General features: G+C 47.6%; 13 protein-coding genes across 17 annotated transcripts; 10 read left to right on the top strand and 3 right to left on the bottom strand.

The window, feature by feature from the left end:
* Positions 1 to 37,124: 37,124 nt before the first annotated feature.
* On the top strand, positions 37,125 to 40,342 carry LOC101777924 (protein indeterminate-domain 16). 2 transcript variants are annotated; one of them, XM_022823959.1, is made up of 3 exons: positions 37,125 to 37,603; positions 37,711 to 38,149; positions 38,933 to 40,342. In XM_022823959.1, the coding sequence occupies exons 1-3, from the start codon at positions 37,462 to 37,464 to the stop codon at positions 39,870 to 39,872; spliced, it is 1,521 nt and encodes a 506-aa protein (XP_022679694.1). In that variant the 5' UTR covers positions 37,125 to 37,461; the 3' UTR covers positions 39,873 to 40,342. The 2 variants fall into 2 exon arrangements, with proteins under 2 accessions (XP_022679694.1, XP_004956971.1); XM_004956914.2 differs by having other exon boundaries at positions 37,747 to 38,149.
* Positions 40,343 to 44,793: 4,451 nt separating this feature from the next.
* LOC101778320 (putative clathrin assembly protein At1g25240) lies at positions 44,794 to 46,532 on the top strand. The gene has a single exon (XM_004956915.3). It carries the CDS (start codon positions 45,065 to 45,067, stop codon positions 46,235 to 46,237), a length of 1,173 nt encoding a protein of 390 aa, XP_004956972.1. The 5' UTR covers positions 44,794 to 45,064; the 3' UTR covers positions 46,238 to 46,532.
* A 1,396-nt stretch (positions 46,533 to 47,928) lies between these two features.
* On the top strand, positions 47,929 to 50,708 carry LOC101778721. 2 transcript variants are annotated; one of them, XM_004956917.2, is made up of 6 exons: positions 47,929 to 48,233; positions 48,343 to 48,410; positions 48,511 to 48,662; positions 48,743 to 48,824; positions 49,667 to 49,787; positions 50,160 to 50,708. In XM_004956917.2, exons 1-5 carry the CDS (start codon positions 48,194 to 48,196, stop codon positions 49,778 to 49,780), a joined length of 456 nt encoding a protein of 151 aa, XP_004956974.1. In that variant the 5' UTR covers positions 47,929 to 48,193; the 3' UTR covers positions 49,781 to 49,787; positions 50,160 to 50,708. The 2 variants fall into 2 exon arrangements, with proteins under 2 accessions (XP_004956974.1, XP_004956973.1); XM_004956916.2 differs by having other exon boundaries at positions 50,163 to 50,708.
* Positions 50,709 to 51,649: 941 nt separating this feature from the next.
* On the bottom strand, positions 51,650 to 56,566 carry LOC101779415 (65-kDa microtubule-associated protein 6). 2 transcript variants are annotated; one of them, XM_012844060.2, is made up of 12 exons: positions 55,934 to 56,563; positions 54,992 to 55,195; positions 54,422 to 54,679; positions 53,854 to 54,069; positions 53,614 to 53,769; positions 53,364 to 53,523; positions 53,122 to 53,273; positions 52,850 to 52,937; positions 52,700 to 52,773; positions 52,548 to 52,622; positions 52,113 to 52,459; positions 51,650 to 52,006 (listed from the first exon to the last, which is right to left on the bottom strand). In XM_012844060.2, exons 1-11 carry the CDS (start codon positions 56,006 to 56,008, stop codon positions 52,127 to 52,129), a joined length of 1,791 nt encoding a protein of 596 aa, XP_012699514.1. In that variant the 5' UTR covers positions 56,009 to 56,563; the 3' UTR covers positions 51,650 to 52,006; positions 52,113 to 52,126. The 2 variants fall into 2 exon arrangements, with proteins under 2 accessions (XP_012699514.1, XP_022679862.1); XM_022824127.1 differs by lacking the exons at positions 51,650 to 52,006; positions 52,113 to 52,459; positions 52,548 to 52,622 and having other exon boundaries at positions 52,722 to 52,773; positions 53,117 to 53,273; positions 55,934 to 56,566.
* An 18,177-nt stretch (positions 56,567 to 74,743) lies between these two features.
* Positions 74,744 to 76,037, top strand: LOC101780343 (protein HVA22). Its single transcript, XM_004956921.2, has 5 exons — positions 74,744 to 74,899; positions 75,030 to 75,056; positions 75,157 to 75,279; positions 75,471 to 75,657; positions 75,746 to 76,037. The coding sequence occupies exons 1-5, from the start codon at positions 74,853 to 74,855 to the stop codon at positions 75,770 to 75,772; spliced, it is 411 nt and encodes a 136-aa protein (XP_004956978.1). The 5' UTR covers positions 74,744 to 74,852; the 3' UTR covers positions 75,773 to 76,037.
* A 1,178-nt stretch (positions 76,038 to 77,215) lies between these two features.
* On the bottom strand, positions 77,216 to 78,736 carry LOC101780742 (1-aminocyclopropane-1-carboxylate oxidase 1). Its single transcript, XM_004956922.3, has 2 exons — positions 78,486 to 78,736; positions 77,216 to 78,355 (listed from the first exon to the last, which is right to left on the bottom strand). The coding sequence occupies exons 1-2, from the start codon at positions 78,597 to 78,599 to the stop codon at positions 77,486 to 77,488; spliced, it is 984 nt and encodes a 327-aa protein (XP_004956979.1). The 5' UTR covers positions 78,600 to 78,736; the 3' UTR covers positions 77,216 to 77,485.
* Positions 78,737 to 84,863: 6,127 nt separating this feature from the next.
* On the top strand, positions 84,864 to 86,494 carry LOC101781542 (1-aminocyclopropane-1-carboxylate oxidase 1). Its single transcript, XM_004956924.1, has 2 exons — positions 84,864 to 85,094; positions 85,268 to 86,494. Exons 1-2 carry the CDS (start codon positions 84,981 to 84,983, stop codon positions 86,135 to 86,137), a joined length of 984 nt encoding a protein of 327 aa, XP_004956981.1. The 5' UTR covers positions 84,864 to 84,980; the 3' UTR covers positions 86,138 to 86,494.
* A 2,816-nt stretch (positions 86,495 to 89,310) lies between these two features.
* Positions 89,311 to 94,560, top strand: LOC101781145 (protein disulfide isomerase-like 2-3). Its single transcript, XM_004956923.4, has 9 exons — positions 89,311 to 89,508; positions 89,605 to 89,763; positions 91,490 to 91,603; positions 92,025 to 92,206; positions 92,477 to 92,576; positions 93,089 to 93,265; positions 93,359 to 93,504; positions 93,904 to 94,050; positions 94,128 to 94,560. Exons 1-9 carry the CDS (start codon positions 89,386 to 89,388, stop codon positions 94,300 to 94,302), a joined length of 1,323 nt encoding a protein of 440 aa, XP_004956980.1. The 5' UTR covers positions 89,311 to 89,385; the 3' UTR covers positions 94,303 to 94,560.
* A 3,408-nt stretch (positions 94,561 to 97,968) lies between these two features.
* Positions 97,969 to 99,716, top strand: LOC101781950 (STOREKEEPER protein). The gene has a single exon (XM_004956925.3). It carries the CDS (start codon positions 98,113 to 98,115, stop codon positions 99,442 to 99,444), a length of 1,332 nt encoding a protein of 443 aa, XP_004956982.1. The 5' UTR covers positions 97,969 to 98,112; the 3' UTR covers positions 99,445 to 99,716.
* Positions 99,717 to 101,040: 1,324 nt separating this feature from the next.
* Positions 101,041 to 103,935, bottom strand: LOC101782355. Of its 2 annotated transcripts, none has more exons than XM_012843851.2 (2): positions 103,766 to 103,935; positions 101,041 to 102,120 (listed from the first exon to the last, which is right to left on the bottom strand). In XM_012843851.2, the coding sequence occupies exon 2, from the start codon at positions 102,107 to 102,109 to the stop codon at positions 101,384 to 101,386; it is 726 nt and encodes a 241-aa protein (XP_012699305.1). In that variant the 5' UTR covers positions 102,110 to 102,120; positions 103,766 to 103,935; the 3' UTR covers positions 101,041 to 101,383. The 2 variants fall into 2 exon arrangements, with proteins under 2 accessions (XP_012699305.1, XP_004956983.1); XM_004956926.2 differs by having other exon boundaries at positions 101,041 to 102,110; positions 103,766 to 103,929.
* Positions 103,936 to 127,093: 23,158 nt separating this feature from the next.
* Positions 127,094 to 130,077, top strand: LOC101782761 (lysM domain-containing GPI-anchored protein LYP4). The gene is made up of 5 exons (XM_004956927.3): positions 127,094 to 127,988; positions 128,944 to 129,061; positions 129,146 to 129,310; positions 129,384 to 129,415; positions 129,521 to 130,077. Exons 1-5 carry the CDS (start codon positions 127,328 to 127,330, stop codon positions 129,754 to 129,756), a joined length of 1,212 nt encoding a protein of 403 aa, XP_004956984.1. The 5' UTR covers positions 127,094 to 127,327; the 3' UTR covers positions 129,757 to 130,077.
* A 2,339-nt stretch (positions 130,078 to 132,416) lies between these two features.
* On the top strand, positions 132,417 to 134,005 carry LOC101783169 (aspartic proteinase nepenthesin-1). Its single transcript, XM_004956928.2, has one exon. It carries the CDS (start codon positions 132,461 to 132,463, stop codon positions 133,802 to 133,804), a length of 1,344 nt encoding a protein of 447 aa, XP_004956985.1. The 5' UTR covers positions 132,417 to 132,460; the 3' UTR covers positions 133,805 to 134,005.
* A 2,265-nt stretch (positions 134,006 to 136,270) lies between these two features.
* LOC101783576 (aspartic proteinase nepenthesin-2) lies at positions 136,271 to 138,032 on the top strand. Its single transcript, XM_004956929.4, has one exon. The coding sequence runs from the start codon at positions 136,408 to 136,410 to the stop codon at positions 137,767 to 137,769; it is 1,362 nt and encodes a 453-aa protein (XP_004956986.1). The 5' UTR covers positions 136,271 to 136,407; the 3' UTR covers positions 137,770 to 138,032.
* The last annotated feature ends 1,035 nt before the right edge of the window (positions 138,033 to 139,067 follow it).

The following is a 139,067-nucleotide window of genomic DNA, read 5'->3' on the forward strand; positions in this document are numbered from 1 at the left end:
AAGAAATAGTAGCAAACAAGTGACTTATCATTGAAGCAAATGGAAAAGGCTGAGGGAAAGTTGCCTCGCTTTATCTCTTTCTCTCCCTCTCTCCTGCCAGTAGAGGGGCTCCCTTTGTCCTGTGTCCCTAGTGAGACAACCCAGCTAGCCTTTCCTCTTTCCTGCTTTATGTTCTTTTGCGTTGCAAGGGAGACGAGAACTCGAGGAGGACCCTAGCTATAGCATATAGGGTTCTTTCACACCGAGAAGGCTGAGAGAGGGATTGAAATGCCACTTCTCTTTCCTGGCCTCCGTGCATGCCCCCATGCATGGCCACCTCCATCTTTTCCCTGTCGATCTCTTTTTGTTTCATTAATCTCTGGCTCGGCCTGACATGCCAAGGCTCAAGGCTGAGCCACCACTATGGCGTGAGGGCGATGGGGGGCACATGCGCCAGTGGCGCCCGGCTGAAAAGGGACTCTCGACAACCAAAAGGAGAGGAGGGCTGCCACTGCCAGCAGCAACTGCCCGGCCGCCCGGCTGTGGTCACTGATGAACTGATGATAGGGGGGAGGGCAAATGTGAATGTGAATGTGAAAGTGACTGGAGAACGAATGGCATCTTGGAAGGGACGGAGTAGGATTTCAGTGACACTTTGCATGTTCATTTGCTCCGTTTCGGAGCAAAGATTCTTTTCTGAACGTTTCGGGCCTGTAGCGAAAACCTGGTAGAGATGGATCAATATATGATGAAGCTCTTCCCGTTCGTCTGTCCAGCTTACGGAGCCACACATTGGTCCTCCTCCACTTCATCTGGCGAAAACGGCATGGGAGCTCGGTCATGAATGAGAAAAAACCATGGAGGCTTCTGTGCTATATTATTGAAAGACAATGCATGACGACAGTTAACTTGCATTGCAAGAGTACCTTGCCTTTGTCATGATCGATCATGAATCGATCATCTTCTCTATCTGCATGAATGATCGTGTCGTGCTGCCATCTACCCCCCTTCATCAGAGAGCACTTTCTGGCGACGACGAGTTGCATCGGAGACAATGTAGCAGAGCACCAGCAGAAAGTACTGCGCCAACAAAATGTTCTCTCGCCATCGACAATCCATACGTGGATCTCCTCGTCGTGTTATGGCCGGAGGAATATCAATCGTCCGGTTCGGTGGTGGGGCCCGCGTGGAGGTGAGTGGCCGGTCAGGTTACGTATAGATCGAGCTGTCGCCGTCCGTCCACTACTCCAGCAGCACCCGCTACCACTGGAGAAACGCCTCCGGGAGATGACAGGTGGGCCCAGGTGATCGATGACATATGGAGCAGCAGGGAGCCTGCCGCGTGTACCGCATATCGTTTTGTCTCGTATTGCACCCTAGAGATGGGACAAAGCCGGTCCGGCGTCCGACGACGCTGCAAGCTGCAAAGGCGATGAGGTAATGAAGGAATGATGGTGTAGTAGGGATAGGACCGGCCAGGCGTAGTGTCGGTTGCAGTTGGATGTTCTTGCTACCTTTGATACCTAGGGCGCGTTTGGCAGCCCACACGGAGGGTGCAACCAGTTGTGTTTGCTAGCCTGATCGATCTCCCACACTAAGCTCGTGTGGTGAAAAACAGCCCACCAGCCTGCACCGCGTGGAACGCAAAAGCCAGCCGTTTCATGCGGTGTAGGCCCGCACGAGCACGTTTTCACGCACGCGGAGGGAAGCGCAAGAGATGGACGCCGCATGGCACCATTATTTGGGCCAGCTAGGATTACCACCGCCGGTATATAGCGGTGGCCTTCTGGGTGCATCGCCCTTCTCCCCCGCATGCAAACGCGCCGCCTCCACCGACTTCTCCACTCCTCTCTTCTGTCTCCCTTTCGCACTCGACTCCTACACTCCTCTCCTTTCATCCATGCAACTTTAGAGTGGAGGTGACGACGCGACTGGTGGTAGGGCGCCTGATCCGGAGGTGTCCGTGGTCGCCTACACCGGCGGCCGCGGGTACTTCTTCACCGGCGAGCGCGAGTACTTCTTCACCGGCGAGCATCGGGTCTCCGTCAGCAACAAAAACTGGATCTGTGCTTCATCTTCGTCACCGAGCAGATCTGCTACCTCTTCGTCCCTGGCAACTTGAGCAACATCTTCATCCCCGGCGTGACCTGCTTCTTCCTCTACACCGAGCAGATCTACGTCGTCTACTTGCTGTTCCAAGCGTCTCTTGGCACGTCCACCGGCACGCGCTACTTCCTTATCTTCCCCACGACGATCGTCTTCATCTTCGCGGAGGCATGGCCCGAATCCACTATCCTCTTGCAGTTAGGATGGAGGTTCGTCTTGTTCGCGATGGGGTAGGGTCTCCTAAGATGGAGTCTTTTTATTGTTGTTCGATCTTTTACGATTTGTTGGGTGGAATCCCTCGGGTTATGCCCGGATCTACTATCCTCTTGCAGTTAGGGTGGCTTTTCGTCTTGTTTCTAATGGGGTAGGATCTTCTACGATGGAGTCCTTGTATTGTTATTCGATCTTTTATGATTTGTTGGGTGGAATCACTCGGGTTAGGCCTGGATCTACTATCCTCTTGCAGTTAGGGTGGCTTTTCATCCTGTTTGTGATGGGGTAGGGTCTCCTACGATGGAGTCTTCGTATTATTGTTCGATCTTTTATGATTTGTTGGGTGGAATCCCTCGGGTTAGGGTTCCCGCGGAGTGGATCTAATCTTATGGTTTCTTTGTGCGGTTAGTGGGGTATCCTCGCCAGATCTGCATGTCTATTTGATGCACTGTCCTAGCTTCTATGCGTTGGCTTGTTGTTTAAAGTTGATTCATGAGGTTATTTACCATTCATGTGCAGTTACCGCGTGGATGTGGACTTGTTGCCATGAACCTGTCTCTAATATCGATCTGTGTTGACAACGAGAAGCCTACCTAGGGCTAATGTGGTTGTTCTATGAAATAATGAGCCTCTGGAAGTCTATCTTAGGTAGCAGCTGTGGTAATGATGCTGTTGTGGGGGTTTTCTTTGTTCGATGACATTGAGGAGGAGCCTTTGGGAGGCTACTCTTCATAGCTACCGGGGCAATGATACATGTTGGACCTGTTTCCTTGTATGTTGGCTAGTTTTGGAGGATGATGTGTTCAGGAGGAGCCTCTGAGAGGCTACTTTGGTAGCAGCCAAGACAGTGATACCTGTTCGACCTATTGACTTATTTGTTGGGTGTTTTTGGTCGATGATGTGTTGAAGAGGAGCCTCTGGGACGCTACTTTGGTAGCCAAGGCAATGACCCCTCTGTTGCTATGTTGTTGTATACTGCCACACCTTAGGATGTCTTCAGTTCTATTTTAGTACTCAAGTTTTAAAATTTCTTTATTACCATGCCCATGCTAGGATGGCTTCTCAAGTTGCTGCTCTTGTTGTTGTACGCATTGCATTTCTATACACTAGGCTTAGGAGGGACAGGTCTGATTCAGATGAGAAAGAGAACTCTGTTTGGGTTCCTAGGGTAGTGATTGATGCTGCGAGGTAGGCAAATCTAGATAAGATATATAACTGCACAGAGGTTGAGCCTATAAGCATGCTAAGGATGCATAAAGCTCCTTTCTTTCGGTTGGTTAACCAACTTAGAAAGAGGCACCTCCTAGAGGACAGCATACACACTAGTGTTGAGGAATAGGTTGCCATGTTCATCCACATTGTGGGACACAACCAGAGATTTAGGGTGATCCATTACACCTTTAGGAAATCCAAAGAGATTGTTAGTAGGTACTTTGCACTGGTACTTTACGCAGTTGGGGAGTTGAGGGGTGAGATGATCAGATCCCCCTGATGGTGCCACCCATCCTAAAATCCTTGGGAGCCATAGATGGAACCCATACTTCAAGGTACTTGGGTAGTTTGTATTGTACGTTGTTACTGCACTTTTATTTACATAATACGTGGTACACTGATGCATGCATGTTAATTCTCCTAGGACTGCATTGGAGCTATTGATGGCACCCACATTCTTGCTAGAGTGTCATTTAAGATGCAGGCTACTTTTAGAGGCCGTAAGAGTAGCACAACACAAAATGTGCTAGCTCCTGTTGATTTTGACATGAGATTCACCTATGTCCTTGCTGGGTGGGAAGGATCAGCTCATGATACGCTGATCCTAGCTGATGCGTTAGAGCAGAATGATGGGTTGAGGATGCCACAAGGTACATTGTCCACCCAGCTTGTTACAGCACAAGTTATTTTGTTTTCTTCCATTGGGTAGCTCATGTACCGTAAATCCATTCATGTGTAGGGAAATTCTACCTAGTTGATGCTGGCTATGCTTTGTGGCCTGAATTCCTTCCTCCGTATCGGGCTGTTAGGTACTAGATGTCCAAGTTCGAGGGTAGGAGAACCCCTAGTAATGCTAAGGAATTGTTCAACCTAAGGCACTCATCCCTCCGCACAATAGTTGAGAGTGCATTTGGGGCTATTAAGGGCAGGTTTCGAATGCTAGACAATAATACATACCATCCATACCCCTCTCAAGTTAAGGTTGTCATTGCTTGTTGTATTCTGCATAACTGGACCTTGGGGTTTGGGGTAGATGAAGTTGTCCTAGGGGAGGATTTCTCCCCACCATCCTCACAAACATAGACTGCACCCACTCATGCAGCCATGTCATGGGAAGCTAGGGCCTAGGGTGCTAAGAGGGATGAGTGGGCTTTAGCTATGTGGCAGAACAAGGGGTCTTTCAGGGTGTAGTGTCTTGTGTGCTTTAGCGGAACTGTAAGGAATCGTGGTGTGGTAGTGATGTGATGCTGGCTGAAACTTGCTGAGACCTCAACTGTACTTAATTTAATTTGCTTTCTCCCTGCAATGCTGTTGTTTAAATTCTATTTGTTTCTGCACATTTGCTGTTGCTATTTGTTTTCATCACCTTCTGGTTACTTTGATGTTTTCCCTGCTACCTGTTAATTTGCTATTGCTCTAGGGACACAAGGGCTGCAATGACCTAACCTATGATATGTCTAGTACTTAATGGTTTATGGTGCAATCTATACTATTGGTTATCTAGGCCAATGGCTGAGGAGGACGTGTTCTTTGGTTCTGCTGCTGCTAGGTTTCCTAGTGCTGGTTAGCTACTTGCTGGTCAGGGTGTTGTTCCTGCTGCCTCGGGCTTGGGTCTGCCAGATGGTGGTGGTGGTGCTGTGGCTGGTGTGGGTGGTGCTGCAGGTGATGTTGCTCAGGCTCTGGGGGTGGCGGTGGTGGTGGTGGTAGTCCTGCGAGACTGGGGGGTGGTGCTGCTGGTGGTGGTGGTTAGGGACAGGGTGGTGGAGCTGGTGGTGGTCTGCCTCACCCTCCTATGAGGTAGACCACTGCCACCTCTGGGTTTGTGCTGTGTCGCATGTGTGAGCTCATTGGCACTATTGTGCGGCCTGAGAAGGGCTTCAAGGAGGTACATGTGAACAAGGTGGCCAAGGCACTACGTGTCGATGTTTTATACCTGACAACCTACCTAGGGTATCTCGAGGTAGTAGATTGGTTGGTGGGAGATCGTCAGACCTGGAACTCGAAGGTAAAAACGAGGACACAAGACACAGATGTATACAGGTTCGGGCCGCTAGAGTAGCGCAATACCCTACATCCTGTTTGGGGTATTGTATATTGCGTCTTGCGCTTGGGTGTTGTTTTGCCTTGGTTAAGGCTTGAAGATTTGGTCATCTGTTGTGGTTCTATGCCCCTGCCCTCTTTATATACTTTAGGGGGCAGGATTACTAGTCGGTTATAAGGTAGGAGTCCTAGTAGGATTACAAGGAAATTCTAGTAGGAGTCCGTCTTATTCCTTCCTTTTAGGTACTGGGGATCTATCTCCGAAAAGCCCCCGAACGCTTCATAGTCGAATGCAACAGTCTTCGAGTACTTTTCAGATCCTCGCCGAGTAGTTTAGTGCTTCTCGAGTACTTTGTCTGGCTGAATCTTCAAAGTCTTTCAAAGCTGCCATGAGACTATGGTGTGCTCAAACCCTTTACCATCTTGACTTTGTAATCTTCATCTTTGGAATGTGATATGGAGGACGGCGAAAGTCGCACTCCATATGGAGTAGCCCCTGAGCCTTAGGTTGAATCGAAGAATCAGGCTGAGGGTCAATAAAATCTTGAATCTTTTGCCTTTGTCTTGAAAAATATAGCTGTTGGGTGTAGCTAATCAGCCCCCGAGCCTTGGAATGATTAAATAATCAATTCGAGGATCTTTAGTCTTCATGCAAGTCATCATCCGAGTTGTATTGCGGCATCCAGCCCCTGAGCTTATGCGCCAGGTGAGCCGTAGAAGCCACATTGAGTAGTTATTTGGCGCTTAGCACCTGAGATTGGAAGCTAGCTAAGACATTGGAGATATTCCGAGTAGTGATTGGCGCTTAGTCCCTAAGCCCGGGAGCTAGCGGAGTCATTGGAGGTACGCTGAGCGTCTTGGAGAGTCGTCGCCAAAGCTTGACCTACAAAAAGAGATGCATACATTATGTAGTATATTTGTAGAATATTGGAACTATTGAAATTTATTCAGTGATGAATGTAAATATTGTGTGTCATGCTCTTGTTCCGACTAGAGTAGCGTAATACCCCACGTCCTGTTTGGGGTGTTGTATATTGCGCCCTGCGCTTGGGTGTTGTTTTGCCTTGGTTTAGGCTTGAGGATTTGATCCTCTATTGTGGCTCTATGAGGTCTTCACCTACCGATCTAGGGATCCCTATCCTCCTTTATATACTCCAGGGGACGGGATTACTAGTCGGTTAAGTCCTAACAGGATTGCAATGTATGAGTCCTAGTAGGATTACAGGGGAATTCTAGTAGGAGTCTGTCTTCTTCCTTCCTTGTGGGTACTAGGAATCTATCCCTGACACTGCGGGAATGGACTGGGGAGCATGTCACCGCCACTCAGGTGTACAACCACCTACGTAAGTGGCGGCGGAGGTGGGGTAGGGTGTGCAAGCTTAGGGACCTCAGTGGTGCTCTCTGGGATGGTGACATGTGCAGCATCACTCTTGAGCAGGAGCACTACCTGGGACACTGCAAGGTGAGTGGTTCATTATGGTTTCTGTTTATTTTTCATTAACCGCTTTCATTTCCCTTTGGTAAGTACTAACACAGCTTGTTGTTGTTGGTATTTTGTTTTGCAGGATCATCCCAAGGACGCTAAGCTGCTGAACAAGCCCATTGAGCACTACACGCAGATGGAGATCATTTTTGGAGGGGGCATGGCAACAGGCCGCTGGACCATGGGTTCTGAAGAGGCGCTAAGTGTGTTTTTTGGGTTTTGGGGAGACAACAGAGAAGAAGGTGGACAAGTAGCAGCTAGTTGACCTGACTTCGACTGAGCAGCAGGTGGACCAAAAGACGGTCACCAAGGCTGCTGTCTCTGGTGAGGGTTCAAAGGCCCCTGGATGCTGTGTTGGGAACAAGAGGAAGAGGGCTGCCATGTCCGAGGAGGAGGTACTTGTCCTTACCAACATAACAGATTTTGTGAACAATATGGCTATTACATTGAGGAAGACTAGGCCTGAGCAGGTGCACCCTAACCTCTACAATGTTGTGATGCTGACTCTGGCTTCTCTGAGGAGGCCCTCATCGTTGCTTTTAGCCACCTCCTTGACAACAAGTCACAGGGCAGCACCTTTGTGAAGATGGGCGAGAACCACCGCACCCTCTGGCTCAGAACATTGCTGGGCAAGCACTGCCTTCTAGCTCAGGGAAAACAGTTGAGCATGTCTCCATCCCTGACCACTCCCTTCTTTTGCATAGATCTCTATATACATAGGACTGACTTGTTAGGGTGTAGCCTCACTTGCACATGGTCTTTTGTGTTGGTTTTTGATTCACATGGGGGTGGCTAATTAGTATAATTAAGTTCTATGGTAGCATGGTAAGGTTAAGAACATTGGCACTAACTATTTTGCTAAAGAACTGCATGGTAAGTAAGTATTGCAATATGATGGATCTAGTACTGCTATATGCATGTGATGATTGTGATGTGATGCCATGTATGCATGTTTACATCAGATGCCTGTTAGCTTTATTTTAGCAATTTGCCATCTTGATATTTTCCTGATGTGCTTTACTTTGCCATGATCTTAGTATGTTCTTTGCCATGTTGACATGTTACTACTGTTGTTTAACTTGATATTTACTTGGTGAGAGTTCCTACTGTTATTTACCTACTTGGTTGCCATGTTCACATCTTGGTTCTGTTCTTTAATTTGCTATTTAAGTTGTGATCATGTTCCTTCTGTTGTTGAATTATGTGTTGAACTTGATACCATTTTCCTGTTGTTCTTCAGCTATTTCACTTGTTACCTTGTTGCTGCTATTGTTTCCCTCTTTCTTTGGCCTGTGATACTACTGGGTTGGGCAATGATGAAGTGGCACTTCTGTTATGGTTCTTGTACCTATTGTTCTTTGTATGGTGTCTTTCAATTTTATTGCATCTATTCTACTCTTTCTTTCTACTCTTCTACTGCCACTTTGGAGTCCACCTATCTGTATGGCAGTTTGTGGATATTTGACTTATGATCTGAGGCCCCTCATACTTATTTCTATGCTTATGATGCACTTATACTGAGACAATCTCATGTTGGCTATTGTTCTGTTATTTTTGCTTATTTTGGAATGATGAGCTTAGTTATTTGTGCTCTGACCCAACATATTCTTGATCTAACCTTGTGGTTTTTGATGATCGAATTGCAGTTTTCAATCCAACTGTTTCAGGAATGATTTCAGACTGGTGAGGCAACTCCTTTCAACATGGTGAGGCTCTTTTTTTTTTGCCGATTTCTTTGTGTGTGGATGATGATATGCTAGCTTGCGAGTGCCGAGCTAGGGTTCTATTCCCCAAGCTCGATGTGGACCTTGGTAATGTTGTCGTATGGTAACTTCACCAACATCCACTCGAGCTTGGCGAGTAGGATCTCTCGGTAGGACACAAACAAACCTCTTTGATGCCTCCGTGTTCCTAGTGGCAATGATGTAAAGGTGGGCAGCATGCATGCCTCAAGATGCTGGCTACATACTCAGGCAAATGAGGTATTCCTTGCCTCGATTGTCTCACTATTAGGCAGCTCCTTGCCGCGTGTATGTACACCTGAGCTGAGCCTAAAGAAGAAGTCTTGTCTCTTATTGTGCTGTCTTCTTTGTTTTTCATCAGTTGTGACGTTTATGTCCATGGCGATGATGATGCACGGCAATAACCGAACGCCTTAGCAACTGCAGGATCCTCGTAGGTGTTAGCTCCTAGTGATGCGGTCAGGGGTTCCTCTGACTGCCTCACTACGAGGCAACTCCTGCTTGTGTCCTATTTCGTAGGCAAGTAACTTCACCTGAGCCATGCTTTACTTTTTTCCCAATGATGACAAAAATTTCTTTTCCCAAATGCATTCTGTCTGAGGCTTTTATTCATACCTACATAGCTTCCCTGACTTGTAAATTGTGTTTCCGTTCCCCATGTTGGTGGTTTTGACTGGTGGCAATGGTGCTTGGAGATGTTGCCCGCTGCTACCAAGTTCATGGTTTTTGATGTTGTTTGTTTCAAGAAGATTGGCTACAATCATACTGTAAGCACAATTTCTTCTTCATCTGATGTTCCTGTTGGAGTTATGGGTGGGAGGCCTTAATAACCTCGGTTGACCTAATTTCGTGTCGAAATCCTAGTTTTGTGGTTCTAATTTCGCTACTTCAAGTTATTTGTGCAAGTGTACATTGTTCCTTATTGGTTCACATGCAACTATCATGCAACATACCTCTTGATGATGTTACCGTACTTGTTAATTACTTTCTCAAACTGATGTAATTAGCTTTCTATGTAAATTTCTGTTATATTTGAACTAATAACCTTCCTAATTAGGTCTTTTCAATAAGAGTTTATGCATTCATCCTTTGTTTTCTGCATTTCTGGGCGCCTGTGGCTGGGTGGTAACCTTCACCATGGCATGCGCATGGTGAGGGCACCTGTCCCTATGCAGGCCACCAAACGCCATCTCTAGATGGCAGTTTGGGGTGGTTATGGGGGGCCACAGGCGGCCCACCATAACAAACACAATCCCAACCTAACCAACACCATGAGATGCAGATTTACCAATCAACATCTCTGCACCCCATGGGCCTAGCCCATCTGGCTCGGGCCTGGTTCACGGGCCCGGCTGAGCCTATACAGGCTGCCAAACGCACCCCTAAATTCCAAGTTAGCTTAGATGTTGTTGCCACACAATCACTCAAGATCTGGAAACTGATCTAGTGTACTTTTGTTTTTTAAGAAAAAAATAATCATGTATAGTATGGATGTCACCTCAAATCTTTTCATCATGATTTTTTTCCGAAAGATTCAGAGCATTGTCCCAACATGCATTAATAAGAAGAAAAGAAAAGAGTTGACCCAGATTATAAGAAAAACTGAACAACTAAGCTAACTATAAATTATGATCTACGGAGTAGTTTAATAGCTAGCAAATCTACACTTATTTTGTTATCCAAGCAGTTCCATTTTTTTGTATGTAGGCACTAATAATGCAGAATGTGTGACTTGCCACCTTCTTGGTTCTAACCCGGATGATAGTCCTCCACCTCGTCGGAGCATTATATCTTGTTTGCATAGAACAAGAAGCTGATAAGGTGGCAAACTGCAAGCTATGGCAATGTAATTTACAACATACCCAACAATCTTGATATATGCTCTAGGTTTGATGGGTATTACGTGTCTATGATTTCTTTTGTTGCTGGTTCGTTTATACATTAGCTTGAGAAAAATTTGAGTCAACCTACAGAAAAGTTGGCATTCGGAGAAAACAAATGAAACTGTAGATAAGAACACTAACCATCTTCGCGAACAATACTCGAGAAACCTAATAGTGATAGCCAACACATACCACCAGCTACCTATAGGCAATATACGTAGCCCAACCGAAAAGAAAAGCTTAATCTCTGTTGTCACTAAGTCGATTAATATTTGGCTTCAGATTGAAGGAAAGCAAACAGTTTCATGGTCCATATATGAACCGAAGGAGGGAAAGTAAGAAAAGCTACAATGCTTTATCCTAGCTGCCACTCCGTTTTCTTATAGGGCCGGGTGTGCACTTCGAACGTAGGCACCAGCATGTTGCATGCTCAATGATCGTTTCTGGCTCTTCGATCAATCCCCATCGCCGGGCGACCACGTACTCCAGAAGCAACCAGAGTGGTTTTTGCTAAAAAGCGACCGCGATGTTGCTGTACACATGTTCTGGCGATGACAATGTCTTGTGCTGTTTACGGGAAACAGGAGACAATTAACATACAGAGATGGGTATAGTCACGAGTCACCAGATTACCAGTGTCGTAGTCCCAGAGCTGCTAGTGTCACATATCTTATCAAGCCCATGTGAGGGAGAATCTTGCAGCATCATGACACGAAGCACGGTAACATTTCCCCCCTTGTACTTATCACTGTCAGCAGAAAACGATTTGACCAAAGCCATGGGACCCAAGTTGGTGTCAACCAGACGAGGTCGATTAGTCGAAATGGCTATTAGACATGGCATTTTGTGCTAGCTAGCTCTACCTGGCCCGCGCGCTTTCGCGATGAGATGAGGAAGGCACTTTGTGGAGTAGGCCAGTGTATCCTCTGGCGACTCGCACGTGCGAAATGCAGAGGATCGGGGACGGCCGCAGCGAAGATTGGCTTGAAAGCCGAGATTCCGAGTCGATCGAGAGCAAATCAGAGAAATCACAGCACTCCTTGTGACGGTACGGTATGAGAGAGAGGATGGAGATGCTAGCAGAATAGCAGTCTGGGTGCATGACCTGACGCCGACTGCGCACTCTCGCGCGCATGTCCAGTTAGTGCGGCACGTGTAGCTGTCGCACTTTCACGTGAGTCCGGCCAAGCGGGGCGGTGAATGATACGGAGGCAGAGGAAGCAGGGATCGGAGGGACAGGGTAGAGGTGACGGGCGGGGCGCGCCCTTTATCGCTTCGCTTCACCATACGACGGTGGAGTGCCGAGTGCAGCGAGATGGCCGGACGGATGATGAATGAGAGGCGCAGGCATTGCAGCAGCCAGGCCTCAGCTCGGCTCAGTGCTGCATGCTGAGCAAAGTTAAAGCGAACAAAAAAACGATGCGCTTTACCCGGCCGCTGTCCCTTTTTATCTCCTGCGCTGCGTGAGTGAGGACAAAAGGATTAGCAGAGGGCAGTCAAGGCTGACCCAGAGTAGTGGTAGCGAGCAAGGGATGATGAATAAAATAAATAAAGTGAGAATGGTCGCGCTCAGACGCGCGCTCACCTCACCACCTGCTACCAAGCATGCATCATGCATGCATGCACGCACGCTGCAAAAAGCTTCATCAATGGCGACGCTAGCTTTTAATTTGTTCTTCTCTTTTGAGGTACGGTGTGATCAGCGAACCATTCAGCCATGCCGTTGTTCAGGGTCAGGGAGGTGTGTTCACCCATCCATCCACAGTGAATTGGTGAATTTTTCTGTATAGCCCACGAGCTCCGCACCGCGCCACTGCGCGCGGCCGCGCGCGCGCGCGCGCGGAGGCCGAGACACGAATTCACTAGCAAGTAGCCAAGCGCGCAGCGCCGGCCCCGTGCAGCCAGCGGCAGCGAATGAATGCGTTGGCGGTGTGCGTGGCGCGGCGGCAGCAACAAGGGGCCGCCGCGCGCGAACCGTCGTCGTGGCGCAGGCCTGTGCGGCCGGCGCGGACAGCGCCCGCGCCCGCGCGGACAGCCCTTGCGTGGCTGCGTGCCTCCTCCCCTCCGTAGGATCGCCCGGCACGCGGGTGGGTGGGGTGGGGAGGGGGGCAAGAACCGCATCGGAAAATGGAGCGGCCAGCGGCGTGCCGAGCGTAGATCCGGCCGGGCCCGGGCCCGATCGAGATCGAGCTCGAGCCCGTGCTGTGCAGTGTGCTGTGCTGCCTGAACTTGTGCGCCGGCGCTGCGCCCGTCGGCCGAATTGATTCCCGCGCGTACGGACTCGCGCTACCTCTGGCCTCGGCGCCACGACTGCGCTCTGACGTCAGTAACATTGACCCGCCGACTGGAATTTGAGCAAAGCCAACAATATTGGAGGGTGCGGTCTGCGGTGGCAGAGGTAATAAACCTGCTCCTGAGCCCTGATCCAGCATACGCCGCTGCGCTAACATTCATGTCCTATTCTGGTTTCGTTTCCCAGGTCATATAATCCAGCTTTATAATAGGTAATTTGCAACAAACAGATTTCAAAATATAGCTACATTACAACAACAGGTAAATTTAGTATAATTCAATAAGGTGTCCTCCCTCAGCATATAGATTATAACTTGATTATATGATTCGGGGTGGGAAACAAATATATATGTTTTTACATTCGAAGCATTAGTGCAGACGCAGATGCTCACACGCACTCATTCATATGAATGCACGCACACAAATCCTAACTTTACTGCACATCCCAGAGACTGGGGCGACAGATTTTAAGATTGACAAAATCACCGCATGCGCCTCTGATCCTGTCGGTGGGCATGTCACCTACCACTAAAAGAATAATGCCATTTAATTAATGGAATAAACTCAGAAAAATATGAGAACTCATGCCGAGTTGAGAACTCAAATCTGGGTGGACAAATTCGACCACAGGGGATGTTATCAGCTGAGGTATGATCAATTCACCTTTACATTAGTAAATACATAGACACATGGGGAAGATCATTTCTTTAGCTTTGGAGTACACCAAAATTTAGACGAAGCATGAATTGACGGAATCTTTTCCCGCAAATATGTGCCAGATGTGTAACATTGCATTAAGAACTGATAAATCTGGACTTGAATCTACTACTCTTGATAGATGCCACAACTGTGCTTAGAGTTGAGATGAGACCCTTAGAAATGAGCTTACTTTTTATCATCCACGGACTGGTCAGTGAGGGGCCAAATGAACCGAGGAGCTATAGTATAGGTTAAGAAGAATACGAGGTGGAAATTGAAGATTTTACGTTCTGTACCTACATATTTGTTCAAACATGGTTGACTTGCAGGTGAAGAGTTAGATTTACCAAATCGTTTCTTTTGCAAATGGAATGTGCATAGAGTTATTTGCAAGATTAGTGTTCAAACTTAACCTTCAAATAATTTAACTACGGTGATCGAGTACCAATGCAACCTATAGAAGTTTGTTTTAGTTGCTCATCAGATCACATGCCATTATTAGCTCACCGGCCTATACGTCTAAACTTGGTGACATATAAAGGGGGTGTTTGGATACGAGGTGCTAAACTTTAGCAAGGTCACATCGGATGTTCGGATGCTAATTGAGAGGACTAAATATGAGCTAATTATAAAACTAATTGCACAGATGGAGTCTAATTCTCGAGATAAATCTATTAAGGCTAATTAATCCATCATTAGCAAATAGTTACTGTAGCACCATATTGTCAAATCATGGACTAATTAGGCTTAATAGATTCGTCTCACGAATTAGACTTCATTTGTGCAATTAATTTTATAATTAGACTGTTTAATACTCCTAATTAGTTTCAAACATCCGATGTGATAGATAGCACGGGTATCCAAACAGCCTCGGAGACGCCGGGTGACATGAACGACATTACAAGCTTATAGGTGACTGTAGAGGGTGTGTGTGGGGGGGGGCACTAGCCTGAAATAAGGGCACTCTCGGAGGGGCTATCCCTGATGCCACGCCTCCTTTCTTTCAGTGCCTGACTGCCTGCAAAGAGAAAAGCTGACGGGACCCCAACCAAATTTATCGCCGTGTTACCCTGTGGTCCTCGTCTCTCTGCCTTTGAGGTGGCTCATAGAGGCTGCAACGCATCATTCTTGTCTGTCTCCGTTGCGTCAACTTGGTTTCATCCCCTACAGCTGCTAGGCCCGCCGTTGCTACGCAAAAAGCCTGTGGTGCTACCACCGACCTAGCCAAAAGCGAAAGACGACCCAGCCCAACGTGCAGCCGGTCGCAGCAAGAACGAATCATTGCACAGGTATCCTAATGCATGAAGGTGACCTAGTCCTAGTGTACTATGTGCAAGTGCAACCACCATAGACGTACCAGTATCTACTTGTCCCTGTAAATGATATATAGGCCATTCAGACTAAAATTCAAATCGGATACAGTTTTAATTTTTTGTATCGCTGAAAGGGAAGGATTATTCAAACTCTTGACAAATGGTACTAGGTATTGCCCAGAACAAGATGAAGAAACGGAAACGTCGCAGAATTTTTGCTGATCAAAATGCTAGAAGAAAGCTTTACAAAATCCTAACTAGTATGGCTTGAAATTCCAAGATATATATGCAGAAGGAAGATAATCCGTTGGTATGCGATGCCATACACATGTGACAAAGCTCCGTGTCCTGTTCCTTTCCGGCATGAATACACTCTGAATCATTCCAAGCGTTACATGCCATGCATGTACTACATGTGTCTACAGAAAAAGTCGCAGCGGAAATAGATGTACCTGTACCGGAACAATGCACCAGCTAGGACGACGCAACTGAATATCGATCATGGGCACACTGAACTGGCAGGACCACACAACAAGCAGATCGAACCGCGCTCCACAAGCTTACATGTTCAGAAAGCATGGCCGCACCATGTTTGTTGCTTCAACACCACTCTGAACACATGCCAGCCATCACCATACCCATGCATCGATCAATCCGGTGATGACAGGTAACACATGCCATCATCATCAGGAAACAGAAGTTCACAAAAGATGATGTTCGAGTTCGATCTACATGCAATTGTTAATCGAGCAGCAGGAGTACTATATATACTATATATATACATATCTGAAAGTGTTGGCTCAAAGCTAGCTCGATCCTTTTGGGAAGTATGGCCTGGCGGACGATCGAGATCGATCTCCTTGGGGGTTTGGCAGGATCTCTCGGGAATAAAGCCAACAAAGAGAGATGATCTCGGTGTGCGCCGCTGCCGTTCTGCTGCCAACCCTGATCATCAGCTCGAACAATGATTAGCGCTTGTGCGCGCGCGTGAAGGAATCATGGCCGGCGAGGCGAAGGCGATGGCCTTTCTCCTGCTCAGCTGAGAGATTGAGGCTCGCATGTGTGTGCATGCTGCAGCCGCAAAGAGAGATGGGTACACTTTCTTAGGGGGTGTTTGGATACACCCCCATAAATTTTAGTACCCATCACATCGGATGTTTGGATACTAATTAGGAGTATTAAATAGTCTAATTACAAAACTAATTACACAGATGGAGTCTAATTCGCGAGACGAATCTATTAAGCCTAATTAGTCCATGATTTGACAATGTGGTGCTACAGTAACCATTTGCTAATGATGGATTAATTAGGCTTAATAGATTCGTCTCGCGAATTAGTATAGGGGTTCTGCAGTTAGTTTTATAATTAGCTCATGTTTAGTCCTCCTAATTAGCATCCGAACATCCGATGTGACCCCTCCTAAAGTTTAGTAACCGCATCCAAACACCCCCTTAGTACCCTTTCTCTTCTTAGTCGCCCATCATCGCACCCCCCCCCACCACCACCAATAAACTACACCGGCGGAGCGCGTACGGACGGCCAGCCGCCATGAGACCATGCACATGTCCGGCCAAAGCTTCTCGCTGAATCTTTATGGACTAGTGCAAGTAGAAAACGACGCTGCTTTTTTTTGTGTGTTTGTGCATATATTCTTCTCCTTCTGTCGATCGATCCACTTGCTGGCCTTTTTCTCTGAGGAAAAGCAATCGGCGGCGACGTGGGCGCCAGGTTCCTCCGCCGGCGATTGCAAATCGATCGAGCTGCCCATGATTCGCACACATGCATGCACATACGGTACTTGCTTTGCTTGTATGTAATGGGACAAAATTAACATGCTCTATTACCTGAAGTGAAACACAATTCTACGACGTCCGAGGGCATGTTTGGATAGAAAAGCCAATTATTAAACAAATCCCCAGCTAAGGGCATATTTGGATACCGAGGCTAATTGTTAGCTGCTAAAGTTAGCTCTACCGGATTCAAATAGGATGGCTAATTGTTAGGCAAAAGCCCAACTACTGAATATTAGCCAATAATTAGCTAGCAAAATTTAGCTGATTTTTGTTAAAAAGATCTAACATTTTTTTTGCTACCACCTATCCCTATCTCCCATCCACCAAGGGTAAAATAGATTTTTTTGAAGATTGTAACTATCATCAGCCCATGTATCCAAAAGCTAATTAATCTAGCAAGCTAATTGTGAGCTGCCTAACCATTAACTCTAACCATTGGGGCTTCCTATTCATCTTTCATAAAATAAATAAGGTACGTATCTCCCAGTCCACAAGGCTCATTTATCTTAACCATTCCAGTTCAACAACCTCCCACCATGGATGCTATTCAGCATTTTCTTACACTCGATTCAACAAAATGTGAACTCTATGTCCACATTTTGGATAGGCTAATCCCCCCGCCCTGTGATGCATATCTCAATTCAGATATGCTAATTCGACATTTTAGGGGATCAGATAGGTATACATATTGAGGGATCGGGTATGCATGTACTCTTTCCCACTACATCCTAGTTATCTATCTAGTATATAGTACGAATCTCAAACACCAGAGGTGTGTAAGATGACTTGTTATAGAAGATGAATAGTAAATGCACTAGCAATTAGCTAACTAATGATTAGCCTAGTTAATCCAAACATGTCCTAACTATTAGTCCATTTTCTGGTTGAAGGGAGCTAATTTGGCTAAAAAGAGGCGATAGTAACTGAAATTTGCTTTTTTAGAGCGGCCAGAGGCTAGAGTAACCCTAAAAATCCATTTTCTAGTTGAAGGGAGCTAATTTGGCTAAAAAGAGGCAATAGTAACTGAAATTTGCTTTTTTAGGAGCGGCCAAAGGTTAGAGTAGCCCCTACATTATGAAAACACTAGGCACCGATGGGATTCGAACCTTGGCTGCTTACTAGGCACCAGAGTTACCACTGGTCGGACCGCCTTCCACTCTAGGAAAGACGCGCCCAACGGGATTCAAACCTGAGCTGCTTACTAGGCACCGAAGTTACCATTGGTCGGACCACCTTCCACTCTAGCAAAGACGCGCCCAACGGGATTCGAACCTGAGCTGCTTACTAGGTACCGAAGTTATCACTGGTCGGACCGCCTTCCACTCTAGCTAGCAAAGACGTGCCCGACGGGATTCGAACCTGAGCTGCTTACTCCACGGATCCCAGGCTTCCTGCCGCTCCCTACTGAAACTCGCTTTTACCCTTCCACGTACCCTAGATAATAGAGAAAGAGCGAAAATAAAAGTGACTTTTAATCTGGAATCCACCCCTATTAGCTGTTGATTGAAACACACAAAGCTAATATTTAGCTGTAGTATGTATTAACTAGCAGTTATTAGTTTTAACCCATCCACACGGTCCGAGAGTCCTATGGATGGAAGTTTTTCATTCACCATGCATTTATGTAAACTAGCTCCACCGTCCACCGTACGACATTTGATGCGCGCAACTGTCCTCGGACCGTACGCCTTTGTAGCACGAATGGGACTTGAGTTGGCCCGAGCATGTACACACATACTGCACGTACGCTGCCATGCCTATGTTGTATATTACTCCCTCCGTTCCAAATTATAGGTCGTTTTAGCTCTTTTAGATTCATAGATATTATTATGCATCTAGACATACACTATATCTAGATGCATAATAATATCTATGAACCTAGAAAAGCCAAAACGACCTACAATTTGGAACGGAGGGAGTAGTATTTTGCAAGAGGGCCGGCCAGCTAGAGTTACGGCCGGCGTAGTGCACTGTAGCCTGTAGGACAGTAGCTAGGAGACTAGGAGTAGTGCGTGGCGCCGTGCTGGTGCAAGCGGCAAGCCGCAGCACTACACTACTGGCCGGCTCAGCCGCATGCATGCAGCGGGCATGTGACGTGAGACCCACCGCGGTTGTCTTTTGCCACCGGACACATTTCATCAAGTACGCAACGGCTGCTCCATACGTTCTGCTCCCCGTCCATCCGCCGATCGGTCGACGGACGCGTGAACAAGCCCTGTACGTGTACGTACGTCTCTGTTGGGCATTGATGCTACTATTCACGACCCTGTTGGGCTCTAGAACGCGTCTCCGAAGTCATGAAATCGAATGGCGATTTGGCACAGTGTGTTTGGTCTCGACTCTCGAATGGCCGCCCATGCGTGCGTTACGTGTCCATCGAGAATACGTACACGTCGATCGTACGTGCGTGCGATCACTCTTGAGTATACACTGTCCGGCCGCCGTGTGATGAGATCATAGAGCTAGATGGGTGCTTGGAGATCGAGAGATCGACAGAGACCTGTGAGAGATGGATCGATCGATGTGCCATGGCCCTGTTCGATCGTATGTTTTGTTGTAGCGGTGCCACGGGCCACTGGCCAGCCCATGTCTCGTGTCGCTGCAGTAGTGCAGTTCAGCAGTTGCATCTATCACTGGTTTCGTCGAGGACTGGCTCGCTCATCAAGTCATCGGTCGGTCATGCCCGCCTGCTGAACTACCAGCAGTGTGCATGCATATGCATGTACACTCAACCTGGCTACACAGCACGTCTCGGTGGAACAGGCGGATGGATCGTCGTTTACTGGTGTTTAGTCCCATTTTTATTTTGTTATAATCGGTTGGTCTGATTGTGAGACACTAAGTAGAAAATTGGTTTTCAATGCGCCCCTTTTGTCCCGGTTTAAAGTTGGTCCGGGACAAAAGGGGGTGTGCCACGGTAGGCAAAAATGGAGGGGGGATTTACTCCCGGTTGGTATTTGCAACCGGGACTAAAGGCCCCCCCTTTAGTCCCGGTTGCAACGGCTAGTTTGGGGCCGTCGGTGGCAGGACCCTTTTGTCCGGGTTGGAGATTCCAACCGGGACTAAACTTTCAACCGGGATAAAAGGTGTTCCTTTTTGTCTTGGTTGGAGTTTTTAACCGGGATAAAAACTCATCCCCATTATATACCAAGACAGAGGTCTTTTTTCCTCCTCCAGCCCGAGCCAGTCCACCACATAGACAGAGAACTGAGCTTCACTTACTCTCCGGTGGTGCCGAAGCAAGGGAGGTGCTGCCCGAAGTTTTTTCCCTCATTTTCGTGGGAATTTCACTCAGCCAACACAAGTGTTGTGAAGGTTTGCTACTTCATCCTCTTGTTACACTTTGATTTATGCTTTGGAGATGGAAATTTTATTTGCTAGAATGTGATGAAGGAAAAAATGGAGAGGTATTTTGAGCTAGAATGTGAGGGACTCATTGATGTGTCATATATAGTATGTATTATTAAAGTGGTTTAAGAATGATGCTACCTTATCTAGACGGTTTATCTTATCAAATTCAATAAGTTTTTCCAAATCCATACTTGTTAAACTTGCATACCGTGTTCGTCTCTGCGAGAATGTTCTCCGCCGAGCAGCAACGTATGTTAAGAAGGAGGTTTGATTCTATGAGAAAGAGTGGATACGGACATCGTGACCGTGTCCCCTTTTCCGTAGCATCGAACCTCTTTCATGACGAAGTGCGGTGCCGCCCAGTTGAGAACATGCTCACGAGATGATCACGGTCTTCAAGTTCAACAACTTCTGCAGTGCTAAGGAAAGAATTTTTGTACATAGATGGCTTCTGCTACTTGTTGAACTTATCAAATTCAATATGGTTTTTCAAATCCATACTTGAACTTGCATACCGTGGTCATCTCTGCGAGGATGTTCTCCGCCGAGCAGCAACGTATGTCAAGAAGTAGGTTCGATTCTACGAGAAAGAGTGGATACGGATATCGTGACCGTATCCCCTTTTCCGTAGAATCGAACCTCTTACATGACGAAGTGCGGTGCCGCCCAGTTGAGGACATGCTCGCGAGATGATCACGGTCTTCAAGTTCAACAACTTATGCAGTGCTAAGGTAATAATTTTTGTACATAGATGGCTTCTGCTACTGGAGGAAGTGGCAATGGTGGGGGCGATCGTGGTTCCTCTTTTGGCAAGGGGAAAATCATAGTTGGCCCTCAGCATAAGCTGAAGAAAATGAGCGCGTTGCAAAAAGCAATGCTTCGTTATTTGCAGCAACGTCATGAAGAAGCTGTTGCCGCGGGTCAGGAACCTCCTTTTGGTGGTCGTTATGCTCCACCCTCAGTCCCGGGTGTTTCACGTCCACTTAGTACTACCATTTCAGGCAGCACAAATAAACCTAAGGATGAGGCTGGGTCAGCGGAACCTTCGTCTTCACCGCCCAAGGATGCTTAAAGTCCTCCTAGATAATAACAAGTGGATGGCTTGTTGTATTGTATCATGTTGTTTGGATCTTTAATTTAAATATGTGTATTTGGATCTTCATGTTGTTGTATTGTATCATGTTGTTTGGATCTTTAATCAATTTTCACGCGTAATCCATTATCAAGTGTAATCCATTTTCATGCGTAATACGATGCAGATGGACCAGCAATGGATGTATAATGCAGGCAGGCGGAGCAAGGTGTTTATTGATGGCTTGCATTATTTTCTCGAAGTGGCCAAAGCGAACGAGCCAGAGAATGGGTTCGTATGTTGTCCATGCTTCCAATGCAATAATAAGAATGAGTATTGAAAGGATTCCTGGGGGACTATTCACAGCCACTTGTTTAAATACGGTTTCATACCTAACTATTTGGTTTGGACCAATCACGGTGAACGAGGGGTTGTAATGGAAGATGGCGAGGAGGAGGAGGAAGATGACAACATTTCGGACTTGGTTGCAGGCCAAGCTTTTGCAGATACTACAATGGTTGAGGCTGATGAAGATGAGTTTGTAGAAAATGGCCCTACTGATGACCTTGGTTAGGTGATACGAGGTGCACACAGAGATTGCGAAACTGAGAAGGAAGCAGCAAAGTTGCAGCGCATGATAGATGATCACCAAAAATTGTTGCACCCAGGTTGCCAGCAGGGCCATAAAAAACTAGGTACGACACTAGAATTTGTGCAATGGAAGGCAAAAAATGGTGTGTCCGATAAGGCATTTCAGGGGATGTTGAACATTGTTAAGAAGATTCTTCCCGAGAATAATGAATTACCGTCCACAACATATGAAGCTAAACAGATTATTTGCCCTCTCGGATTGGATGTTCAGAAGATACACGCATGTCTAATGACTGTATCCTCGGTGATGAATATGAGAAATTGTATGCTTGTCCCATCTGCGAAGCGCTGCGGTATAAGAACAGGCGAGATGATCCTGGTGATGTCGAAGGTGATGTGGTATTTTCCTATAATACCACGCTTGAAACGCTTGTTCAGGAACAAGGCGAATGCTAAGTTGATGCGATGGCACAAAGAAGAACGTACGGAAGATGAGATGCTGAGACACCCTGCAGATGGGGCCCAGTGGAGATTAATTAATAGAGCATTCCCGGACTTTGAAAGTGAAGCAAGGAACATAAGGTTTGGTTTAAGTAATGATGGATTCAATCCATTCGGTGAGTTGAGTAGTGGCCATAGTACTTGGCCTGTGACCCTATGTATGTTTAACCTTCCTCCTTGGCTGTGCATGAAGCGAAAGTTCATTATGATGCCGGCGCTTATCCAAGGCCCAAAACAACCCGGCAACAACATTGACATGTACCTAAGACCGTTGGTTGATGACCTTTTACAACTCTGGAAGGAAGAAGGTATACGTGTGTGGGATGAGGATAGACAAGAGATCTTTAATCTACGAGCATTATTGTTCGTAACCATCAATAATTGGCCTGCACTGAGTAACCTTTCAGGACAGACAAATAAGGGATATCGGGCATGCACCCACTGTTTAGACGACACACACAGCATGTATTTGAAGCACTGTAAGAAGGTCGTCTATATGGGTCATCGTTGATTTCTCCCTGCTCACCACCAGCTGAGAAAGAGCGGGATGTCTTTCAAAGGGGTACCAGACCATCGTAAAAAATCTGCACACCGTAATGGAAAGCATGTCTTCGAGATGATGAAGGATGTAAATGTAGTCTTTGGAAAGGGTCTTGGTACCCAATCTATTCCGAACGACGATAACGAACATGCACCTATGTGGAAGAAAAAGTCAATATTTTGGGAGCTACCTTATTGGGAAATCCTAGAGGTTCGCAATGCAATAGACGTGATGCACCTAACAAAGAATCTTTGCGTGAACGTGCTAGGCTTCTTGGGTATTTATGGGACCTCGAAAGATACATAGGAAGCACGACAGGACCTGAAAGCCATGGGACAACGAGATGACCTACATCCGGAAAAGAGAGATAATGGACAACACTACTTACGTCCTGCCAGTTACACTCTCAGCGAGGAAGAGAAGGATAGCACGTTTGAATGCTTGAATAGTATGAAGGTCCCGTCTGGGTACTCCTCGAATATAAAGGGATTAATAAATATGAAACAAAAGAAGTTTACAAATCTCAAGGCCCATGACTGCCACATGTTGATGACCCAGTTGCTTCCGGTTGCACTGAGGGGTGTTCTACCAGAAAATGTCCGGTTGCCACTCGTAAAGCTATGCGCGTTTCTCAATGCGATTTCGCAGAACGCAATCGATCCATCCAAGCTATCAAAGCTACAGAATGATGTGGTGCAATGTCTTGTCAGTTTTGAGTTGTTATTTCCACCATCCTTCTTCAATATTATGACGCACTTACTGGTTCACCTAGAAAAAGAGATTGGTATTCTCAGACCTGTATACCTGCACAATATGTGGCCTTTCGAGAGGTTCATGGCAGTTCTAAAAAACTATGTTCTTAATCGTGCCCGTCCAGAAGGAAGCATCGCCAAGGGATATGGAACAAAGGAGGTGATCGAGTTTTGTGTTGATTTTATTGATTCAAATTACTCGATTGGGGTTCCAATTTCACGCCATGAGGGGAGGCTCCGAGGAATGGGCACCCTTGGAAGGAAATCAAGTTTCAGCAATGATACTGATTTGTTCGACAAGGCACACTACACTGTTCTACAACAGTCATCCTTGTGTCTCCGTATATCGAGCAGCATAGGCAGATGGTAGTTTCCAAAAACCCGACCAAATCCGATGCTTGGCTTACCCGTCATCACATGGAAACTTTTCCCTCCTGGTTGCACCAACAACTTATGGGTAACTCTGAGATTCACCCACAGCTTGCTTGGTTAGCCAGGGGATCTGCTAGCACAATCGTGAAATTTCAAGGCTATGAGATAAATGGTTATACATTTTACATGAGAGCCCAGGACCAGAAAAGCACGAACCAGAATAGTGGTGTCCGCATAGATGCCATAGATAAAAATAATAGCAAGGAGTCGTATTATGGTTTCATACAGGAGATATGGGAACTCGAATACGGACCGATGTACATCCCTCTATTTCTTTGCAATTGGGTGAAGCTAACTGCCGTAACCAAATATCAGTATGGAATGACAATAGTAGATCTGAGCAAGATTGGATACAGTGATGACCCAGTCGTACTTGCCAATGATGTGCATCAGGTGTTCTATGTGAAGGACATGTGTAGCAAACCCAAGAAAAATCCAGAAGAGACATGGGAGCCAAAGTGCCACATAGTTCTTCCGGGTAAAAGAAAAATCGTGGGAGTTGAGGATAAAACAGACCAATCAGATGATTATGATCAGTTTGATGGCATGCCTCCATTCGCAGTTGAAGTTGATCCAAGCATCCTGCTATCCAAAGAAGAGGCTCAGTACTTATGCCGCGATCATGATCAAGGAACTTTCGTGAAGAAGAAAATTTTACAACGTTGTATTATAATGCGCTAAATTCACATGACCTTTGCGTAGTACTTGATACAATTTTTAATTTACCCTATGTATGATTTCATGTGTTCTTAAATTTGTTACGTGAAGATTTATTAGATAAACATGAACAATGTTAACCACATACATACATGGATTTTTTTGCGCGTTGAAATTATTTAATTCAATAATTTCTTGATCACAGCGATGCAGTAAAATAAATATTTTAGAGGCTAAATGAACTGGTATAGAATTAATGACTAAATCACACTTATTGTCAATATACTTGATAATTAAATATATTTTTGCATGTACAAAATATGTGAAGTTTTTTGTTTTTCATCCTGAAATGCAGTGAAAACATAAATAAAATCCTTTTCCAAAAAATAGGCGGGTGATGAAAGTGTGGGAAAATGCCCTTTTATCCCGGGTGCCAATTGAAACCGTGACAAAAGGTCCCCCTTTTATCCCGGTTGACAACTGCAACCGGGATAAAAGGGTAGTTTTCGATTCCCGCCGGGACGTACCCTTTTATCCCGGTTGCAGTTAGCAACCGGGATAGAAGGGGTCCCTTGTATCCCGGTTGGTGTTGGCACCCAGGATAAAAGGGTAGGTTTCCAGTCCCGTCAGGTGGACGTACCCTTTTGTCCCGGATCCTATCACCAACCGGGATAAAAGGGGGGGGCCTTTTATCCTGGTTGGTCATGGGACCCGGGACAAAAGGTCCTTTAGTCCCGGGTGCCATTACGAACCGGGATAAAAGGGGGGGATAAAAGGCAATGTAGCCTCTTCTACCCCCACGCCAGTTACACTTAGCCAAATTTCGCCGAGATCCTACGCTCCTTGTCCGTCGCCACCCGTCCGCCTCCCTCGCCGGCCGTCGTCGTCGTCGTCCCCCATTGCCCCGGCCATCGTCGTCCCGCCACCAGACCGCCTCGCCCGCGCCCAGACCGCCTCCTTCCTCCATCGCCCCGACCCGCCTCGATCCTCCTCTGTCGCGCCCCCTCGACCTCGTCACCGCCGGCCGCCTCCATCGCGGGGCCTCGTCGCCGCCTCCGTCCTCGTCGCCGCCTCTGTCGCGCGCGCCGCCTCGTCGCCCCTCGTCGCCGGCCGATCGCCTCCACCCGGCGTTTGCTTTGCTCCGTCCTCGCCACCGTCGTTCCGCCGCCTCGGCCGCCGCCGTCCCGCCGCCCCGGCCACCGTCGACCGCGCGAGGTCCGCCGGCACTAGCACCGGGAACGTACTGCTCTTGCTGACACAAGCCCACTGACTTGTGTCAGCAAGGGCCTTTTTTATTTTTTAGTTAGAAAATAAATAGAAATGAGTAGTAATTAGTTAGAAAATCAATAGATATTTGTATATGAGTTAGAAAATAAAATTATTGGAAATTAGTAGTAATTAGTAGTATTTAGTTAGTCCTCGGTTACGAAGGGCTCCGCCTAGGTTAGAAATTAATCGTGTTTCGTCGTGGTTCATTCCTTCGCATAGGAGACGGTGGCTAAATCCAGAGACGTCCATCCTCGCCTCCGCCTAGGTTAGAAATTAATCGTTGCCACGGCCACCTCGCTCCGTCCCCGCCTCCGCCGTCCCGCCACCCCGGCCGCCGCCGTCCCAACCTAGGCACCGTCGACCGCGCGAGGTCCGCCGGCACTGGCACCAGGAACGAATTAGTTATAAAATCAATAGATATTTGTATATTAGTAGGAATTAGTAGTAATTTGCTAGAAATTCCAATAAATATGTATAAATTAGTAGAAATTTGATAGAAATTTGTACAAAGTACTACTAATTTGTTGAAATTTGTATAAACATTCCGAACTTTGAGGGATTCATGTTATTTTATGATTTCATGTATATACCCTTATGTACATATAACTAAGGCGATTTCTATGACTGTCATGTATGATTCCAAGTATGTTTCAATCAATAGTTGAAATGGCAGACGACGAGACCGCAAGGTATCTCATGGAGCAGATAATCGCTGGTGATGGTAGTCGCGACAACCTTCCACTATCGTACACCGATGAAGAGGGCACCCAGGCGGACATGTTCCTCAACATGTCCGCCGATGGGAATGAAGAGCATGAGCCCCAGCAACACCTTGCTGTGGCGGAAGGTTCCAGCGAGGTATATATAACGAATCTTGTATTGTTTCACGCCACCGTTACTACTACGTACTAATTAACGAATCTTGAACTGTTAGCCCTCTGGATCGACGCAAGGGCAGAAGACCCGAGATCATACAAAGGTGATGGAAGGGAGGCTGGTCATCACGGAAGTGACAGAAGAGGGCAGGCCGGTTGCTCCCGAGAAAGTAGCAAAGAAGTACGTGAGTCAGATCGGGGTAATCGTTCGGGACAACATGTCTATCAGCATCAGAGAATGGAAGGGCAGAAGCACTAATTCATACGCCCTGCCGGAGACAAAAAAGAATATGCTGTGGGAAGACGTCAAGAGACATTTCACATTCCCCGAAGGATATATTGAAAAGGATGTGAAAGCGTGGACGCTGAAGAAGATGGCTACACAATTCGAGACATTCAAGAAGATACTGGATGCCAACTACATTAAGAAGGGCCGAACTCTAGACTTCAACGCGTGGCCAAAGTTGAGGGACCACCGGGAGGCATTTGTCGAATATAAGAGGAGTGAAGACGGTGTGAAAAAGATCCTGACCAACACTACAAATGCTGGTCAGAAGGGCTACCATCATCATCTAGGGCGAGATGGTTATGGCACAGCAATTCCCAAATGGAGGAAGATGGAACAAGATCTGATCGAACGGGGAATTGTACCTGCAACTATTGAATGGCCCGAACGATAAAAAAATTGGTATTACGCTCATGGAGGCTCCCTGAGCCAAGAGGATGGGACGTTGATTTTCAATGACACAATACGTGAGAAGGTCGAACGTCTTATGAAGAACATTGAAGATTCTAAGGCTGGGAGGTTGAAGGTGGACCGAGAGAATGATGAGCTCACATTGGCCCTTGGTAATCCCGAGCACCCAGGACGTTGCCGAGGGTTCGGGGTCATTCTGTGGAAGGTTGCTTTCCAAGGCAACAGCGCATCGTACAGAAGCCGCAAGCGAAGAAAGGAACAGATCGAGGAGAGCTGGTGGCAAATGCTAGAATCCAAAGTACAGGCACAAGAAGAAAGAATGTTCGAGGAAATCAATCGTCAAGTGGCCCATGCAGTTGTGGAGTTAGCCCAATCTGGAGCATTGCCGAATCCAAACTACGCCAGCCCTTCTCAACGCCTCTTGAGCAGTTGTGCTTCTACAGGGCTCCTCGATGCGCAGACGCCCAGGTTACCCATGGAGGAGCAACGGTTCCCCGTGGATACCATCACGCAACGCACCACATATGAGCTGCATGCATCGGTCGGCAACCTCACTATTAAGGTATACTTATATATAATATTTATGCAATCTTGTCAATTGATCCACGCCTCATGATCGGAGTTTAATAACTTGTTTACTTCTGCTATATGTACATGTAGCGTACGGGAGTACGTTAGCAACCCTGGCAGGGCAGAGCAGTCATGGCATGGAGATTCCACCTGGCTACGCCAGCGTCCGCGTATAGCAAATTGTTGATAGCCAATATGAAGGCCTAGAGCTCAACCTCCCAGGAGGTGAGGGGGAAAAGACACTGGCAGATGCGCTTCATGGGATAATTCTATGGCGAAAACGCTACATCATTATTCCCGGCACGGAGCCATCTCCTCAGAGCTCAAGACTGCTCCCCGTAGATCCCCAGCAGCGACCTTCTCCTCATAGCTCGAGACCGTCATCTCCTGCACAACCTGCTCCAGGACCGTCGCTTCCTGCTATATCAAGGTCTCCATCTCCACCACATCCTGGTGGTGGGAGCGACGACGACAATAACAACACCCCTCCCCGATCACTGTCGCCGGCACCAAGAGCAGGCCCCATGAAGGAACCTGCAGCACCACTAAAGAAGTCACGAGCACCGCCTCCCAAGCAAAGATAGAGAAAGAAGAAAACAAAGGAGCCTGAAGTGACTCGTAAGGAACGCTGGGAGGCAATGACTCATGCGGAACAGTGGGCAGAAATCCAACGAGAGGCCAGTGAGTGATTCAAGTAACAAGCCGAAAAAAAAAGCAAGGGAGATGGAGCCACCGCCAGTAAATTGATGAGATTTAAACTTTTTTATCAGGATGGAAGACGGAGCCAAGAAAAGGATACCACTCTTATCAAACTATGAACGGGCTTTAGTAAAGGCTGATGAAAAGGACAAAAGGAAAGGAAAGTCATCTTCCAGTGGTGATGTCCCCGACCTCAGGCATTTATCAAAAAAAGACGCTCAAAGGGTAGCAGCAATGCCCTTGGATCAACAAGCAGAAGTATTGAAATTCATGCAAGAAACAGGTCTGGGACTTGATGAATGCTTAGGGCAAGTTGAGACGCTAACTGCACCGCCTCCTGAGCTGAGATGGCCTTATGAGCTAGGCAAACCTCTTGTAAGGCCTTCGTTGGTATGGAAGCTATCAACAAAGATGTACACATTCCATCAATGGTACATGATGGCATCCGCCGACTCGAGGGAGATGTTCGGCCTGAAGGTAAAACCGATAGATTTTTACGACGAAGGCGAGAAAGTGTTGTGGCTAGACTTCAAGGATATATACGAAGTGTACCATCATGATGCCCTGGACGTCTCTTTGATCAGCACTTGGGTTCTGTAAGTGTTCGTTTATCTCTACATGTAAATTTTGGCGTGCGTCACCGTACTAACTTCGTCTTCCATTATATGTAGGATGCTAATTCAGACGTGCCGACGAGAGGCATACCTACATATAGGCTTCATGGATCCATCTGTAGTTAACCAAAAATAGATACAATTAGAGCCGGAAAAAACCTTGGTAGAAGTATACAATTTCCTAAGCAAACAAACATTCAAGGATTTCATACTACTTCCATACAACTTCAAGTAAGTGTGTGTATATCGTCTACTTTTGTTGTCTTTTTCCTTATCTCTACATATTAGTTAGCTCTAATATGCATGAACATTTTACGTACGCAGCTTCCACTGGATCCTTATTATAATTGAGCCTGAAAGAAGCCATGTCACTGTCTTCGATTCGTTGAGAAAAGATCCAGTGGAGTACCAAGACATGCAAGACATGCTAGGCTTGTAATAATTCTGGACCTTTATCTCTATGCTAAAGTTTGTTTCCTAAATTTTATCCCTATTACACTATATCATTCATTATTCTAATCCGCAGCGCATGGAAACAATTGATAAGGACACACAAAGGTCCATTCAAAGAAAAACTTACATGGAACACAGACTTTCCGGTACGTATGAAGTCTGCACATTTATTACATTGTATAACACGAATATTTCATAACTTATTTTTTTCCGCATTGAAGTGCTTAAGACAGGAACCCGGGAATAATCTATGTGGCTACTACATCTGTGAGCACATGCACAGTTTTATGGGACCCAAGGGACTAAAGATGACGCCGCACAACTTTAAAGTACGTTAAATAAAACTATTACTAGTTAATTATTTTCTAGCTCCTTATATTTATTTGTTCGTGTAACATTCACAAATTTACAAATTATAGATGTTTAATATTCAACAAGGACTCTTGAAGGAAGAAAGAGTAGTAGCAATATGTGAAGGTCTCATTGGATTCCTAATGGACGAGGTGGTAAATCCAAAAGGAGAATTTTATTACGATGGACGACAATTAGATGCTCTGAGCAGCAACACCTCGACAGGAAGATTTTAGATATATAGTTTGATTTATTTGTATATATAATACCTCATTATGATCGATTTGTACTAGTTGAATTGTGTATATGAATTGTGTATATATATAGTAATTGTATAATTACAAATTTCATTCATCTAAATACTAGTTGATTTCATTCTAAAAAAAATCTCAACTACTAAAGGTTAACAAAAGAGCCGCGGTACTACGTACGTGATGCATGAAAATTTCAGGCACCACGCAGGGTGCCATGCAGGGTGCCATTTAGTCCCGGTTGGAAAATCCAACCGGGACTAAAGGGTAACCCTTTACTCCCGGTTGGGAAACCCAACCGGGACTAAAGGGGCACCCTTTACTCCCGGTTGCTTTTACCAACCGGGAGTAAAGGGCCTGTCCCGCGCCTAGCGTGGCAGGCCCTTTAGTCCCGGTTGGTGACACCAACAGGGACTAAAGGGTGACCTTTACTCCCGGTTGAAAGACCCGAGACTAAAAACCCCCCTTTTTGTCCCGGTTGGTTTATCTCGGATGGATTTTCGGGAGATATGCACCCTACCAACCGAGACTAAAGGCCAATTCTCTACTAGTGAGAGACCAACCATGTTGGTACCCTGATCGATCCTAGTGTAGCTGCTGTTTACTGGGAGAGTGCCCGACTGCCCGTAGTCGTTGCCCTGAAGATGTAGCCACAAAGGTTGAATCTCATTACAAAATATCAACCCTCGATGTCGTTCTTTGTGTGGTTTCTTGATACTGTAGCATTTTGATATTGTGTGCTTCTGTGCGTTACCAAGTCAGTATTTCGATGGTTTCTCCAACACTTTGCTATCGCCCTGACTGGATGATGCATCTTCTTGATGTGTGCAGTGAAGGGACGTTGCATCCTACAGTTGATCAGCATAACAAAAATATCAGATTTGTTATGCTTTGGCCCTACTAGTTTGATTGGGCTCTTTGTTCCTTGATCTGATATGCTTATTTGGTTGGTGGCCTATAACGTTGCAAGATGATTGTCCTATGTAAAAGTAGTGAATAGCAAGATATGTAACAATGATTACTTGATTAGTGACCTTTAATGTGTTCTTGCAGAGATGGTACTTGCCACGTGTTTGTCCTACATATCAATGTTAGCGAGGACAGATGGCCATCATGGTCAGAATATTTGTACCACTCAGCACGCAGTTGCGTGCATAGTATATATGAAGTCCAGTTCTCATCTTTTTTCGGTTCTTTCTCATCGATCACCGATGCACGCGCTAGCTAGTTCAACTACCGTGGTAAAAGTAACTATATTTCCTCCCTTTTGGATCATGGCAGACGCAGACCTGATCAGGAGGCAGGCTGATCGATGAACACAAGAGACAGATCAAAAAGTAAAAAGTGAGAACACAGGGACCATGCATCCATCCAAGAACTTAAAACCCCAATAATCCACTGCACGGCCTGGGTTAAATACTGCGAGGAGACAATGCCATGATGCGTGTGGAGCATGCATGCATGGATCGGAGGAGGGCCAAGGATTACCAGCAAAGCAATTATGCAATCCCCCGTTTGATCTTTGATCCATCGCTGCATGTTGCAGGGGGGCGGGTTCCTTTGGTTTCAAGCTAAGCTGCTGCTGCTTGTTGCTACCTTGACAAGCAGGCTCCGGTCGATCGACCCGTCGCTTTATGCATGTGTGGAACAGCAGTTGCAACGGGGGGAATAATTGCGTTAGCTGCTGCCTCTCATCTCTCTCGTGTTGGATCGGGATGATGGGCCCTCACATCGCTTTTGGCGTTACCAAACGCGGCACAGTGCGTGACCCCCCATGCATGTCTGACGGGTCGGTCGATCGGCCGGCCTGCCGGCAAGGGTCGGTTCCTCGGACCTCACCGGAGGACCCCGGCCGTCCGGCCGCCGGGCCTCGGCCGATTCCCTTCGTTTCGCTCAACGCTACTACCTGACTCCAGTTCGATCTAGTAGTACAGTGTGGAATTCGCTGTGACCCATGCATATGTCTCGCAGCTGGACGAGACGATGACCTCGTCGTGATCCGGCCGTTGTATCGGTCTACCCCCAAGCTTCTGCCGCGTCCTACAGTACAACCGGCCGTACACGGCCAAATAGGATGCATGAGAACCCTACAGAAAAGATACAAAATGAATGGCCTAGCACTTCATCAACACATTTGTCTGCATTTCCTTCAGCTCCGGGCAGCATCACTATGATACATGTATATACATACTGTGTGTAGCTGGTTGTTCCTGCAGCAAGCTGCATGGATCCCAGTTATTCATGAGCAGTAGCAGACAGGCAGGCATCTGGCTCGTTTGCCATTTTTCCTCTCCCCTGTTACACTCTTGTTCTCGCTCGTCCATAGCGACATGCATGCCGATCGGATCCGTCAATCAGCTGGCCTGGCCTCTACCATTGAAGGTACAGCAGCATACTGTATTTGGTCAAGCGAAAGAGATGCCACAGGAGGAGGCAGTCAAACCTATCTGTTTTTGATGCACCTAAGCTCAGCCAAAACTTTAAAGCTCTCGAGCAGCACCTCTTTTCACCGAGAGATACGCGCGGGCGTGGATGGCAACAACTTTGCGTGCCGTGCTCTGCCTTTTTGTTCTTGGCTCGATCGCTTCTTCTGCCTATGCGTGATGAGGTGACGCAGCCTTGCTGCTTTAGAGTACAACGTGTACTACTACTGGGGTCTGTGGTTGCATGCACTGCCAATCATTTCAATTAGGCTTGCTGTGTTCAATATCAATTTGTTTTTTAAGGATTACTGTTACTATGTGTTTTTGCATGAAATGTTTTTTTCAAGATAATCCAAGGGATTAACACTCCTGAATACTCTGTTTTGTTTTCGTAGAATACATATACTGAAATGCTCATGCTGGATATGTGTATCCCTGCATCTAGGGGGCAACTGTACGTACCGGCCTGCAGCTCGCTGAACAACCTCATAAAATTCTCTGGTCCTCTTAATAACCATTGTCTCTAGTTGTTCTGACGGACATTGATTAATGTGTTGATCCTTGGAGCAGATCAGCGTTGTGTGCTGGTAGGCTCGCTGCTGTACGGGTACAAGACAATCCTGCTCTACAAATACCCCTACTGTTTAATGGCCCAGTGTACATGGGACCTAATAAAGAGACTTAATATTGACCTACTACGTTGTACGTACCAATCAAACTCACCTAAAGCCTATGGTCTAAAAAAAACTCACCTAAAGCCTAAGATGATAGAAGGAAATAGAAAATTCACTTAGAATTTAAAAATATCGGTAACGTGAAGAGTCGCTCAGACCTCAAAAATATGAAATGAGGGTGAGCAATACTTCTTTAGTAAAAATACACCGGTAGACCCTAATTTTGTTTCCACCATGTCATTTGGGTCCAAAAATATAAAATTACAGATCTGTGCATAAACTTACTAAGCGCGCTTGATCTAAATTTTACTATTACTGATTCAATAAGCCCCACTTGACCCGCAATAAAAATATACATTCCAGAAATTCTTAAAAATCAGGAGCACCCGACCATTGATTCACTAAACCCTAATCATCATCAACGATATTACACATCGGATCAACTCTGTTTTCTAAGAAATTACCTACCTTTTTTATTATGGAAATACTATAAAGCAGCCCTTAAATTAATATCTAAATTAGCGACCTTTGTAGTTATGAAAAGTAACTTAAATTAACTCCCTAATGTTCTTTTTATACCAGCCAATGGCATTATAAAAAATCTAATGTAACCCTCAATTTGCATATATATTATCCCCATTATTAAAATTAACCTAAAGTAATCCTCTAAATTTGAATTTAAATTACCTACATACGCCATCTAAAATGTAATCTACACTATGACATCTATCATTACAAAAACAATCTCTAACTATTTCTTTATATGCTTCTAATTATACATTCATGCAACTGTTAATATAGAAAAAAACTAAATAAAGGTATGCATGTACGATGTATGCCATTATATATTCAGACAACATATACATGTATGTAGGAAGTGATTGCCATATTTGCTTCCACGTCAAACACATAGCTCAAGCTAAGGTTTCAACTTAAAATAAATCAAACACTCATGGAGGTGCAATGCTAAGGGAAAAACTGTATAAATAATTGGCAACCAAATTCTATCATAACTAAAAAAATATAAGGAAGTACCTATATGGGTATTATGTTGAAATAAGATGACATGTTTGTTTTGTAGGACAAGCCTTTGACCAACACATCTTCACTCTATTAATAATATAAATAAAATCTATACTATTGCATTTATATTTAAAAATGTTGTTCAATTATTATAGTTTTATATCAATGACATATCCATGCAGTAATTGCCTATCAAAGTCCTGTCGTAACAAAAAAGAAATATGTCTTGTAGTTTAAAAGGAGGGAGTATTAATTTGCCTAGATTTCTTTTCTGCATCGAAGCATCTTTCATTTCGGATGAGTAGATAAAGTCTTTTCTGGTCAAATAAAGGGTAAGGGGGAAAAGTGAAAAGTAGACATTTGAACAGCACCTAGGTGACGCACACATGCACAAGTAGACCTATGCTAAGAAAAAGGCTACTTGATCGATGCTTTTGATGAGATCCTTTTGATTGGTGAAATTTGGACTGTTATGCGTATGAAGACCAAAACGCCCCTGTAGGATGAATACATAAGACAATTAGAAATGTAGCGTTGCTTCATGTTAAAGAAATGGAATCTTACTTCCACAGATATTTTGTTTGAACACAAATCAATACTAAGACAGCTTATCCCTCGGCCTCCGGGTGCAAGAAAACCTTCCAATTGGAGCCTAGCAGCAAGCTACTCAACTGGCATGACACATGATATATGCTATTTTACATGATCAGTCAACAATTTAGCTCTGGATTATCAATTCCACAAGCTTCCAAACCCATCATTCCTCTTCGGCAATGCACTCTCGGCCAAACCGGCCGAATCCTTCTGGGGAGAATGACAAACTCAAAGACAGTAGGATCTTATGTGCTAATCACGACATGAGGAAAAAACCCTTGTTTATTATTGATGAAGGGCATTGGGAACTATAGTAGTTTAATGAAGTGCTACCATGCTGTATCCATTGTCCAGACGTGACTACTAGTACTTTGCATTACGTACTGAATATTTATGCATACTGCCATACTGGACCAACAAAGTTCCTTTATGTGTAAAAGAACAGAGGAACAGCCAACAGTAACTACCAACCGAAAACCATGCGTGCTAGCACAGTGATGCAGTTAACCACCCCACAATCACAGTCACCTTTTCTCTAACAAGCATGCAGTAATAGCAGACAAAAGTATCCAAGAGATGCAGAGAACTGCGACCTACAGTGTCTTTACTCCATTATCACCTTTGGGTTTTTTCAGTAGGGAAATATCGGCAGGCCTAGCTAGCTGCTACAGTGCTGCGGGTATGGATTAGACAGTTCCTTATGGACCACATTGGAATTGAATTACCACTTGAACCCGGCCATTTTACACGTGTGATTTTTATTGCAGCTGGATTTTTACTGCTTAACTGAACTCCAACACCTATATAGAGAGATTTATTTAGAAAATTTAATTATAAATTATGTTAGGGGAAAGAAAGAACACACCTGGATTACTTCATATTTAATTAGTTCAGAGTAGTTGAGCAATTAGCTCACTAGCCAACAAAGGCAAGCTTCCATCCGATCCCCTCTTTCCATCCACCAAAACAAAGATGCAAACAAACAAATGGACATCCATGTGTGTGTATGCATCTAAACTCCCTTTCCATGTCCCAAACCAAAAAGGCCTTTTATCGATTGAGCTGAGAAGATGCATGCCCACCGTCAGCCCCATCGTCTTCCTGTGCACTCCCAGCTGCCGCAGGGCAGTTAAGACACGATGCAAACCCCAGCGGCACTACACTTACCAACTCCAGCCCTCCTTCCCTTTCATCCCACCCATATAACCCCAAAGAAAGCTGCTAAAACCTAAAGCCAGTGTGGAAAGCTACCTTCCTCCTCTCTCCCTTCCTCTCCCTCTCTCTCTTCTTTGGTGTTGTTAGAGATGGCAACGGGCACAAACCCGCTAGGTTTTACCATCCCAAACCCATGCCCGCGAATACAAAACCCGCCCAATTAAAAACCCATGACCCGTCACGGGTTTAATTTTATACCCAAACCCATGCTCATCGGGTTAACGGGTACTCACAGGTTGCCCATGGGTACCAAAGCAAACCAAAAAAAATACCATATACATATCTATGTTCACAATTCAATATATATGCATGCAACATTGATGTAAATTAATGGAAGTATAGCACACCACATGTTAACCAAACACTTCAAATTAGTGACACAAATGTATAGTATAGATCTTAAACTACCTAGTGTTTAACAATTCAAGTCATGACAAGAAGTAGCACATGCATACAAGAGTTGGGCTTTAGCCATCAAAATTGAGGTGTGAGCTAAGAGCATGGGCTTATTTGATGATATATGACCGGGTCAAAAAAAAAACCCATGGGTTCACGGGTTCGGGTTTTATGTTCCCAAATCCACGCTCGCGAACCCGATGGATTTCACTTTTTGCCCATTAATAAACCCACGGGTAGAAAGATCGACACATGCCCGTGCCTAATGGAGTAAAAATCCATCAGGTTTCGGGTTTCGGGCACCCACTGCATCTCTAGGTGTCGTCTCTGTAGCAGCTCCACAAAAGCCAACTCCAAGACCCCTTCTTCCTACCACCACACCTCCCACCCCTCCTTAATTCCTTCTCCCAGCACAGGCCGAGTTCTTAATATTTTACTAGTACTAACTCATCAGCTGTACTCGCCTCTCTTGGCCTCGTCTCTTGTTTGTTTCCCGTCTGGTTGTCGATCCCTTCTTCTCCCCTCCGCCGCCCTGCGGCTATATATACGGCCAATCCAACAACCACCCACATTCGCCTGATCAAATTAGCCAGGGGTTGGGGAACTAAAGGGAGGAAATTTTAGTTATTTCCTGGTTCTTCTTCTTGTTCCGTAGTGTTCTTGTTAGTGTTCTTCGCAAGATCGGTCGCTCGTGTCGTGTCACCCATGCTGGGCTTCTGCGCCCCCGCGGCCGGGTCGCCTCCGGACGAGGCCACACCGGAGCCGTTCCGGTCGCTGCAGATCGCCACCACGGCCGCCGGCGCCGCCGCCACGACGAAGAAGAAGCGCCGGCCCGCAGGCACACCAGGTAGGTGATCCAATTGGTTACATCATGCATGGTAGGCTGGTAGCTGATAGAGCTCGCTGTCGATGGATGCATGCCGAGATCGATGTCGATTCATCCTGCATGTATAGCAAGCAAGCAAGTAACGACGCGCGGCCATGGTGCAGACCCTGACGCGGAGGTGGTGTCGCTGTCGCCGCGGACGCTGCTGGAGTCGGACCGGTACGTGTGCGAGATCTGCGGGCAGGGGTTCCAGCGCGACCAGAACCTGCAGATGCACCGGCGGCGGCACAAGGTGCCGTGGAAGCTGCTGAAGCGGGAGGCCGGGGAGGCGGCGCGGAAGCGTGTGTTCGTGTGCCCGGAGCCGAGCTGCCTGCACCACGACCCCTCCCACGCGCTCGGCGACCTCGTCGGCATCAAGAAGCACTTCCGGCGCAAGCACAGCGGCCACCGCCAGTGGGCCTGCGCCCGCTGCTCCAAGGCCTACGCCGTCCACTCCGACTACAAGGCCCACCTCAAGACCTGCGGCACCCGCGGGCACTCCTGCGACTGCGGCCGCGTCTTCTCCCGGTCGGTAATCCCATCGATTTATTTATTTCGTTTGCTCCAGCATCTACTTAAACATTAGAAAATCGATAGAAACCGTCATCACAGACATTTTTCTTTCTTCTCTTTTCTTTTGTTGGGGGTTCGCCGCCGATTAATTTGAGGCTGCACTGCACGCCGGGCCTAGCTACCGTAGTAGTGACTAGTGAGGTGCCGGCGCCGGCGCCGGCGCCGGCTCCGCTCTCCTTTTTGGATGTCTGCTATTATTGCGGCATTAACGGGGAAAGGGAAGGGACAAGGGAGGCCGGCCGGGCGCTGGCGGGTGGATCAGAGCGCCATTCCCGAGGGCAGCGCTCCCTCCTCTGTGTGCGTGCGTGTGCGTGTGCGCCATCCATGAGACCATGATCCATCTCTCGGTTGCTTGTTGCTTTGCTGTTGCCTTCGGCTTGGGGGTTCTCGGCTTTGTGCCCGCGCTGCAGCGGCAAAGGCAGCCGCTTGGCAGCGCTGCTGGCGCGCCACTCCATGCCCGGGCCCAAAACTCCACGCCTGACACCGCCGTAGCCGGCCGCCTGATCCCCTAGCCGTGCGCGCAGTGGCGTTAATTCGTCGCCGTCGTCGTCTCACACGCGCACACATGCAATAAAGTCTCTCTGGTTCTTGGCTTTTGTTCTTGAGTTCACGCGGCCATGCACGCATCCTTATTCCTTGGTCTTACCGCTGAGTACTAGTCAAAATGTTCCCCCTTTTCTTTGTTTCCAAATGATACGGGAATGTTTCAATTAGCTGATGTGTGCATCAAATACGCAGGGTGGAGAGCTTCATAGAGCACCAGGACACCTGCAACGCCGGGCGGGCGCGGGCGGACGCCTCGCCTGCGTGTGGCGGCGGCGTGGCTGCAGCCAGTGCCGGGTCGCAGCAGCAGCAGGCGCCGCCGCCGGCAATGTCGCTGTCACGGACCGCGTCGAGCACCAGCCCGTCCAGCGACGTCGTCATCAGTCCGTCGGCCTGGCCCGGTCCGCCGATGCCGAGCCCTACAACCGCCGCCGCGTTCCACCGGTTCGATCAGGTCCCGTCGCCGCGGACGCTGCCGTCCGAGCACCACCGCGGCGGCGGGCACAACCTCGAGCTGCAGCTAATGCCGCCGTCATCCAGCGGCGCGGGCGGTGGTGCGCTGGGCATGGCGCCGTTCTACGGCGCTCCGCGCTCGCCTGCCGTTTCCTCGCGGGGCGGCGCCGGCGCCGCCACGCAGCTGCTGCTGTCCATCGGCGTCGGGTCCGGGGACGCGGGCGAGCGCGGCGGCGAGGCGGCGCTGGCCGCGGCGAGGGCGAGGCAGGAGGAGGAGGAGGCGCGGGAGCAGCTGCGTCAGGCAGCGGCGGAGAAGGCGGCGGCGGACGAGGCCCGCGCGCAGGCGAGGCGGCACGCGGAGCTGGCCGAGCAGGAGCTGGCGAGCGCGAAGCGGATGCGGCGGCAGGCGCAGGTGGAGCTGAGCCGCGCGCACGCGCTCCGCGAGCACGCCGTGCGCCAGGTCAACGCCACGCTGCTCCAGATCACGTGCCTCGGCTGCCGCCACAAGTTCCGCGCGCGGCCGCCGACGCTGGCCGACGCGGGCCCCGAGGTCGCCTGCAGCTACGTCTCCTCCGTCGTGACCGAGGGCGGCGACCCCGAGGTCGACGAGCCGCCGCCCCTCGAAGCCGACGGCATGCGGCGGCGGCGCCAGCACGCCATGGCCATGGACATCGTCCTATAGGCGGCTAGGCTCTAGCCAGCTAGCCTGCCTGTCTGATCTACCTTTCAATCACTTCTTGTTTTACCAACGAGACGCCCGGGTTGGTGCATGCATGGTGAGGTTGATGTAATCAGATGCTGCTGGTGTGGAAGATCTCGCTAGCTCGATCGCTCCAGTGCGGCCTAGTGTTGGAGTCCTGTGAGCAGGAGAGAGAGGTAGTAGCCAAGCGGGGACGAAGACGAGGGCTAGTTGCTTGCTAGCTCACTGTGGCGTGCATGGAATCTTTCGGTGTTTGCTTCCCATTGGATCTTGTTGGAAAAACATTGCCCATGGAAAGCTAGTGATGATGCCCTTTGTAAAGGTCAGGCATTCATTCAGTAGCCACCGTACCAAGGATAAGGATCGATCGCATGCATGCATGATCGACCTGTGTCACAACCACTACTAAATTCTACAACTGCAATATATTCCATCATCGATCTGTTTCGTTCTTCGGAGTAATAAGAAAAAAAGATCTTTAGTTTGGTAGACCACCATGTAAAACAGTAGGAGGGTGGTCTCTCGGCCGTTTTCAGTAGGGGCCATGGCCGAGGCCGATTTGAGCAGCGGTTGGACCGAGGATCGGAGGGTGCCAAATGGAAGCGGCCAGGAATGGTGTTGGAAGTGGGGAACCGAGTGGAAGAATCTGAGGGGGACAAGGAGCTGCCGGGCGCCGGGAACACGAGGGGTGGCCGTGGCCCGGCCCGTGGGAAATACAGCGCGCACTAGAGATAAAATTTCAAAACTCCCAGGCAACACTGTTGCGGCTCAGGCGATGGCACTAGTAGTCCAAAACAACACGCACAATCATGCGTGCATGTACGCCAGGGAGAGATCACAGAGCCACGCACAGCACACAGTCTCTCTCTCTCTCTCTCTCTCTCTCTCTCTCTCTCTCTCTCTCTCTCTCTCTCTCTCTCTCTCTCTCTCTCTCTCTCTCTCTCTGCATCGACGTCTCCAACTGAAATGATGAAACGCTTCTGCAGCAGGAGGTAGAGGAGAGACCAGCTAGCTAGGGGATAGTAGGGGCGATGGGCATGGAAACAGATGCGGACGCGCGCATGGTTTTCAGTGCTACGATGGCTTTTCTTTCTTTCTCGGTCTACTCCCTCCCTCCCCTGTCCCCTCCCCTCCCCGGCCGGCCGGCCTCCCTTGTCTGTCTTGGCTAGAGATACCCCTGTCTGATCTGTACCGTCTCGTAGCGCTGAAAGATATGCAGAAAGCTCTCAAAGCGCCCTCTGCCATTGTCTGCACGTTTGCTGCTGGCTGCTGCATGCGTGCATGTGTGTGCAGTGCGTGAGCGTGTGCAATCGGATGGAGGCCACAGGTGACTCGTGGTGAGACTGGTGACTCGGACGACGAAGGCCTAAGGAAACGAGGCAGCTCAGCTCCTCGAGTCATCATCTGGCCTGTGTTGGTGCTGCGCGCGGCTAATTGCAGATGCAGAGATGAAAATGCGGCAGCGATTAAAGCGAGCTGGCTAATCAAGCAAAGCGCTTTAGATGACGAGCTGGACGAACATTCGTGCGTGCGCTCCGACACATGCAGGGCGTATCCGCAAATGCGCTGCATGTGATATGCGCTGGGGATGCACCGAGAAGAATAGGAATATATATGTGCCTCTTGCTTCCTCCTGTGTCATGCGTAGTGTTTGTTAATTTAATTGTCACCAGTGTCTACACGCTAGTAGTAATGTATTGCGTGCTGATGTGCTGGAATGATCATGGAAGAAATGGAGCTTCGCCTGCAAGCCCATGGGAGAACTGAGCTTGTACCTTTAGATGTTTAAGTTCTTTTATGTTCTTAGAGCAAGAGACCATTCTAAATTTATGTAATAAGACCTATTGTAATCCCTGAACTCTGAACTGCTTCTCCTTCTTAAATGATATGGCAGTGCTCCTGCCAGCTTTTCAAAAAAAGTACCTCCATACCTTTTTATTTGACGCATGCTAGTTCAAAAATGAATTGACCGACACCAAATAATATGAATGGGAGGGAGTATTTGATTAAAAATAAATCTTTACTACTATTATGTTGAATACTCTCTCTGTTCAAAATTATGGTTCACTTTAATTTTGTCCTAAGTTAAACTTATCTAAATTTGATCATGTTTGTATAAAAAATATGATAACATCTATAATACCATATAAATACACCATCAAGACATATTTCATGGTGGATTCAATGAAATTAATTTAATGATGATGCTTTTATCTATGAACTTGTCAAAGTTAGGTGTTGATTTAGGACATAGCTAAAATGAACTATAATTTGAAACATAGGCAATAGTTATTCAGGCCAAATTATTGAGGATCTAAAAATCGCTCTACAAATGTACAGCATAAATATACAAGCCCTGGACAGGATATTCAAGCAAGGATTCTGCCGGCATTCTCTCACACATATTGAAGCATAAACATCTTAAATTGTATTTGTTCAAAAATAAAGGTACTATCTTAAAGTAATTATACATAAAACATCGAATAATTCTATGTAAAACAAAGGGCTCATATTTCCTATCCCAGGGTTCTGCAGTCCCTATATATCCTTAGGCAATGAGAACTCTTCAATATATTTTTCTAACTAGATAATCATGCATTGGGCATTGTGCTTCAGCCTCCCTAGTACTCCCTCTATTTCTTTAAGTTTTTAGGGTGTATTCTTAGGGGGGTTTTTCTTGGAAAAGTCAACTTCATACAGTTTGACATATATAAGTCAAATTATATGCATGCATGCTTAATTAGTGTGCAAAATTTTTTATCATCGGATTTGTATTTCACATTCTTGTCTTCTAATACATCATTGATGTTGTATAAATTGATGACATATTGTAAAATAAAATTAATCATCAACATATACTTCTAAAGACCTTTTCGCATCCTAACACACTGCAATATAATGTGTGGGTGGTGGGTGGTGGCAGAGGTAGCATCAGGGGCGAAGCCAAAAACAATTACATAAGGGAACACAAATAGTAAAGTGTGAATTACTAGAGGGGGCAAACTTTGACTTTTCATTTATTTATATGGTAAAATGTTATGTACATTCCTGTCTTCGGACCAGGGTATGTAGCATAGACTACTGTGGCATTATAGTTGTGCGATGGGGTGGCAGTTAATTTGGCGGTCATTCTACACAAATACACAATGGAGTAGGAGCCTAATAAGAATACTTGATGTCATCAAATATGTGCGATGATTAAGAAGCGAAAAGGGAGCGTTGTTGTGTTGTGATGATGCAGCTAATGGCCTAGATTTAGGGATTAGGGTAAAAAGTTTACATATAAGATAGACGCCTGATATTGATGATTACCTTGTGTTTTTTCGGAGAAAATAACACATTATATTTATATAGGAGAAATAAAGCTAAGGTACCATATTTCTATTTCTAGGTTTTCTTAGGTTGCTATTCTTCAATTGATTTTTCTAACTAGAGAAAAAACCTTGTGGTTAATTGTGCTTTAGCAACTCTCCATCTTTCTATCTTGTACTGATTGGGGTGGGGCACTCCATGGGCAGTAGTGGCAGAGTCAGCATAGACGCAGGCACGCAGCATTGCAAGAATAGGGAAATGGGCAGTGGCAAAGCTGGTTCTGCAGCCCTTGTAGTCGGAAGCCGACGCTTGAATAGTGTGGTATGATGATTAAGAGCTGAAGTGAGGGTGTAGTAGGAGGAAGTGTGGCATCTAGATTTTTATGGATCAGGGGTACAGAGTTTATACATAATTAAAGACAGACTATATGATGTAGATTCGAAGTTTGAAATTGACCATTGTTTTCTTTAGAATACGTACTGATATAACCACCTAAAATATACATATTCCCATGGTCTCTAGGTCAAAGCCGAAGTTACCAATATCTCTTCCATCCCCTTGATACCATCACATGGCTCTCAATTGCCACGATCAACTTAGGACAATCATTTTTCATGTGTATGCTCATTTTAATTATATATTTGTGAGACATTCGATCAAGGTGGAGCTCCAAATTAACATGCGGACAATGTATGTACTTCTCAAAGAATTCAAACATGTTCATATTCTGAACATATACTTCCCAAATTCATTATTCATTTCCCATCCTATTTTTGATGGATCGGTGCAATCATGCAGCAACAGTACACAGGGACAAGCTTCTGACGGTCGATGCTTATAGCCGTATCGACGCATGCATGAGTTGTTGAATCGCTGATTAGTGGTACGCACTCATTGATGCCCTCCTTCAGAGTTCAGACGACTTCAGGTGATGAGCTAGCTTTCCCCACCACCACGCCATCGTTTCAGTGCTTCCCATCTCCATTAGCCCACGAGCAAGCGACTTTTTCGATCCTCAGGTGGTGGGAGTACAGCCGCGCGCAGGGCCGGCTGGTTTTGGCGAGAGGGCGTCCAGTCGCCGACCGCGCAAGCGGCCAAGCAGCGCTGTCCGGCTAGCTGCTGCTGCGTCCTCTGGTCTGCATGTCGCAATGAATTCAGGGCTAGCTCTCGATCGCTCGTGGGGCAGGCAGGCATTGCATTGGTTTCTGGGCAGCTGCGTATGCTGTGCGGCCTTTTCTACGGCTCCGTCTCTCCTCTGCGTCGTCTGTCCTTGGCCTTTGGTTCCCTTTGTGTTAAAGATGATGGTAAGCATGGCCGGTATAGTAGTCGTCACTCACTAGTTCTAAATGCGTTTGGTTCGTTCTCCTTCAATGAGACCAGGTGTGGCATCTCCAAGGGCGAGTAATGGTGAACAATGCTTAGCTGCCAACTGAAGAACACCGGCCGGGACTGTCAGCGACGAGCTCCATTTGGTTACCCGGCAAGCATTGATGTGGCTGTGGTGCTGGCAAAAAGATCGCCACCCAAGATTACCAATTAACACCAAGCAGGCGTAGCAGGCTGTTAGCCTGTTTCTGGGGGCAAGCCGAGATCTGGCAAAATTTAGAATGCATGACCTGGTGGCCGTTCACGATGACCACGTTCTTGCCCAGGCAAACGTTACATTCATGCGGCCGTTCTTGGCACGCCCCCTCTTTATTTGTCTCTCGTTTCCGTTCCGGAAAATTTCCAACTTTGTCGGCCAATGACCGCAAGAGCTGGGGACCATCCTCAACCGCGTTGACCCCGCCGCGCTACGGCCGCGAGGCCGGCGGTGACGACGACGCCGGTGAGGATCGGAGGTCAAGGCGCGGCGAGCAGCGATGACGTCGTCCGTGCGGCAGTGGTGGCGCCGCGCCGCCGCGGCGCTCAAGGACAGGAGAAGCCTGCTCCTGGCGCGCCTGCGCCCGCGCCGGGCCGGGTCGTGGTCGTGGCACCACCACCGGGAGCTGGAGGCGGCCGTGATCCGCGCCACGAGCCACGAGGACCGGTGGATGGACTACCGGAGCGCCGCGCGGGTGTTCGCGTGGGCGCGCACGTCGCCCTCGTCCCTGCGCCCCGCCATGTGGGCGCTGGCGCGCCGCGCGCGGCGGACGCGGTGCTGGGTCGTGGCGCTCAAGGCGCTCATGGTCGCGCACGGCCTGCTCCTCTGCTCCGGCCTCGCGCCGCCCGCCGCCCGCGCCGGGCGCGTCCCCTTCGAGCTCGCCGACTTCCGTGACCGCTCCTCGTCCTCGTCGTCGCCCAGGTCCCTGGCCTTCTCCGCCTTCGTGCGCGCGTACTTCCGCTTCCTGGACTACCGCTCCCTCTTCGCGGCGCAGGAAGACACCGACGACGGCGACTACCAAATGGCCCTGCTCGACCGGATAGCCAAGCGGCAGTTCTTGCTGGAGCTGCTCCAGCAGATCCGCCCGTACGGCGACGGCATGGAGGTGCCACTCGTGCTCGAGGCTATGGACTGCGCCCTCGTCGAGATCTTCCAGGTGTACGGGGAGATATGCACCGGCATCACGCGGTTCCTCGTTGGCAGCGTACCCGGGGCGGCGAAGCCGCCGATGAGCAAGGCCGCGGCGGCGGCGGGGATGAAGGTGCTCTGGCGGGCGGCGGAGCAGAGCGCGAGGCTCTCGTCCTACTTCGACCTCTGCCGCGGGCTCGGCGTGGTCAACGCCCGCAAGCTCCCGGCGTCGTTCGAGCGCTTGAAGGACGACGACGTCCGTAACCTCGAGCGGATCCTCTTGGTCGATTCCCAGGACGACGCCAGTGACGAGGCGGTAGTGCAGGGTACGGCGCCAGCTGCCGTGACGGACGCCGCGGGGTCACCGTCGACGATCGCCACGGTGGTGACGACCGAATGGGTGGCGTTCGACGAGGAGAAACCAAGCGCTCGCGTCGTCGCCTGCAGCGGCGGAAGTAAGGGGCACGTCGGTAATCACTGGAACCCCTTCCTCGCCGCGCCGTTGGACGTCCGGGAAGTCGGGAACTTGATCGAGCTTTACTGACCTGACGCAATGGCGAGGATGAAGCTTCTTTGCCGTTCTTGTGTGTGCGCCCGGCAGATTAAAAGGTTAGAAGCGATCGCTAACCTGTAACCGCACGAAATTGTACGCATTGTAAGGCCCGGCGGACGTGGATCCCGAAAAAATAGCTCTGGCTCTACCTCATATGGAAAAGTATTTTTTTCTCGCTCTGACTTATTTTGTAAAAACATTTGGCAAAACGACTTCTCGTAGCTTTTTAGAATGTATAGAAGATGTCAATTGTCCTATATGCCCTTGGTTGTGTTGATTGTTTGAAGAGATGATTTTTGTGGGTTGTTATGTTTCTACTTTTTTTTTCTTTTATTAACTATTTTTTTTCTTTCTATCCGGCTGCTTATCTTCCTTTTTATGTGTTCCTTATCCTTCCAATGTCTTTTTCCTTCCGCCCCAGACACCACACTCTGGCCTTCGCCCTGCCGCTTCTCTCTACTCCGTTTTGCTCGGCCCCTGCCGAGCTACTCCACCACCAAGCGACTTCCCTGCCACCGTACTGCTCAATTCCTCTAGCCCCTCACCACATCCGCCTCACCCCTGCCGATACTCGCTGCATTGGAGTCGGACGAGCGCCGGGAGACGGCGCCGGCGGGTTGAAGCGAGGCAGCGTCGGCCGGATGAGGGGAGGCGGCGCCTCCGGGAAAACGGGCAGGTGGATTAGGATGCCCTCCACCGGATCCATCCATTCCGCTGCCGTTTCGCTTGCCTGCCGTCGGCCACCCCTGCTGGTTCATCGCTGAACGGCGCCAGGAGTTCGCGCGAGGAGGAGCGTGAGAGAGGAGACATGCGGATGGGGGAGAGCGAACCGGTAGGGAATTGATGAGGGTAGTGGCAACACTTGTAATTTGTGACAACTTGATATACGTGGATAGGGAGAAGCCGGGGGGAGCCATTTTTTTTGACTTGTCCGCGCGCTGTTATTTCTGCCTGCGGCTTTTGGCCGGCTCATGGGCTGAAGCTGTTTTCAATTGATGTGTTTGAGATAGCTTGTGCAAAAGCTGCTGCAAGAGCCGCTTGAAGAGCCATGCCAAAGGGGACTAAATAGCAATGTGACTTGGTGTTAAGTCAGTGGTTGTTCCTATACTAAGCCAGTACGTTCAATTTACTGGAGATCATTAAGTGCCTCTCTTGTCCTAGCGTGTTACCGAGGATGCGTGGCTGCATACTCAGGAAAATTATATTCGAAGTTGAATTGCTATTTAGGAGTACTGGTATTTTCTTTTTTGAATAAAACATTTTCTTTTTTTCTCATGCTCGTATTTGAAAATTAAGAAAACAAGTAAATGCTTTACATGTAACCATATTTTCGAACTTCCAGTGACTCAAACTACCTTCTAAGTTTTTATGAAAATTTTGAGATCTATTGCTAGGCCTCCAAACCCATTTTTCAAACTTTGGACTTAAGAAATTATAAAAAAAAGGACTTAAGCAAAAAAAAAATGCGGAAAAAAGGAAGTAGATTGGGCATGGGCCGTATCCTTACATCCTTCAGCCCATTTTTTTAGCACGAGCCCATCAAAATAAATCTTTTTTTTTAGAGGATCAAAATAAATCTTCTAAGCGGGCTGCAATATGTCGTACCCCTTCTCGGCCCAACACCCCGGGAGTGGGAGGACCATCATCAGGCCTGAGGCCACCGTTGTCACTCGTCACTTCGTCAGCCTGCCCGCGCCGTAGTGCCGCACTCGAACGCCGCCCGCGGGACCGGACCCTGCGCCGCGGCTCGCCTCGCCGAAGACCGACGCCGGAAGGGAAAACGGCAGCTAGTGCGATTGAGGAGGTGGCATAACGACGGCGCATCTGATTCTGATCTCGTACCGCTCCGAGGCCCCCGAACTCGGCCGGCCCCAAGCATCCCCATCTCCACCGAAGAAGGTCCGAAGCGTTCCGTCTCTGCGGCTTGGCATCAAAGTTCCCGCGAGGATGGCTGCTCCAGCGGTAGGCGCGCCGGCTCCGCTCGCAGGTTGCAACCGCGCAAGCCTAGTACCTCCACCCCCCCCCCCCCCCCCCGATTTATCGTCTCTTTGGTTGCCTAATTCGTTACTCTTCCCCCAAATTTCCTTCGTTCCCAGGTTGTTCTCAGCTCCCGTGCCGCAGCCCGGCTCCGTTATACCGCCGAATGAGTCCTTCACTTCTCAAGGTGCTCTATCATCAATGGCCCTAGAACCAATTACACCCTGTTCCCTCCTGTTCTTTATCCTGTTTCCTAGTGTCGTTTGTTTACATGGTTTGCATTTTAGGTCACCAAGCCACAGCCTGGTGGTCACCGATTTGCTCCTGCCAAACTCCGGAAATGTGCGGCTGTGTCTGACCATGGACGTCAGCGGGGCAGCGAGTACCAGATTGATGATGATGAGCCGCTTTGGCTGGCAGTGCTCAGAGACCTCGCTGTGTAAGTGTGGGTTTCCCCCCCTTGTGGCCTTGTTGCTCTGTCTGAAGGTGGAATTAAATTTTGTTTCTTTGTATTGTTAGGGGTTTGAAGGTATTGGTAGCTTTCTTAGCTGAGCAGCCGAGGCAACTGAAGCACCTTGAGTGGCCGGGCCTTCAGAACACGGTATGCCCCTTGCATTGGATGTTGTTTAGATAATTTCCATGTACATTGCTAAACATAATTTTGGTGCCAGTATTAGATTAGTATCAGTAGAGACATGGAAAGTGCAATTTGATCTTGTCAGGATATGTTGGATTTGCAGCAGATGTTGTGTAGGAGCATGTGCTAAACAGCCTAAACTAAGTGGCAAACTATGATGGCAGACTGAAGCTGTAGGTCATTATTGAGATTGGAGTGGACATTTTTTTTGTGACAATTGTATGAAATCAAAGGGGCAGCCATCTAAATGATGGATGAAATGTGGATAAATTTGATAGATAACCTGAATTACCTTCAACCAAGAAGTGTCAATATGTGTTTATTTCAGTAAAGGGCTAAAGTCTGTTGTTCTGATGCCTTTCTCGATGAAGTGTTAGGTTCTGTCCTTTATCCTGAATTCCTGATTCTAGTTTTCACTAGATTTACCTCTGCTAGATTTCTCTTTGTGTCTTGAATTTATTGGTATGCCATATCTTTATGCATCCTAGATGCGCAAGGCACATTTAATCAGTACAAATATGTCTTCCAGATGCATTTTTAATAGCTTCACATTCAAATGCTAATTGTAGAACCAGCATTTGGTCCAATCCCAGTGGTTCTTTTGACTCAGTCTACACAGCTGGGACTGGAGTAGGAGTAGCTAGTTCGTTTTAGACTTTTGGTGACTACATTTTTTTCCTTCAAGTGCAGGTCGTTAGCCACCTTATTGTGATGATTTTGTGCCTTATTTTTTTAATTTTCTAGATCTGCTTCATCAAAGAATCTTTGCTTACCTTTTGATTTAATCAAATCATCATCATTGGCAGCTGAAGACGGCTACACTTACCCTTGTACTGGTAGCTGTGTTTATCGTTGCATTGTCAACTGTCGATGCTGCCCTTTGCTATGTGCTGGCCTGGCTACTTCGAAAATCTGCCTAGAATAACGGTATGCTACTTGTTCCTTAGACCCATTTTTTTTAAAAAAAAAAACCTGGTCCATTGTATATTTTGACATCAGAATGCAGGTGCTCTAGTCTCTTAAATCGATAAATTTAGTAGTTAAACCCATGACATTTTTCTTGGTATTTTGCTATTGCTAGTGTGATCTGTGGTCCCTTTCCATTCATATTATTCATCTGAAAAAGTAATTACAAATATTTACATGCCTTATGCTGTATGCCATCAAACTTACCGCATCAGACAAAGTGATCTTTAAGGACCATATCTTGCAGTTATACTGACCTGCTGCTTCTTACACGATTTTAAGTGTTGCTGTATGTCACGCAGTTGATTTACTGACATGTGATTCATTGATCAGCAGGAATATCTGCCTATTGCTTGAATATGATTTAGCCGGGCAGGATAGTAGCAGGCAATGTAAATGCAAGCTCTTGTTGCTGAAGGGGTCAGCAATGTTATGCAGACTGGAGTTAGTGGAAAGGTGGATCTTGTCCCAGTGTACCATGTTATTTTGAGAGGATTGAGAAAATCAAAGCAGATGCTCTGCAATCGGTGCTGATGTGATGCAAATGCTCATTATTGCATTTGAAAGGGAGGTATCTGGTTTCAGAAGTAAAAAAAAATGATATTGTTCTCTGTGAAACAAGTAAATAGGTTTAGTTAAAACTTGAGTTCTGATTTAACACAGAAAGAGCACATCTTGTAGAGAATTGTGCGTGGTGATTTGTAACTTCATTTTGTGTTTGACAGACTTGCTTGTAACTTGCTGGTCCACCAGCTAGGATCTGAAGTTTTTTTTTTTATTCAGATGTGTACTTTGTAGTGTTAACAAGCCTTTCATTCTGATTTCTCATTAGTATTGGGTTCGCAAGTCATAATAAAGATTCAGGTCTATTGTTGAGCTGCAGAATACAACTTACATGCTTTGCTAATTATGGAAGGCTGCAAAATTCAATATTACATCAGGAGAACTATGCAATTTTCGTGATATTGTAAATTGCTGGATGAAATAGCAACGCTGCATGTCTGTACCAATGTAAAAATACTACTGAAGAGAAAGTCTCCTGGTTTATTTCAGCTTATTCCTTTGGAGAGAGCGTTTGATCAGCAGCTTACTACTCGATTTGGAGTATTCAGTTTACAGATCCTAGTGTGATACAGAAGTCGTCCAAAAAAAATGGTACGTAAGTGGGAGTTTTGGAAAGAAAAGATTAACCCAAATCACCCTGCCCTGCAATTGTCAATGTTTCGTGTAATATCATTACTGGTTTAGTGACAGTGTGCACATTTATATTTGATCTCAGTTGGGATTCGGGGACATGGATAGCGCAATTATCTGATGATTTCCTGTGAGCGTCGTTCATTGGACCAAAATGTCATGGAGAGACGTTAAAGATGTATTCATCCTAAAGGTACTCTCTTTTATAATCCTCTCATTTCCACTTGTTGAAAAATAAAAAAGTTAAGTCCATGGCGAGTGTTTCCAATTTTTTACGTTCGGCTACGATTATGTCTAGTGATTAAGGCGGCGTCATGCTGCCATTCGTCAATTAAGCTGATGCAATATGTTCCTCTCGAAGTTCACATCTCCATCCATCCTCTTCTTACTTAGAACCATCTGATCCGAAGAGTTCATTCCCCGATGCCTAGGATCACACGTACCAGGCAAGCATAAAAAATTCAAGACACACAATCTTACTCCCTCTGTGGGAGTAGCTCACAGAAGCCAAGTGCACTGATTGACAGTAGAAACAAGCATGCATATGAAAGCTATGGACTCTGCGTTTGTCTTCATTGTTTTTTGCAGCACATGAGAGCTCATTTTGCACATCAGGGCACGTTAAGGAGTACTGGAGCAGTAGAATCTGTACATAGATTTTTCATAGCACTTGTACAAGGCTGCAGCACACAACTACGCAAACCAATCGCATAAATTATGATATGTTACAGCTGGGGAGCTGACTGCCCAGATCCTGAAATCCAAATCACTCGCTACATCTTTTGCCTAATCGTCAATCTACAAAGCAAACAGCTCGAAACAATTGAACTCCAAACCCAACCCAAACCAAGTCTACCAATCCAGTCAAATACGGAGTACGAGCTAAATGTATTACATCAGAAATGTACATACTAGTGCAACAACTTCATACTATAGTGCTCCATTTACAATACTCAATACTTGGCTAATCAGATCATCCAATCACCCTGTGAGAAAAAAAAAAGTGACACGAACAAGTTATTTAAATCAGCGATGAAATTTGCCCAAGGCTGTTAAATTAAGAAACAACGCATCTTAAATCTGGGATAGTACCAGCAGTATGAAGTTCATCCAAGAGGAGGGGATTCCGGTTCAGAGCCACTGATGGATGTAAATGTTGACAGCGAATCATCACCAAAGTTCAAATGGGAAGTCGATAGCCGCCTCAAATCACCAAAGTATCTATTATGGCCAGAGTATGATCTGGGCGTCAAGAGCTCAGAGGTAGCACTGCCAAGAGATGATCGCCGCGGAGTAGGAGTCTTGAGTCCATTAGTGTTTCCATTTGGCCGATACCCATTTGTCTTCCTATTTAAGCTGTTCGTCCTCTTTGGGCTTAGTTTAGAGCCAAAAATCGCTTCTTTCTCTGCGAGTAGGATGCTCTCCAACTTCTTCTGGTCCTGTAAGAATGCAGAAGTCATATTAAAAGGCCATATCATTTCTGAATTATTTTTAATTAAAACAAGGGTGATTCTTAAGCATTTCTACCCGGTATCGTCGTTTTTCCTCTTCTTTCTGATGTCGGCTAAGTCTGTACTCTTCAAGCACAGATATTAGCCGCCCCTATTAAAAGAGCATGCAAGTCAAAAAAAAACTAAGAATAAGCATGCACACTATTGGTCATCCAATTTTATACTTACTCCATCATAGAGAAAGGGTTTGTTTCTTGCGTTTTCCCAAGCAAAGGTCCGGTTTATCAGGTTGTCCACCATACCTGAGAAAATTCTGGGTCATGCGTTGGAGTAACTGAAATCTATAAATGATTCCGCAACACTCAAATTGAGACCTACTTGGGATTTTTATGACCAAAATCCGTGCCTTTTCTGCCCGTTTAAGGTTTATGTGGGCACCCCTTCCAGCGCTATACCTCTTTGGGTCCTGCAAAAGACCTTTGGTGTCATTTCTCATGATTTGACTTATTACAGGTATCTCATGAAAAATGAAACTGACCAGTGCTTTGCCAAGTAGTTCCATTTTTCCAGATACGCTGAATTAGGTACTTTGTGCGGACATACATAGTATGTGAAGCATTCTAATTCCATTCTAGAGATACTTACAGTACCTGGTTATATTCTTCAAGCCAAGCCTCCTCATCACAAGCAGCAATCCACTTATTTATCCTGTCCATTATATCTTTTCGGCTAAGGGATTCTTCTTTTGCTTTTAATATCTGTGACTCAATATTTGCTAGGAGCTCAGAGGGGTCGATGAGGCCTGGATGGCACCGGCACAAGAATGTCATTATTTGTAAAAAGCATGAGAACATTTGAATATAGTAGCAGAGCAAGATGCATAAACAACAACCAGAATCGATCAGAGCATCAGTTTGTTCAGGGGCCGTGCTGACATCAGGTTCTATGTGTGCATTTTGGCAGATCTCTTCTAATTCTGTCCTCCTTTTCTTGACAATTTCCTTCAGTCTGCTGGTTTTTAGTTTTGTTAACCTCTCAACTTCAGCTTCCATCTGCATGAGAAATTAAAACCTGAATGATTACAGTAGGCTGTGAACAACGTTTAAAGACCAGAATAGTGAACACCAACAAAGAGGTTAAACCTTCTCAATTTTTTCCTGGGAGAGAACGCCAGGTGATGTGATTCCCTCCTCTGGTAATATGAGACTGCTCATTACTTTGCTAAATTGCCGCTTCTCTTCTTCAGGCGAATCCATAAGCTTCCACAGTTGGCACAGTGATTCCATGGTTTCTCTCATCTGTCAGCAATGGATCATTTGAAATTTTTATTATGAACAATTGACATCAACTTAAAACCAGGAAGAAAGGAATCTCGAAGAGACCTTGTGGATTCGAGACTTCCGTTCTGCTTTTAGCTTGGATATAGTACTAGCAAGGCCCTCCAGTGTGCTATTGCTGATGTTTCTGGATTGCTCAACACCATTCTGATGTAAACTAGGATGAACTTCATTTACAGTACTTCCAAAATCGATTCCAAGGACTCCACATAAAGAGTGCACTTCATTTATATACTCCAGAACCTTGCGAAGGCGCTCAGACTGAAAAATTTCAAACAAGGATCAGAAGTAAATATAAAGCACCGGCAAACATTGGAAGTTGCTTGCATTCCAAAAAGAGCTAAAAGCGCTCCTAGCTGCAGAGAGTTGGACAAACTTCAACTCTATAGAATTAAATCACTCCTTTTGAAAGTATACACAGAACATTAGAAATATATATTTGTCTAAGTGAAAATGTGAAAAAAGTTTAAATGACCAAGCATTCTTTAGCATCTGTGTTAGCTCTTTCCTTTTCTAGAACACACAGAAGACGCACCTATGCTAGCACTACCTACCAGTCCCACACTAATTGCAAAATCTTCAGAAAAGCAGGAGGCATATTCAGGATGTATACCTTATCTTTCTGAAGGGCACGAAGCTGTGCTTGGTAACTGTTGAGCGTCCTTGTGGACAAGTCATGTTCATCCGCAGCAAGACTGCTCGCGTTATCACCCTGGTCATTGAATTCGCTTAACTCAAAGCGGATTTTCTCAATCTGCGATCGGACATCAGACAACTGCTTGATCCTTTCCTCTTTCTTGCATTTCAAGTTCTCCAGTACTGGAACGACAGCAGCAAGTTGTTCCTTGAGCGACACAACGCCCTTGTCTTTCTGCACAGTGTTGAAAAACATTTCTCGGTCACACATCCCATTAAAAAGAGCTGTATTTCGTATGTCAATATACTAGACAGTGCATGATATAGTGGAATCCAAACTACTGCGTAACATTCGTAATGCAGAAAGAATTTACTGAAGGCAGCGTGCTTTCCTAGCTTGTAAGAGAACCTTCAGGGTTCCTAAAAATCAAGCCTCCTCAGAGGCTTCACCGTCTATCTACAATTCATATCCACTTCAACAAGAAGCAAACCATGCATGCCTAATTAGTGCGTCAACATCGGTCCATCACCATGTATAGTTGTATACCTTCAAGTACAGCTTGTGCTCCCCTAGAGTTGCCATCAGAGATGCAACTTCAGACTCTTTGGCAGCCACTGACTGGTGCAGCTGGACCCTAGTCCGATTGGCATCGTCCACCTTCCTGCGGTAGACTTCCAAGCACTCTCTTTCGATGTCCAACAACACCTTGTTCTTCTCGCTCTCACTTTCTCCTACCTCTGCCCAGATTTGCTGATTGCAAGAAACAACATTGCATGAGTTATGAGCAAACACAACCTTATGATCAAAATAGCAGTAGACTTAAAGTCTTAAATTGAATGCAGATAAAAGAACGCAACAGTTTCAGAGTAAATTTTGATTAGTACGGACTCATTCTGAGCAATAGCATATTAATTTGTAAAGGTACACAGCAAAAGCCTGATTAGGTTAGAAGAGTAATTATTGTCACATCTTAACTGCCTGCTGCACTAGAGCCAATCAATATTGCTTTTTGGGCTGCTGAAGAACCAGAAAGGTGAAAAGGGTGAGCCATCCACAATAAAGCCAATGCACTGCATCAAGGAATTCACCTGCCGAGCAGTTCACCACCCAGAAAAGGAGCTGATTGCACGAGAAATTGTCGTCCTAACTCAAGAGGTGGAAATTTTTGCACTTTCTGCAACAAGTGTAACCCCAAGAGGCAAAGAAGGCAAGAACATGCAGCTCAGAAACCATGGAAGAAACCTAAGCACAGATATTCTAGCCGACTAACAACTGAACAGTTCCAAAAAAAAATGGCGCTAAAATATGTAGAAATGCAAATTTTCGCCCAGTAAACAAGACAAAACCCAAAGAAGCGCAAAGAGGAAGAATTAACAGAGCACATGAGCCAATCTAGAAATACGAAGATAACAGCGATGTTTAACAAAAGAGAAACATAGCGGAAAAATATTGCAATTGCAAAGCGAATTTCTAAAGCAAGGTGAATACCTGAAGCTCTTTGAGCAGAGCACCGCAGCTGGTACCTTCCATGCCCAAGCCCAGGCCAGCACCTACGCCCACCATTGAAGAACAAGTGCAGGAGACCTTCGCTCTCCACTCTCCAGAGACCAGCAAGACACCACAATTCCGCAAAGAAGAGCGAGGAGAGAGAAGCGAAAGGACCGGACGAGATTCAGACTCCCTGACCCATAGGCGTTCAGCTACGGCCTGAGCTTTCTAGCTTCCTATTCCCTCGTCGCCTTGGGATGAGAGAAAGCAATACCAGCAGGAGATGAAAAAAAAAAGGAGACACCAAATGCCAGCAACCTAGGGGCCAAAGAAGCTCTTTTTCATGGTGGTTTTGCGAGTTTTAAGCCATCTCTGCCTTGTTTTTTGTTGCTTTTCTGGCTGCTACATGAAGGGATCAGAGGTGAGAGAAATGGCGGAATGGAGGAAGAGAAGGGTGAGAAAGAGACTGTGTGTCTGTATGAGAATTTTGCAGGGTTCTCTTTCTCCCAATTCTGGCTGGTGTTAGGTGGTTAGGGAGGCTCTTTACTTCTGTATGTTGGGGGCAGGTTGGGAGTGAGCCAGAGCACTGAGAAGTGAGAAGAGAATAAGAGATGGTGGAGGGTAGAGGCAACAATGGAGGGTGGCCTTTGTTTTCAGTTATTTAATGATGTGGTAAGGTGTGCACCTGTGCTGTGCATGCAAGATTCCCTCAAAACTTTTGTCCAAACCACTCCAACTGATGTGGTTTCGGTAGCGATCTTAAACTAAAAGAATCAGTACATACTACAGTAACATGAATCATTACATGTCATCCTAATTACGATGAACGCTACAGTGTAATCAGTACCTTCAAAGTTCGTATACGAATGCCCTCTTAACATGGGCATAATGTTGTGGCATGCTAGTACTTGCCAGACACTTTTATCAGTTGATTTTTTTTTTTGCCAAACTGTCTGATGTACCAATTAATTTTTCTCGATCCTCTGATCCTAGGTAGCATCTGTACTATCAGAATTTCATGAAAAGCCTATTTTTATGGCAAAGGTCAGTACTAGCACTGCAACTTCTGTGAAAGAGAAAAGAGAAGGAAAAAAAAGGAGGAAGAGGTGAGCTGCAAGTGGCAGAGGTGGTCACTGAATCCACCTGACGGCACCCGGCGCCTTGATGTTGCAACGGACGAGATACGCATGGGATCATGTGACGCTGCTACTGCGTACTGCCTCCTCAGCTACGGCATCTTTTGGGGGCATGCAAAACGGCGCGCCCGAAAAGGCAACCGCAATCTTGCGATGCATTACAACTTCCTCACATGGTAGCTGCCTTGCTCTGTACATGCTCTCTACGAAATTCCTGCAAAAATGCCTGCCGAAATTCCTAGAGTTATCCACCTCTCAAGTCTCATGATGCATGAACTCAGCTCGTACTTGCTTGCTTGTTTTGTCTACAGGCACCGAATCACTATCACAACGTAGTACATTCCGCACGAATCTACAGGTACGGGATCACTATCACGAGCATTATTGAGCCCCGGGAGTCAAAGGCTTCCTTCAGCAAATCTCATAATACGCGTCCGTTCCTTACACCCATCTGCAGCAGCAGCAAGCAGATTCAGGTCAACTCGCTGATGAACCTCCACTATGCACGCAGAGATGCATAATGCAACTCGTTTAATCCTCCTACAGCAGCTCGGTCTCTCCATGCGAGCGAGCGCTTAGCATAATGATCGTGGTATGGTTGGGCGTGGGCGCCGGATTAGGTCTGCTCGCTTAATCATGCGCGTCGACGTCAGCGCAGATGATTGGTCTAGTGGAGGAAGAAGGGAGGAGGATGGGCTGCGCATTCCAACGCGATGAGGATTGAGGGCAGGCGCTTGAGGTTGACGCCGGACCGAACGCCCCGCCCGCCACAGCGACCCGGCTCGAGACGGGTCTGCGTCGTCTCGTTCTCGCGTGTACTGGTGCCGGCTGCCGTCTAATCTACTGCTTGCATTGCGTGGCATGACTCATGAGGATAAGGCCACAACCCTCATGCTCGGCAGTAAGCTAGTACTCGTAGTTTACATCTTGTTTTAAACATGGAACTTTGTAGGAGTATCAATGTATTCGTAGTGAAGCTTTGGGCAATTTTTTCCCCTGATGGAATCGAGTTCTCTGTCCTGTCTGTCTGCTGGTGCCTAGTGCCTACTGTTCGCCTCCGTTTAGTTTAGTTTGGCTACACAAAGTGAAAGATGCCAGCTGAATTTGGAGTCAATTAGGGTTTCATGATTAAAGGTGAAGCTGTCCCAGGCCGGCGACGGCAAGACGGCAGAGCGCGAGCGAATCCAGGGGAGCCGAGCCGAAGCCAAAGCCGACCGTGATCTTAACTGACGAACGGTGTCCCCGGCCTGTCCGTAGCTAAGTCTAGTCCCTTGCCCTGTAGTACTGCACAGTAGGCTGCAGGCATCTCATCTCATTCTCATCTCAACCAGGTGATGGGTGTTCTCCCTTATCCGTTCGTGAACTTATCTGGATGGACATCATCACTGATTGGCGGTGCCCACAAAGCTATGGATCGGAGAGCTTGCACACGGACGGCCCAGGTGCACAAATGATTGACTAATCGCCGCACTGGATGGACCAGCAGAGCAGTCCAACACCTGCACTCATGGACTCAGGGGTATTGGGATTGTCTGTTCTGCAGTTTTTTTCTAAAAAAAAAGAAAATGTTAGCACACGATGGTTTTGTACAGACACCAAAGTTGTGAGGTTAAAACTATGAAATGTTTGCGCTAATTTTGTGTGTTGTCCAACTCCCGTTAGGACTGCAACTAGTGACTAGTCCCCCTCCGAGTGGCGTGACGTGTGACTCCGAACCACACACACGGCCAATGCTCCCTCGCTGATGATGCTCACGCACGACCCGCCGCTTTGCAAAATGATTCCAGCATTCGCCGCCCGGTGCGAGTTAAAGTTGTGCCTTTTAACTGTCGGTGGCCTCGCTGAGTTTTTTTTTAATAAAACAGGAGCACTGCTAATTCAACGAAACGTCTCTTAACTCATACATTAGAAATTAAAAAGATACACTGCTCCAATATGGGGTACCCGCATGCTTTCTGTCTTAGCTGCCTCGCGAGTTTTAACTGTCGGTGGCCTGGCCTCGCGAGCTTCAGAGAAGGAAACTAAGACGTAGACTAAACTTTAGCCCCTATCACATCAGATATTTGAATACTAATTAAGTGTACTAAGTATAAGTTAATTATAAAATTAATTGCATAGATGGAGGCATTCACGAGACGAATCTATTAAATCTAATTAGTCCATGATTGGATAATGTGGTGCTACAGTAACCATTTGCTAATGATGGATTAATTAGACTTAATAGATTCGTCTCGCGAATTAGCTCAGGGCTAGCAAATGATGGATTAATTAGGCTTAATAGATTCGTCTCGCGAATTAGCCAGGACTTCTGCAATTAGTTTTATAATTAGCTCATGTTTAGTCCTTCTAATTAGCATCCAAACATTCGATATGACAAGGATTAAATTTTAGCACGAGGATCAAACACGCCCAAACAAAACCAAAGGTCCAAAAAAGAAAAACAAAAGGAGCCGTGGCCACTGTGAGACCCCAACTGATGACTGATGAGCTCTCGCGTCCGGCGAGGTCACTGGTTTCATCTCAGCGTCGTCTCGTCCCCACCACCCTCACATCCTCCGACAGTGCCCAAACTGGGATCCAGCAGCGAGCCGTGATTATGTCGCTGTCCGCGACAGAGCCGTGTTCGCTCGCCATCCGACGACCCACCACCGGAGCGCCGGCCCGGCTGCCCTGCTGCACGTCGGCGTGCAGGGCCCGCCGGCGAGCCGTTTTTCAGCCTGGTGCCCCCGCGCAGAAAGCGTGCTGGTGAGGACGAGTCGGCACTCGGCATTCCCAATGGATGTGACCGCCGTCAGCGTGGTCCTCGCTCCAGCGCAGGGCCAGGCTGGCTGGGCAGCCGCCGCACGAGCCGCGTCGCCTCGCCGTGCGCACGGATGCCGGAGCCCGATGGATGGCCCGGATCGCAAACCGCGGCCCTCCCCCGAACGGTGGCGGGTTTCGCGGTGCTGGCTCGACGACTTCGGCCCCGGCGACGTACGTGTACGTACGGTGCGTGGGCCGGCGGAGTAGGTAGGCATCCATCGGGCTGGGGCCCGGGGTGTCTTGCTAGCCTAGCGAAAGCCGCGCCGTACTTTCCCGGCGAGGGTTCCTCTCGGCCGGCCGTCGGCATCTCCTCCGATGTGACGGCCCAACCGTACGAAGAAAACAAGTACGCGGTGGCTAGCGAGCTCCGCTAGAGAGTGGAGAGCAGGACAGGTCTGTGTGACAGTGTGAGGATAATTGGGTAAACATGGTGAGATGGCATGATGCCCCTTGCCCCCGGCCGGCCTCCCTTCGCCGTCGCTGCAAAGGCGAGCTACAGCTACTGGTGTTAACAAACTCACTCGGATACAGCGTACGTGGTGTCAGCCTGTCAGGTCCAGCTGCTCGCAGTACCTACCGGCCGTTGTCGTGCTGCTATGAATCGCACGCACGCGCCAACTTAACTTGGTGCTCGATTGGCTGGTTAAGCAGCGATGGCAGTGTCGTTTTCAGCTTCAGCTGTTCGTACGGCACACGATCTTCTTCTGCACGGTTACAGGCTGAGGAACCAAGTGCAGTGTAGGCACAGCTGAGTAGCCTGTACTGCCTGCGCTGGAGGCAGCTCCATTCTCAGAGAACTGAAGTACGCACCGCACCGGCTGGATAGAGGCGTTCAGGCGTACGTGGGGCATGGTATTAATGCTTTGGTGGTTTGTCATTGCCCAGCAAGCTTATACACAATTGCACATCACTGTCGCTGCCTACTCAAGCACGCGCTGGACGACGAAAGACAGCGCACGTATTGGGGTCTGCAAGCGTCTCAGTTCTCGCTTGTCGTCTCGTGGCCACAGCCACGAGAGAGAGCTACTCTGACGAGACACGAGAGACAACGATGACGCCAGGACATCGATAGGCAGGGATAGACACAGTCCCCGTAATCCCTTCTAAAACAAGAGATTATCTAGGAGCTCTGCTGGGTGAGCGCTCCGGCTCCCCATAGAAAACAATGTGTTTTCTCTCTTCTGTGCCGTACGGTGCCCACATCATTTCCGAGCGGGAGCAATGATCCGACGCGCAGCCGAGCCCAACCGCGGACAGATGGACTGGAGGGTAGCGGCTTTAATCATGTCCCCGCCGAGCTTTGCGTCTGCCGACATGCTCACATTAAAAGTAAGCGCACGAGTCCATCTAATCTAAGCGACATTCCAGGCAAGGAAGAAGCTGGCGCGCAAGGCCACTGACAGTTATCTGAAAAGATTTGAGCAGAGGCTCTGAGCTGCAGGGTGGCTAGTTATCCTTTCGTTCTGATTTCTGAACAGAACGTTCCTCCCTCGCGCGTTCACACAGAGCGACGCCGCTGTCAGTGGTCACAAGCCGTCGCTGTGGGACTAGGAAAGTTGGGAGTGGATATAGAAACGAGAGAAGCTGCCGATGCTCGATGTTGTGGCAGGCAATGTCTGTAAATCCAGTTCAGTTCAAGTTCCTGCCCAAGCCGACGTCGTCGGGCAAGAACCAAGGAGACACTCTTGACAAAATTACAAATTAATGTTGTCAAGAAGCTTATGTTTCATTCTTGTGCATACAGATGTGACACAGATGGCCTCACTCAAATAAGCTCCGATGTACATATGGATGCAGCAGGTGCCTCCGTGGAAAACATTAGCAGTGCATCCACCTGATGAAGATATACATAGGAAAGAGGTGACTACTAGAACTGATGCACCTGTGGACACGATCAGTAATAACAAGAATGGTGGAACAAAAAGAGTTGCAGCAGAACAACAAGAAAGGAGGGCTGAACAAGTTGCAGCAGAAAGGTATGGATTCAGCATTCATGCTACTATCTTGGAGGCTGTGAAAGGAAAGAAACGGAAGAGTTTTCAGCAGTCAACCGGAGAATTCTGCAGCCCAAGTTGCAGCTCTCGTCATGGAGGAAGGCCACCTGTGGATTCAAGCCGGAGCAAAGTTTCTGGCAGCCATAGGATGGCCGGCCGGCTACATCGTCAGGAACATAGACTGTTAGGCTAGTCTGTTTCCAGTCTGTTTTTCGGGTTGTCAATTTGTGAAGGACCGAAAGGGCGACCAGAGGGGGGGTGAATGGGAGCCTATAAAAATTATCAACGAGAACAAGGCCTATTTCCCATATGCAACCCCAAAGCACACTGAATGTTATATCGTCAAGATGACACTAGTCAACTCGTGACAAGCTCACCCTAGGAACGATAAGACATGCTCAATCACAGCGGAAACATAATTCATGTAATTGACTCCATCATATTTGCACACAAGAGACAAAATAAGGACACTACTAATTACTTACTTAACTAGCTAATTACTTACTTAACTAGGCATGCATGAAAGGATTAGCAATTAATTAAATAAACTAAGCATGACTAGCGAGTACTAGAATTAGCAAGCCAAGTGTTAAGATTATAACAGTGCTATCACGTAAGAAGTAATGATAGTCCAATCATTGAATACTGTAGCTAGATAGCAACCCTTTCAAAGCACAACAACGCTACCTGATGCTTTCGTCAATTAACTGAACTGCTAGACCAGAGTTGCCTGACCTGCTTGTGTGCTGCGCTGTTGACCTGTGCCAAAACTACCTGGTGACTGTGCCGTGCTACTTGATGGGCCAGGAAGGAAAAATGGCCTGCTGGCCTCCTGTCTCTCACGCCTTGGGCCGCAAGCTGCTTTGGCAGCAAACTGGGCTGCTGACTCCAGCACGCTGGCCTGGGCCGCTGGCTCCTGCTGGGCTGCCGCGATGCACCCAACCTGCTACTGCCTTGCCTGGGCCAAGTTCGTGGCTTGCCTCGCCACCCACCGCTGCACTGTCGCGGGCCTGCTCGCTGCTCTGGCTGCTGTGCGTGCTTCCTCCTCCCGAGTGACCTGCGCAAGAAACAGAGACCGAACAACGAAGAACAGGGAGAACAGGAAGAACAGTTCTAAGGAACGCATGAATTTCAAATCACGAGAACTCCTTCGATACTCCACGGATCAAGATGAAATTTGAGACAAGGATGTAATGCCCCGAGGGCAAATAGATCCATGAGACAAATCCTGAAAAGCTCAAGTATTCATCACTAATCTTGGAGAAAACCGAAACCCTAACTCAACAACACGATTTGGAGGAAATTCAAAATCCAAGCCGGATCCGTGAGAGATTTGGAAGGGGAACGAATCAAAAATGCTCCCTAAGGTCCTAGCATCATTTCCCTTCAACCAAGTTCACAAGATTCGGCTCAAACACGAAGAACGAAAATTCCCCAAAAATAGCTCCGAAAATAGGGAAAAAGAAAAACGCTCGGGAATCAAAGATTTAGCACGATTTGAGACAACAAACAAAGCTAAATCACGAGAACATGTTCTATACAAGATGAGGACTAGCCTCCTCCCTTCATCCACCCACTAAAGATGAAGAAATCAAGAGAAAAGAGTAATCACTCTCTAATCTCCCTCTCTCCTCTCACTTTAAGCACATGACTAGCCTCTAAGCAAATAGATAATGAGTTGCTAAGCAAAGAGGTGCTGAAATAACCAGCCCCCCATCCCTATTTATAGTCCAGGACGAAAGACTATACTACCCCTACAGCTACAACTAAGATAACTACCCACGCAGGGGCATTTTGGTCCAAGTTTTTATCCGCGCATTGGACGGACACGCCGCCTTCACGACTTTGCTTCGCCTCGACGCAAGCTTCGCGATGACGCCACGTGCCCTCCTTCTCGAAGCTCCGGCCGCACCGGGCTCGCCCTCGGTTTTGAGGCCCAAACCGGGAAACCTGCCTGCGCGGTGGTTTTGAGGCCCAAACCACCCAAACCGTCCATTGACGCGTGTCCGGCCTCCGCCAAGCCTCCCGCTTGACTCGACCGACGCCGTCTCCGTCCTGTCATGCCCTCTCGCCATTCCGTGCACCATGTGGACCGCCCGTGACTTCGCCCGGACTCCTCGGGTCTATCGGTCCAAGCCTACTCGCGTTCATCCTTCACCGCCCTTGGTCCATCGGCATGAACCTTTCGCTTGACTTTCACCGCACGCCGTCGACCGCCACGTCGCATCCTACACCTGCACATCACAAGCCAAGAGCAACATCAAACCAACACAACGTTGTCAATCACTCATCATCCAAGGGTGACCACCATTGGTCCTCAATCTCCCCCTTGATGAGTGCATTGACAACACCCCACAAATTCATAGTATTGAAACAGAAAAACAAGAAACTCAAAATAGAAAAATCTCAGTCCCCTAAGATAAGGGCAACGGCTCTACACAACTGAGATAAAATCATGTGATCCCTCAAGAAGAGGCAGAAAACGGGCTCAACACCAATCACATGAACATCTAAACTCAAATAAAAAAACCGGCTCCTCAAGAAGAGGTAAACAGCTCAACGCGACCGGTACAAGGGTATAAGAGCATAACAAGAGTATAACAACTCATAAATACTCCCCCTGAACATATGCACTCCCCCAGAAAACATGCAGACATGCAAAATCTCCCTCTTGACAGATGAAAGAATTTGTGTAGATTTCTCTCCCCCTTGTTGACAATGCAACCATCAAGAAAAGGATGAAAGCACAAAATGCATGTCATGGAAATGCAGAACCTAACAAGCTTCTCAAATATATCACAATGCACTCTCAAAGGCTACTAGGGAGATAAAGCTTGATAGATCATAAGAAACAATAGCATCGCCAACAAGATGATATCAAGTTACAACAGTGGAGGTGAGGCAAGTATCAAGTTTTAGCAATGTATAAAAAGATCACCACATGAGCATTCACCTAGTTAAGAATCACCCAAGCAAGAATAAACTAGTCCATCAAGAGCTCATACTAGGAAAATCCATTCTCAACAAGAGATCATTGCAAACACCCACATATGCATCCCAAGTCATGTTTAAAGCTTGTTGAAACCAAGTGTCTACTTCTTTTGGTAGACATCTTGTAACAACTAAGCAAGCAATAATATTACATTAAGCACAAAGACTTTGTGAATTTATAAAGTTGTCAGCATATTTCTTTTCAGTATTCACACAAAGCAAAATACATGAAGTGCCTTTGCGGCACAAAGAAGCCATGCTTCCCCAAGGGGTGCATCATGGGCTAAACATTTGCAATGATACCTAGATCTTTGACCCAATTGAAAAGAACATGAATTCCAAACATAAGCTAGATATGGAGCCAATATTCAACCAAGGGCAAACCATAACCAAGCATCTACTCATGGGTGATAAGCAAGTTAATAGAGTAGAATTTAGCATTGAATTTCAAAAACAGTTATCTCAATAAGTATACAATATCATCAAGAGCATAACTGCACATTGCATCAAAATCACCAACCACAGCACTACCTCTCAGGTAGCATAAGGGAGTACACAAGATATATAGGAGAAGCTCATCTAGTGCAACATGATACAAAATGCAATATGATACAAAATGCATGGAAACTAAGCTAAAATGATACAGATGAACAACATGTCATACCCAAATGTGAACTAAGGTAAAGCATGACATGATGTTCATATGTATCATCCACCACAATATATCACAAAAGATAGCATGATAAGATATACATGAAGAACTCAAAGCTATCATGAACAAGTGACTATCCTACCATGTTTTGTACAAAAATGATACAAGTATAATACAAGAGAAGCTCCAAAAACCCAACTCAGAAAGGAAAGCAAACACCCAACTCCCCCCGCAAACGAGCAAAATTGGCTTGATCCAGGGGTTTGGTGAAAATGTCCGCGAGTTGGTTTTGGGTAGCAACATAGCCAAGGTCAATATCCCCTTTCTCAACATGATCTCTCAGAAAATGATATCTCACATCAATGTGTTTAGTTTTTGAGTGGAGAACGGGGTTCTTGGCTACACTAATGGCACTCGTGCTGTCACAAAGAAGAGGTACACGAGTAAAATCCAAACCAAAGTCTCTCAAAGTGGAAATCATCCAAAGCAGCTGAGAACAACAGCTAGCAGCAGCAACATACTCAGCTTCGGTGGTAGACTGAGCAACACTAGATTGTTTGCGAGAAGACCAAGAGACCAAAGACGAACCGAGAAACTGGCAAGTACCCGAGGTAGACTTGCGATCCAAGCGACACCCAGCAAAGTCCGCATCGGAGTATCCCCGGAGCGTGAGTGTCGAGGAGGCAGAATACCACAAACCGAACTCAGGGGTAAAGCGGAGATACCTCATGATCCTCTTCACTGCTTGACGGTGAGATGTCCTCGGTGAAGCCTGAAAACGAGCGCACAGACACACGGCGAAGTGTATGTCCGGCCTCGTCGCCGTCAGGTACAAGAGGGAGCCGATCATGCTTCTGTACTCCTTCTGGTCCACCGGTTCGCCATCTTCATCCGCATCTAGTGCCGTCGGCGTACCCATGGGTGTGGAGAGTGGCTTAGCATCAGCCATGTCAAACTTCCTCAACACGTCCTTCGTGTACTTCCCTTGGTGCACGAAGGTTCCTTCCTTGCTTTGCTTGATTTGTAGTCCGAGGAAGAAGGTCAACTCACCCATCATCGACATCTCGAACTCCCTGCTCATGTCATCTGCAAACTTGGCAACCAAAACATGAGAAGAACCACCAAAGATAATATCATCCACGTATATCTGAATAATCAATAAGTCATTGCCTTGCCTGAGGAGAAAGAGTGTTTTATCAACTGATCCCATTTCAAACCCATTCCCAAGCAAAAAGGATTTCAATCTAGCATACCACGCTCGGGGTGCTTGTTTTAGGCCATAGAGAGCTTTCTGGAGTTTGAAAACACGATCAGGATATTTAGGACTCTCAAAACCAGGGGGTTGTTTCACATACACTTCCTCCTCTATGAAACCATTTAGGAAGGCACTTTTCACATCCATTTGGAAGAGCTTAAAACCTTTAGCCACAGAGAAGGCTAGAAGGATTCTAATTGCTTCCAAACGGGCAACAGGGGCAAAGGTTTCCTCATAATCTATCCCCTCTTTTTGGCTAAAACCTTGGGCAACCAACCTCGCTTTGTTTCTCACAATCAACCCATCTTCACCTTGTTTGTTTTTAAAAACCCATTTTGTTCCTATAGGATGGCAATTTGGAGGTGGTTCAACTAAAACCCAAACCCTGTTTCGCTCAAAGTTCTCCAACTCCTCATGCATGGCATTAACCCAATTTGAATCAGATAGAGCATGTCCAATATCTCGGGATTCGAAAGAGGCAACAAATGCAGAATGTGCAAAGTGTGAAATCTGCCTAGAGCTGTGCCTAGTGGTGCGTTCATGTAAGTTACCAATCATCTGTTGTGGAGGATGACGACGCTGAATGTGCCGTGGAGCCTCTCGCTCTGAAGTCGCCTCCCCCTCAACAGCAGCTGGATCACTCTGATCTTCTTCTTCTTCATCCTGTAGTGGTACTAGTTGATGGCTTGAAGTAGTGGAAGTAGAGGTAGGGCCATCAACTCTCGTAGTCGAAGTAGAAGGTATAGGTGCAACAGCTGGAGCTCGGTCAATCTCATCATCCTCTTCCTCACCACCATCTACACGCTCTTCCTCTTCCTCAAATATGCTTTGCCCCATTTCATGTTCACCTGCAACTTCAAAGACAGGAGTTGTGCAAGGCATAGTTTCATCGAATGTAATCTCACAAGTTTCCACGATCCGGTTAGTTTCAAGGTTAAGCACACGATAAGCACGACTATGAGAAGCATAACCAAGAAAAATCCCATCCGTAGAACGAGACTCAAATTTATCCAAATTTCCTTGCTTGAGAATGAAACACTTGCAGCCAAACACCCTCAGATGACTCACTTTGGGGGAACGTCGATGCATCAGCTCATAAGAAGTTTTCTTCAGGAAAGCTCGCAAAAAGATTCGATTGGACACGTAGCAAGCAGTGTTGACGGCTTCGGCCCAATATTTTCTAGGAGTCCTATGCTCATCAAGCATCGTCCTAGCCATTTCACAAAGGGTCCGATTCTTCCGTTCAACAACACCATTCTGAGGAGGGACATAAGGCGATGAAAACTGGTGTTCAAGACCAAGATCATTGCAAAAGGCTTTAAAACGAGCGTTTTTGAATTCTGTGCCATTGTCACTGCGGATAGCTCTCATGGCATCGTTTGGTCACTCGTTTCTCAACCTCAAGATCAAATCTCGAACAAAAGGAAATGCCTCATCCTTAGATTCCATGAAGAAAACCCATGAATACCTCGAAAAATCATCAACGATCACAAACACATACCACTTCCCACCGACTGAACAAACACGAGCTGGACCAACAGTGTCCATATGCAACAGCTCGCCTGGATGTTCAGTCATCACCTGATTCACAGGTGGATGGGAAGCAGCAACCATCTTCCCATGTCGACAGGGAGCACAAACAAGATCTTTCTCAAACTTTAATTTAGGCAAACCACGAATAAGATCCAAAGTACTCAAGCGGGAAAGCAAATCAAAACTCAAATGACCCAATCTCCTATGCCATTTCCAAAGTTCAGAAGATGAGCCAGCCACTAAACACCGAGAGAGACCAAATGACTTGGAAAAATCAACTCGAAACACTTGACCCTCGGGGACGATCATACACACAAGATCACCTCGAGAGTCTAAAATCCTTGAGGTCCCTTGCTTAAAACGGACCTCAAAACCATCATCAAGCAGTTGCGACACAGAGAGCAAATTGAAACCAAGAGAATCAACTAGAGCAACTCGCTTGAGCATGAAATTCTCACTCACCTTGATAACACCTTCAGACAACACCTTACCTTTGCTATTATCCCCGAAAGTGATGTACTCCTTGGTCATCACCGGGGTGAGGCTGGAGAACCATCTGTGATCACCGGTCATGTGTCGAGAGCAACCGGAATCAATAAGCCACGTGTTCTCCAGGCCTCCGACCTGCTCAAACAAAGGGAGACCAAGGATGAGCAAATGACTCAACACTAGGGTTAGAAAAACAAGTAGAATACCAGTGTCGAACCATTTGCTCAAGAGTGGGGTTATCAAAATCAACCATCTCTCGTCTCACAGGAGGACTACGGCCAACGCTAGGGGGAAAACGTGGTCCGTTGTAACTCCGAGACTCAAAGCCACGGCCATATTGTCCTGGGCCATATTGATCATGGCGAGGAGCATGCCTAGCAAAAACACGCGAAGGAGCAAAACGCACACTATCCACACGACGAGGTGGAGGAGCTGCTCTAGGCGCATGTACACCATGAGAAGGATGGTACATGTCCCTGTTGCCCCACTCACGCTCACGCCTCAAAGCCTTCTTCTTGCGAAAGCAAAACTCCTCAAGGTGACCCCATCTCTTGCAATACTCACAGTGGAATCTAGCAGGCTGTTTTGGCTGAGGATTCACTCTAGGTTGTGGCTTGTCTTGGGGTTTTGGTGGAGGCTTCTTAGGAGCAATTTCTGGAAGTGTGTCAAGTTTGTTTTTGAGGTGGTTTGGCTTTTCCACCCAAATGGCTTTCTTGGGTGCTTTAGGTGGTGTCTCAATGAAAATTCCATCTTTCACACACTCAGATAAGTTTTGCTCACAAGCTGGATTGGGTTGCTCTCTATTTTTAGTGGGTGACTCTCGAGGGGTGTAGTCAATTGGTGGTTCACACTGATTGTAGCTTGGTTTCTTTCTCTCACCACTGTTTTGACCCACCTTCTCACACAACCCATCAAAGAACTTGTGCAACCCATTAAAAAGACATCCCTTCATAACCGACCCAAGCCCAAAACCATCAGCCCTTTTGAACTCCTGAATCATCATGCCTAGCTGAGGTTCCCTACTTGACACCCAACTAAGAACAGTGCGCAAGTACGAGTTTTCATCCTCAACATGTTGCAAATTAAGCTTGAGTTCAGGACAAACAGTGCATTCAGGAAGTTTAGATCTAGCAATAAACTCAGACTTCTCTAAAGCACTAAGCTTAGCACATGCATCATCCAACTGAACTTGCAAAGCAGGGCAAGACTTACATGCACTAAGCAAAACAGGCCTATTCTTGATCTCATCTAAAGCAGCCCTAGTCAAATCCAATTCATCTACCAACAAAGCATGCTTAGATTGTAAAGATGCAAGACTAGCCATATGAACACCACATTCATCACACTCAACAACATCAGAAACAGTAGAAGCAGATTTAAGCATGTCTATCTCAATCAAGGCACTTTCTAACTTAGCCTTAAGCTCAACTCGCTCTTTAGCAGCCTTCTTAAGCAGTTTATCTTGATTGATTAGGCAATCATTAAGTTCTTCTACTTCTAGAGCAAGTTGTTCAGGAGTAGGCTTTACCTCAGTTTCTGTGTCGGAGTCACTTTCCTTGTCATCCTTCTTGGAGTTAAGAGCCATGACACAGTACCCGTCGCGGTTCTTGTCGGAGTAGAAGCAGAGGCCATTGAAGTTCTTGCCGTCCTTCTTCTTTGCCTTGCGGTCGTCGTCCTCCTCGCTTGAGCTTGAGTCAGTGTGGTCGTCGGTGTCGGAGTCGACGTCGCTGAGAGAGGCGATGAAGGCACGTGCTTTGGCCTTCTTGCGATACTCTTTCTTCTCGCGGTCGGTGTACTTCTTCTTCTTCTTAGTGACGTCCTTGTTCTTGTACTTGTTGTAGTCGTACTTGCTCTTGGTTTTGTTCTTGTCGGGGCAGTCGGCAGCGAAGTGGCCTGGCTTGCCACAATCGAAGCAATTGTTGTTGTTCCTTCGCCTGTTCTTGCGGTTGTCGTTGAAGCGCATGAATCGCCTCGTGATCAAGGCGAGCTCATCATCATCAAGAACCTCCAGCTGCTCCTCTGAAACAGAAACCAAAGAAGACAAGGCAAACGACATAGAAGAAGAGTTACTCAAAGACTTAGGCTGTCCAGAGCCTGACATGAGAGCCATACTATTTGGATCAGTAGGGCCTCCTTGTTTTGCTCGGAGCCTCTTGTCAACCTCCGTGGATTTCAACTTAGCAAAGAGTTCATCAGTGGAAAGTGTTTCATAATTCGGTGACTCGATGATAGCATCAACCTTCGTACCCCACACTTCGTGATCCAAGGCATGCAGGAGCTTTAAAGCTCTATCATGATCAGTGTAGGGTAAGACGGTGATATTTGCTTTCATCTTGTTCACAATAGCCAAGAAACGCTGAAACAAAGCATCGGCAGACTCACCAGGCAAATGAACAAAGTTCTCATACTCACGCCTATAAGTCTCAAAGAGTCTAGCCTTCACCTGACTGTTTCCCTCGTGGAAACTCTGAAGTCGAGACCAAATCTCATGAGCAAGAGAGAGATCTTCGACTCGATCGAACTCAGCACGACTCAGACTCGCAAACAGAATGTCAACCGCCTTGCTGTTGGCGTGATACTTATCCCTTTCATCCTGAGTCACACGAGTAGCAGGAATCACATAAGTCACATCCTGAGTGATTTCCCAAACCCCTGCTCCCCTACTATTCAGATGGGCTCTCATGCGAGTTTTCCAATACCGATAATCAGAACCATCAAAGTAGGGTGCAGCGGTCGAGGAAGAACGCTCAGAGGTCGCCATAATAGGTTTCGAAACCGATTAGGGTATGGAGAAACCTTAACCTGCTCTGATACCAATTGAAGGACCGAAAGGGCGACCAGAGGGGGGGTGAATGGGAGCCTATAAAAATTCTCAACGAAAACAAGACCTATGTCCCAAACGCAACCCCAAAGCACACGGTACGTTCAATCGTCAAGATGACGCAAGTCAACTCGTGACTGGCTCACCCTAGGAACGATAAGAGACGTACAAATTACAGCGGAAATATAGCATGAATCGATTCTATCAAATTTGCACACAAGAGACAAAATAAGGACACTACTAATTACTTACTTAACTAGCTAATTACTTACTTAACTAGGCATGCATGAAAGGATTAGCAATTAATTAAATAAACTAAGCATGACTAGCGAGTACTAGAATTAGCAAGCCAAGTGTTAAGATTATAACAGTGCTATCACGTAAGAAGTAATGATAGTCCAATCATTGAATACTGTAGCTAGATAGCAACCCTTTCAAAGCACAACAACGCTACCTGATGCTTTCGTCAATTAACTGAACTGCTAGACCAGAGTTGCCTGACCTGCTTGTGTGCTGCGCTGTTGACCTGTGCCAAAACTACCTGGTGACTGTGCCGTGCTACTTGATGGGCCAGGAAGGAAAAATGGCCTGCTGGCCTCCTGTCTCTCACGCCTTGGGCCGCAAGCTGCTTTGGCAGCAAACTGGGCTGCTGACTCCAGCACGCTGGCCTGGGCCGCTGGCTCCTGCTGGGCTGCCGCGATGCACCCAACCTGCTACTGCCTTGCCTGGGCCAAGTTCGTGGCTTGCCTCGCCACCCACCGCTGCACTGTCGCGGGCCTGCTCGCTGCTCTGGCTGCTGTGCGTGCTTCCTCCTCCCGAGTGACCTGCGCAAGAAACAGAGACCGAACAACGAAGAACAGGGAGAACAGGAAGAACAGTTCTAAGGAACGCATGAATTTCAAATCACGAGAACTCCTTCGATACTCCACGGATCAAGATGAAATTTGAGACAAGGATGTAATGCCCCGAGGGCAAATAGATCCATGAGACAAATCCTGAAAAGCTCAAGTATTCATCACTAATCTTGGAGAAAACCGAAACCCTAACTCAACAACACGATTTGGAGGAAATTCAAAATCCAAGCCGGATCCGTGAGAGATTTGGAAGGGGAACGAATCAAAAATGCTCCCTAAGGTCCTAGCATCATTTCCCTTCAACCAAGTTCACAAGATTCGGCTCAAACACGAAGAACGAAAATTCCCCAAAAATAGCTCCGAAAATAGGGAAAAAGAAAAACGCTCGGGAATCAAAGATTTAGCACGATTTGAGACAACAAACAAAGCTAAATCACGAGAACATGTTCTATACAAGATGAGGACTAGCCTCCTCCCTTCATCCACCCACTAAAGATGAAGAAATCAAGAGAAAAGAGTAATCACTCTCTAATCTCCCTCTCTCCTCTCACTTTAAGCACATGACTAGCCTCTAAGCAAATAGATAATGAGTTGCTAAGCAAAGAGGTGCTGAAATAACCAGCCCCCCATCCCTATTTATAGTCCAGGACGAAAGACTATACTACCCCTACAGCTACAACTAAGATAACTACCCACGCAGGGGCATTTTGGTCCAAGTTTTTATCCGCGCATTGGACGGACACGCCGCCTTCACGACTTTGCTTCGCCTCGACGCAAGCTTCGCGATGACGCCACGTGCCCTCCTTCTCGAAGCTCCGGCCGCACCGGGCTCGCCCTCGGTTTTGAGGCCCAAACCGGGAAACCTGCCTGCGCGGTGGTTTTGAGGCCCAAACCACCCAAACCGTCCATTGACGCGTGTCCGGCCTCCGCCAAGCCTCCCGCTTGACTCGACCGACGCCGTCTCCGTCCTGTCATGCCCTCTCGCCATTCCGTGCACCATGTGGACCGCCCGTGACTTCGCCCGGACTCCTCGGGTCTATCGGTCCAAGCCTACTCGCGTTCATCCTTCACCGCCCTTGGTCCATCGGCATGAACCTTTCGCTTGACTTTCACCGCACGCCGTCGACCGCCACGTCGCATCCTACACCTGCACATCACAAGCCAAGAGCAACATCAAACCAACACAACGTTGTCAATCACTCATCATCCAAGGGTGACCACCATTGGTCCTCAATTTGCTGTATAATCGATTCAGATGATGTACCACTGTGTGCGTATGACTGGTATATGACCCGCGTTATAAAATGTTGACAATTTTCTTCTTAATACAAAGATACGCAGCTTTCCTACATATTATTGAAAACGTAATAACAAAAATGACTGTGCTGTCATGGAAGGTGCAAGCACCTGTTAGTTCTTTTTCATTCAACTCCAAACATAACTAGTTATCATGGAAATTGTAAAACATGAATAACATGGTAAATGAATGCATGCTATTCTTCAAAGTTCTAATGGCTGGGTTTCTCTGTGCATGTACTGAAGACATGCCGTGGCTCACAAGCATAAACAAGCAAACAGATAATTCAAAATTTCCATTCTTCATGTTGATTTCTACATTTTGCATTGGTCTCCAGCTCTTTCTTCAAAAGTTCAATGATGGATTGAAGCTCTAGCTCGAGTTGTGCATGCAGCGCGTGGCGGCGCAACTCGGGATAAAGATGCCGAGCGGATATCCTCGTAGAAGCCGGGCTCGGCCCAGGCAAACAAGTCGGTGGAACAAACATGGGCCGGGCCTTTGAAAACTTGAAATGGGCTTAAGGCGCGCTGTGTTTTTGCCCAGACCAAAATTGTTCTGGTCCTCCCTCTGAGTTTTCGGGCCTTATGTGCTTCTGGCCCAGTTTGCAGTATGAAAATTGAAGTTCCCCCTCCGTCGCCCCCCACGTCGAGCTAAACATAAGGGGAAAAAAACATAGTGCTACACTGCTACCTGATCCGAGTTCCGACGAAGGAAAACGAAACGCCGCCCCGCCCGGCCTCGAGGAAAGGCGCGATGCGATGCAAGCACATGCGCTGTGGTCCGGGGAGGGAGGGGAGCAGCTAGGCATTTTCACCACGCAAAGCGATTCGTGCCCGGGGAGATCTGGTCGGCTCAGGGCGCGACCCGGCCTGCCTTGGACGCCACGTCCAAGCTAGGCACCCGATGCCATGCCATCCCCCGCGCCGCGCATCGTCGTGCACCCCCTCCGGCCTCGGCGAGGTGACGAGTATAAAGCCAAAAACTCTAGGCTTCCCCGTTCCATCCCCTATCGATCCCTTTTTCCACCAGAAATCCTTCGTTCCGATCAAGTTTCGTTGCGCCGTGCGTAATAAGCAAGCTCCGAGGAACAGGAAGATGGGTAAAACATGGGCGCTCATCACCCACCTCCACGCTCTCGCAGGGTAAATAATCGCTGGTTCTCTCCTTCTCCATCGCTCGCCTTTGTAAACGATCTCTAGTTTTTCTCCGATTAGTGATTCTGCCGTGGCTGATCGGTGTATGATTCGTTCTCTTCGTTTGTGTATACTGCAGGCCGACTCTCACTCTAATATACCCTCTGTAAGTGAACAATGATCAGCGCCCAGGCTGCTTGTTCAATATTTTTTTTTTAACAATGGTGTAACTAATGTATATGCACAAGATGTTGATGTGGGATCAGGTACGCGTCGATCTGCGCGATGGAGAGCACGTCCAAGCTGGACGACGAGCAGTGGCTGGCCTACTGGATAATCTACTCCTTCATCACCCTCTTCGAAATGGCGGCCGAGAACGTCCTCTACTGGTAACTTCTCGCACCTCGGCAATTTCTTTTCTCTTGTGCAATCTGTAATCTGCAGTTTTTTTTTGCTGACATGCTGTCAACTCTGTAAACATATATCCTTATTAGATCGAAACGGGAAATTGTGCATGCGCTATCCTAATTGATGAACAGAGTAAGAATTAAAGGCGATTGCTCCTACCTTTCCGTGGCAGGATACCGCTGTGGTACGAGGCGAAGCTGCTGTTCGTGGCGTGGCTGGTGCTGCCGCAGTTCAGGGGCGCCTCCTTCATCTACGACAGGTTCGTCAGGGAGCAGCTGAGGAAACACGGGGTGAGGCTGCACGATCACCACGGCCACGGCCACGGCGCCGAGCACGAACCGCACCCGCACATCCTCAAGGTATGTGTATCTTCGCGCGCGCTAAGCCTCTTTGCAGATTGCTTCGCTTTCTCTCTCTCTCACGTCGCTTTGTTTGCCGAATGCGCAGGCTGAGCATGGCCATGGCGTGCACTGAGGAGGCCGGCCCGGAAATATACGTTGTTCATCGGAGAAGTAACCTGACCCGGCTGGACTGGTTCCGTCTTGGTACAGAGGAACGAACGGTTGCCAGTGCTGTCTGTAGTATTAGCCTGTAACAACATTGCGACGAGAACGCTAGGACACTGCATCAGTCTGTGCTCGAGCTAATTATTCCGATGGTCCTGATTGTTCAGCGGGAGGAGCCCCCCTGTTCTTTGTCACGAATAATAAAATCTGAGCAGGAATTACATTGATGAGCATCTCAAAAGTCAAAACTGCCAGCAGAGCGCTTTCCCTCTTTCTTCTTAGCTAGCACAGCAGATCGTTCACGCCGCAGCACCTCGCGCCCCGATTTGGGCAGGGAGCAGGGCGAGCGTTCGATACTTCGATCCATCCCTCCTGCACCGTTGCACGCCACACGTGCACATCTGCCTGCCATTGCCGTCTTGCCGAGAGCCCAAGTCCGGTGGCTCAGCCGCTCAGGTTTTTCAAGGTCACAATGTATATAGCAGACAAAGGTGATGACAACAAAAGTGACAGGTCAGGTCACTATGTGTATATAGACGTTACATTGCACAGCAAAATTCGACCCGGCCCGCTATGCGTACGAGCCGGCACCCCACCAGGTCCAGATTCACTGGAGTTCGTAACAATCAAAGTCTCCAGCATACTCAACCCATAGACTTTTTTACAGCTAAGTCCAAGTTCGAACTCCAATTGAAGCAAATTATGTGTCATATCTACAATTATAAAATTATTAACCTAAAATATTTGCCTCAAAATTATCTATATATCATTACGAAAAAGAATTTAACCTAGATAATCAGAAATTGTTAACCGAAGGTGATGTTATCTTGCCTGGTTCCACATGCATTTCACCTAGACGATTATTTCTTGTCTCTCTATGTTATACAAAGACCAATCTAAAAAAAAAGAAAGGAAATGTTAACGATTGGATGGCCATACACGTATGAAAAGTATTAAGAACGCTAGGAAAAAAAAACAAAAAGGATATAACTTTGTGCAAAACCAAGGTTTAATATAGAAATATATGCGCATATGTACATCATTCACCTCTAAAAATCCTAAATCCTTGGCATTCCATGAAATTCTATTATCTCAATAGTTTTTAAAAATTGTTAGCCCATGCATGCACATGAGTTAAAGCAGCAGTTTTCAATGATAATTAGAATCCACCAAATTAAACATCCAATATTTGTAAAGATTTTTTATTTCACTTATTTTATAACACGTCTTATTTTATAATTAATGTGTAGCCTCTGATTAAAAATAAGAAGATCACTCTAACATGACTTCACTTAAATACAGTAGTTTAAATGACTCTTGATTTTTCCGACTGGTGGGAGAATTCTTGGTACTGTTTTGTTCAGGTATATTCATTTTGGCGAGGGCTCCTAATTTCGTGAGAACACAAACATGAAACATGCAATGCGATACTTAGTCGGTAGTATTTCTTTTCGGGTAACAAACATACTACAGCACAGAGGGCACGACACATGAGTACATGAATAGCTAGCAGGCTAGTAGAGGGGCACTCGACACACACACATAAATGATCGTGCATCTCCATCTCCCCAGTGCAAGCTAGCGGCCCTACGTGACTTTATTCAGGTAAACCTGCCCATGCGTGCTTACATCTTGAACAGTAGTAAACAAGAGCTAGGTGCATGGCCGCGTGGCCCAACTTTTATGCGATGGCGATGCGGTTGGAGGTCTCGGTCTCCATGGACTTGAAGGCCTCGAACCTTGGCTCCTTGGCCTCGAACTTGTGCCTCACGTACAGCTTCATGTAGTCCTCGAACACGAACTTTGGGTACGCCGCCGAGGCCTCGTCGGCCTTCACCAGCGCCGGCGCCGGGAAGATGACGGCGTCGCTGCCCGGGTTGTAGAAGGAGGCGATGGACATCCTGTTGCCGTCGGTCTGCGCCACGACCCGGTGCATGACGCTCTTGTACCTGCCGTTGGTGATCACCTCCAGCTGGTCGCCCAGGTTGACGACGATGGAGTGGCGCGTGGGCGGCACGTCCACCCACTCGCCGTCCTTGAGCAGCTGCAGCCCGCCGACGCGGTCGTCCTGGAACAGCAGGATGATGCCGCCGGCGTCCGTGTGCGCGCGCAGGCCCTTCACCAGATCCGGCCGCGGGCACGGCGGGTAGCTGCTCACCTTGGTCGCGAAGGTCGGGGCGCCCCTGCTGGGCCCGCGGAAGGCGCGCGCGAGGTAGCCCTTCTCCAGGCCAAGGTTCTCGCACAGCAGGTCCAGCAGCCGCTCCGCCAGCGCCTCCAGCTCGCCGGCGAACCGCCTCATCGCGCGCCGGTACCCGTCGTCGAGGTCGGGGATGTCGGCGAGGTTGGACTCCGGGAGGTGGCGGACGAAGAAGGTGCTCTCCCAGTCCAGGTTCTCCGCCTTCTTCACGCCCTGCGCGTCGCCGCCGTCGTCGTCCTTGAGCGCCTTGCTCGCGAACTCGAGGAACCGCTGCTCGCGCACCCGCTTGTAGTGGTCCTTGGTCAGCCTCTCCACCTCGTCCATCAGCTCCGTCGAGATGCCGTGGTTCAGGATCTGCACCGCCGTAGCAAAAGGAAAAACAGAGAATATTACACACGTCAGCAAGAGAGGACAATTTGTACAGCTTATTTGTCATATGCTTTTGACGTTGAAACTACAGGTATATATCATCAGAGATATCTACCTCGAAGAAGCCCCAGTTCTCACACGCATCGCGCAGCAGCTCCATCCCCGCCGGCCTCTCCTCCCCGGCGAGCAGCCCCATGTCGATGATCGGGAACGACAATGCCGGCGCCATGTTTCCTCTCTCTTTCTCTTGACAAGCTAGCCTCGCGGGACTACTGGACTAGCTAGGAGCTCTTTCTCCGGCTACTGTTTCTCGTACCGTTCGTGTCTAACGCTGGACTCTGGAGTGCAGTGAGTGGAAGTGGCCGGGGACGGTCGCAATTTATAGGCTCGGCGGCCAAGCCGGCGAAGCCCAAGCTTTACTTCTAGCGGAGTGGAGCACCTTACCGCTCAATTGTAAGCCCACAGTTAGCCGGCAGCAGAGAGTTATACCGGGTAATTGCTGCAGATAGAGACAGAGGAGGCCATTTGGCCAGTGGGCACCCACCCCCCATGTGGCCGGCGCGTGTTGGCCCGTGTCATCCCGGGCCCTCAAGCATGCATGCACTGCACGGAATGCTCTTTGCCCCCACCGTGCTTAACGCCGGCGCTCGCGTCGCGTCGCGTCGCGTCCGTGGCACGGCGCACGCGGAAGCCGCGTCCCGCGCTCCAGCGCGGCTGCTTCGCGCGCGAGAGTGGCGGGGCAGGGCAGCCGTCGGCGGTGGCGGGTGGGGACGCGACGTGCTTAAAATTCCGTGGTCGAGTTGGTGATGGCAAAGCCATATGGCGAGGTATGGCACATGATCGGTGTCATTTCGTATACGCGGCAAAGATTGGACGGCCCCTGTCAAGCGAGCTGAAGCGGCGATCGCGGCCAGGACCGCCGTGCCGCCACCCGGCCGTCTCAGCAGAGCAGAAACCTCATTCCCTTGGAACCACGCTTTGCCAACTGAGTTCGTGAATTTGTCCGAGACTAGTGCTCACTTTATTTGCTGCCTAACTTCTGGCGCTCCATTTGTACGTCATATAAGCTATACCACACACACGACGGCACTTTGCTAGCTAAAAGGAAGTTCAGCAAAATGTAGCTTGTAGCATACCGATAAAGGCGACACACACACACCAGTTTGTCAACCCTCTACAAAGAGGGCTAAAGTATGACCTGGAGACCTTGCAGTGGTAAAATTAAAAAGGTGGAATTGGCCGACATTTTTTTACTGAGGTCACACTTACTATAGCTCTTGTCACTTTGTTAGGGTTAGTGGTGGACAAGTTAACGCAAGAGTTTGTGTTCTAGCTTAATTTCTTGAACCATTTTATTAGGTTTCTATCGGCATCCAACATTCGTCTTTTACAATAGTGGAAAAGGCTTGCAAAAAAGGTGACAATAGGAAAGGAGAGAGGAGATCAGACCAAGTCTATGTCTGGTAAGGCGTGATGGATTGGTGCATTAAGGAGACAAAGACAGTGAGATGTTGTGGAGATGTCGGCAACTTTAACTTTGTGTTGTGGTGTCGATTTTGTTCGAATTTGAACAAGTAGTTCGTTGTCGTCTTACACGAGCAAATTGAACGAATGGCTTTTACAATGTTAAAGAGAGGAATATTTGGGGAGCTATATTTAGCAAGCATTTCAGCATCAACTTTTGTTTTAATTTTCCTTTCAAACTTTACAGTTTTCTGTAACGGGAGACTTGTGTTGATAAAGGCAATATCACATTCAATCATTTGGTTTAAAGCATTAAACCCCTTGGATTTAACCATTGAGGAATAATTTAAGCTAGATACGCTTTATTGCCCTACGCAGTGAAATCCACAGTATTTATTTTGTTCGAATTTGAACAAGTAGCTCGTTGTCTTACATGAGCAAATTGAACGAATGGCTTTTACAACATGAAAGAGAGGAGTATTTCGGTAGCTATATTTAGCAAGCATTTCAGCATCAACTTTTGTTGAAATTTTGCCTTTCAAACTTTACAGTTTTCTGTAACGGGAGACTTGTGTTGATAAAGGCAGTAGCACGTCGAATTGTTTAGTTTAAAGCCTTAAACCCCTTGAAACTACGGTTTAGCCATTGAAGAACAGTTCAAGCTAGATACACTTTATTGCCCTATTCAGTGAAATCTACTTTTTTAGTAATAGGTTAATAAGGGGTCACTTCTCTAAAAAATGTGGGGTCACTTCTCCTGAAAATGTTGTGCTGTGCCGGGCTTTTAACTTTTTCAATCTTTCGTTAGAAAAAAACAATTGTATTTACAATCGTATATAGAAAAAAAGGGTTTTGAGTTATGGTTAAAAAAACGAATTGTGCTTAGCTAAGCCATGTTGTATATACAGCTTTTGCTCCTAAGACAAGCGTCTTGTATCTTAACGAATTAATATCACCGCTTGCGCCCATTAGGATTAAGAAAAGGAGTACGTCAAGCAATCGCTAAAATTTTGGAAAGCAAATTCAGCGATGCAACCTTGACCCACCGTCTCAACACCAAACGAGGCCTAAAGTAGGTAAAACTTGAGCCGTCCAAGGCAAAGTTGCGGCGAGCTGAGGAAGACCTTACAAAGAAATCCTTTCCTTGGAGAAGTTGCTTAAGCCTTTCTCCAACCATCTTATCTGGAATTAAAGCATGCCTTTGGTGCTTTAGTTAAAGGAGCAGGTTGGACCCTCTAAGCCGGCCAGCTTGAGGCCTTACAATCCTCAACCTGTAGACATCTCCAGCGCCGAACTGAAGTCATTGTGTTACGGGAGTACCATCAGATTGAGGATTTTGGAAGCTTCTGAAAACCAGCACACTGCACCCAACATGGCTAGGGTCCAGGGAGTAGCCCTTCAGGTGGCTGGTGCAGCATCGGTGTCCACTGTGCAGGTTGGGTCGGGAACCATTGCATGTCGGCCGTGAAAACATTCACGGAGTGCTGTCCCGAGCATAACACATGAGTGCAGCATGATTGGAAAGGAGTAAAGTATGACCAGGAGGGGGAGGAAAAGAAGCTGCAGCCAACTTGGAGATGGCTTGTTGACACGTAACGCGGAGCAAAAGCTTTGCGGTAGCTTTCTATAATTTGGCAGCCTATTAGTAGCCCTAGCCACACTGAGCTCATCTGATAGACGATGGCCACGAGACTGTTCGGATTCCACTACAAAAGTCATAGTATATGCTCTGTCAATGTCGTTTCGGTTAAAGAGAACTTCCAGAATTTGTTCTTGATGAAGAGGGCCAAGGCAAGTTCGTCGAGCTAGCTAGCGGGAACAATGTCTGACGTCTGAACTGTAACTCCGATCGAGCTAGTCCAGGCATAAAAGCATGAAACTGACACTGTACAAGAGATACACAACAGGATCGTGGCCGCAGCCTTCAGAAGAGTAACCCTGAATGCGAAGTCTGAACAAGAGAAAGCTTTCCTGAGAGTAGCCACCAGGCGGCTAACTGATGGCGATCCAAGTCATGCTCCGAGGTAATCTGTGGACATTATCCCAGCGCGGCGGTCCCAGAAAACATCTCCCAAATTTCGGGAATCCAAGGCCTCTCGTTGAGGAGTGCATTGCATCTGACATCTGTGACCCCCGACCGAGATTAGCTAGCAGCCGCTGGTGGCCGATGGCGAGCGCAAGCGCGGCGGGTGCATTGCACCCCAACGAAGAAGGTGGACCATGGCACGTGAACGAGCAGGAGTGCTCCGTACGCGATTAGCAACGCGGAATGAATGTTTGTCCATGGCGCTCGATCCCGATCCGCAGCCGACCACGCCCGTGCCGTCACGATCGGCCCGGACGGCGCGTACCGTCAGGTACTCAGGCAGAACGAGTCAAAAAGCTGCCGCGTCGGCCAATCGGCTGAGCCCAGGCATGCGTTCTGATCGCCGGTGCGCGGCAAGCGGCGGTTGGTCGGAGTCGGAGCAATCATCACGCCGCCCGCGCGCGTCGCCCGAATGTACGCCGCCGACCCCGCCGCTTGCGTCGTCGTCCCGGCCGGCCATGCCGTGCCTTAAATCCTCCACGTCGTCGGTCGACGGGTCCGGCGGGCGCCTCTCGGCCGGCACATGGGAGCGTGCGTGCGTACGTGATGGCCTCTGCAGGGAATTCCCTTCTGCAGTGACGTGCTTATGGACCATGGCGCGCTGGCTGGCTGTTTTTGGCACGGCGTGCGTATGGACCGGACGGGGCGGGGCCACGGGCGCGCGGCGTACGTGCTCTGCAGGCTGGCTCCCGCGGCGCGCTGCCGCGCCTACCACCACGGTCCACGTGGCTGGTCTGCTGCGCGGCTCGCGGGGGACGCCGAGGAGCGAGCAGACTGGCCTAGCGGCTCGGCAGGACGCGCGCCGCGCGGGGGAGCAGCGCGGCGCCGGGCGGGGGCGGCGCCGTGTTTGTTTGGCAATGGGCCATGGCAGACGCGCACATAAGCTGCAGCGGTGATACGGTCACCGCCTTACGTGCGTGCCTGATCAGTATCCGCGAACGCATACGAACCAAAACTGCGCTTGTGCTTCGCACGGCAGTAGAGACCAATGCACGATACTAAGGACAAAAAGGACCATGGGGTGGGGTTGAACGGATGTCGGGATGTGGGTATTGCACCTGGTCAAAGTTCGTATGACTAGATTGCTAGCAAGCTGACCTGGACATGTGCGTCTGCCGTGCTAGATTGCCGGTAGCCGGAACAGACATGTAGGGGACATCGCATCGGCGTGCTAGTCATTTGCACCAAACCGGCAAGGCGACAAAATTTCCATGTTACGGCTACACCTACACCACGATCCATGCCCCCCGCTTGTGGCATCGCCAGCTCAACCGGGACGCATATGCAGCGAACGGGTATACGACTAACCGGCGGATGATCATTCCGAGGCTCCGTTCTCTGTAACCACTAACCACGGCTAACTCTGGCCGTGCGTTATGCTTCTTGCTTCAACAACGAGACCGCGTACGCGGCTTCCTGGCGCAGCCGGGCGCCGGCAGGCAGCAGCCGCGGCAGCAGGCGGCGAGAGGGACCTCCGGGCCAATTTTCACCTGCCGCCCACCGATTATCCAAGACACGTACCGCGGTTGCGGTGTGGGGGCCGGGCCGGGACGAATAATTCCGAGCGCGAGACCCATCATCCGTGATCCAGCATGTATCCCACATGGAGCGGTCTCCGTCGATGCTGACACCCGGTAGTGTTAACCACCGGGGCAGCTTCCGAACTTCGATTCGTTCGGTTACAGTTACGGGCTCGTAGAATATCGTGTTACGATTACAGCCTTACAGGCTTGGAGCCTATAGACGTCCAAACGGGCGGCTCGGCCCGACTTGACACGGGCCCGGCTAGGCTCGACCAACTTCGTGCCGAGCCTGCAGCACTATACCTCGGGCTGTGCTAACCCACGGGCTGCACCAATGGCCAGGCACGGGCCCATGGGCCCATTTTGTGCTGGGCTAGCCCGTAAAGCATGGCCGGCTTCGGACCACCGCGAGGCACGGCGAACCCTCACGGCTTACTCCCTGTGCGCCACTATGGCCACCGTCTCCTCCTGTTGGACAAGCTGCCTATTCATGCTGCCGCCGTCGCCTCTTGCTCGACAAGCCACCCCCTGCACGCCACCACTCGCCTGCTCCCGCGTGCCGCCACCGTCGCCTCCACCAGGTACTCGCCAGTCGCCACCGCTTGCTTGCTCGCTGTCGCCGTCGTGCCGGCCACCGGGAGGGGCAGAGGGAGGTAGCTCTGCTAACGCCTTTTGGCCGGTCTCTAGGCTCGGCAGCTCGCCTCCGCGAGGGAGGAAGACGGTGGCTTGGTGGGGTGGGAGTGGGAGGGGACCGGAGCTGGCGGTGGAGGAGAGGCGGGGGTAGCGGCGCTGACGGCGGAGGAGAGGAGAGGCGGAGCGATGCCGACGGCGAAAGGGAGGAGAGGGGGGCGGTGGCGGCGAAGGGGAGGGGAGGTGGAGCGGTGACCCCGACCTACTCCCTGTGCACTGACGCCGGCGCCGCCCGCTCGCCCCTCGCCATGGTAGCCACCAAGCTTGCCGTCGCCGGAGGGAGGCTGTAGGGAGGCGGATCCTAGAGCTTGGAGGGGAGGTGGAGGCCGGAGGGGAGGTGGTCGTGGGAGGCCGTAGGGGAGGCGGGGAGACAGAGGCGGGACTTGGAGGATGGTAGGGGAGCTAGGGAGGCGTTTGTGTGGGTGGGATTTTGAGATAGGGTGAGGATAACTGGATAAGGTTGGAGGGGTGAGTGTAAACTTTGAAGGAGTTAACGGGCCATCTCGAGTCGGCATCTAGAAATCGTGTCGAGCCGGACCGTCCGTCGTGTTGGGGTGGCAGTCCACGCCCGACACGAGCTACCGGGCTGGGCTAGCATGGGCCCGAAGAACTTCATGCTGGGTCGGAATAGGTTCGGGGCAAAAAGAGCTCTGTGCCGGGCTAACGGGTCGCGGGCTGCATGGACATATTGGAGCCTATATATTGCACCACGGACGCCCCAGTTCTTCTCACAACAGCTACGAGCATTGCAGTCTTGCCTAGAGCACTAGCTAGAGACAGGAAGAGAGAAATAGCCAGTCTTTGTTTGCTTTGCGGAAGATCTGCGGGGTTATTTTGAGAGCTAGAAATGGCACCGACGTCATCTTTCCCGATCATCGACATGGGGCTGCTCGCCGGGGAAGAGAGGCCGGCGGCAATGGACCTTTTGCGCGATGCGTGTGAGAACTGGGGCTTCTTTCAGGTGCGCAGGCACAACAAAATTAACAACACTACCGGTGGACAAATAAAATCTGAACTGAGAAATCAACTTGACACAAGAACACGATTAATTTTCTCGTCGATGCATGCTTGATGTTCTCTTTTTCTAGAAAAATGCTTGATGATCTCTGTTTCCTTTCTGCTACTCTGGTGCAGATTCTTAACCATGGCATCTCGACGAAGCTGATGGAAGAGGTGGAGAGGCTGACCAAGGACCACTACAAGCGGGTGCGCGAGCAGCGGTTCCTCGAGTTCGCGAGCAAGGCGCTCAAGGACGGCGACGGCCGCGGCGCGCAGGGCGTTAAGGCGGCGGAGAACCTGGACTGGGAGAGCACCTTCTTCGTCCGCCACCTCCCGGAGTCCAACCTCGCCGACATCCCCGACCTCGACGACGGGTACCGGCGCGCGATGAGGCGGTTCGCCGGCGAGCTGGAGGCGCTGGCGGAGCGGCTGCTGGACCTGCTGTGCGAGAACCTTGGCCTGGAGAAGGGCTACCTCGCGCGCGCCTTCCGCGGGCCCAGCAGGGGCGCCCCGACCTTCGGGACCAAGGTGAGCAGCTACCCGCCGTGCCCGCGGCCGGATCTGGTGAAGGGCCTGCGCGCGCACACGGACGCCGGCGGCATCATCCTGCTGTTCCAGGACGACCGCGTCGGTGGGCTGCAGCTGCTCAAGGACGGCGAGTGGGTGGACGTGCCGCCCACGCGCCACTCCATCGTCGTCAACCTGGGCGACCAGCTGGAGGTGGTCACCAACGGCAGGTACAAGAGCGTCATGCACCGGGTCGTGGCGCAGACCGACGGCAACAGGATGTCCATCGCCTCCTTCTACAACCCGGGCAGTGACGCCGTCATCTTTCCGGCGCCGGCGCTGGTGAAGGCCGACGAGGCCTCGGCGGCGTACCCAAAGTTCGTGTTCGAGGACTACATGAAGCTGTACGTGCGGCACAAGTTCGAGGCCAAGGAGCCACGCTTCAAGGCCTTCAAGTCCATGGAGACCGAGACCTCCAACCGCATCGCCATCGCGTGAAAGAGCGGGCAGAGCATGCCTTGGCCTCAATGCCGGAGCTGTACGTGTCAGTAGCACATTGGAGTGCTGGATGACAAGATGCTGTGCGTGTCTCCCTACAGAAAACTAGTGGAGTGGTAGTACGGCGAGGTCACTGTGTGGTAGTATGCTGAATAAATGGGCCAGATATATATAAATAGGCCTATCTAGCTAGTGTACGATGTGTTCGGCATCCTCGCTGTGTCGTTGTCTCGTTGATGCTCTACTCTCGAGTCTCGACCAGCATGTGTTGTAGTTCTACCGTTACAGCGAGCCCCCTTTTCCCTGTATTTCAAATTGCAGGAAAGAAATTTATCCTATTTTATATTTTCAAAGATCTGAACCATTCTTCAACAATAGAATTTGTAACTAGAAATCTGGCGCGCCTTTGGCGCGCCCATAGTACCCGTGATCTTGTTGGCACTGTTGCAGTCTTGCAGAGTATATGCACATTGCTACTCTTGTATAAATGGTACTAATTGAGATTTAAGAACGATGATATAGACAAATGGATCAATAAGATAGTAGGTCTATGTACAATATTTAGCATAGTGTCAAAATTCCTATAGAGACATTTGCAGAATGCGAACTATATGATGCTGCATTTCTGAACTTCTCAAGCTTCCAAATATTTTTGCATTGAGTCATTTTCTTGAGTATTTTGAAAGGCAGCTCACAGGAAAGAAGCTTTGACGCTATTTCTTGCTTACTGTTAGGATTGTGTGGACAAAGATTTTAAGCCAGCAAAGTGAAGCCGGTGCACATTATTTATCTAAATACTAACATTATATCATACGAGCACTTGCGCAGTTCAGAAATTTGCTTTTTGCCAATGTGCACATCAGCACATGGATGAACTTCATGTTTCAGAATCTGCTGTAGAAGTTCTCTGCTGTTTTATATCTACGTTATGTTCACTGCTGTTTCCATGAATTTCTTTGCCGTTTTATATCCACGTTATGTCCCTTTAGTAAAACATCAGTTGCTTCATTAAGAAAGAGAAATTTTAGCAATCACTACTAAAGCTGAATATAAAAAGTAATTTGTGCCATGTCCTTGGGCCGTAAGGCAATTAGCCAAACTGATATCTAATGATTTCAGTGTGTATCCAGTATTGACATAAAGATGCAAGCATATAAGGTTAACTCATAGGATTAGCACTTGAAGCTCAACACCAATAAATGATTGGTTACCAAGACATTCTCAATTGAAATGTAGAGTTAAGGATCTTGCAAGTAAATTTCATGAAAGAAGATTGTCACAGGATTAGCACTTAGTTCAAAATGCCAATCCCATCGGGTTCATAAAATTTGGCACATGAAAATAAGCTTGTGAACTTCAGAAAACAGTATCTACGCCCTTAATTGACAAATGTTCAGTCAAGTGGAGTAAATTCTGTTCTTTTTACTGAATTCAAAGAAAACAGGATAAACAGTGGGATCACCAAATTGCAAGAAAAACTTGACCTGTTTGCTTGGCTTCTTTGGTGAGAAAGGACTCATCGGCGATGTGCAGCATGAGCTAGCCCACAGGTAGAATCCCTCTCTGGAAGTCTTGGCTTCCAGCATTGATGGCATCGCTGCATCAGAGATATAAAACGGCAAAGAAACAGCAGTGAACAGAGAAATGAAGTGCACGAAGCATAGCTGCACGCGTGCACATGTTTGTTTGCCGATCTGCAGAGCAAATCGGTGCTGGCATTTCAGCGAGCATGTAACCGAAGGTGTGTTCGGATACGAGTGCTAAACTTTAGTAGGGTCACATCAGATGTTCGGAGGCTAATTGAAGGGATAAACATGAGCTAATTGTAAAACTAATTGCACAGATGGAGTCTAATTCGCGAGACAAATCTATTAAGACTAATTAATTTATCATTAGCAAATGGTTGTTGTAGCACCACATTGTATCATGGATTAATTAGACTTAATAGATTCGTCTCGTGAATTAGACTCCGTCTGTGCAATTAGTTTTATAATTAGACTATATTTAACACTCATAATTAGTATCAAACATCCGATGTGACAGGTAAAGTGGTGTTCCGGACACCCCCGCAGGAGTTGACGGGAAGCCCCCCACAGTGGCTTGTCGCCGACGCCGCTCTGACCGCCCTGGGGACCTCTCAAATAGAATCCCCCTGCTGCCCTGCTGGTCCTCGGCAGCTCCCTGTGACAGTTCCAATCACTGTGAGCCGCACCATGCGGTAGCCGTTGTGACCGGCAACAATGGAGCGGGAGATGACGCCACGATGGCGCGGGAGAGGTGGAGCCTGCAGTAGGGAGGGAGATACTGTGGGGAGGAGGAGTAGGGAGGCGGCGGCAAATTGAGCAGCTGAGGATGGATTAAGTGGCTCGGAGGCTGGAAGCAGCGCCTTGCTCCGGAGTCGCATTTCCTTTTAGGCAACGCTGAACAACGAGAAGGCACAGAACTGATCGATCTGCTCGTGTCGCATCTCCAACTACATTGTTTTCATCGCCGGACAGGCGAGAAAGAAGGAGGCGACGCGGGTGGCGGGGGGCGGACAGGAGGAAGAGCGACGGCTTGACGGATGACGGCCGATGCGGCAAGAGAGTTCACGAGCTTTCGGATCTTACAGCGGGTGGAAACCCGAACAGACCCGCATCTGATAGCCAATAGCGTGACATGGTGGATTGGACGGCTAATTTTAACGGGTTGACGTGAATATCCTCTTAGATTCGGGAATGCACCAGATCTAACATGAGTACGAGCAGATACGTCCGTTCCTAAGCATAAAGGTCTTCATTATTCCAACAATCTATCACCCAATCCCCGTCCACTAGTACTGGTACCGAGTTACTGACTGCATCATTTTACATTTTTACTGGGCTGACAATGCCGATCCCTTCTCCTGGTAACTTAGCCCAATCGAGCCCATTACTTAAAGCCGATAGACATTTTGCGAAGAAAGCCCAGACAACGGCGTCCACTATCAAGTCTCTGAACTATGGGTCCTACCGCAAACGCGCTCGCTGAAACAACGGTGCTCCAAGTCCACCAGCTGCTCAACTCCGCACCAATGCCCTCGCGCCAGGAAGCGAAGCCACTCCGACGTGGGCAAGCATCAGACGTGGAGGGCATCTATTGGCCGGCACACGCGTCCGTCTTCTCGCGAGGAAGCAGGGCTTAAATCAAATCCCAGCACCACGACGGGGGCCGATCGCTACGGTCTGTCTCCTCCCCTCCCCCGCTTCCAGAAGCTTCGCGGCTCCGCCATGCGTCCCGCCGTCCTCGCGGCGCTCTTCCTCCTCGCCGCCGCGGCCGCCTCCCCGGCCGCCGCACTCTACTCCGCGGGCTCCCCCGTCCTCCAGCTCAACCCCAACAACTTCAAATCCAAGGTCTGGCTCGCCTCCCGCTGCCCCCTCCGCCACCAGATCGGCGCCTCCATTCGGTGTTATGCGTGACGGGTATGGTCCGTTTTGATTTTACTGCAGGTGCTAGAAGCGAACGGCGTGGTGCTGGTTGAGTTCTTCGCGCCGTGGTGCGGGCACTGCAAGCAGCTGGCTCCCGCCTGGGAGAAGGCCGCCGGCGTGCTCAAGGGCGTCGCGAGGGTCGCGGCCCTCGATGCCGATGCGCACCAGGCTCTAGCGCAGGTGAGCGTGCTGCCCTGTTAAACCTTCTCGTTTGCTTATGATTCGCCCACTCGTGTGCGTGTTGATCTACTTGTTCAGTGGAGTGATCTCGGCATCAGTTCCTGCGATTGTATTGTAATTTGGTCTTATTAGGTGATAATTGCTTACTGATGCACGCAGCATACTGATGCCAGTTTAATTTGATATCGAAATGTTGAACCCGGGATGGTTTTGTTCATTTGTTGCGCTCCTCAGCAGTGCAGTCACTCCAGTGTCGCACTGATTGGTGGCTTAAGTTCAAGAATGGTAAACTTACTGGTAGCCAGTTCTTCTTAAACACCATGAAAAAGCAGTTCATACTGATATTTTGTGCATAACCAAACTCCTATGTGGAATATGGCAATTCTGCACAGCAAGTTGTTTTAAGAGCCAGAGGGAAACCCCCTGGTTCCTTTTATATTAATGAAACAACCAGTCTTGCTTCTGTACAGTAAATTTCATGCGATGCTTCAGAATCAGAATTCTGCTGAAGAATGGCACAGAATACTCCAGGATTCATCAGTGTTCACTGTCAGTGTTCACTGTTGCACTTATTTTTTTTCTCTCGAACTACGCAGGAGAGCTGCATGTCATTTCATTAAGGTAGAAGAGAAATAGTACAACTATCCTGGATACACCCAGATCGAATATAGAAACCCACACACACCCACTAAATACAAAGTTACATACTCGCCACAGCCTAGTAACAACTAACAAAACACGACCTAGGGACCCAGTCTAGCACTTATTTGATGGCTCCAGTCTATCATTGTTAAATTTATTGGTGGTTACTGCATCTAAATTGTTAATTTTTTTTGGGGGGGGGGGGGTATAAAGTTATGCATCAAATTTGTTGCGATTTGGAAGTATCTGGACTTCTGGAGCATGGCAACTTTACATTACCTTATTCTAATAGCAGTAGCGAAAAACCTGATTACATTTCCAGGTTCCATTACCACTAATCATACAAATAGTCTTACTTCAGTACAGTAAATTTCATGTGGTGCTTCAGAATTCTGCTGAAAATGATATAGTTCAAACGGTGCTTGCCAAAGTTTGGTAATCTGTTTCTAGGTTCCTTTAGTCAAGCTATCAGGCATTATCAGTTGTGAGTGGTTTTGAGTTTCTGTTGGTTTGATTATGCTTGATATAGAGGACTTGCACCTCTAACGGTTGAAAAGGTATCAAGCTGTACAATTTTAATGATATATCTGTTGACATTCTTGCATTGGCTAGAATTTAATCTCTAGAGTTTTCAGTGTACATTTTGATTTACAAAATGTTTATGTTTTGGTAGAAACTTATTTTTAATGTGGCTCTTAAAACACCCATAAGATGAAATAGCCCCAATAATCAATACCAGATGCAATAAGCACCCTCACAGTGAGATGAAATCAATCTTGGTAAAGTGACTTGGGTTAAATAAGCCTCACTGTGGGAAATCAAAGAAGTCAATACAAACTTGGGTTAAATAATATGATTGAAATAATCTTGGTAAAATGACCCTAGAGGATACCTCATTGACTTTATATAGGCTTATAATTCTTCTGTTTCACTTCTCCAAATCGTCATTAGGACTGAAGTAATGCCAAATTGGTAATCACAAATTTTATCTGACTTGAGTAATTATTATCGTTTGTAGATCTGTGCACTGAACATTATCAATTTAGTTAAATATTTGCTGATCCTTGATGCATCTTTTTTGAAGGAATATGGAATCAGGGGATTTCCAACTATAAAGGTGTTTGCCCCTGGTAAACCTCCAGTTGATTATCAAGGAGCAAGAGATGTAAAGCCAATTGTAGAATTTGCTCTGTCACAGGTTTGTTGCACCAAACCATACTTAGATGGCCACTTTTACTATATACAAGGTTACTATGCATGAGTTATTCAGTCACTTTTATTATATACTAGGTTACTATGCATGAGTTTCTCTGCTCTATTTTCATGTGCAAAATTGCAAACCTCTTGCACTTATGTTTTTTGCAGACCATTTAGCTTCAGTAGTTAAGAGGAATCTTCTGTGTTCTAGCATAAATGACTTTGGATCTCATTGTATTATGAAAACATAAATTATCTTTTTAGTAACTGAAAATAGTTTTGTGGGTTTTTATTGTGCTGTTTATGTATTTTTAGACACACGACTATCCTAACCAGTGCCTTAAAGTATGAAGTTATTCTCCAGTAGGCATTGATCGATCCAATTCATTGTTCTAATTCTGATTGTGTTCTGCTATGCACAGGTCAAGGCCCTTCTTAGAGATAGGTTGAATGGTAAGGCATCTGGAGGTTCAAGTGGCAAGGCATCTGGAGGTTCAAGTGAGAAAAATGAACCAAGTGCGTCAGTTGAACTAAATTCACGTAATTTTGATGAACTTGTCATCAAAAGCAAGGACTTATGGATTGTGGAATTTTTTGCACCATGGTATGGAGCTTATTGCACACGTAATGTTCATCATGTAACTTGGATGATTATACATTCTTTACTACCAGTTAGCATATGATTATTCTCAAGTAGAAAAGGAAAAAAAGAGGTTGAACAAAGCTGTGTACAATTTTACTAATCTCTTACTAAGTATTCTAGGGGCATTCTCCTTAGTTGTCTTGCATGTTAGTCATCTCCTACTAAGTACGTTCTATAATATTCTTTATTAATTGTGGGGGCTTCAGAAGTTTAATGCATACATTGGTTCAGGTGTGGGCACTGCAAGAAATTGGCACCTGAATGGAAAAGGGCTGCGAAGAACTTGAAGGGCCAAGTGAAGCTAGGCCATGTTGATTGTGATGCTGAAAAGGTGTGTCTTTGTTTGTTCTGTAAGTTTATTGGCATCTTTTGGTAATGATATTTTGTTCTGTATGCATCCCTTAACCCTACTTTTTAGCCTTTTGTAGAAGTAATCTCTGCAAATAGCCTAGATTGCATCATTCCTGTATTGCCCATCTTGTCAATCTCATCAGAACTTTCAGTGTATTCCCCAGCTGGTTACTAGTGACTAGACTAATATGTACATAGCTATAATAGCATTCTTTATTTGAAATTCCTGCTGAGTTCTTGCTATTTAATATTTAATCTGCTAGCACATTAGCTAAGCTTCTATTCAAAAGCTGCACCAAGTAATTTTTTTAATGATCTAGCTTGACCCATGAGCTATTTGATTTGGAGCTAAATCCCATCACTTGTCGTTTCAAATACCACTTTATTATGATGATAAGTGAAATGATGTTTGATGTCTAAATGCATATTGGCAGGAGTTGAGGCAGTCCTTGATTACTAATTCACTATTATTCAACTTCTCGTATTTTACAGTCCTTGATGAGCAAGTACAAGGTTGAAGGCTTCCCTACTATTTTGGTATTTGGTGCTGATAAGGAGAGCCCATTCCCATACCAGGGGGCTAGAGTTGCATCTGCCATTGAGTCCTTTGCATTGGAGCAGTTGGAAGTCAACTCCGGTCCAGCTGAAGTTTCTGAGTTGACTGGCCCGGTAAGACCAAACCTTCATCTTCATGATACTGACAATTTATGGTGACCAGTTAGTCTACAGTTGATGTTTGATGCTAACGCTTGGCTTCTGTAGGATGTCATGGAGGAGAAGTGCGCTTCTGCTGCCATTTGCTTTGTATCATTTCTTCCAGACATCCTTGATTCAAAGGCAGAAGGAAGAAACAAGTACCTTGAGCTCCTGCTATCTGTTGCCGAGAAGTTCAAAAAGAGTCCATACAGGCAAGTATCAGCTGAACTAATTACAGACTTTACCAAAATGTGTCTTTCGTTCATCACTTTCAAAGAAGGGGAAAAGGCCAACAGTTTAATCAATACAGTATTTTTCATTAGCGCCTTTGCAAAAGCAACACTAATATTGGCATTCAGTGGTAACAGGTGTGTATTTGAAATGCTAAAATATAGAGTTGAAACAAGATACTGAGTAACCTTGCGTGAACAAAATTTATAGTTTGATATATCAAACAATAGACTGTGCAAGCTGACTGTGCAATGATGAATGTTCTATGTTGAGTTGGACTCAATAAAATCATTTGATACAATCCGTTATGTCTTGAAAACTCCCTTTTTTTCTCTCTTGAACTACACACATCCTGAGCCAGGATACGTTTTGTCTTGCAGTTTTGTCTGGACAGCTGCTGGTAAGCAAGCTGATCTTGAGAACCAGGTTGGAGTGGGTGGCTATGGCTATCCCGCCATGGTTGCTCTCAACGTGAAGAAAGGCGCATACGCTCCACTACGTAGTGCCTTCCAGCACGATGAAATCATGTAAGCTCATTGGGCTTATAGCTTCTGTTGTTTAATGTTAATTTGCCAGACGATTAACATGAAGGCATCTTGTGCAGCGAGTTTGTGAAGGAAGCAGGGCGCGGTGGAAAGGGAAATCTTCCCCTGAACGGTTCCCCGACAGTAGTTCCATCCGAGCCATGGGACGGCAAGGATGGAGAGGAAATTGTAGAGGATGAGTTCTCCCTTGACGAGCTCATGGGCGAAAGCTCCCCAGTAAATGATGAGTTGTGATTCTGATGATTTTGGAACTGATCTGTCATCAGGGTGCCGATTAGCCAGGCTGTAAATCTGAGGAACTCTGACGTTTTACTTGTTTTCTTTGAAGTGTACGATTTTTAGTGGGCTTATTGTCAGTTATATTGGATGCTAGAGCGGTTTTTAATTAAAGAGAACTGATGTGAGAGGCGCCCCCCTTTTCTTTTTCCTTTTTGTCCCTGAAATAAAGTTAGTTCTGCGGTGGTTGCTTGCCGCAACAAACGGTTCCCATCAGAACATGCTCTGATGCTCCCATTGGATTGATGCATGGAGTACTTCCTCTGTTCACACGTTTTTATTTTAGGGTCAACCCCGGGGGTATCCCCACCTGGATTTCATTCATGGGCTTTTTGGCAAGCCAAATGCCATTCCATCAGAGAGTTCAGCAATTTGAAATTTAGGGGATGTTTACACAGTAGGTTTTACATTGAAGAAAAGGTGGAGCACCAGTCATCTGTTATCTGCCACAGGCAATCGGTGGCGCCATAGGAGTGCATCTTCCTTGCAGTCTACCCAGAAGAGGTGAGAGGACGGAGGCACACCATTGAAGATCAGGTTGTTGCGCTGCTTCCATAGTCGCCAGCAGATCAGCAGGAGGTAGCTGTTGAAATGTTTGATCGGTACTGTTCACACGTATTAGCAATTAAGATCATCTAGTTTGCTTTTAAAAGCCGAGCCATAATTATTTTCTTAAGATAATACATATTTTTAGACTATCTATAGCTCACCCGGGTGAAACAGGGGCTCCCCTCACTCGAATTTCTCAACCATTGGATCTAAAATCGGCAGCTCGGATTAACTCCATCTCTCTCTACCTTATCTTCTTCTCCCCTCTCCCCACTCCCCACTAACCCCCCGACTCCACCTCCCGCCGCCGCCCCGTCGTGCCTCCACCCGTCCGCACGCGGAGCTCCAGCGGGACCCTAGTCTGCCCGTGCCGGCCGCCTTTCCTTCCCCTCCTGCCGCCGCTTCCTGCCACCGTCGTCGTTGCCATCATCACCCCCGTCCCGGTCCTGCCCAACTGTCCTCCACCACCACCCCGCCAGTTGCACCCCCGCCGCCATACCTCAGCGCCCCCACACCCGCCACCTCCGCTAGGCCGGCCTACCGCCGCCGGCCCTCCCTCTAGGTCCGTCGATGAGTTCCCAACCCCGAAAATCCCAAAACCCTAACCCCTGAACCCTTGACCCTAAACCCCGGCACCCCTAATCTTGCCAGAATTTGGCCAGAGTTGGAGAATAAAGGGTGCACATGGGAGGAAGAAAATTTTGGATGAGGAGGAGCTCTATTTCACCCGGGTGAGCTGTAGTTGTCCCCTATTTTTGTTGATACAGTTGATTAATGTGAAATTATTTTACTTAGGATAAAGTTGAATTCGTGGTAGGAGGAAGTAGTAAAATCATTGGATAAGACGCTACCATTTCACCTAAGGTGTTTGGACACCTCCTGCTAAACTTTAGTACCTGTCACATCGGCTAATTAGGAGTATTAAACATAGTCTAATTATAAAACTAATTGCACAAATGGAGTCTAATTCGCGAGACGAATCTATTAAGCCTAATTAGTCCATATTTAACAATGTGGTGCTACAGTAATCATTTGCTAATGATGGATTAATTAACCTTAATATATTCGTCTCGCGAATTAGACTCCATCTGTGCAATTAGTTTTGTAATTAGCTCATGTTTAATCCTCTAATTAGTATCCATTTGATATGCCTATTGAAGTTTAGCAATTGTATCATACAATCCGTAGGAACGATGACGAGCCACAGCTTTCTCTTGCCCAAAGGCACGTTGAAACTTGCAAGAGGCAGATTGCTGTGTGTTCCTACTTTCCTGCCTACTTTCCCACGCCTTTCGCTGGAGCACTAGCGTAGGATGACAAACGCAACACTATCATTGGAAAGCTTGGTAATCGCGACGTCTCTGCCAATTGTACTGTGCTCCGAAGACACACCGGGCTAGCAATTATCTTGACACTGTCTCACTGATGACTTGGTCATTTTTTGGAAAGCGACTAGGAGTAGTTCATAAATTGGGGAGCTGTTTGTGCATTCTTTAGCCTGCACCCAAAGCCTGTCGCCCTATCCTCAGCAGTCTAAAGAGGTGTTTAGATTCATGTACTAATTTTTATAGGTCATGTCACATTGGATGTTGGATACCGATTAGAAAAACTTAGTTCGTTCGAATTTATCATCATCCGGCTCGAGCAAGAATGAAAGAAATAACACATGACTAAAGTTTAGTCCCTATCACATCGAATGTTTAGATACTAATTAGGAGTATTAAATATAGACTAATTACAAAACTAATTGCACAGATGGATGCTAATTAGCGAGACGAATCTATTAAGCCCAATTAGTCCACGATTTGACAATGTGATGCTACAGTAAATATTTGCTAATCATGAATTAATTAGGCTTAATAGATTCGTCTCGCGAATTAGCCTCCATCTGTGTAATTAGCTTTATAATTAACTCATGTTTAGTCCTAATTAATCTCCGCACAATCGATGACATGGACTAAACTTTAGCTCAAAGAATCCAAAACATCCCCTAATTATAAAACTAATTGCATAAGCCGTGGCTAATTCGCGAGACAAATCTATTAAGCCTAATTAATTCATGATTAGCACATATTTACTGTAGCATCACATGGTCAAATCATGGTTTAATTAGGTTTAATAAATTCATCTCGTGAATTAGCCTTCATTTATCCAATTGATTTGGTAATTAATCTATATTTAATACTCTTAATACTCTTAATACTCGTATCTAAATATTCGATGTGATATGGAGTAAACTTTATTCCCTATCTCCAAATGGGACCTAAAACCCTGCTTCAGCCGAGAGCTCCACCCCCAAGACTCAGACACACACACCAGCGAGTAGTACCACAGATGCCAGCAGTGGTAGTTGGTACCTGGTACAACAAGCGTACACTTGAAAATCTGCAATGCAAAGCCAAAACTGCAGCTTCCAAAACACAAATATCTAGCTAGCCTGCCAATTTATCCATGGGAAGGAGGAAATTCAGGGCCTGTTTGGCAACAAGGTGTTAAAGTTTAACACCTGTCATATCGGATGTTTGGATACTAATTAGGAGTATTAAACATAGGCTAATTACGAAACTAATTGCACAGATGGAGTCTAAATCTATTAAGCCTAATTAGTCCATGATTTGATAATGTGGTACCACAGTAACCATTTGCTAATGATGGATTAATTAGGCTTAATAGATTCATCTCGCGAATTAGCACAGGGTTCTGCAATTAGTTTTATAATTAGCTCATATTTAGTTCTCCTAATTAGCATCGAATATCTGATGTGATATTTTTTAAAGTTTAACATCTCGTATCCAAAGTGGGATGACGGGCTCATGGGATGATTGGCATCAACCAACTGAAACTCCACTGATCCCGTACTCCGGCCAAGATGACAGAGGATTCATCCAACCAACGGCCGGTGGGCCAGGCGGCCAGCACCGGACTGCGCCGGACCCAGAGTCCGCCGCAGGCCGCACTGAACGAAGAACCACCCGGCTGCGGGCTGCGGCTCACCTCCTCACCGAAACCGAACCCCACGCGGCGTCACGCCGGCCGCCCTTAAAAAAATCGCCAGTACAGCAGGGGTAGGACCCAACCAACCCAAAGAGTCGCCGGCCCAAGCAGAGAGCATCGCGATTCACACCAGCGCGAGGAGAGGAAGAGGAGCCGCAGCCGCAGCCGCCGAACCACCCCGAACCGCGGAGGCCCGCTGCCCCGCCCGCCGCCCCCCGCGCCCGCATGGCACCGAAGCGCCCCGCCGCGGCGCCGTCGGGGTCCGCGTCCGAGGCCTCCGACGCGGAGGCGGACGCGCCCCTGCACCACCCGTCCTCCCCGTCGCCGTCCAAGACGCCGCCGCCGCCCAACCCTAACCCTAAGTCGTCCGCCGCCGCCGCCGCTGCCATGGCGGCAGAGGACTCAGCCGCGGCCGGATCCGACTCCGGGGCCGCCTACGACTCCGACGCGGACCATCGCCCCGCGCTCCGGAAGGAGGGCGCCGCGGCGTCGCCGTCGCGCAGGCCCAGGAGCCCCAGGCCGCCCTCCCGCTCCCGCTCCCCGGACGCCGCCTCCGAATCCGACGGCGCGGCCTCCGACGCCGACCCTGCCGCCGGCGACGGCGCCGACTCCGCCGACGACGGCAACGCCTCACCGCTCCCGGCCCCGCGCCCGCCCCGCGGGGAGGCCGCCGCCATCAAGCCCCTCAGCTCGCGCCCCATGGACCCGCCACGCCACTCCATGGTCCCCTCCTTCACGGAGCCGCGCCGCAAGCGCCCCCGCAGCGTCGCCGTCCCGTCCTCCGTGGAGCAGCTCAAGAGGCCGTCGCGGCTCTGGAGCCCCGCCGACGAGCTCGTCATCCTTCGCGGCCTGGCCGCGTGCCGAGCCAAGCGTGGCGTTCTCCCCGGATCCATGCATGACATTGCTAAGTTCCACGGCCACATCGAGAGCGAGCTCAGTGTTCAGGTAACCGTGACGCAGGTCAGTGACAAGGTACGGCGTCTCAAACAGAAGTACAACCTTTTTGCATCCCGTGCCAAGAATGGGAGGGATCCAGACTTGCCCACCCCGCATGACCAGAGTGTCTATGAGCTTGGTAAGAGGGTTTGGGGGACAACTGATATTGCTGGTGGAGGAAGTACTGCTGGTGATGGGTATGAGATTAGTGGTGGTGGTGGTGAGAGCGAAGAGGAACGTGAGATTGGAGAGAGTGATGAGGATGAGGATAGTGGAAGGGATGACCGTGCCCGAAAGAACAGGAGGTTGAGGCCAATCACTATGGCAAATGGAAATGTGGCAGGTTTTGGGGCTGTGAATGTGAATAGCAGAGGGAAATTTGATTTTGAGAAGGGAAAGGATGCGTATCCATACCTTTGGGAGACTGTTGAGGATCTGTCAAAGGAGCACCCGCATGGGGTGGCATTCAAGAAGGCCTTTGAGTTGATTGAAGGTCCCAAAGCTCGTGGGATGGAGGAAAAGCTGCGGAAGTTCAGGTTGACAGAGATCAGACACCAGCTGCGCCGGATGGAACTGATGAAGGAGACAGTGAAGATGGTGCTTGATGCATTGGAGGGTTGACTAAGGAGTAATGGGTGATCTTTGGTGGGTGAGTAGTGCACTGTTAAAAGGAGCAATCGGTATCTTCTTTTGTTTCTAGATAGAGTTTCTGTGGATGAATTACTTAACTTTTGTGGTCAAGGTGCACTTGCCTCAGTGAGAATCTAGTTGCAGAGCAAGGAGTAATACTGCTCTTCTTGTTCTTGGTGGATCTTGTATTTTGTGTCGCTTAGGTGCTAACTTACGCGTTATATGGTATACAATTTCTGTTTTTAGTTAAGTTTGGTACTTCATTTTGATGCACCTTCATTGTGAATGCTTTTTTTTTTCTGCCTTACTCTTTTTGTGGTGATCTTGGAATATCATGATCAGAGTTATGCTTCAGTGTCACGATTCAGGACCTAATGGATTTAGGTTGGTTCTCATATCGGGGATGTTTGGATGTTGTCATCCCTTGGAGAAAGTCTGACAAACTGTTTTTGTTGCAGTAGGAGGATTAATTTTAGATGGTTTTGTGGTTTGAGTCAAAACCAGGGTAAAGCTATATCAAATTTGATGATGGTACCATGGAAGAATAAAGAGCTTGTTCTAGGACACTATAGTTTATCTTTATGATGAAAACATGTTCCAAATCTTTAACCCAAAAGGCCAAAACCGTCCTGATTATGATAACTCTAATGTTGTCTGAACTCGCATCTTGGTATTTATAGATGTTAATTCTTTATATCCATGTGCCTATGCGCCTCTGTAAGTTATGACATCCATGGCAACGGGTTATGACTAATGTGTTCCTTGTTGGCTTTTCTGCCAGAATCTGCTGGCCTTTTACATCCCTGAAATAGACTATTTGTTTTAATAATTGTGAGAATCAGTCTGTATTTTGTTTTCTATATTGCTTACCTTTTGACTTCAAGCTACTCATCTGCTTTCATATTCTGGTGATCATGACGCGAATGCGAGTCATTATCATTGTATATCTTGATGGTGCTCTCTTGTTCTTCAGCTTAATGTCGCCGTTGATTTCGGTCCATACGTTGTAAAATTTCTGACGCTGTGACGCATATGCTACCAAATAAGCATCTTTTATGGTGGCCAACAGGTTGAGGAGGATCTGACACTTGACCAACTCCGATCGAGATTCGGATGAGTCCAACAACGGAGTGACGTTTATTTTGGTCTTTCCTGATGCTACCCACAAATACTGTCGCCCAAATTGGTTGGTTGCGGAGTGCTGTCATGCTGAGGAATGTAAACTGTGCTTCGTGCATCTTCTGATTCGGGGGCAGGGCGATTGCAGAGTTAAAGTAGACCTGATCTTGGGTGTCCTCGCTGAACGCGTCCCTCTGATTCTGAACAGGACCACGTACCGACCATGGCTGCCTACGATCGATGCGACTGTTTCGATGTGAACTTGCGATTGTTCGCTACAGAGTTCTGCATCAATACTCCCTCCGTCCTAAATTATAGATCATTTTAGCTATTCTAGATGCATAAGTATTATAATGCATCTAAGCATAAGGTATATCTAAGTGTCAGCTTCACACTGCATTTAATTCATACCCAACATCTGCCCCGTGAAATAAATAGTAGTAATAATCAGTAAACGCAGGAAAGGCAAGAGAACCAACAGCCATCAAACTGTGCATTTCCATTTCTGAACGGGAACACACTGCATTTCAGAAGAAACAGTTCTGCCATACAATGGAGAGGTATGCACAGGAAAAATGCATCACACGACACGGTAGAGGCCAAAATGAAGTATGAACAAGAACCGCACACCGTTCGACAAGCATATCACCAGTGCTCCATCAAAGCTTAACAGTCGGTTTCTTCTCAAGATGAGGACTGGACATTCCCTGAGAACATATGAATTTTTGACAGGTCAGAAACTGTGAATCTGCAGGGGATCAAGTCAGGGATCCATGTAAGGTTCCCTGTAGCACAGAGACAGGTCCAGAGATCACGAATCAGTAGTCTCTGCATCAGCACTTTGCCGTGAACTATCATTGGTAGCGTCACGAAGATCACCACCTTCACCCCAAGCAGGTGCCATAAGCTCGTCAAACTGCAGCATAGCAGACAATAACCCATGCAGCAATGGTGAGGTTGTTGAACAGATCATATCTTGCAATGAACTTCGAAATAGAAGCCGCTTCCATCTCAAAGCATGCACGGGGTCCACAGCTCGCGGGTTTGCAGAAGGGTGCTTCCTTTTGATATGCTTGCAGAGCTCTCTGTATGTGCCCACGTATGAACAGCCATCTTGCATGCAGCTCCTCCTCTTGTGATTCAACTTCTTACGAGCAGGCTCAACCAATGTATATCCCTTAACCTCACCACGGCAAAGGGGACATGTGACCTCAATTGTATCCGGGTCCTCAGAGCTTTCTTTTCTGCATGACTCTACAAGCTGATCAAGACAATTTGCGTGCTGGAAGTTGGAGGCACAGATATACGGACGACAGCCATTGTCATGAGAAGAACAGAGTAGAAGAACAGCATTGTGTGGGAATTCCATGCATACTGGACAGGTTGCATCTGTCCATGCACATTTCTCTGTTGCTGCAAATGCTAGCTCCTGGCTGGCGGCCCTCTTCTTAAAGATGCAATGACCGCTGGGTTTCTGATAATGTGATGATCTGAGCTGACGAGATGAACTTTTCTTGTTCCTCATATAGTTGGCCATCCTGAAAATAACTGTAAGATGTCATATTAAGTAAGATGTCATGAAGTCTATAAAAAGAAAATTCACATTGTCCATATTACAATGAAAAATTGAAGGAGCCTGGCTGACAGTATGATTGCAAGCACAATGATATTTCTTTTTTTCCTTAATTGTTCTGACCTCTTAATAAATGGATAAGAGACCTATCCCAATGTCAAAACTCAAGAAGGATAGCTCAATAATAAATCAATTTTTCACATTTTCTTTTTTTATCCTCATTCTTATTCTATAAGCATGGAATAGAAGTTGAACATTGATACTACCTCATTCACAAATAATGTATTTTTAATTAAATTACCAAACAGTTCGATCACTTACAAAATAGAAAAAAGTCCAACATCATGTTTTGATCACAAACTCAATGGAAACTGTTACTGCCAAACTTTGAACTTGAACCTCTTGTGTTGGTTCAGTACAAGTTCCAGTGAGATAATATAATATGTATTTGACATGCATAATTATTTTCACCGCAGAGATTGCCAAAGGCAGTCTTTTATATTCCTAATCCAAGCAACCACAGAAAAATGGACAACTTGGATATTTATTGTTACTACTGGAAAAAAATGGCATTTCGACGGACCAATTAAGGCAGGGAGTACTTCCATCACATCCTTAGTTCCTTAACACGTGAATGTACCTAATGTTGGACCTCTACATAAATGTTCTGTGACTTGTAGAAATATAGAGATAAACTCAAAGTCATATAGATAGTTAAACGAACTTCTTCAGCATGATGGCAGAAACAATGGGTTTTACATGAAGCCTAAATAGATATGTGTATCACTCATCAGCAGTGAAACATAACAGTCAAGGGCTCAAGGCCCTGAAGTCCCAGCAAACAGGCATGTGTACATGTAGGATATTGTTTCTAAAATTCTTAAAATTTTCTTTACACTAACCGAGCCTGGTGTACAATGTTATCAGAACAGGAAACTGGGCATGGTGTACAACGTTATGATTGCAGGGAACATCGTAGCAGCAAGTTTGGTCACTCCATTGGACATCTACTCAAATGTAAGAATTTAAATAACAAGCTCGAAATCATATGAAAACAGAGAAGCTGCTTCAGCATTATTAAGTGACAAGATTTTACTACAAAGTCTACATTAATATCGGCACTAGCAGGCAACAAGAAAATTATGACCCAACCTCCTCAAGTCTTTTGCTGTCAATAGATAGCCATATATGTACTCTACAAAACAATTTCTGGAATTCCCAAGATATTCTTCACATTATCGATAACGATCTAAAGCATAACTGCTACAGAAAACACCTCGGCAGCAAATCTTGGCACGCTCTTGGAACTAGAGGGCAAGCCCTCTTCCAAAACCCTAAGTTTGAAGAAATTACAACACACAGCCGTATCCAAGAAACGCTAAATGCAGCGATTATTCTAGCCGGATCGATCGATTCGGCGGCGTCAAGAACAAAGGGCCGGCCATCAAATCAATTAACTCAATCACCAAATGGAAGCAAAATCGTCCACACCGACCAAAGACCGAATGAAAGCAAGCACTTTTTGCAGGTAAACGAAGAGGCGGCGGAGCAAGATTGCAAGGAGAGGCAAGAACCCGAGTTAAAGCTACGGAGATTCGAAAAGGGAACTGTCGCGCGTACCTTGCTGCTTCCAAGAGGCAAGAACGGGCGGCTGCTCCGCAGCGGAGGCGGCCTGGAAGGAAGGGGGGAGGGGCGAAGAGGCCGGCTGAGAGGGAGGCCTCGAATCCGAGCGAGTCTGCTCGAGGGTGCGCGGCGGGGTTGCGTTTTGAGAGAGGCCGTCGCCTGTCAAGAAGTCGCCGGCTGTGGGCGTGGCGTCGTGTGGTGGGCGCAGCGACATGGGCGGGACGGTGGGCCGTGGAAAACCTAGCGCGGCCCAAGGCCCAAGTGAATCGGTCCGTCCAATCCATCCATGTCCTACGGCTACGATTGGCCCTGCGGAAGCAACAATATTTCTGTGAAAGAAAGTGGGAGCGAGCAGCGACCACATCTCCAACAAAATTGCCATGCCACTCTTCGAGCTAAAATCTAACAAGTGTGCTAGAGTTGTTATCTGAATTGACATCCCATCCAACTTGCTAAATACTTTCTCACACTCTTCAAATGTGGATCCCACTCACAAAATAGAGAGTGCAAAATGGAAAGTTTGTTGTAGTGTGAAATGAAGAGGGTGTTCGAGTGGATGGAGAGTGTAAATTTTAGAGAGAAACCTAGCTATTGGGATTTGGAGAGTGGAAAATGGATAGTCTGTTGGAATGAGCAACTTAATATGGAGAGAAATTTTTTGGCAACTTGACTAGGGAGTCAAATGGAGAACTAAAAATGGATAGTCTGTTGGAGTTGCTCGAAGCTCACTTTCTAGTTCGTGAGGTTAAGGGCTCGCTTGGCTTGAAGGATTTTCAAAGAAATTTTTACAGGAATCCGAATCCTATGTTTTGCTTATGTCACCAGATGTTTGGAACGGAGGAAGGATGTTTCCCTTTCCTGTGGAAAGGCTTGCTCTCTTGTGCAAAATGGAGGAAATAAAAAATCCACTCTTAGGGTGTGTTGGGAATGGAGGATTTCCATAGGAAAAACAAAGGAACGCATTCCTCATGAAAGTTTTGTCATTTCGCTGTTTGGAATGGAGGAAAGCTAAGTCACATTCCAAAGGAAAGGCTCATGCGCCTCCATAAAGCGTAGTAAAAAAAAGCATCCACCGGAATCTGAAGGAAAATTTCCTGTGAATGATTTGTTGAACTGGTGCTGCCTGCAACTCGCTAGAATCTGTCATTGCTGCATCCAATGCTTCACAATTGTGATTATAAAAAAATGTTTCACTGCAATTGTTGCCAAAGTCTTTGGCTTAAGGGTAGCGTTCTCTTGTCAGTGCTTCTACGGTCAATTGAATAGCGTGCAGGAGCCGTAGAAACAGAAAATGATGGGATAGGGGATTAAGAAAGAAACGAGAGGAGGAGAGAGAGAGAGAAAAAAGAAAGAACTAAGATCTAATCTTCATTTATCAACGTGGAAACCTAGCTTAATTAAAATGGACATGGTGGGATTTTGTTTCATGAGCACTAATAAGGTCTCATTATATTTTCTTGCTATCCAAACAGCGTAAAGTTTCCATTCCTGTGTTTTGACATCATGTAGTTTTTCACTTTTCACCACATCCTATTCCTACATTTTCTTCCAATCCTCTATTTTGCATTCCTGCGTTCCAAACAGGCCCTTAGCTTTTGGAAATTTTCTTGCTTGTGAAGAGCAACTAACCACTGCGTAACTGCATAGTGGTGCCATAGTAGCGCTCCATAGCTGGAGATGACAAACCTGCTTTGCTGCATAGGGTCATGTGCCCCGTCGTCCATCGCGCATCCTAAGTTGGCGAGCCCAAGCTCGCCCGTGGTTGACCATGTCTGCATGCCAGTGAGGTAGAGATGCTCGCCCAAGGTCGCTGAGCTTGTCCAGTAGTTGAGGATGTTGCCACCGCTCAAGCTGATCTGGACTGAAGTACGATGCTGTGAACAATTAATGGAAAGACCGAAGGATTGGTCCTGGCCACCTTGGCAGGCGATTTGCTACATCGGTGTTGGACTACTCAATGGAGAAGATGGGGATTTGCTAATTGATTCACAATCCGTGTTGGACTGAGTAGAAGGAGACAACAGAGAAGAAATAAGTGGACGAGAGCTAAAGAAAGAGATAAGGTGAGCATATTGATTCACTACTATGTGGGGCCGTCCAAGATGCATTTGAGGGGAGGTGATCGAACTCCCTCCGCATCGAGATGCTTAGCCGGAGCCCACCTCAGACCGACAGGTGCCCCGCCACTCTCTGGGCGGAAGATTCACGTCTGGGATGGAAGGTCTTATCCGAGGGAGGACTCAATGCCCTGAGCCAGGGCTTGTTGCCCCTCACCCCGAATATGAGATCTTCAGCTTCCCTTGTGCTCTTGCTAGGGTCCGAGGGATTCACTCCTAGGATGCCCCAAGCAGTGGTCACCAGTCTGGTATGTGCCTTCCTTCCAGCATAGGAGAGAGCTGGGTCGAACGAGCACCATGACCCTCGGGAGTCGGGGCACTCTAAGAGCGGAGGTGGAGGATCGATGGGCCCACACCTAGCGACGACGAGGGGCCCCGAGCATCTGCTCGGTGCGCTCATCGAACCTCCCTTCCCCTTTCCCATCAACATGGGAGAGTTGGGTTGAAAGAGGGAAGGTAGTTGGGTTCGGTGGGGCTCGTGGGCGGCCCCTGCGGGTCTTGTTGGTCCTAGTGGATCCCCGCGTCGCCTCATCCAGGGAGGGGCATCGCCCAGCTGGATACCCAGCTAGAGCTGGCCACCCATGCTTCGTCCAGAGGGAGGGCTACCTCTGTCGGATCCTCAGGAACGCCTTTCCTGAGCTATAATATCATGCAACAGTTCCCCCTCCAGTTTGGGCTGCAGTGCCATCTCCTGCTCCCATGGGCAACACACCCTTTGCAGACATGGTGGTTGCCAAGGGCTCCTTCGTGGGCAACATGCCCTCTGCGGACATGATGGATGCCATTATCACCAAGGAGTGGATCCTGACCTGCCACTTCTCTTGAGGCTGAGCAGGGCTGATGCCTCAACCCTCTTCCTCATCCTTGCAGTCATGGTGGGGGTGCTGGGCGTTGCTGATATGAACCCGCTAGGGTTGATTCCCGATCTTTCGATGAGAGGCTTGGGATAACTCGATTGGTCGATGGAGACGACGTTCACGGCCCGACTACAGCCTTCCAAGCTGCGCCTTAGCAACCGATACACCACCTCCAATGGCTGCTGCGATCTTGTGGAGCGCGTCACCCGGCCACTAGGGCACTCGTCCTGCAAGCAATCGAAGAACTAGCAAGAACAAGTATAAGAAGTACTAAATTTACTAGATGAAGATGAAGGTTTCCAACTCAATCTCAATAAGGTGGGGTTCCGAAGACAGGAAGACGGGCGGCTGATCCAGCACGCGCGCTTAAAAGCAAGTAGCGAGAGCTAAACTTGATCTAAACAAAATCCAACCTGTTTGTGGTGTCTCTAATTCTTATTAATACCTAGGAGGACGACCAGGGGGGTGTTTGGGTCGTGCTCCAACCCTAGGACATGTCCCTAATGGACCCAACTTGATACACGGCCCATTGGAATAAAATAAGGCGACGCAACACCTCTGGATAGAAAACCTCTCGGTAGTATTTTGGTGATTGCGGCCGACTTAGAATATATATGGATATGAGTCTAGATCCATATAAAAATAGACTTTATAAGGATTCCAAGGAGTACTTTAACGCCTAAAACGGAATCTGGATGAGGTCATGACGGCCGTTGCAAGCTGGCACAGAGCTGCAGTCCGAATCCAGCCCCAAAACTGTTGGATTGGAACTCTTTCTTTCCTTGGGCCAAAAGTGGCGTGGTGGCCTAGTGGAGGACTTTGGGAATACTTGGACTTGGCCCCCAATCTACTTCTTTGGTCCTCCATAGCTTCCATGTGTGTTTAACTCTATTTTTGATCCACGTATGTATTTCTGAAATTGACAACGAACACACATGATGGTGCAACATCAATTCATCAAATGTATCAAATACAATCATGGTAAAGAATTATTTCACCTGTGAATCAAAAGTTACTAATGTGGTTGTATCCGAGCAAGTGATGTCCTCATCAGTTGCTCACCCCTTTCGCTTGGGGCCTTTGCCCCTCCATCGTGTGGGCGATGGTGACCGTGCACCCGAGCACATTGCAGCTCTGCACCCGGAATAGGTGCCCAGTGCTTCAGCTTGCGTGTGTCAGCCCGGGTGTGCGATAGGCGTCGCCATTCCACCATTCGAGCTCTCCGTGGGCCACACGACCCACTCTTGCAGGGAATCCCTTCCTCGTGGAGCCCTTCCTTTGGTCATGTTTCCCTACGTAATGCGTGACTCCAAGAGCATGTTTAGAGTACCTAGCATTATTTGTAAGCTAGGAAATGATGCCGGATACGGCTTATGAATAAAAAGGATTCTTTTTTGATTAAGCATCTCTATTCATCCTTCCCCGGGCGCGGTGTCCTGTTTTCATGTTTGCTATGCTAGCGTGGATGGTGGTGATTGAGGACCCCGCTAGGTGCAAGTGGCGCATGGGTCTGGGGACTAGGCTGGGCGCCAAACACTGACCATTTTGTTGGTATTTCTTAAGTTACAAATAAATTCGCAAGCGCACGAAGTAAATAGGATGTTGGACCCATATGATTCTGCCCAGGGGTGTCTATTTCGCCTCCGGGGTAGCGGGGCTTCTTGGTGCGAGCGCTGCCCCCTTTTCCCCTAGGGGCCTCTGGGCCGTGCTGAGCCCCCGAGCGCTTGATGTCTCCATAAGGGGCAAGTTGAGAGGTGCCTTCCCAGGAGGGGTGCCGAGCCTAGCCTCTGGAGGCTCCTGCTCCTCTCTCTCGCCACTACTAGCACTACGCTTACCACCTGAGGCATGGCGGAGATGTATAGTAGTAGGGGCTCACCATCCTGGCATGCCACTAGAGTCAAAGGGGTCATCATATATCATTTTAACTCTTTCAAAGATCTATCCGCGTCCTCGATCCACTCGAATCACCCCGTCTTCTTAAGAAGTCAGAAGAGCAGGAGCCCCCACTACCCCAACTTGGATATGAAATGCCCCAAAGCCACCATGCGCCCAGTCAGGCGATGTACTTCCTTCAAGTGCATGGGAGACTGCATGCGATCAATGGCCTTGATCTTTTATTGGTTCGCCTCTATTCCACGGTTGGAAACGAGGAAGCCTGGAAGCTTTCCAGATGGAATTCCAAAGACACACTTCTCCGGGTTCAGCTTGATGTGCGTCGCCCGCAAGTTGTCAAACGTCTCTGCCAAGCCTTCAAGTAAGGTGGCTTGGTCTCAGGTCTTGATGACTATGTCGTCGACATATGCTTTAGGAAGCAAAGGAGGTCGCATCTTGCCGTGGAATCGACGACTTGGTTGATGCGGGGAAGCAGGAAAAGATATTCTAAATAGGCTTTGTTGAGGTCCGTGTAGTCAACGCACATCCGGAACCTTCCATTTTCTTTGGGCATGATGATGGGGTTGCCAGCCATTCGAGATGGAGGAACTCCCTGATGATCCCTACCTCAAGCATCTTTCTGACTTGCTCCCGGATAAGTCCTACCTCTCTGGAGCCTGCTGCCAGATCTTCTGCTACACTAGGCGCGCGTTGGGATGCACGACCGAACGGGGCTTGATCATCTCCCTAGGGACATCGGGCATGTCCAACGGTTTCCACACGATCAATCATTTGTTCACCCAGAGGAAGGTGATGAGCTTGCTTTCCTATTTGACGCTCAATTAGGCACCGATCTTCATGACCCTCTCAGGATCCTGCCCGAGTTGGACTATCTTGGTGAGCGCAGCATCATCGGGGGTAATCCGCTACTTGGCTTATGGGTGCGGGGAGGCTTCGAGCCATTCCTCGTCATTGCGGGGTGACGGATGCTAGGGCCTCATAGAGCTTCTCAATGCAGTATGCTGCCCACTTGACGTCGGTCTTGATCAAGATAACCCTAGATGGCCCCAGTATTTCTAGGGCGGTGGGGTACGCATAATGCACGGCGGCCATGAATTTGGCCAGAACCGGGTGCCCCACAATGGCGTTGTACAGAAGGTCGAACTCCGTCACGTCAAAGATGACATTCTCCGTCCTAAAGTTGTCCTAGCTTCCGAAGGTCACATGCAACTCGATTTGCCCCAATAGAGCAATAATTTTATATAAAAGGTTTCTTTATTCAACCAAGTATGATTTTTTATGAGTTTAGAAATATCTTACTACAAACTCACATATAAGCACATGTTTTCGTAGCTTCAATCTAAAATAAATTTTAATCATTGAATACATCATCATCATCATCACCATCATCATCATCATCATTTAATTAGTACATTAAAAGTTGATATTTTGTCTAACCTATATATTATCATCTCACAATGAATTTCTAGATATATATCGCACTACAAACCAACAAAAAATATCTATTTTCTGCAAATTCATCATAGATTAACTAAATATCATTGCACATATTATCATTCCATGATGTAACTACTATATTTATTTAACTTCTTCTTTACCTAGAAAAAAAACCACTTTTAATACCCAAATAGATTTTTTTTATGTTTTGTCTCACCTATGTATCATCACTGAAACTGTATACTGACTTGATGGTATATCAAAATAATGAAAGGTCAACTCTAATGGTAGTAGTTACATGATGAAATGATAATATTTGAAATGATGAGGTTATTCCATAATGAAGAAGCTATTAACTCAAAGTTAGCACCTAGAATAATGTAAAAAATGTCAGTGAGATACTTCCACATCGTTGTGGCAACACAACATTCAAAGAACAAGTGTTGAACTGTTTCTAGCTCGCTGTAGAATAGACAGCTCATGTCATCATTTTTTTCTATTTGCTAAGTTCTCTCTAGTGAGAGTTTTGTTGTTGGACGTCAGCCATAAGAAAATATAGATTCTGTGGGGTATGTTTAGGTGCTAGGTCAAGGGGTAAACACTGGTTTGACACCTCCAAAGCTAGCTGTCTTATAAATAGTTTGCACTGAGAATTTGCCACTAGAATCAAACAATCAGATAATTGCATCGCAATCATCCAGATACGAAACAGACTCCGCAATGGAGACCAATTACAGACACATCTACATCTGTCTCAGAGTAACTCTTCTCCTAAATAAGATTTTCAGATCAACTCCATTCTAGACTTCAGGAATAGAAACATCTTTTTGGTCAGCGATTGTGTACAACTGCTAGAACTGGATAGCAAGGCTGCAATTGTCGAACCAGTGGTCCTCCCAAAACCTAATGGATTTCCCATCACCTACTTTCCATTTCACCCCAATCTGAGCTGCTTTACTAGACTAAAGAACACCTTTCCAAAAAGGAGAAGCTTTCACTTTGGGGGCACAAAAAATATTTGGGTGCCTATTTTTTTACTTAAAATCAATAATTTTCTTCCAAACAACACTATCACTTAGCCATTATTTATTGATCCATGAAGCAAGAAGGCAAAGGTTTAAGATACTAAGGTCAGGAAGCCCCCACCACCATGATCTTTTCTATATGCTAGGTTTTGCTCGTTAGAGAGGTGGTACGTACCTATGCTTTCCTTCAGCATCATTCCGCAGGAAATTGGCCACGTGAGAGTTAATGTTCTTGATGGCCATTTTGGAAAGTTAATTACAGAGAGAAGGTAGATAGGAATGCTTGTTAGGCAGGATTTCAGAAGGGTCAGCTTAGCAGCACTAGACAGGAGTCTACCTGTCCACCCATCAATTCTTTTAATTAGCTTGTCTACAACTGGTTGGACGTCCTCTCTTTTCAATTTATTGTAATGGAGTAGTACTCCTAGATATTTCAGAGGGAGATCACCAATGTTACAATAGAAAAGTCTATCATACTTATTACTTTCTTCCTCAATCATCCCTAGAGTTAGCGGGTCAATTTTGACGTAGTTGATTTTCATGCCTGAAAGCTGTTTAAAACAAGCTAGCATCCACTTAAAGTGGGTGGCTGCGCAATGTTAATTTTCAGGAAGAGCAAAGTGTTGTCGGCATATTCTAAACTAATAATACCACCTTTCATATACTTGGTAACAAACTTTCTATTAAACCTTGGTTGGTTGCTTTCATAAGCATCAGCTACTAGATTAAACAGGAGGGGGAAGTGGTCTCCTTGCCTGAGCCCTTTCCTACACACAAAATACCTACTATTTTCTTCATTGATCCTCATACATACCGAACCACCTCTAGTGATTTTATTTATCCAACCTGTCCATTTAGTTCCAAAGCCTCTGAATATTTGGACTTCCTCAAGAAAACTCCAATTAACCCTATCATAAGCTTCCTTCTAGTCTAGTTTCAAAATTACCACAGCTTCGCCTCTCCTATTGATCTCATGAATAATTTCATAAGCGGCAACTACACTCTCAAGGATGTATCATCCTTTAATGAATTGAAGGTCATTTGATTAGGAGAAATTAGCCTCTCACTAATTTTACTTAGCCTATTACTGATGGTCTTATCAAAGATTTTGAACTGCAATTTATAAGAGCAATGGGTCTAAACTTCTTCAGTTCAGTTGCTTTAGCTTCCTTAGGGATCAGAGTCACCATCACATAATTGAGTCTGGCGATGTCAAGATTGCCTAGAATAGATCCCTAGTACCCGCAAGGAAGGAAGAAGGCGGAATCCTACTACAATTCCCCTATAATCCTACTAGGACTCATACCATGTAAACCTACTAGGACTCCTACCTTGTAACCGACTAGTAATCCTGCCCCCTGGAGTATATAAAGGAGGGCAGGGATACCTAGATCAGTAGATAGAGAACCACCTCAGGATCAACCTGAACCACAACAGAGGACCAAATCCTCAACACAAAGCAACACCCAAGCGCAGGACACAATATACAACGCCACAAATAGGACGTAGGGTATTACGCTACTCTGGTGGCCCGAACCTGTATAAATCTGTGTCTTATGTCCTCTCTTTTACCTTCGAAATCCAGGTCCAACGATTTCCCACCAACCAATCTACTACCTCAGGATACCCCTCGGTAGGTTGCCGGGTATAAAACACCGACATCTGGCGCGCTAGGTAGGGGTGATCATCGAGATCATTGGGCGAGCTTGAAGGATCTTATCATCGTTAATCTCCAAGATCAATCTACTCAACAGCGCAGATCAATCACTTCGAATCTCGCTGGATTTCTTGTTCTGCTGCTACCCGAATTGGAGTCAATTTCGCGTCGCTGTTGGAAGAAACTAACATCGCGATGATACTTCATGGTGGCATGCGACACCTCGTTCCAAGGAGAAGTTGATGGGCTTCCTGTTCCAGCCAGGGCCGAGTTCAAGTGCAAGTCGAACAGGCAGCTACCGATCAAGATCAACGGTCAAAGCTTCACCTGTTGAGTACTCGCACAAGGTCAGGACGAGCAGAGCATTGGGCTCCTGCCATGTTTGTCCGGTAGAAAATTCAATTTGTTGTAAACTGCTACGTGCACCCCCAAGGCATACCAGGAGGCTATGAGCTCTTGGACAACTATGCATTCACGGTGTACACAAGTTCCAGATTCTTTCGTAATCTTCAAGGAAGACTTACCAGAGGAGATCTCCGATTGTGCGGCAAACAGCTAGCGACGATGACTCCACCATGGCACTCTTCACCATAACGAACGTCGAATCGCCAATGACTACTCATCTTGACTTAAAACTAGTCAAGAACTAGCTCCATACAACAAATAGCTAGTCAAAATCAACTCCGACTAGTCAGTTTCATCAACAATCATCATGGCTTCATCAACGACTACCACGGCTTCGTCGACAATTGTCCACGAATGAAGCTAAGTCACTTTTCTAATTATTTATATAACTTTTCCGGTGTGTTTTCCACATGTAGGGCAACACACCAAGTTCCGGAAGCTCCGCCACAGGCTTAGTACACCGAATTAGGAGGCTTGCCACGAAGTTTGGTGCACTGAGTGCTGGAGGTCATGTTTGATTAGGTCCAAGAATTTTTGATAAAAGAGGAAAGAGAAGCCATCAGGTCCTAGTGCCCCATCAGCATAGGAGCCTGTTGGTGGAAAACGGCCCCGAAGTGGACTCCATCACAACAGCCTGGGAGTTCTTCCTCCCAAGGGGTAAGGCCCCCTTCGTCGGGAGAAGAGAACCAAGAGTCTATCCTATTCTTCTTCTAACGGTCCAAAGTCGAGATCACCGGAATAATAAATGAAATGTAAAGAAGAGCAATAAATGGCATTAATTTTCATTTACTTCGGACCAGCCATCCTATCAGTTACAATGGCTCCGCTATTTATAGGGAGATCAAACGCCACAAAGCACACTTGCAATTTACCGTTAGTCAACGGTTAGATTCCTAGAATATTCCAGGGTACAACAGAAAATACGGTCTTCATACGGAGTTCTCCAGCTGTCTCCTCGTACAGCTTCTTCTCTCCACGTGGCGGACAACGTGGTCTTTCAACATTCGCCTTGCTTCGGAGGTGGAGGTACTCTTCGTGGGATCGCTTTGCTCCTTCGTCTTCTGATAACTCACGTTAAAGATGAGCCAAATGTAGCAGCTTCCATTTAGGGAGTCCTGAGGGCCGTCTCGCCATCGTCGAGTCCCGAAGGCCCCTTCGTACTCCTAAGGACCTTTGTTTCCATCCTCCTCTTCCCTACACTTAGAGTTCGCCACAAATAAAAGAAACCGCCATGGTTAGTGACGAAAAGATTTCTTCCTCCGATGGGGATTCCGAAGGTGGTTCCCCCAACAGAGCCAAAGACATCTTCCTTAATCTCCTCTTCTGTGAAAGGGGCTTCTAGTCGATCATTTTCCTCACTAGTGACTTTATGCTCCTCATTCCAAAAGTTATCTCTCCTAGGTGGAAATCAAGTTTCCCTTCATGGTCGAAAAGCTTCTTATAGAAGTCGATAGCCAGGTTGAGCATCATTGTCCACAATTTCACCCTCTAGGCCTTGAAGGGCTGAGATGATTTTTCCCCCTCTTCCTTTGGTAAGCTACGGCATGGAAGTAGGCCGTATTTCTATCTCCTTCTTAAATGTTCCTATCTCTAGATCTTTAGTAATTCAATTTTAAAAATACTTTTCATAATGAATCCACTAATATATCTTTTACCACCAATCATTGAAAAAAATATGTTGATGGTTAAAGTTAAAAAGATCTTACTCGGTGGAATCCCCAAATGACTTATATTTTGAACTAGAGGGAGTATATGAAATATATAGGTCCTATTTGGATCAGCTGGGCTAATTGTTAGTTGGCTAATGGATAGAGCTAATTGCTAGCTAGCTAACAGTTATTAGCCAACTAAAATTAACCCTATATTGTTTGGATACATCATACATATGCTAATGGTTAGCTGGAGACTGGAGTCCTAGCAAGTGTTTGTTTTGCCCTTGGTTTTGAGGGTGCATGCGTATGGCAAGGGGGAGAAGGTGGAATGAACGAGGGTATTTTTGATATTTCTTGATCTGTGGCTGCTATTAGCTCCAATTTGCTAGGTTTGGTCAGCTAATGGGCTAACAGATACATCTGTTTTAGTACCCATACTAAAACTCAATGTGAATGCGAATATCCATATTGACTTTTTAGTAGATATGTATCTATTAGTCCTCCTGTTTGGATTAGTTAGAACGTACTTCTAGATGTTAACAATTAGCCTTATGTATCCAAATAGTCATGCACTAAAAATTATATAGCCATAACTATCTATAATCCTTGGTGATGCTCTAAAAAGGACCTTGAATTTAGGGATGGATATGGATATTAGAAAAATCTGAACTACCCGAATACGTATCGCTAAAAAGTCAATATGGATATCCATATTCACATCCAGTTTTAGTATGGGTACTCAAACGGATGTATCAAAATCTATTCTTCCATTATTTTCATTTATTTGAATCCAGATCCGTATCTAAAAGAGATGTTGAGTATCCAACGTTAATTGTGTTTGCAAATAATATAGTACCTCCCTACCTGGTGAAACCATCTAAAGCTTATACATATGGCTGATTACTAATGACAAATGATATTAATTTTAATATTACTAATTATGTACACGATTTAAATTATTTAATAGTCATCTATATGCAAAATGACTAATGATATCAATGAAATATTAATTTTAATATTACTAATGATATATAAAGAGTTAAAGACCAAGTTTAATTCATTTTAGTATGACTCCGATATTAATTTTAAATATTTTATTTTATTTATTTATTGATGCAATTATTTCTATATATTCTATTTTATTTATTTTATTAAATCTTTATACGTTTACTATATATTTATATACTCATATTTTATTCCTATTGTATAAATTATCGTTAAAGCAAATGGATATTTGTTATCTTCCAAATCGATTAGGTATTTGAATGGAAATGTGAATTCGATCCATCCATTTTGTGTTCGCATCCAATAATATTTGTATTTGTATTCTAAAATATAGCAAATAATGCTATCCGAATTTGATTGTCATTTGATCAAATCGATCTACAGCTACTTGTTGAATTAAATGCAGAATGCTTACTTGGGATTTGAGATCGTGTGCGCTCCCCGAGAACACAGCTTTTCCAGGTGATCTCTCTCTCTTCACCAGTCACTCAATCACAGTGGCATCATGACCTCATAATTGCTGGCAACGTAGGGCACAGGGCACCAGCCAGCACCCAATGAGCTTCTTCCACGGTTGCAAGTTAATTCATGGCCATCCCTGGCGACTGGCCCCTATTTCACTGGCCAAAGGATGTGAGTTTACACCCCGCCCAACTTGGTCTGCTCCCCCTCACTGCCGTGGCACAGCTGTTCTGTTGTTTCCTGCTACGAAATTTCAAGTTAATTTCGTGTTGGTGCTCGGCATTTTACAAACCGGCTTTCGGATAAGAGAGTCTATGTTTTCCCAGAGGCTTGGGCTGTTTTAATTTGTGGCTGCAGCGACCGGCGAAGAAGTATGGTTTCACGGCAGCAAGGGTAAAGAGTAAAGAACACTATAGTATACTGAACTTGAATGATTGAATCTGTTATGATTTTTTTTTAAAAAAAAGCTTTGAATATGTTATGTTACCATTATTTTTTCAGAGAAATAAACATTTTTCTCCGATCCATATCCATTGCGTTGCCATTGTTGGTCTAGCCTCTAGCGTGAGGTTCTTTGGTTAGGTTCGAAAAGCTAATAATAAGCCCCGTTGTTCATCCGGTTGTTTCCTGTATAATTTTGATATGTTATTACAAATCTATAAACATTTTGTACATATAGAGTTTTAAACTGAGAATTTGTACCTTGTACATCTTCTGGCACCACAAATAAATGTGAATAATGCTCCTTGTATTACTACGGCTGAAAACTTTCACATGGAAGGGAAGGGGTTCACGTACGCTCTCGCACGGTCTCTCCTCAGTTGTCAGCTGTCGCACGCCGCAGGCTGCAGCCCAAGCGCGCAATAAAAGCCTGCCTGCATTGTCCATCACTGCGGTTCCTGCCCAGTCGTAAGCGCCTCCCAATAAATGGCAATTCAGTGCCCATCCAACCCAGGACACCGCCCTTCAAGAACCCCTGCCCTAGCCCGGTAGCCTTCCTGCTTCCCTTCCCTTCAAGAACCCCAGCCCTCGCGCCTATCTCTTGCAGTAGTTTCTCCATTCTCTTCTCTCGTCTCTCCTCCATTAGACAGCTCCATCCATGGCCATGGCGAGTTCAGCTAGTCTTGTGTTTCTGTAGCACAGTTGCTACCCAGGGTTGAAGGTTAGGTTAAGGGGGTTGTTGTCTGGTTCAAGGTCACCACAAGTAGGCAAGCCCATTTTGCTTAACATGCAGTATGGGTGTATTCGATCTATTGGTGATCTCGGACCAGGCTTCAATCCCTTTAACCAGCATCTGCATATACTTGGCTTTGGCTCTGATCAGTCGTTGAAGCAATTTGCCTCTGGGGTACGGGCTGGTAAGGCATCTGCATCCGTTTAAGCTAATTTTCTTTTCATTTCACTGTTAGAGAAACAGCAAGAACTTGGATTTGCCCGACAATGCAACATTTCCACTCTCATCAGTAGCATATAAAGTAACTTATATTACCCTGTTATCCAAGGACATATAACAATCCATTTGCTTGAAAAGCATGCATGTGTGCATTACTCAATTAAGACATCTACTAGTATAGTACTAGGCTTCGAAATGCAGAAATGCATGAACACACATCAACTATACCTAATGTTGTGAACGTTTCGCTGCTGACTCTGAACGAATTTCTGAACCATATTGTCATGCGAACCTGCACTTCAGCGCTTGCATTTCTGCACTTTTCATACAACGCATTTGAATATATAATAGTGAATTTTTCTTCCTGGAAGAGCATACAATCAGACATGCTTGTCGTTTCAGCTAACGATAACGCAGATGTGTATTCATTTCGAAGTGTATGCGTCTATATCTATCTATCTATCTATCTATCTATCTGTAATCTCTCTCTCTCTATATATATATATATCTCTATATATATAGAGAGAGAGAGTGAGAGAGTGATGTTTTTTGGAAAAATATATATAGAGTGATTTGGTAACTGGTTACCAGCGAGCTAAGATATATATATAGCAGACTGGCACTCTAGCTAGAACGAGATTAATTTGAAGAGAGAAATGAAGCATTTAATACAATAAGCACATCTGGCCAGAAAGAGAAATAGCTAGGCTCATTACTTCGCTCACGTGGTCGCCGTGAAACGGTCCATCCCAAATCTCGCCAATGCGACCGTGCATTTGTCTGCAGCTATATTGGCCCTAAATTTGCATATCATGATGTACAGAAACATGTGAAACAACTAAAGAACAAAATGCTCAGTCGCGCGTCGGTCTGCTTAGCATGTGTTAAAGTAAGAATATCTAGGAAATTACATACACCGGCGCTTGCAGTACCTCTATATTACCGAGGATTTCCTCCTTTGCTAGAAATAAGAGCTGGTTAGAGCCTGGCATTGAAAGGTCCCTTCTACTCCCTCCATCCTAAAAAAATAAATCATTTTATATTTATCTTAAGTCAAATTTTCTTAACTTTGATTAAATTTATAGAAAAAGTATTAACATTTATGATATAAAATAGGTATATTTTGAAAATATATCTAATGATGAATCTGGTGGCACTTATTCGTACCATAAATATTTGTAGTTTTTTTTATAGTCGGTCAAATTTAAAAAAGTTTGACTTAGAATAAACTTAGAATGAGTTATTTTCTAGGATGGAGGGTCCTTCCATATGTTCCTACAAGATTAAACGAAGATGGCACTGCGCCCATGCCATCGTACAGTGCAAATTTTGGTTGAGCATAATCCTTGGCTTTGAGAACAGTTAGCAATATGCACCCAACAAATCTCCTTTGAACAAACATAGTATTCGCAAGATAAGTTAACAACCACGTGTAAAGGACTTGTAGTACTGGTGTTGCACCTGGGACACGCGCGCATGTCATAGGGACATCAGTGGCAATATATAAGAGAAATATGAAATTTAGAAGGGACATAGATCGAGGGGATTCACCGAAAACAAACCATACTGAAATTAACATACTCTGTAATTAATCCACGGACGGCATAAATACGAGTTCATATAGTTGCTCTTGAAATGTATAATTAGGACTATATATGTATATCCCATTTCGATTTTATAGGTGGGTTCAATTTTCCTTGGTGGGATAACTTTGGGCCTCTGCGCCAACTAGGGACGCACACAGCCATTAAACTCGCAAATATCTAATATATTGAGATCATGACCAACCTAGACGCCTAGTGGGTTGGTTCAGGTAATCCACCATCACACCAACGATGCTTTTCCATTAAAAAACATTTGAGAAGGCTAAGACTCTATTTTGATCTAGGAGTTAAACTTTAATAAGTTAAAAATTAGTTTTTTTTATGATACAAACAGGAATTAAAGGTCCAACCCCAAAGGTCCAACCCCAATTAAACTTTAGTTCATTAGCCTTCAAACCCAGCTGATTGGGGCTAATTTTAGACACGAAAGAAAAAAACCAAAATACCCATCATCCAAATAATTGGCTCCATCTGGTCAATTAGAGGTGCCGTAATAACCATTTTTGCCCCTCAACTATCGCCCGAAGCCCAGTTTCGTCCCTTAACTATCAAAATGACCATTTTACTCCCCAATTTTTTTTATTTTGGGACCAGTATCATCCCTCATCCTACATGGCACGCCACGTGTCATGCTTTGTCAACAAAGTGTCCTAGGGATTTATCGTGGGCTTGTACTTTTGCTCGAAATTGTACACCCGAACCCAGAAGCTAGCTCTCTGATTATTGGCAAGTACGTACAATTTCTATGAACCGATCGATGGAAATGGAATCATGATGGCTAGATCCTTAGAATTGAATTTCATTCTAATAATTATAATTTAGATACAAATTAATTAAGCTAATATAGTTGTATGTGAAGTATATTTGTATATTATTGTTGGTCATATGGGAGAGATACTTATGTACTGCACTTTTGCTATAGGGAAGCGAGTCGAAAAGCATGCTATAAGTTGCACATTAGCAACATAGCATGAGGATCTAGAATCAATTTCCATCTCCCACCCCATGAATTTAAGATAGGCTTATATATAAACTTGTAACACCCTAAATTTCAAATTTTGGAATTTAATAAAATTTGCTAGAATTTAAGTGCATGTGTCTAAGGTTTTTAAGGTTGCATTTAAATTCTTAGGCAAATAAATCTTTTTCAAAATAAATTAAAAAATCATAGGAGTTCATTGTTGCATTCATACCGGTGCATTTATTTTGGTTGTTTGAATTCAAATTTGTGTTAGAATTCAATTTTGAATTTATGTTTGTTTTCCTTTCAAACTTTTTTCTTTTTCCTGTTTCTTTTCTTTCTGTCAGCCCGTTCTTCTTTCGGGCCGCCTCCTTTTTCCTTTTCGGCCCAGTAGCCCAGCAGCCCGCCTCCTTAGCGCCACACCCGCCTCCTCCACCTCAGCCTGCTCCTGCGTCGGCCCACCTCCCGCCTCAGCCCAGCACCGCGCCGCTCTCCCGATGACAGGTGGGGCCTGCCTATCACCCCTATCCTCCGCCATCTGCTCAACCAACTCGGACTCATCTTCAAGCCGGTCGCAACCACCTCCTCCGAGTCTTCCGCTGCCCTGCACGCCAAGGCTCTATCCTCCTCGAGCTATATAAATAGCGTTGCCACACCCTGAGCTCCCTCACCAAACCCTAGCCACACCAGAGCTACCAGCGCCGTCGCAAACCGAGCCGCCACCCGAGCTCGAGCGCCGCCACCATCAATCTCTACCGCTGTCGCCTCTCCATCGCCAAGAGCTCCGCCCAAAGATCCACAAGAGGGTGAGGAGGCCACCCGTGGGGTTTTTGTGCTCGCCAGTGGCTTTTACCCGTGTGTTCACGCTCGCCGAAGCCGCATCCGTCACCACCACCCCACCCCGCCGAGCCACACGTCGCCTCCGCCTTGCAATCCTTCACGGCAACACCCTGGATGCGTTCGCCGTGTCCTCAGCTTGCTCTAGGGCCAAACTGTGTCCAAAACTGTGCCCGGAAGCTCGAGTTCGGCTCGGTTCCGGCGAGTCCGCCGCCGCCGCCACGCGCCGCTGGGTTGGAGTCATAGTCGACCGCAGCTGCGCGATCTAAATTCGATGGCTCGGATTAGATCTGACAGAGTCAACCGGTCTGCACATACCGGTCAACCGAGTCAGGCATGCCGATTTTGCTAAAGAGTCCCGGCACTTTCTGCTTTTTTGCACCGCGATCCAACGCAGTTCAAAAATAATTAGGTTTTAGTCGTTTTTCTTTTATTTTAGCCCCTGAGCTTCTGCATAATAGTGCCCGCCATCCTAGTGTGACGACCGGCCCCTAATCTTTCCGGGTTAATCTTATCCTAGCCCCTGATCATCTGTCTTGTTTTTTCGCGCCTAAGGGTTCAATCTTTCGACCGGTTCCGACCCCTGAGACCCGACCCCTCCCCGCTTCGCTTCGATCCCGACCCCGCCAAACCCAGCCCACCATCGGATCCTTCTAAGTCTTTCCCAAACGCCCGTTCTATCTAACCAGTGGACCCTTGAGATCTTTTTCCCCCAGATCTTCCGCGGCAGGCGCACTCGAGTTGCATGCCCGCTTCAGAGTCTTCCCGCCGCGTGGCTCATCTTCTCCGACGCCCGCCGCTCCGCTTTGTCTCTGGCTCGCGACCGAATGGATTCTCGCGCCCCCTTCCCCCAATGGCAGCGGAAGCCCCTCTGCAACCTTTCTGCCGCGCCTCGCCTCCCGCGCCCATCATCACACCGCTAGATCCCGGCCGCAGAGCCCGATGTCGCCCGTCTTTTCCGTCACTTCGAACACGGTCACGCCGCCTGGTCTCCGCTACACGACGATTCCTCCATCGCCAACCCCGACCATGGCAGCGACAGCTCCTTTTCCCCCGCCTTGTCAGAAGACGCCCGACAATCTGTTGCTCCACGCTCGCCCGCGCGCCCGCTGCTGCCTGTCTTCTCACCTGTGCGCCCTTGATTCTAGCGCCGTTAAACCGGTCGCTTCTATCAAATCCACCGCACGGCGACGCCCGCCTCCGCCAAATCTCAACCACCGGCATGATCGCTCCTGCGCCGCCCTGACGCCAGAACCCAATGACCGCTGGCGTCATCTCCGAAGTCCTGCACCACCGCCCCCGTCGCTCAATCGCCGCCCAGGCAGAGCACTCCATTGCTTCTTCCCCGGCCTTCGCTTCGCTCCCCTTCTCTCTCTCCCGTGCCACTTTCCTTCCCCGTCCCAGCCGCTATAAAAGGGAATGCGCAAGCCCGCCGGAGTTCCCTCCGTCATTGTTGCCTTCCGCCATTTCTCTTGCTCCCTGCTCAAGCTCCTAGCACCACACCCTAAAGTTCTTGAGGAACTCTCCTCTAAGCTCCCCTCCGTTTTCCCCAAGCCACCCCAGCCGCTTGCTCCTCCGTGCTGCGTAAAAGCTCACTTGTGATCCACAAGAAGCACCGCCGCCATCGGAGCACTGTCGATCTTAGCCGTTGTTCAAAGCCTTAGTCCCTCCGCCCAAGTCTGCTTCTTCCCGACCCCAAGCTTTCCTTGTAGGAAGAAGGTAAGCTGCCAACCCCAGTCCGCTTCGCCCGACCCCTCTTATCCGCCCGACCCCGGTTCCGTCTCGCCCGACCCTATCTGTTCCGCCGACCCTTATCCGCCTCGCCCGAGGGCTCGGCTGTGATCTTTTTCTTCAACCCGAGGGTGTATGTGTAAAACTTAGGAACCCTTCAGCGCTTGCGTCTGAGGATCCCTAGCATACCAAACCCTCTAGTTGAAGGACCAGATCCTAAGTTCCTTTCCAACCCTCACCTCTTGATCTCCACCAGCTCCTTTGAACCTCCCCACCCTCCTGCTCCTTGTCGCGAGTTTCTGGGCTCAGGCGAGCAAGTGTTGCTATTGAAATAACCATCTAAGCTAACTCTTGCATTGCATTCGTGTAGAGCTGCGCCTCGCCGACGGCTTCTACGAGCTACACCCGGCGCCAGAAGACGAAGCTATAGCTGAGCTCCTGCCCCCAGAAGCCGAAGTCGCCCCCGAAGTCGAGCAGTTCTCTTCCTCCTTGCTTGAAGGCAAGCCCCGGTTGCACGAAAACCCTGTGTGTTTACCAGACTTGCGCATGCCTTCTGTAACATGCTTGTGCATTTACGTATAGGAGTTGTTTGAAACCCTAGATGCATGACCTAGTTTCCTATGATCTGAATACTAGCTGTTGGACCGAGTAGTTGCCTTGCTTAACTAGGAGACGGTAAAAGCCGAGTGATTCCCTGTCACTCGCGAGTTGTAGGAGTTGGATGTCTACCCTTCTGTTACAACTATAAGGACGATGGACGGGGCAGGGTTTTTGGGTAATTCTTTGGTGGTCGGATGGTTGCCCCGTCTGTCTATGAAAACTTGCTAAGGCCCGACAGTGGTGGTGTTCGTGATCAAGTGTTTGAAAGTACTAGCCTCATACTTAGTATGGGATGAGGAAGCCTAGTACCGGATTGAACCTAGACGTGAGCGGTCGCCCCATTGTTCTTGGAACGGAGTTTCCCCTGCTGGATGTCGCACGTGGTGGCATGCGTGGTCACAGAACGGCAGAGGCCGGGTCTGTGGAACCTTGCACCAAAGGAACTGGGCCCGACACGGGTTAGGGGATTGATGGGGAAGGCCGACACAGGAAGCGACCTCCGGGTGCGCGGATGTCGTGAGGTTAGGTTCACCATGCATGGTTAAAAGAACTCGAATCGATTCGTCTGCCTCTCACAGTTTGAGATTGCTTGATCGCTATGTCACCCTGAGTAAATGAGGAATCTGATGATGACATGGGTTTGTTGATATACATACCTTGTTTGGCTCTATGATTGCTTAGAATAGATTGCAAACCTAGACTGGTTAAAGAACTTAGAATCGGAGCTAAAACTTGAAAATAGGGTTTACTTAATGCTTTTGGCAAACAAACCTCCCAGCCAAAAAAACCTGCATGTCTAGAATGGGGGAGTAGTTTTACTCCTGTCGGTTAAGTCTTGTTGAGCTTAGTAGCTCAGCCTTGTTGTGGCTCCTGTTTTTCAGGTGAAGTGGCTGACCCCGACCCTTCTCTTGCTGGCACTTGGCCGCCCCAACTCCCTCCGGGTTGGACGGTCGAGTGGGATCCCTCCTCGGACGGCGAGGAGAGGGATCAGTGATGTCCCGGCTGGCCTCACCAGGACGTCCAATCCTGACGATTGCTTCCGCTAGTGTTTTACCTTCTGTTGTTTTTCTGAAATCCTGTAAAACTCTGATGTTCATTTCGCAACTAAATCCAGTGGTCAACTTGTCAACTCGGTGGACTTGTTGTACTCCCTAGAACCGCTCACCTTCGTGTGAGTCTGCTAAATCGGTCCTGTTCAAGTGGTTAAATCGAAGGAAAATCCGACGACACTTCGTGTTTACTAGGCTTAGGCATGAGCGTCGCATATCAGGCGGCTAAATCATGTTTAACCAAGTAGATCCGAAGTGGATCTGCCACAGCTAGCCTTGCTCTTTTGCGCATTAAACCTTCGATTTATACGCGCATTTATGTTTTAGCCCTCGATTTCTTCAAGTTTAGCCCCTGGAAGTTTTAAATCTTCGCCAGCGAGCCCCTGCATTTTGTTTAGTGCATATCTTTAGCATCCTAGAACCTTTTTAAGTGCTTCTTGCGTCCACAAGTTCATCTTAACGCATAGATTAGTCTTATGATCTTATTTTTCTCTGTTTATACTGTTTGATGTATTGTTTTCTTATTTTATTCCCTTGATTGCTTGTATGTGCTCGTGTGATGCGTTTAGAAGGACCGCAGCTCGAGGGATTTGAAGCTCAAGACTTTGAAGAGTCCGAGCAGCTGGAGCAAGTCCTACAAGGAAAGTCGTGTCCTTGACCACAGTTTGATCCGAAGAACTTTTACTTTCATGTTCAATAACATTTATGCCATGCACTTTAAGTCATAAACATGATGGGACCTAATTAAGGATTGACTAGTTTTATTCCCTATACCTTGATCAACCTAGGTGTACATAATGTTGGGTAGTTCATGCTTAGTTGCTCAACTTGGATATGGTGGTATTAATGAACTCAATTATTAATCTTGATTTATTTATGCTATACCTTTCATTAATACAAGATCATCATGTTTAATTGGAACATGGAGAACCACCCGGGAAAACAGTACAACCACAAGAACTAAATGGCTCTGATCTTGGCTAATTAGTTAGAGACTTTAGTCTAGAGTAATCTTACCGAAAGGACAAGAAGGGGGACTGAGTCGTTGTATAACCCGGTCCTCTTGGTAAGGGAGTTTGGCTGGGACCCTATGCCTACTAGGGAGGTTTATGCGCTGCCCACTAGGGAGGTTTATGCACGCCAGACACCGAAACCTTAGCAGGTTACCACTTACTAGGGAATCTTTGTAAAGGTCTCGTAGCGTCCTTATGCAATCACACCTCGGAAGTGTGGTATTGTGCCTAGCCCGCACAACATGGTTGGATCTAAAGTTCTTTGAACTTTTACGCGACTTATGGGTAAAGATGTGCAACCTCTACAGAGTGTAAAATTGATTGATCAGCCGTGCTCACTGTCAAGAGCGGCCTAGACCCTCACATGATTAAATTATCGAAAGACAATTTAAATTGTTGTTATTTATTTTTGTTATCTCTATTATGTTCATGTGGGTGGTATAAACTTACATTTAGTAAATGCTAATAAAAACTTGACCAACCAAATAAAATGCTGAAATGCTATTAAACCTTAGCCTATCCTTGATTGGCCTTACACTACACATTTCCCACACTTGTTGAGCCCTTGCTAAAACTACTGCTCAGAACAAATCAACGATGTGGAGGTTCTACAAGATTGGGAGGAGTAATAAGCGTACATGTTCTCGGTCAACTGCCTGTGGAGTCGCCGTGCTTGTTGAAGATCCGCTGTGATAATAATAAATTTTTTCTATTCGGTTTAAAAGACTATCGGTCATGTAATAATAATATACTCTCTTTACGTTATGACATTGATTGTGATATTCACTGAAGTCGTCGCATGTGTGTAATTTGATCCTGTCGCACATGTAATTTATGCATCTGGTTTTGCCTTTAAAACCGGATGTGACAAAACTTTAAAAAGTTGTGGAATATCACATTCCAAAATAAATAGCAGGTTGATTCCAGTTCCTTCAAGGATCCAAACACGACCATAGAGTATTAGAGATGCTTTTGAAAAACCCAGAACACTAACTCACCACTTCTCACGCCATTACTGCCACTCATTGTGGCCCCGTACAGGAATGATGATGCCATGCAAGCAAACTCGATCGACCAGAAAACTAATCACCAGGCTGCATGAGTGTGCAAACGGCCCAAAACGACTTGTGCCAAAAGCATCTAGTAAATTTCAAACAGATAGGCCGGCCCTCATCAGGCCCACCAACACAGATCTGGATCCTCTGCGTTTTATTATAACTAAAGGCAACAATATTGTTTCATATGTTTTCATTAGTTCAAAAGGAGGCTAATTGTTTTCATAATTGCAATTTTTACACCATTTCTATATTACCTTACAAATACAATCACATAGCAATTCATTTGTATTTTGGACACTATTAAATTTCTAAAATGATTTTTTAAGATGGAAGAAAATGCTAGTATTGTTGCTAGTTCTGTGCAACGAAACCTAAATTTCTCAAAATTTTTGGCAAAGCCATTGCTGAGTCTGAGGATCCTAAATCCAACCTGACTGACCTGAAACCAATGTTTCCTATGCCTGCCCTCCTGACTGACCTGAAACCAATGTTTCCTATGCCTGCCCTTTATTTTTCCTACGGTAGCATGTGCTACGTACGCTATTACTCCGTGTTTCGTACAGTCCATTCCACATGGTCCATCCAGACGCACTACACCAGACTGGCAGTCGCAGAGGATCCTGCGCGAACACACCAAACCCAGGCCAAGATCCAAAGCTCGCGCGCACTCCCAGGCCTCCCTCCACCACGCCACTCTCGCCAGTCTCGCTCCCAGCTCTCGCCAGCCGCTGCCCGGCGAATCACCGATCGGCCCGAGCCGGCATCGGTGCCAGCGACTCACGCGACCGCGCCCGACAGCCGTCATGCGGCCACCACCGTCATCCCTACTCCACCTCATCCTCCTCCTCTTCCTCGCCGCCGTGCCGAACGCCCTGTCCAAGTCGACGCTGGAGTCCTGCGCCTCGTCCACCGCCTGCCCGGCGCTCCTCTCCTACACGCTCTACGCGGACCTGAAGCTCGCCGAGCTCGCGGCGCTCTTCGCCGCCGACCCGCTCGCCATCCTGGCCGCCAACGCCATCGACTTCGCGGCGCCCGACCCCGCCGACCGCGTCCTCCCGGCGGGCCTGCCGCTCCACGTGCCGGTACCATGCGCCTGCTCCGACGGCATCCGCAAGGCCACCTCCGTGCGCTATGTGGCCCGGGCCGGGGACACGCTGGACTCCGTCGCGGGTTCCGTCTACGGCGGGCTCACGACGGCCGACTGGATCCGCGACTCCAACGGGATGCCCGAGGGCGCCGCGCTCGACGCCGGCACCACGCTGTTCGTGCCGCTCCACTGCGCCTGCTTCGGCGGCGCCGACGCCGGCGTGCCCGCGGTGTACCTGACCTACGTGGTGGCCGAGGGGGACACCGTGCCGGCCATCGCGCGGAGGTTCCGGACCACGGGCAACGACCTCATGAGCGTCAACGACATGGCCACCGCCGACGTCGCCACCGGGGACATCATCGTCGTGCCGCTGCCCGGTGAGCTTGCTTGCTAGCCTTCGTCCCTTCGATTGAAATTGAACCACTGGCACGTTTTCTTGGATCTGGTTTTTGGCATTGCTGGTGTGGACCGTTGCTCAGCCTGAGATGTACTATCGTGCGGTCACTCGCGTGCGTGGTCGGTTGGTTAGATCACATGCTTGCCGACAAATTTGGTTGGTGAAAAAATTGCTCACCTGGCAGTACAACCAGAACCAGTGCTGCTAGCTGATCACTGACCTGAAGCAGCAAGCAGGTTTTTACTCTTGAAATGTGCTTGATCGTGCAACATTTCTGCAGAGTAGTTCAGTAAAAGCAAAAGCCAGGTTGGTTGTTCAGTTTGTATATTTGGACAGGGGCCTCCCGGCTTTTACAAGGGCCCGTCCATGTTTTAGTTCGGACATGAAAAGGGGGATAAGAAAGGGGCGAAGCATGCAGCACGAGTGCTGCGCCAAAAGTGTGAGTTGGTACTCTGTTTTGGACGCTGGAATTGTTGTCCAGCGCGGCAGTAAACAGAGTGCGCTCCATGTGTGCGCGCGTCGGCTGTCTTCAGTTGTTAACAGAGGACGGCCGACAGATGAGCACTTTAGCTGGAAAATTTGTTTCTGCATAAAGGTCGCAGCAACAGCATTGCCCTGGACGCTCTGTTGTTCCTGCCATCTTTGCCCTTTTCCCGTTTTCAGTGTCAGCTGGAAAAAGTAAAACACTCCAGTATGGCGTTTTCTGATCTACTAGCCATTTTGAAACCCTCATTATCCCCAGACATTCTGTAAGGTCACGGACTAACAGAATAATAGTAGCATCCACGATTGATCCCTGAGCATAACCAGTAGGCCTATGTATCATGTTCTCGTCATGGATTTCATCATCAATCCACAAACCCACCATCATGTGCTGTGTCGTCATTTTGATACGTTACTGACACCCTCTTACTCTTTCCCGTCTGCTGTTTCAGCGTGCGCTTCGTCATTCCCGGCCTACACGTCGGACGCCGGCCTGTCCGTGGCGAACGGGACCTACGCGATCACCGCCAACCGCTGCGTCCAGTGCAGCTGCGGCCCGGGCAACCTGGAGTAGGCGCCGATCTCGACTCCCCCATCTCCTCTGGATCTTTTTAGTCGTCTCGATCGTGTTCCTGATGCCCGTCATCGTTGCAGCCTGTTCTGCGTGCCGGCGCCGTTGGCGGACTCGACGTGCTCCAGCATGCAGTGCAGCAACAGCAGCATGATGCTCGGCAACTTCACGCTCCAGATGACCAGCGCCGGTTGCAGCGTCACCTCCTGCAGCTACGGCGGATACGTGAACGGGACCATCCTCACCACGTAAGCTCACCTTTCATCACGCTTGGCTTGGGAACTGTTCTCTGAATCGGCCACTATCTTTTGCATCTTTCAGGTTAACCACGTCGCTGAAGCCTCAGTGCCCAGGTAATTCTTCTTGCCGTAATGCCGCTCTACTGGTCTTGATTTTTTTACTCATGCCCTCGTGGAAGTAATGCCTCAGCTGATTATCATTTCTTCAAACACTTGCAGGTCCGCACCAGTTCCCTCCGCTGATGCCGCCGCCGACGACGTCCTTCTTCGAGACGTACCTCGGCCCGTCGCCGACGCCGATGCCGTCTGAAGGAGGCATTGGCCCGCAGATGGCTGGCATGGCGCCGACAAGCAGCCCGCCGGCGAGTTCCGGTCGTCCTGCCTCAGCAGACAGGCGCGTCGGGGATGTTCTTGCGCTGGTCGCTCTCTGCCTCGTCGCCAACTTGCTGTGGTAGCATACGCCTGTGATGAGCCTGTGTGTGAGAATCATGTTGAGCAGCACAGCGTGTCCGGAAGGGCATTCTTGTACAGGAGCAGTCGGCTAGCTCTTTCTGGGCTATTGTGCCAAATTTTGTTGTTTCTCATTCGATTGGTCGTTCCTGTAATAAAAATGTAAAAAAAATGATGAACTCACGCTAGCATATTTGTCTAGAACGATTGTATTGTTGTTCCTGTCAGTGAAGATGAAAATGATCGGAAACTGTATTACAGCATAGAAAACGAAAACGGGCACATCAGGATTTTACCATTTCTGTGAAATGAATAATTAAGTGCCACTTGCAATGCTATTGTGAAATCAGCTGAAATTTGCAATTTTTACAATGCTAAAATGGGAAAAGATTGCAAAAATTGACACTTTATCTTCCTCCGCGGGAGATTTCTGGTCTCAGCCGATTATCACATCAATGGCTGCTAAGCCAACGATTGCTGATTATACATGTCTCATATACCGAGATTGACTACGTGATCTACCATTTTGACAAAGTCACTACCGCTAGAGGGGGTGTTTGGATCTTTAGTTCGGACTAAAATTCATGTCACATCGAATATTCGAAGGCTAATTAGGAGGACTAAATATGAGCTAATTATAGAACTAATTACACAGACGGAGGCTAATTCGCGAGACGAATCTATTAAGCCTAATTAATCTATCATTAGCACATGTTTACTGTAGCATCACATTGTCAAATCATGGACTAATTAGGCTTAATAGATTCATCTCGCAAATTAACCTCCATCTGTACAATTGGTTTGTAATTAGTCTACATTTAATATTTTTAATTAGTATCTAAACATTCGATGTGATAGGAATTTTAGGATGTTCTAAAGAACCAACCACCCCCAAAGCCAACGATTCGAATCCAGCAGGTGGATAGGTTGCAGATTCACATAATACCGTGCGAAACTTTTCATCAAAAAAATACCGTGCGAAACGAGAAGTTGTCCCCTGGTGGAACGCACAAGCAAACGCGCCAGGTCATATGCACGCGGGAATGTACTGTGTCTCAATCCGAAGTTTCAACCACACATGCCTAGTAGGCCACACATCCTGAGTGTGCTCGCGTATGCCCGGATTTCCAGTTCTCGGCATGGTGGCTAGGGGAAGCACGGTTTTAAAGCAAGTCGCTTGCAACATAGTCTTGGCGCACGCTGAAACGGGAGTAAACTTGGTCTACACACTTCGGACGATCCGGACACCCGAGAGCATGACTTGGTCTGCACACTTGGTGAGTCTCACTAAAACCGCCCCACGCACCGGCGGCACGAATGTCTCCGTGCGCCTCGCAGCGATGCCAGCGCCACATGCGCTCAAGCCGAAACAACTTGCAAGGGTGCCGTGCCCATCACTCTTGGGCTCCGCCGTCCGAGAGACCCCAGCGGAGTAAGCAAGAACCTCCGCGCGGGGATCGGGAAACAAACTCGATCGATTCGCAGTTTTTCGCGTGCGCCCCCCCGAGCCCCCGACCCCGACTGCTGACTCCCACACAGCGGAGCCGATCCCGGGGGCGCACCCGTTTCGTTTGCCGGTGCACATGGCAGACACGCACCCCGCTAGTCTGTGGCGTGGCGTGGCGTGGCGCGTCCATTTCGATCGAGCCTTGTCGAGCCGCTGCCATTGGTCCCGTGCTTTGTAGATTCATGGTTTGTCCCCACCTCGCTCTAGTTCGCGCATCTCAGCACTGCGCTATGAGCCTGTAAATTTCTGTCCGATTTACAACACGCTACAAAATCGATCAAAGAATGCTCTGATTTTTGTCATCGATGCCCGAAATGTAACCTAAATGATGTGCGTCCGTCCGGGTAAGTCCACATTGTAAACTATTTTCTTCTTAATAAAAAAATATACAACTCTCCTACGTATTCACGAAAAAAAGAATGGGAATTCAATGAACAATGCCATCATTAAGCAACCCTTTTATTGCATACACTTATTCCAGGAGCAGCAGTAGTTTTTTTCCGATCCACGGAGACATGGACGATCCGTAGTTCTTGAGGTAGCTGTACAGTTGACTAGGTTCCATTTGGTAGGGTTTATCTTGGTTCGGTTTCATATGTTTTGCGTAAATTAAGATATTGTAGCGTGAAACCGTTTTGTAAGTCGGGATTTAAATGAACTAGAAACTGGATGAAACTACTATTTTTAGCTTCCCCAGCTTTGACTTCACCCGTAAAGCCGTTTTGGGGAAACACTCCCAAACAGGACCACATGGTGACTCCAACTCCTGGTTACTAGACATAAACTAAAATCACGATTTCTAATCGGTGAAATGGGCACACGAACGCAGATCTCTAAGCCTCATCCTACGCTAGTTAACGTTGACGTTAAGGAACGCAGAGCCGGGGATTATTTTACAGCGACGCATCGTTGCGAGCTAGCTCTCCCTCGGTTTCACGCCCAGATTCCCTGCCATCTCCACAGCCAAATGCCCTAAACTAAACCAGCGCTTATTCTGTTATTCCATTCCCACCAAGCAGAAGCAAGGCCTCATGTTCTCAGGAGCAGTGTCGAGTACTCGAGTGAGAGCTAGTGGATGCACGCGTGCATGGCCACCGTATTTATACGCGAATCCTAGAAGCCTTTTTGCTCACAACATCCCTTTCATGGTATCTTAGTTACTGGCGACTGGCGTGCCGCACTCGCCACCCCTCGATCCCAAAATGCCACGGCTCGCAGCAATCTTGGTCGTCCTGCCCCTGCTGCTGCTTTCCCTTTCCGCGGTCGTCGGCACCGCCGCATCGCTCCCCCGTGGCGGGTTCGGCTTCGAGGCCACGCTGCGGCACGTCGACGCGGACGCCGGGTACACGAATGCGCAGCTGCTCGCCCGCGCCGTCGCCCGCAGCCGCGCCCGCGCGGCCACGCTGCAGTCGCTGGCGACGCTGGCGCCCGGGGACGCCATCACCGCGGCGCGCATCCTGGTGCGCGCCAGCGACGGCGAGTACCTGATGGACATGGGCATCGGCACGCCGCCGCGGTACTACTCGGCGATCCTTGACACCGGCAGCGACCTCATCTGGACGCAGTGCGCGCCGTGCCTGCTCTGCGTCGACCAGCCCACGCCCTACTTCGACCCGGCGCAGTCGGCCACGTACCGGGCACTCGGCTGCGCGTCCCCGATCTGCAACGCCCTCTACTACCCGCTCTGCTTCCAGAACGTCTGCGTCTACCAGTACTTCTACGGCGACAGCGCCAGCACCGCCGGCGTCCTCGCCAACGAGACGTTCACGTTCGGCACCAACACCACCCGGGTCGCCGTGCCCAGCATCTCCTTCGGGTGCGGGAACCTCAACGCCGGCTCGCTAGCCAACGGCTCCGGCATGGTCGGGTTCGGCCGGGGGTCACTGTCGCTGGTCAGCCAGCTCGGATCCCCCAGGTTCTCCTACTGCCTCACCTCCTTCCTGTCGCCGGTGCCCAGCCGGCTCTACTTCGGCGTCTACGCCACGCTCAACAGCACCAACGCCAGCACCAGCGGGCCCGTGCGGTCCACGCCGTTCGTCGTCAACCCGGCGCTCCCGACGATGTACTTCCTGAACATGACCGGCATCAGCGTCGGCGGCTACCGGCTGCCCATCGACCCGGCGGTGTTCGCCATCAACGACGAGGACGGCACGGGCGGGACCATCATCGACTCCGGCACGACGATCACGTATCTCGCCGAGCCGGCGTACGACGCCGTCCGCGCGGCGTTCGTGTCGCAGATCAGGCTGCCGCTGCTGAACGTGACGGAGGAGTCGGTGCTGGACACGTGCTTCAAGTGGCCGCCGCCACCGCGCCAGTCGCTGACGCTGCCGGAAGTGGTGCTGCACTTCGACGGGGCGGACATGGAGCTCCCCCTGCAGAACTACATGCTGGTGGAACCCGTCTCGGGGGGACTGTGCCTGGCGATGGCAACGTCCGACGACGGCACCATCATCGGTAGCTTCCAGCACCAGAACTTCCACGTGCTCTACGACCTCGAGAACAGCCTCCTGTCCTTCGTCCCGAAGCCGTGCAATCTAATCTAGCTGTAGCTCTGGTTTTCATGCGTCTCTATTTCGATCCCATTTGGCCATTTCTAGTTATTATGCATAGATGCGCCTTAGGTTTGGTATGGTGCTCGGAAGGGATTCTGATTTCTGACTGTAGGCCGGTGATCTGGTGGAGATTATGGTTGTCTTCTCAACAACATCTGAGGATTTAATAAGCAACTCATCTGTTTTTAGAGGTGTCTGTAAGGTACAAACAGGGATATGCTAATTTTCTGAAAGTTAGTCATTTCTCAGAGACGCTATTTGTGTGATACCAAATATTTGAATTAGCACAAAACAGTCACATATGATTTAAACAAACATTGACAATAAAATAAACTGACTTCCAAGTGGAATTTAGAGTTGATTTCAAAAGGTAAAAAGTATATTTTTCCATCCCTTAAGTATTGTAAAAGTGTGATATTAATCCCTTATTCATATATAATTATATATTTTTATTTTTGTAATATAAAATTTAACATTTGGATGAACTATTTCAGCATTGTGAACTTACCATTTTGATATTTTTCTAAAAAAATGTTAAACTATTTTCTCAAAAAGTTGAATTAGGTATGAAGAAATCTTTAATATAACTTATCATAATGTTTAACCGATTCAAAAGGTAAACTGTCCCCGAAGACTACTTTATCAAGCTATGAATAAATGTTGAACCTAGTTTATCAAAATGTCGGATGCATTAAAACATAAATAAAATATTGATATTTTTATGGGCTGAATGGGCTTACCAGAAAACATGGGTGGAGGTGCGTAGGAGCCTTGGTCTGCTCCTGTCTCATGGGCCGGAAAACCAAGGATGCTGTAGGTGTGTTGCTGATAATTTGGAACAGAAGGGCCAAAAATTTTAGAATTGTGCAGACAAGTTACAAGTAGTCAACCGAAGAATTTGGACCAAATATGACGTAGAGACCGAATCGGTCACAGAGAAAAAAAAATCGATCCTTTCATTGCCACAAAGAATAAAGCAAAAAAGGGTAGAAATTCCACACTTTACTTATATTCAGAGATGGAAATGGCTAGTGCAGTAGTGAGGCAGGTACAACATCAACTAGGCATCTAGTGTCACCGCATCAGTTTGTTCATTACGTAGTTAAGTTAATCCAATGAGAAAGCTGATAGAACAAATGAAATGTTTGCGTCTGATACTGATCATTGATCAACACTGCCTTTAGAAAAAGGCAGTGGAAATTCGACAAGTCTTACGTCACATCACTGCATCCGTGATGGTCCTCATGGATTCCAAGATTATTGTTAACGTTCAAGCAGATTCGGCACACATATTATGCTTCCAAACGAAACCGGAGAACTTTTACAATACACCATACTAGTCTACTCCCTTCTTTCTTTCTGCCAGTAGTATAAATTACGGAGTAGTATGAATTGATATTTCTACCAGTAGTATGGTGTATTATAAAAGTTAGGGGCAGTTTGGATCCTTGTATTGTGGAGGGACTCTGTTTGGAAATCAGGCACTACGCATACGCAACCGTCAACTATTCAACTCGGCAGCAATTCTGTCTTGGTTTTCATCCCACATGGTGCTCGCAATGGATTGGTTTTGAGTTTTGACACGTCAACAGCCGGTTTCAAAGTTGAAGATCGAAATAAGGACTTAAAAAAACTGTGTTATATACTTATATTGCCAGGGGCACTGGCCCTAATGCCTCGTGTTGACACACCCTCCAAAGTACGAGCGCACATTTTCAGTCACGTTACATCAAACCAACCTGCATTCCATTATGTAAAAGCAAGGCACGACTCTGTGGCAAACCGAGGCAGCTTTTGGTTCAGATGAAATTGGCCGGCATATAGTGCCGTATAGACTATGCCCAGTGCTATACTGCTTTAGCTCAGCAGAGTACACCAAGATAGGGGGTGCATGGACCCAATTAACCTGAAGAGGCCTCCTGTCAAGTTATCTCCACACGGTTTTACTCGAGCTCTCATTCTGACCGAAAGAAGTAACGGGGACACGTCCGGCCGGGCGGCGATTTGGATTGCTTGCATCATCCAAACATGCTCTGATCCCTTCCTCTTATTCTAGATCTTCCAGCTATTTATTTACATGCCGTGTATGCCTAAACAATTTACTTGCCGTGTTAATGAACTTCGATTAGGTCCGAATTAGATCCGCTCATGTAGCTTCGGATCGCTAGAATATTTGATCCTCCAGTCACCCCGGCAGCACTGCTAGCTCCGGGCCTCTTTTCGCCGGCAGGAAAACATGTGCAAATTCGCCTCAGAATTCGGCGATCACGTCAAGAGTTGTAGCCACACAGTCTCCAGTGCCCTCGTGCAAGCTGGTGAGTTACAGGTCGCCAACCATCCTCTTCACCCTCGCAGCCGAGTGGTCCAAGAGCATTCCCCGACTTGTTCGGTGCCCAGACCACCATGGCACCATCGGCAACCGAATTTTGTAAAGTCTGGCGCACAATCTTGCCCGTTGCTTTCCTTCGCAGCTTGCATCGATGCGTTTGCATCAAGACGGTGCAAGAATATGTATAGCGTCTCTAGTGACGTGCGCGGCATCCCCGTCTACATATACCAGGTCACATCGGCGGCGCTAATTTAGGGAGCTAAACATGCAGCAGAGATTGGTAGCGCTCCTGCTCTTGGTAGCGTCGGTGGCGTGCGCTTTCCCGGTGGCCTCGGCGTTCGGGGGAGACGTCCGCGTCGCGCTGAAGCATGTCGACGCCGGGAAGCAGCTGTCCAGGCCCGAGCTCATCCGGCGCGCCATGCGGCGGAGCAAGGCGAGGGCGGCCGCGCTCTCCGCGGTGAGGAGCCGCGGCAGAAGCGCCCGCTTCTCCGGCGGGAGCGATCAGCAGCAGGCGCCCGGCGCCACGCCGGTGCGCCCGTCGGGGGACCTCGAGTACGTCGTCGACCTCGCCATCGGCACGCCGCCGCAGCGCGTCTCGGCGCTGCTCGACACCGGCAGCGACCTCATCTGGACGCAGTGCGCGCCGTGCGCCAACTGCCTCGCGCAGCCAGACCCGCTGTTCGTGCCGGCCGAGTCGGCGTCGTACGAGCCCATGCGGTGCGCCGGCCCGCTCTGCTCAGACATTCTGCACCACAGCTGCATGAGGCCCGACACGTGTACCTACCGGTACAACTACGGCGACGGGACGACGACCATGGGCGTCTACGCCACGGAGCGCTTCACCTTCACGTCATCGTCCGGCGACGACGCGCTGAGCGTGCTGCTCGGGTTCGGGTGCGGCTCGATGAACGTCGGCAGCCTGAACAACGGATCCGGCATCGTGGGTTTCGGCCGGAATCCGCTCTCGCTGGTGTCCCAGCTCTCCATCCGCCGCTTCTCCTACTGCCTCACGCCCTACGCCAGCGGCAGGAGGAGCACCCTCCTGTTCGGGTCCGTGGCGGACGGCGTCTACGGCGACGACACCGCCGCCGGGCCCGTGCAGACCACGCCGCTCCTGCAGAGCCCCCAGAACCCGACCTTCTACTACGTCCACCTCGCCGGCCTGACCGTCGGCGCGAGGAGGCTGCGGATACCGGAGTCGGCGTTCGCGCTCCAGCCCGACGGCTCGGGCGGCGTGATCGTCGACTCCGGCACGGCGCTCACGCTGCTCCCGGCCGCGGTGCTCGTGGAGGTGGTGCGGGCGTTCCAGGTGCAGCTGAGGCTGCCGTTCGCGAACGGCAGCAGCCCCGACGACGGCGTGTGCTTCGTGGTGCCGGCGGCCTGGCGGCGCGCGTCGTCGGCGCCGCAGGTGCCGGTGCCGAGGATGGTGCTCCACTTCCAGGGCGCGGACCTCGACCTGCCGCGGCGCAACTACGTCCTGGATGACCACAGGAGGGGCCGCCTGTGCCTCCTCCTGGCGGACTCCGGCGACGACGGCTCGACGATCGGCAACCTGGTGCAGCAGGACATGCGCGTGCTCTACGATTTGGAGGCCGAGACCTTGTCGTTCGCTCCGGCGCAGTGCTGACGCGCGCTAGTTGGAGAAGGTCCGGGCGCTGCCATGCAAACTAAAGTCAACCATACTGGGTTGCACGAAAAAGCAAGGGCTTGTAATAATAAGTGCAGCCCACTGGACTCGAAATTGGTACAGTTGGCAAGCCCATGATTAAGGTTCTTGTATTCGGATAATAAAAATGTTAAGCTCGGCTTAATTTGTCTGGGACGAGATCTCGCCCGTTACTTCTTCTATCTCCCAATTAAACAAGAATAGGAATAAAGTTATTCCAGCGATGAGTCTTTCTTAATGTTAGGACCACAATAAATACTATAGAGACCACTGGGTTATTCTTATTTTAGCCAAATTTTGTGCGCTAGTTTCTACTTTAGTGCCTATTTATTAGCTAGCTAAATTTTAGAATTTATTTGGGACTGCTTCACTCCCAAACCTTCAAACCAAACACTTCCAAGTCCACCAGCTCCGCTCCAAGAAAAATATGAATCTAATAGCTAACTTCAAATTTTTTGTGGAGCTCCCGTCCAACAGCTCTGCTCCAAGAAAAATATGAATCTGATAGCCAACTTCAAATTTTTGTGGAGCTCCCGTCCAACAGCTCTGCTCCAAGAAAAATATGAATCTGATAGCCAACTTCAAATTTTTTGTGGAGCTCACAAGAGGTGCTCCAGAAAACAACGTTCTAAACCTTCAGATGGAGACCATACCACTCGTTACACACCGCACGTTCGCTTATGCTTCCTCCGGCATCTCCTTCGGTAGCCACCTCCCGTGCTGCCGCAAGAAGCCCTAGCTGCCGCCGCCGCAGCTACAATTCCAGCCTGCTGGAACTCTTCGCGGCCATGAAGACAAGAAAAACGGATGGATACGGTGGTCCTCACCCGATTCCGATCATCTTCTATCTCCAATCCCGCCGCCGCTTCTCGGTGCTGCGGTCGCGCCGCTCCTCGCGAACGCACGCATGGAGCTGATGTGCAGTGACGACTACTGCCCATGGCTCTAGCGTGGCCTTGGCCCGGTGGCGACATCCGGAAGCTCCATGATGGAGGGGGTGGCCGCGACACGTGGCGAAGCAGTTCGCTTTGCGGACGACTGCGCGAGGTCCAGCGCGCTGCCCTCACCCTCGATGACGGTGTAGAAGGTGCGCTAGGCAGAGCAGCTCCATAGGCGTCCAGAGGTGGAGGCGCTGCTGAGAACATCCAATTTGCTTCTTGTATTTCGTTCGTGAAACAGTGAATTAGTCATTCATGTTGGATGCAATTTTCTGCATGTTCGTGAATCATCATGCTCTGCACTGACCTATGAGAGCGTGT

This window comes from Setaria italica, chromosome II (assembly GCF_000263155.2).
Source record: "Setaria italica strain Yugu1 chromosome II, Setaria_italica_v2.0, whole genome shotgun sequence".
NCBI classification, from domain to species: Eukaryota; Viridiplantae; Streptophyta; class Magnoliopsida; order Poales; family Poaceae; genus Setaria; species Setaria italica.

What these genes read in the sequence shown, in the direction of transcription:
- LOC101780742 (XM_004956922.3), bottom strand. Translation starts at nt 78,599, where the DNA reads ATGGCGCCGGCATTGTCGTTCCCGATCATCGACATGGGGCTGCTCGCC. An exon ending in AGAACTGGGGCTTCTTCGAG is followed by an intron (nt 78,356 to 78,485) that starts GTAGATATCTCT and finishes ACGGCGGTGCAG; the next exon opens with ATCCTGAACCACGGCATCTC.
- LOC101779415 (XM_012844060.2), bottom strand. Translation starts at nt 56,008, where the DNA reads ATGGTGGGCGTAGGTGCTGGCCTGGGCTTGGGCATGGAAGGTACCAGC. An exon ending in AGCACAAGCTGTACTTGAAG is followed by an intron (nt 54,680 to 54,991) that starts GTATACAACTAT and finishes AACACTGTGCAG; the next exon opens with AAAGACAAGGGCGTTGTGTC. An exon ending in TGATGCTCTGATCGATTCTG is followed by an intron (nt 53,274 to 53,363) that starts GTTGTTGTTTAT and finishes GGTGCCATCCAG; the next exon opens with GCCTCATCGACCCCTCTGAG.
- LOC101783576 (XM_004956929.4), top strand. Translation starts at nt 136,408, where the DNA reads ATGCAGCAGAGATTGGTAGCGCTCCTGCTCTTGGTAGCGTCGGTGGCG.
- LOC101778320 (XM_004956915.3), top strand. Translation starts at nt 45,065, where the DNA reads ATGACGTCGTCCGTGCGGCAGTGGTGGCGCCGCGCCGCCGCGGCGCTC.
- LOC101778721 (XM_004956917.2), top strand. Translation starts at nt 48,194, where the DNA reads ATGGCTGCTCCAGCGGTAGGCGCGCCGGCTCCGCTCGCAG. An exon ending in CGCGCCGGCTCCGCTCGCAG is followed by an intron (nt 48,234 to 48,342) that starts GTTGCAACCGCG and finishes CTTCGTTCCCAG; the next exon opens with GTTGTTCTCAGCTCCCGTGC. An exon ending in GTGCTCAGAGACCTCGCTGT is followed by an intron (nt 48,663 to 48,742) that starts GTAAGTGTGGGT and finishes TTGTATTGTTAG; the next exon opens with GGGTTTGAAGGTATTGGTAG.
- LOC101782355 (XM_012843851.2), bottom strand. Translation starts at nt 102,109, where the DNA reads ATGGCCAACTATATGAGGAACAAGAAAAGTTCATCTCGTCAGCTCAGA.
- LOC101777924 (XM_022823959.1), top strand. Translation starts at nt 37,462, where the DNA reads ATGCTGGGCTTCTGCGCCCCCGCGGCCGGGTCGCCTCCGGACGAGGCC. An exon ending in CCGGCCCGCAGGCACACCAG is followed by an intron (nt 37,604 to 37,710) that starts GTAGGTGATCCA and finishes CTGCATGTATAG; the next exon opens with CAAGCAAGCAAGTAACGACG. An exon ending in TGCGGCCGCGTCTTCTCCCG is followed by an intron (nt 38,150 to 38,932) that starts GTCGGTAATCCC and finishes TCAAATACGCAG; the next exon opens with GGTGGAGAGCTTCATAGAGC.
- LOC101780343 (XM_004956921.2), top strand. Translation starts at nt 74,853, where the DNA reads ATGGGTAAAACATGGGCGCTCATCACCCACCTCCACGCTCTCGCAGG. An exon ending in GCCGAGAACGTCCTCTACTG is followed by an intron (nt 75,280 to 75,470) that starts GTAACTTCTCGC and finishes TTTCCGTGGCAG; the next exon opens with GATACCGCTGTGGTACGAGG. An exon ending in CGCACCCGCACATCCTCAAG is followed by an intron (nt 75,658 to 75,745) that starts GTATGTGTATCT and finishes CCGAATGCGCAG; the next exon opens with GCTGAGCATGGCCATGGCGT.
- LOC101783169 (XM_004956928.2), top strand. Translation starts at nt 132,461, where the DNA reads ATGCCACGGCTCGCAGCAATCTTGGTCGTCCTGCCCCTGCTGCTGCTT.
- LOC101781145 (XM_004956923.4), top strand. Translation starts at nt 89,386, where the DNA reads ATGCGTCCCGCCGTCCTCGCGGCGCTCTTCCTCCTCGCCGCCGCGGCC. An exon ending in TTTCTGAGTTGACTGGCCCG is followed by an intron (nt 93,266 to 93,358) that starts GTAAGACCAAAC and finishes TGGCTTCTGTAG; the next exon opens with GATGTCATGGAGGAGAAGTG. An exon ending in TTCAAAAAGAGTCCATACAG is followed by an intron (nt 93,505 to 93,903) that starts GCAAGTATCAGC and finishes TTTGTCTTGCAG; the next exon opens with TTTTGTCTGGACAGCTGCTG.
- LOC101781542 (XM_004956924.1), top strand. Translation starts at nt 84,981, where the DNA reads ATGGCACCGACGTCATCTTTCCCGATCATCGACATGGGGCTGCTCGCC. An exon ending in AGAACTGGGGCTTCTTTCAG is followed by an intron (nt 85,095 to 85,267) that starts GTGCGCAGGCAC and finishes ACTCTGGTGCAG; the next exon opens with ATTCTTAACCATGGCATCTC.
- LOC101782761 (XM_004956927.3), top strand. Translation starts at nt 127,328, where the DNA reads ATGCGGCCACCACCGTCATCCCTACTCCACCTCATCCTCCTCCTCTTC. An exon ending in TGCGGCCCGGGCAACCTGGA is followed by an intron (nt 129,062 to 129,145) that starts GTAGGCGCCGAT and finishes TCATCGTTGCAG; the next exon opens with CCTGTTCTGCGTGCCGGCGC. An exon ending in AACGGGACCATCCTCACCAC is followed by an intron (nt 129,311 to 129,383) that starts GTAAGCTCACCT and finishes TGCATCTTTCAG; the next exon opens with GTTAACCACGTCGCTGAAGC.
- LOC101781950 (XM_004956925.3), top strand. Translation starts at nt 98,113, where the DNA reads ATGGCACCGAAGCGCCCCGCCGCGGCGCCGTCGGGGTCCGCGTCCGAG.